We start from the raw sequence: 144179 nt of genomic DNA, 5'->3' as shown, positions 1-144179 counted from the left end.
CTGAGTCAATGCAGAGGGAGGAAGTCTATCAGTTGACAAACCACCAGCCACATCCTTCTCTGAGCAGACACTGTCCCAAGGAATCTGCCCTCTTAGTATCCCTCTGAGCAGCTGTTCATGCTGTGTCAGCCACCAGGCATGGTCCAGCAGCTGCAGGCACTGGAGTTGAGGAGCCAGAGTGTGGGGCATTGCCACGGGATGAAGGGGGAAGGCGGATCCTACTCCAGGTAACAGAGAGGCATGGAAGGTTCTGGGCTGTGAGAACCTCAGAATATCCATGCACTCTTCCTTCCTGCAGGAGCTCTGCAGGACCTGCGAGGGATACTTGAGGGACACTGCATCCTGGCCAGAACTCCATGCCCCACCCTCCCTGCCAGCCCTTTCTGGGCTTCCAAGGCTGCCTCCCCATCAAACCTTGACCCTGACTTTTCGGAGACCCACATGGGAAGAATCAGCATTCTCCCTTCCTCTGGAACCCCTGGCACGACTCTCCCAGCTGGAACTCTTGCTGGTCCTTCCTGGTGAACAGGGCTGGGGAACATTTAGGCTGATGGTAACTTTCCAGTAGATTCTAAAGACTGGGATTTTCCCAGTGGGTCCTGGGGTGGGGGTGAGAGCAGGTTGACTTTCAGGTCTGGCCTTCGGATTTGCACTTCTGAGCTCCAAGAATTCAGTTCATACACCGAGGAAAAGCCACAAAGTCTTAGCAATTGTAAGGAAAGGGAAGGTGACAGGAGAGAAAGGGAGGAACAGGAGGAAGAGGAGAAGAAGGAAGGAAAAGAGGAAGGGAAGGCCTTTGATGGGACTGCAGTATTCTCCTCCTGGACTCCTTGTCCTCCCTCCTGTCAGCCCCTTCCCTGCTCTCCCTTCTCAGAACCTCGTGGACTGTGAGCAGGACACTCTGGGCCCAGCTAGCACACAGGGTCCATGGCTCTGTCTGTGGATGGCGGAAAAGCTGATTCTGGGACCATAAAGGAATTTTATTTTTTGTACCTGGGATTGAACCCAGGAGGACTTCACCACTGAGCCCCATCCATAGCACCTTTTATTTTTTACTTGGAGACAGGGTGTCACTAAGTTGCCTAGGGCCTCAGTAAATTTCTGAGGCTAGCTTTGAACTTGAGATCCTCCTGCCTCAGGACCCATTTTAGTTTGGTGGCATTGCCTTTGTAGGTCCAGCCTCTCCCCTTCAAAGGAAGCTTGTGAGAGCCCTGAGCTTGTACGGCTTTTGTCCTTATGTGAAAAAACTCCTGACCTTGAGAACCAAAAGATAATTAAGTCATGTTGGTTTAAGACACTAGGAGCGTGACAGTCTGCTACAAATAATAACAGGAGTTGAGCCGCACTGCACCTCACTGACTTTCCTAAAGCCACTCCACGGAGCAACCCCAGGTCCGGGTGGAAAGCCCTGCTCCAGAGGCCTCCCTCTGCACCCCACCTTCTCTGCTCCTGCTTACTACCTGCAGACTTCCAGTGCTAGAGCCAAGCACCCGGTATAAGGAGCCCCTGGCTGGCTGGCATCCACCTACCCTGCCTTTGCACTCCCCGATAAGACCACCTACACTTGCAAGATGTGCACCTGACCTTCCCCAGCCCACTAGCAGCCCCAACACTGCTGAAACCTTTAGTGCTTGCTTCGCCTCTACTTAGGGGGGAATCTCGATCTCCAGGCTGCAGCTGTGAGGGGCACCCAGAGACTTTCCCACTCCAAGTTTGACGTCTTAAGCTGATAGTGGTCAACATGAAGTGCCTCGTAGCTTCATTTTAAGTCTAGAGCACGGCATCTCTAACGTCCAAGTAGGACGTTAGCAGAGTTCCTGATGCAGTTGTTCAAATATGTGGGACTGGTTAAATGTACAGTGGCCTTGAAGGAGCTCTGGTGTGGGGCGGGGTAAGGGATTGGCCATCTCAGGATGGACAGATCACACCAGGATTTGATAAACAGAAGACATACATCTGAAGGCATTTATTGAACAATGTCATGGCAAAACATCATGACAGCTTGCACATATTGGGTTTCTTTGGGGTGAGTAGGGGAGGGTGAAGAGGCTTCCCAACACCCACCAACATTTTTGGTGGATAATGAATTAAATTGACACAAGGTAGGGTTGAAGCTTTATGATATCCTGAGCTACAGAAAGGAATAGAGATCTGGGCTTCTGGAGGGGGTGGAGACAAGTTTTCAAGGGTGAGAGAAGTGTATGGTGAATACAGTTTGTCTTGTTGTGCAGCTAAGACCTCTCAGGTGACAAGCTTTCTCAGGGAAGCCCCTGCCCAACACAGGTACTTGGGCTAATATAGATTTCCTTCCTAGACATATTTTTTTTTTCTTTACCAAAAGACAGCTTCTCAGAGTTACTCCTATGTATTTAGTTTCGAAAAGAATTATCTCAAAATAAGCAAAGATGTACCTATGTGGAAGCATGTCCTGTCTGCAGCCATGTGTGGGGGGGTGCATCCTGCGTCCCATCTTGAGTAAGGAAGAAACTCCGGAACCAGGCAGTGGTCATGGTCACACCACACTGACCCTGTCCTTTATGCCTTTGAGTTGCTCACTTTAAAATGGTTAAATCAGGAAATTTTACATCATGTATATTTTACCACAATCAAAATAAACCCAAGAAACCTCAGGTTCTAAACAGAGCGGCAGCCTCTTTTGACTCAGACGATAGGTCTTTCTCCCATCCTGGGTCCCTCACCATGCACCTGCTACAGGCCAGCCAGTTAGAGACATCTGGGGTACAGAGCAGGGAAGGTCTCTGTTGGGGAGTCCTTCACACCTCAGTGGAAGAGAGATACCATGTCTAGTGGCCACAGAAATGGAGACTTCAGAGAGCGAGTGTTGGAATGCCCATAAAACCAGGTGCGTGAGGTAAGTGTGAGGCAGACAGCGAGGCTTTAGGACAGGAGGAGAGTGATGGTCCTCCTGGAGACCATAGGCGTCCAGCCCCTCCCAGCCACCTGCCCCAACCCGGGGAAGCTGCAGGTGGGGAGCTGAATTCTCCCTGGAGCCCCAAGAGGGGAGGACTTCAGGTCCAGAAGTAGGGAGAAGGCCAGGGTGGCGGGGTGATGTGGAACGGAGCTGGAGAGCGGCTGGTCAGGGGCGTCCGGTCCAGGGGTCTTCCCTCTTTCCCTCTGAACAAGTCTGTCTGCATGAGCCCCTTTAGATAATGCACTTAACCACAAAGAGTGAGTCTCATCCAGGGAACTTGAGGCTCAGTGACCCTCAGTAAAGGGGAGGCTGGGAGGGGAGTACAGATGTCCCCAAACAAGAGTCATTCATTAGTGGCACCAGCAACTAATGGAAAGAAGGACTCCTTGTCCTGATGTAGGCCCAGGTGTCAAGGAGTGGCAGTCGGAACTGGCTTGTGGGTCAGCCATTCCCCAGTTGCAGGCCTTGGGAGGGAACAGAATCCAGCAGTGCTCTCTGTGTGTGTGGGAGCCTCTGACTTTGCCCTGCCCTGCCTTCTGAGGCGCCAGGCGTCTGTCAGCAGTGCTCCCTGCAGTGTGTGTCTGGGGCTCTGGGGGACCCCATCAGGCCTCAGAACCTCTCATCCTCTCCACTTCACAGCGGGGGACACAGGCTCAGGGAAACCCAGTGGCTGGCAAAGTCCAGGCCTTGTTCCTAGGCAGGGTGGCTGAGGAGCCCATGGTCTGTGATAACTGCTGAACTCTGCCATTACAGGAAAACCCCACGGGCAAAGCACAAACCAATGGGCATGGCTGTGTGCCAATAAAACTTTATTTACAGAGTCAGGCCAAGGGCTGCATTTTGCCCAGGAGTGCTGCTTGCCCATTCTTGCATGTGATCCTCTGCTTTTGCCTTAACAGGGAGGTTGCTCACTCTTCCCAGGTCCTGTTCCTGCAGGGGGATGGGGGCTTCCCTCTCAGCCCACACAGCCAGTGGACTGGGTGGGGCAGCTGCCTCCTTACCTCCCTGCCTCCTGCCTTGGGAGGGGGAATCTATCTGGTAGGTGCAATTGCCATTCAGAGCACCCCCCTCACCCCACCTCCTGCCTCTCCTCTGCTCTCCTCTGAGCCCTGTAAGGAGAGCTGAGATCTGAGCAGGGGTTTCTTCCAGAGGGGATGAGAGCCCCTAATTTGCCCACAGATAGGGCCATGCCCTATGGTCCAGCTTATCTCATGAGAATGCAGATGGCCTTTCCTCGCCCTATAGGGCTCCTGTATCCATCTCTCACTTGGTGCCAACGTGGGTGGCAGGGCAGGGGGCTTTGCTCTCCTTGCTCCAGTTGGGTTTGACTAACCAGAGGCACCAGTGGGGAACAGGGTGTGAGAAGAGGGTAGGCTGGGCTTTCTGTCTTGTGCTAGCGTTTGCCCACCAAAGGCCACAACCCCTCCCTGATGGCTCTGTCCTAATGATCACTTGTCCCTGTTCCAAGGGCTCCCCCTGTCCTCTGCACTGTTGCTTTATTTCCTTAAACCCTGACCCCACCTGTGTAAGTGTCCCCTTATAACTGCCTCCGGGGTATGCAGCCACTGTGCATTTCTTGTCTGCCGAGAGGGGAAAGGGGACAGAGCATCCTCTCTAATGCCTGCCCCAGTCCTGCCTCTGGATCCTGTGGTGGGTTGAACGGTGGTCTCCAAAGGGTGTGTCCACCATAACTTCAGAGTGTGGCTTTATATGGAAAGAGGGTCTTTTTTGCAAGTGCGATTCAGGGAGGAATGGAGATGAGGTGTCCTGGGTTAGGAGGGGCCCTTCAGCCAGCGAGTATCTATGTGAGTAAATAAAAGGCACACAGATCTGGGGACAGGCTGTGTGAAGACAGATACCCAGGTGGAAGTGTGCAGTCACAGGCCAGGCACATGGGTTCACCAGGAGCTAGAAGGGGCAGGACAGGCCCCTCTTGAGACTTTGGAGGGAGCTCAGCCCTGCGGGCCCCTCGCTCCAGAGCTGTGAGGGGATGCGTTGTGTTTCAAGCCACCTGATTTGTGGAAGCTTGTTGTAGGAGTCCCAAAAACAGCACAGCTCCCAGCCGACTGAGGTCACCTGGTATCTCTGGGCTGAGTCTGGGTTTCTCACCTAAGGATGGCAGTGTCTTATCCATAGGTGACACTGATGAAGAGGGTTCCTTTTCTTCAGGATACTTGAGCGTTGCGCTCCTAGGAAAGGCTTCTGTCCCCATGTCAGAACTACCATCATCCAGCAGCTGCTGAGTGCCCGCCTGGCCCAGCCCTGCAGGGAGGACAGCTCTGCTGACAGCAGCAACTTTGCATCTGCTCCAAGACCCCAGTTGCCCTTCTCCTGTTCTCCCCTGGTTCCAAAGTGTCCTTTTGCTTGCTTTTCATTTATGGCAGCATCTCAGGCCACCTTGCTTCCGTTCAGAGCCCAAACCAGGGCAAGTCCCATCACAGGACGCTTGTCAGCCGAGCTCAGCCACAGGGAAGAGTTTCTGAGAGTCCTTGAGTCTGGCCCTTTATCGTGCCAGCGAGTCTCAGGGCTGTATGTCTTTCCACATTAGCAGGGACCCAAAGCGAGGAAAGAAGACTTGTAGCAAGTTTCCCAGGAGGAATTCTGTGGAAGAATATCTCCCCTAGGTTCCATGGGTTTAGGACAAAAACCACAATGTAGGAGCCAGGAAACCCACAGGCCCACAGATGATTTTAAAGCTTGTTTCATATCTTACAGGAATTAGTACCCACATCTACACATGATCTGTTTTACATAAGAGTCAATTCATCTGTCCTGCCCTTCACCCCGAGAACAGTTGGCCCAAGTTGACCTATTAACTGGGCTGGTACATGCCCATGTGCCACTGCCCCATCTCTCTCTACTGTCTGACACCTGTCCTACTGGAAATAGTCACCGAGCCCAGGGGGCCTCTCTAGATTGGAGTCTCTGCTTCTCTAACACCTTATCCAGCAAATATATGCTGAGTATGTGAACCAGGCCATGTGCAGGGAATGGGGTGGTCAACCAGGCAGGAAGGGTCCCTGCCTCTGCCCTCAAGGGCTTACCACTGTGTAGGAAACAGGGTCCTCATATAATGTGACAGGGGAAGGAACTTTAGCCTCTGGAATGCCATCTGGAAGACCCAGGATAGGCACTTGTGTGCCTCTGTGTGTCCACTTTTATTCTCGGTGGCATGGATCAGGTCCAAGTCTGCAGTAAGTTCCTGGCCCCACATTAGCTGTGCTTGATGTTCTTAGTGTTAAATGTGAAATGAGCCTCCTGAGCTCCCAGCATCCTCCCGACCTCCCGACCTCCCAAGCACTAGCTCAGGTTGTTTGTACTGGAAACAGACCTCAGTTTTGGACTTGGTGTCTGTAGTTAAAATTCTCACCCAGCTGAAACCTTTTAGCAAGCCTCCAAGACCTGCAAACGTAGGGTCTGTCCCCTGAGTCATCTGAAGGCTAAGGAAAGTCCTGTGATTTTAAAATAATTAATTGTCTGATGTGTTTGAAGAAGTAAATTGTCTTAAAGGAACTGAGAGAGCCTTTTAATTAGGGGAGAGCCTGTGTTCACCTAGCGCAGGGTGATGTTCACAGAACCACCCTGTTAAGTCCCGTGTCTGTTACGGTAGAATGGCGTAGTTCTGAAGAGCACCTCAGCCAGAGGACTTAGACTTGGATATTCATCACCTGTGAATGCACTTTCCTCTCTTTTTCAGTGTGATCTTCAAGACAATCATGGGAAATAGCCATCTCCACAGCTTTGGGGCAGGTAACATCTTGCCCAGGAGTTAGATGTGACAGTGAGGCGTGCCCCCCCACCCCCCTGGTCCAGTGTCATGCAGAATCCCCACCATGGCCAGGAGGTGTGGTTTCCTCTTCTCATCCCCAAACCTCCAGAGCTGTCCCAGCTCTTTTCCTCTCCTCCTGGCCCTTGTCTGTTCAGAGACCACAGGGAGAAAGACACCTTTGGGTGCCTGGGCCTTGGCACAGAGAGGCCACCAAGCTGCATTCCACAGTGTCTTTCCACACTCTCAACTGGCTGGAGGACATGTCTGGAGCCCTGCCCAGCACTCCCTCTGTCCCTTCAGCTCTTGTCCAGTCTCTGGGCTCAAAAAGCCCCTCCCCAGCAGACTTCAGGAATGTTCTCTCACACTCTGGGCTATGTCTTCTCTGAGCCTTTACATCTGCTTTGAAATTGACTAGAAGACGTTGCCCCGGGGACACAATTTTGAGAGCCAACAGGAAAGGAAATACTCATAAGATACACTTTAATACTCAGAGGTCTAACCTGCTACACGCACAGGACACCAAGGGGTACAGTAGGTGTGCTTCTCAGAGGTGGGGACTCCTCAGGTGGCCGAAGGCTGGGAGACCAGGGCTGAGGATAACAGGGACTAAGGAAGCTCCATAAGGTGAGGGAGGTGGAAACAGGAAATGAGGAAGATTCCCTCCAGATTTTCACCAGGGAGACCACCCAGCCTCCTCTGCCATTTATCTCTGTGCCAAAAAATGACCACCAAGTGACCTCCTGGCTGCAAGTCACTCACTCAGTAGTCAAAGTCCCTCATAGCAGCCAAAAATGGCCCTACTGTCCATCAACTGGTGGATCAACAAGACACGGTCACCTGTAGCAGGGCGTTGCTCAGCCATGAAGAGAAAGAAGTGGGGCACGGACGGTCACATGCCAGACGATTCTTTTCATGTGAAAGTCCAGAAGAGGACAGTCCTTACAGATGCAAAGCAAATTAGTCCCCACCAGGGCCCAGGGCACTGGGGAGAATCGAGGAGTGACTGGGGGTGGATGTCCCTGGATTTCCTTGGGGACAATAGGAATGTTCTGAAATCAGGCGGTGGCGAGGGTGCACACAGCTTTGAGAATCAACCCATAACCACAGAATCAAGCACTTAGAAAGGGTGAATTTGGTGGGTATGCAAATTATATCTCAACTTAAGAACAAATTCAAAGCCCCAGGGTTGTGGGTTTGGGGTCCAACCCAGGTCACATGCTGACCTGTGGCTCAGGGAGGAGTAGAGAGGGGACGCCTCCTCCCTCACAGGCTTCCTGGAGACGCATTCTGGGGGCTGGAGTCTGGGGTTGCACTCACCCCAGGAACCACACTTCTCCAGGCAAGGCCCCTTCCCTAGGTGCCATGAGGGAGGAGGGTGGTGGTTGCAGACAGAGACCTGGAGGATGGCCCTCCAGCAGCAGGACAGGAGGGAAGGGTGTTCACGGCCTTCTCTGTATGTTTCCAGAGACTTTGATTTTTAAAGTAACCAACAGGCAATGCTTAAAAAAAAAAAAAAAAAAAAAAAAAACTTAAAAAAATAAAAATAAAACTATGCAGCCAGCCAGAGAAGGGTTCCACTTCCAAAGGGCTTGTGTGGTCACCCTGGACCGCCCCGTACCCTGCTTCTGGATAAGCACGAACCCACCAACTGGCAACCTAAGTCCATCTGCAAGGCTCCATCGGCCAGCGATGTGGTGGAGTCGTGGGCAGATGTCTCAGCACACTGAGGACACCTGAGGTGAGGACAGGAGCCCTGGGCAGCTTGACGCCCTGCCCACCTTTACTCTGCCTGCTGCCTGCTGTCTTAGCCCCACCCTCCTGCTGGAGCATGGACAGAACTGCTGGGTGTGCAGCTGCCACCCTTGTGTGACCTAATGTAGCCAAGTGCATGTGATGGTGGAGGCCGGAAAACAGAGCCTGCATCTGGGACAAAACTGAGCTCTGCAGGAAGCCGGCAGCCCCACCTCCTCCTGCCACGTCTTCAGATCAACTCTCATTTGTTCAAGGGACAGCTAGCCGCCGGTGTTCTGTTCATTTCCTGTGGAAGTCAGCCTTCTGTGGCTGTGACCAAAAGACCTGGCAGGAATAACATAGAGGAGCGGGAGTTTATCTGGGGCAGGTGGTTTCCCAGGTTCAGTCCCTGTGGGCCGACTCCATTGCTTGGAACCCAAGGTAAGGCAGGGCATCAAGGCAGAAGAAAGCAGCTCAGGACACCTCAACTAGGAAGCAGAGAGAGCCCTGCTCATCAGGGACAAAGTATGAACCCAAAGACATGCACCCAGGCACTCACCCCCCAGCCACGCCCTACAGCCTACACTATGGCCAGTTAATCCATTGGTGGATTAGTCCACTGACTAGGCTAAGGTCCTCATAACCCAACCATTTCACTCTGAAAATTCTCCCATTATCTAACCATGTGCTTTGGGGAGACACCTCATTTCTAAACCATAAAAACTCCCAAACAGAATCCCCCCTGACAGGCCAGGTGTGGCCCTTTCTGCCCTCTCTAGATGATCCAGTGTGCCCCGACCCCACTAAGGGCCTCTACCAGGAGTGGAGGACATGGCGTGAGCAGCTTCTGACCTGCTCCTTCCTGCCTCCTGGGGGTTCCTGCTCTGGGCTGGGAGAGAGAGGGAGAGCCGCTTCTCTAGGACTGTGGCTGTGGCCGCTCCTCCATCCCAGGCTGAACTATCCCCTGGCCTCCCGCTCTCCCCTGCCTGCACATCTGAATTCAAGACATCAACGTCCAGAACAAATCCCATCATCTGCTCTGTGCATCTGCTGGTGAGGTGCCTAACCAGGGCAGACAGGTGATGTGATTCCCTGGTGCTCGCGGCCCTCTGAGCAAACCGGTGCTGGCCTCATGTTCATGTCATAAAGTGGCCCCAGCACCCCGACCCCACAGGAACTTGGCTTTCCACCGGAGCAAGGCCTTTCCACCTTGCGTGTGTGTAATTAACTGGAAGCACTGGGTGTGGTGACACAGCCCAGGGCAGGGACCTGGCAAGACTCTGCCCCACCCGACCGTGCTGAGGAGAACAGCCTGATGGCAGGTAGCCCTGGAAAACCTCGAAGCCTGACCCAATGGGAGGCTGGAGCAGAAAGGGCGGCTGTCAGTCTTCTCAGAGGACCACTCTGGTTTCCTCTGGATGAGTAGCAAGGTGCTTGGGTTGTCCTTGACGTGAACTGAGAACCAAACTGGCTGGATCTGTCCAGGGAGCTGAGCCCACATCTGGGGCACTTAGCGCTCACATGAAGGGCCACCTTTAATTATGGGAAAACACAGACAATGGAGCCCATTTCCAAGGGCACCCGATAAAGCATCTGTTACTCACGGATTGAATGAATGGAGCCAGAGTCAAATCTCTATGGCTTATCAATGGTGCTGCCTGGCAGCATTAATCAGACAGCTGATTAGCTGAATTCAGTGCTGATAAGAGATCATGAGATGGAGGCCGATTGAGAGCAGCGGCCAGGTGCTGCGTGGTGTGAGCAGCTGCCTGGCGCTGGCTCTCCTGGTGGCCGGCCTTGGCACGGGCTCACGCAGTTGGCTTGCTGTGCTTTGACATGGCCATCAGGAGGTCGGCCAGGGGTTGAAGGCTCTGCTGGTTTTGGTCTCTTATGACATGCTCTAGGTGTGGAGGAACTGTCCCAGTGGGTGAGACCCACAAACACCCGCTAAGTGTAAAATGTTCCCCAGGAGGGTCTCAGCAAATGGTGCTTCCTCCCTTCTCCCTGAGAGAGGAAAACGGTAGATCACAGGCACTGAACTTGGAGTAGAACAGGAGTCCAAGGCCTGCTCTGTTACCAAGAAGCTGTGCCATCGTGGGCCAGCGGCTATCCTCCTCTGGGCCCTGGTTTTATCATCTGTGCAGTGAGACAAGCGATCACACCTGGCTGGGCTACGATGCTGGATTGAATGACCTGGTTTTCTTCAAGGGCCAGGTACACACCCCTCTTCTCTCCCCTCCATCCAGTCAGGTTATTGCCTTGAAAGGAAGTTGCTGCAGGGCTGCGAATACCTTCAGCTCCTGCAAACGAAACCACAGGAAATTAAAGTCTCAGGGCTCATGGCATTCTGGCATTTCAGGGGCGTCTCAGGCCTTCCTCACTTGTAGATGCAATTAAACCGAAGCCACAGAGGTCAAGTGGCTGCTCCAGGTCACAGCAAGTCAATAGCAGAGCAGGGCTCCCTAGCCCTGAGCCTTCCAGGTGCTATGTGTGGGTGTCGTAACAGAAAACAAGTGACATGGCTTAAGTGGCACTGGGATTTACCATCTCATTCATGGAAGGTTATCAGTGCCAGGGCTGAGCCATTTATGTACGTGGCATCCACAGGGGTGGGAACCCGTCTAGGTGATATGAGCCTAGCTAGCTATCTGCTACAGAGCACGAGCACCCAGAAAATCACTGGAGTGGCCGCAGGAGGGGGCTTTGAGCTACATTTTCAGAAATGTAACCCAAGCCACTCAGAGCTCACCTGTGGGGCTGCCCCCTTCACCCCACCACATCAGAGCCGCTGCCTCTCCTGCCAGGAAGTGGAGGATGGCCAAGTGGGCCAGATACGGAGAGATTCACCAGGAGGGGCAAGAGATTGGAGGCCCTCAGTCTAGCTTCCTAGCCTCCAGCCAGAGCCTCTCCCTGGTAGCGGCTGGGTCCCCTCATTCTTATCCAGACCCCTGGTGGAGCCTCCCCTGGGACAAGGAGGGTGGAAGGTGGTGGAGGTTACCAAATGGCGTCAGCACACCCTTCCCGAGATGAAGCAAGCAAACTCTGTGGGTTGAATATGGTCATCACTCTCTACAGTTTAACCCCCACTGCATGGTATGAGGAGTGTAGGGACTCAACCTGGCTGTAGTGCTGAGGGGCGGGGCCCTGGGAGGTGAGTGGGACTCCATAAGGCAGGTTAGGGAGGCACCTCTCAGACTGTCTCCTGTGGCTTTATAAGAAGATATGGAGCCCAAGGGGGCACACACGCTCTTGCCAGCTGATGCCTGGCACCCCTTTGGGGCTCTGCCATCAAAATGTGGTCAGCAGATGCAGCCCCTTAATTTTGAATGTCTCCAGAACCGTGAGCCCACAGAAACTTATTTGCAGAAACACCCAGTCCTGTTGTGTTAATAGCAACAGAAAATGGACTAACTCACACACACTCACACACACACACACACACACACACACAGAGAAAGAGAGAGAGAGAGAGAGAGAGAGAGAGAGAGAGCAAGTGTTGCAAAGAGTGATCTGAACTCACCCTGAGATGCACCATTTTAAAATTACTCCAGATACTGGAAACACACAATACCTTCTGAATGCTCAGGGCGGGCAAGTCACCCCTATAGAAAAACGGGCTGAAATTAATGCTCACCTTGATGAGGCTGTCCAAGGTCTTTGGCCATTGGGGCATTTGTGGAATCTGCCACTCTACCACTATCACCATTCCCAGAGTGCCAGGAAGCGCTCCACCCCTAGTCTCAGCCTAGGAGCTCTGTGGAGCTAATTTCAGCTCCAGGGTCCAGAGTGGACCACAAGACTGAGGCTGTCCCGTCATTCCACTCCTTCTACCTGTCCCAGCTTCCAGGGCAGTCAATTCATGGCTCAGACAAGTCCATCATGGGACCTTTATTTAAGTCATCATACAGCCTAGATCAGGGGAGTTAGTGAGTCTAGATTTGATCCTGTACTTCCCCAGCCCTGGTGGGCAGAGTCAAGAATGAACCTGGATGAAACAGAATGGAGAAGCAGGTCATGCAGGAGCATGGGCTCTGGCCTCCTCTTCAAGGACACTGGATCACTACTCAGGATCTGTTAGGTGAAGACACTTTCAGGCCAGGTTTTCTGTCACCAAAAAAAAAAAAAAAAAAAAAATGGTGGATTCAATGCTCACATCAAATACACAAAGTATGTAATGTTATTATAGCTATGTAACCTGTAACTATGACCTGTGACCTCACTATAGCCTGTACACTTACTCTAACAGATTAGAAACCATTAGACTGGTTGAGTCTCTTGCTCTTATGAAAATATGAATAGAGAAAGGAGTCTTCGGTGGTGTGGAACTTGGATCATCATTAGAAAGTGCCTTGTAGTGTCACACCCCAGCCTGTGCTACTGTTCCTCCCCCTTCAGGGTCCATGCTGAGCACACCACCCCGGTGGCTCCTCTGTGCCCTCCCTTCCCTCACTCACCTCCAGCTCTGTCTCCCGGGGAGCAGTTCCACTGCTGGGGCCTGTCCCATGCCCTGCATGGCCAGGCACAAAGCTCTCCATGTTGTTGTTTCACAGGGACTCGGCCAACCCTCCCTGCTTCATTAATCACAAACAAACCCCATTCTTATTCCAGGGTCTTCATATGGGGCACTTAACAGCAAAATCAAAACTTCCTTTGCTGAGATCCCCTTTGCTACCTCCCAAGAAGGAGAGAGAGTGCCAGAGGCGAGATGTTTGCAGAGCTACTTCCTGGGACCAGGGGAGAAGTGAAGGCTGAAGTCAAGGGTGGTCTGCAGTGTGGAGCCCTCTTCACTGCAACTGAGGCTCCCAGGTGCAGGACTCCCTCCGCAGTTACGCCCGATTTGATATGCAGCTGATTAGTTGCTGCTGAAACTGGGGAAGCCTCCAACATCTCCATCTCAATTTTCAAAGGCAAAATTCAGCAGAAAAATGAATGGAGGGAGGCCAAATTCAAATTTCACAACCACAACAAACTTTTACTTAGTTCTTTAAAAACAAGGTAGAACTCTCCACCGATTCCTTTAAAATAGCTCCACAGTGACCGGAGTCACCACATCTTAAAGCAGACCCATGGGGGGCTGTGGCTGGACATGGACCGCTTGGTTAAGCAGAACCCAAGTTCCCAGCTGTCTCCCCCACGTGTTTCCAGGGTGAAGCTGGCTGAGCACGAATTCATGGATTTGGATTCACACTGACAGATCTGGAGTGCCTAATGAGGCAGCAGAGCTTCTACCTCTGAAGGTTGCCATGACTACAGAGAGACAGGTACGTGGAGGACGGGCTGGGTCTCTCTCCTTGTGTGCATACCTAGCTCTCCTCCTGCTGACCACGGGTTCTAATGACCAGTAGTGACCCCAGAGGAGTCAGAACAGGAACAGCTTTATGTTATTTATTTATATATTTTTTGGTATCAGAGATTGAACCCAGGGGTGACTAACCATTGAGCCACATCCCCTTTATATCCTTTAATAATATACATATATTATTTTGAGAAAGAGTCTCACTAAATTGCTGAGTCTGGTTTTGAACTTGTGATCCTCCTGCCTCGGCCTTCCAAGCCACTGAGATTTTGTTCAAAGCTTTTTAAAAAAATGAACATTTTGGAAGATAAACGAGATGGAAAGAATATACCTAGGCTTGTTGGATTCGCTTTGTTAAAATCATGTTAAAGGTTTTTGCATCTGTTCATGAAGGGTATGGTATTGTTTCTAAATTAACTTTGTCAGGCTTCCTGGTTTTATAAAAATGAGTTGGAGAGTATCTATCTTCCTCCGTTTTCTGGAAGGTTTGTGCAAGCTTGATGTTGTTTCTTCCCTTAGCATTATTAGATAAAAGTTACCAATGGAATTATCTGGCCTCTTAAGAAGGATTTCCTAGGAGGCAGAATAATGCCCCCTAAGATATCCATTCCCTAATCCCTGGAGACTCTGATTATATTACTTCCCATGGCAAAAAGATCTCTGCAGATTTGATTAAGGGTACATACCTTGAGAGGAGGGGTTGTTTTGGATTTGATCTTGTAAAATGAGTCTTTAAAATCAGAGAGCCCTTCTGAGCTGGGTGAGGGAGATGCAGGTGTGCAAAGGATCCTCCCTGCTGCTGACCCTGAGATGTTGGTGCAATGACCCCGACCAACTAGGCCCCGGGTTCCAAGAGCAGGGCCCAGCCCCCAGCCAGCAAGGAGAAGAGACCACAGTGACACCAAAATTGCTTGGACTGAGTTCCGTTAACACTCAGATGAGGAGCACAAGATGGGAAAGGAATCCCCTGGGATTCGTCTTCCCTTCATGAACGGTTGGGAAATTGCTTAATTTCCAAATACTTGGGTCTTTTCTAGATATCCTGTTGCTATTGATTTGTAATATTTTTCCTTTGATCAGATAACATTCTCTAGCTGACTTCAATCTTCTAAGATTGAGACATCACATGTTCTTGAAAATCGAGCCTTCTGAAGCACCAGGTGTGGTGTTTTACCATCCTCGGTCAGTTCATGGCAGTTGAGGAAGATTTGCAGCTCACCTGTGGCCATGCTGACTCAGTGGACAGAGGAGAGAGATGACAGGTACAGAGAGACCCAGGTGGTGCTTGGATTCAGGCTCACACTGAGAAATGGCTACGTTACATACCTGTATATTTGTGGGTATGTGATGAGACCATTTAAATGTCCCCTCTCCGCAGGTCTCAGGTGTGCCATACCTTCTTACCCAGTCTGCCTCACTGACTTCTGAACACACTCCTTTCCCCCAAGGCAACCACGCCCCCTCGCACCCCACCCCCACTTCACCTCCACTTCCTGCTCCTAATTGCCATTCTCCCCTCTGCTTCTGTGACTTGGGCTTTTGTAGATGTCACATGAGAGGAGAGCGCCCTCAATTTCACTTTCAGTGCCCTGCTTATAGATGAAGGTCCTCCAGGGTTTGCCTGTGTTGCTGCAAATGACAAAATGCCCTTCTTTTTCAAAGCTGGGCAGCACTCCACATGTCCACCTGCTGCATCTTTATCCGCCCATCCATGGGGGGCCCTGGGATAACTCCATGTCTTCAGGACTCTCAGCAATGCTGCAGCAGACCCAGCCAGCAGCTGTCTCTCCTGCTGATCCCATGTCCTCTGCACACACGCCCAGCAGCAGAACTGCTGGACCCCAGGGTAGTTCCCACTGCAGTGAGCAGGTTGCCCTTCCTCCACATACTCCCTGTGCTTATCTTCTGCCTTCTTGGTGAAAATCAAGGGGAACTGCTGGGACTGATGGACTGGCCTGAGGGGATAGTTCATTGTCTTTCTAATTTGCATCTCCCCAATGACTCCTGATGTTCAGCATTTGTTTGTTTGTTTGTTTTGAATGCCTGGTGGCCCTTTGTGTGTCTCCTTTTAAGAACTATTTATCCAAGTCCTTTGCCCATTTTCATAGCTTTTGAATTTCTTGGCTTTTGAAGTTCAGATTATATCCTGCATATTGCAAGGGAGATACTTTTGAAAACCCTTCTAATTTTCTGAATTGTGGGGAGGTGCTATATTTTGCTATGTTCATCCGAAAAGCACGGATATACTTTTATATTTTAAGTGTCATCAGGTGGGTTGGATTCGATCTCCATGTTGTCTTGCGGGTTCTGCTGGGAGGAGCTCAGTCCTTTCATGCTCCGCTGTGCTTAGAGTCCAGCTGTGCATGTGTGGTTTGTGGGACATCCAGAGGCTTGGGTGATGGTTAGACCACTAGTGTGGGAGGCCTTCCTTTCCCGTTTCTTGGCTTGAATCCCCCCCCATTCCACAGCTCTGAGCTCTACCCTCTGGCTCTGCGAGCCAGGAGGAGTGGGCTTCTGCAGGACAGCTAGTGGGCCCACACTGCCATGATGGTGGCCGACTCTTAGGAGAAGAGCCACAGGGACTGGAGATGTTCTCTGTGCCTCTTCCCTCTTCCCCAGGCCAGCTGCCTTCAGTGTCTCTCCCAAGAGCCTTCTCTTGTTTCTTTTGTCACCTGTGTGAAGTCCAATCCTAGAAGCCTTTTCTTGGCCCCTCCAGAGTCTGAACTCCTTCCCATGTCCCTCACCAGCTCCTCTCTCCTCACCCTCCTCCTGCGGCTGGGAAGCTTGTCCCCAGAATCTCCAACAGGCTCTCCACCCTGGTCCCCTGATATCTGCCAGGCTCTGCAGTCCCTAGTCAGTCACCTGTGAGTGCTTCTGGGAAGCTGCCAGGGGATTTTCTTATCCTCCACTGCTCCCTCCTGGTCTTATTTCTCCTGTGTCTCCCTGGATTACATGAGGTGTCCTGTTCCTAAACCATATCCCCTGTTCCTGATGGTTTCCCTTCCCCAGGGAGCCTTGACAGAATGGAATCAGTACCCCTGAGTTCCCTGACAATCCTAGCGGTGACCTGAACAGTGCATGCTTCATGCCTTCTGTCAGGGCCAGCACAGACTCCCCCTTCCTAGTGTTTCCCCTTGCTCCTAGTGCCAGCAGGTCTGCTTTGTTCTCTGGAGCCCCCCAAAAGATCAAATGTGGGTCTCCCAGCTCTAAGTAGGAGTCATCATCCTCTGAAACCACATCAAGGAGGTGCTGCCCTGACTACCCAATCCTGACTTGTCAGAGGTAGAAGGTCTAGCCGCAGCCAGTGCTGCCCCTGGAGGGCATGTGAGTGTCTGCCCAGCTCAGTGACCCTCTTCGATCTGCCTGCCACCACTTACCCCCAGAAATCCGCAAATTTTCTCTACCAGCAGCAAATGCCAGGTGGGACCACTAGGGTGCTGCACAACCGTCAGCACCTGTCAGCTGGGGCTGTTTCTCAAGAAAATTGCAGACCTTGGCTCCTGGCATCCGAAGAATAAGGTGTGTGGGAGTTTTCATTTGAAGCTCAATATGTTTTAACAGACTATGGAAGAGTTTTGAGGAGAGTTAAAAGCAATGCGGGCCTGACTGTGACATTCCTGTAGTCACCTGGCTTCTCTGCACCTGGGTAAGTTGCAAGTGTCCCCTCCTCTGGGAACCTGCAGGATCTCTGATGAATCCTAAGTGACTCCAGTGGTTTCGGATGCTGGTCATGGTTGGCCAGAGCAACATGGACAAATTACATTGTAACAGTGCTAAGTTGTGTCTTAGTGGTGGGTGAGTTAGAATTGAATTATTTCCTATTTAATATTCAAAATTTAGGTTTTATGAGCAATGACTGTAAAATTAAGAAAAAAATAAAAACAAAGGCTTGGGGTGGAGAGGGCCAGCTTTGTAGGATGGCTGAACCTCCTGCAGCTCAAGACGAAGATGTTGGAGTTGGTCTCAGAGGACCATTTCTTTGGCTGGTGGTCATGAGGACCAACTGGGAGTAACTGTTCCTACTCCCATTTAGACACTGCCTTGTGGCTATCTGTCTTTTCTGCCACAGAGACCCATCTCTCTTAACTCTCCAATGTTTTCACTGTGGATCTCACTCCCCAGAAGCCTGTGGTCAGACACCACTTCTTCAAAGGGATCACAGAGAATTTATCCAGCCTTGCTTTTCTGGATGCAGGGTATTTTGTAGCAAGCAATAAATGTGGATGCTTGGGCATTTCTGTGAGGATGGGTTACACCGTGGTACAGTAACAAGCAAGTCTGAAATCCCATTGGCTTAAAACGTGTGCTCATTGACTCGCTTGAGAATCCCAGGTGACAAAGGAGCCACTACCTTGACTAAGGCCAGCCACTGCCCACCCTCTCCAAATATTGGGTTCACTGAGAGGAACATCTTAAATAGCCAGTGTTAACTATCTGCATGAAACACCCTGGTCTCGTGTTATGGAAGGATGGAGCAAACCCTGAGTGCTCACAACTGCTTCCTCCTGAGAAGCAGGGAATGGCCTTTGGTGAGATGTTCAGATAATGGTAGTTTGGAGAATATGATGATGTATAAGTAGCAGAACCGGGCAATGGGTTAGGGGGCCATTACTCCAGGAATGATCACTGACCACAGCAGCAAAGCGCTCTGGAGGCTTCTGGAAAGTGCAGGCAAGGGCCCTAGCCCATCTATGAATCAGAATCAGTGTTTTAGCAAGCTCCCTAGGGAGTGGGTACACACTGTAAGGTCTGAGGATTGTGCAGCCAGAGTACATCAGCGTGAACCCCAGCTCTGCCGATTTCCAGCTCTGTGATCTTGGGCCACTGAGCTAAGTTCTTAATCAATTATACGATCTTAAATGGGCTTAATGACAGCAGTAGTGCCACAGGATTGTGGTGAGGGTGAAATGAGTCATCACCTGTCCACATCTTCGAAATGGTATCTGTCACAGGGTAGGGTTCTGCAAGTGTGAGATGGTGGTGGTGAGAAGGAGAAGGAGGAGGGGGTGGTGGTGGCAGTGATGGCGCTACTGCTGCTGCTGCTGATGACAATGATGGTGATGATGAGGGTGATGGGCAGAGCACTCCTCTGCTCCCTACCCAGGCCCATCACGGTGATGGTGTTGATGACGGTGAAGCTGGGGGAGATGATGTTGGTGAGAATATGACAATGGTGGCAGTGGTGTTGGTGGAGAGGATGGTGGTGTGACTATGATCATGGCGATGATATGACAGTGGTGGTGGCTGTGGTTATGGTGATGATGGTGATTATGATGGTGTTGGTGGTGATGGTGTGATTATGATGATGGCAGTGATAGGACAATGGTGGTGGCAATGATGGTGCTGATGCAGCAAATACAGTTAAGGCACTGTGAGTTGCAAGGCATAGGAAGGTGCCCTTTGCCAACCTTGAACCCTAATGGAAGGGTGAAATCTATTTTGTGGGTCTTAACCATAACGATGAGAGGAGTTGGGCATCCACCAGTATTGCACGGGAAGTGGGATAAGGGCCAAGTGTGGGCATTTGAGCAATTGTCCTAAAGTTGTTCTCACAGGCCAGTCACTGACATTCTGTATCTGTCCTTGGGCAGCTGTGCCCATGTCCCTTCAGGGAAGATTAAATTCTACACAGGCTGAGTTTAGGGAGGGGTACCAGAGCAGCATGAGGGGCTGGGGACCTTTCTGAAACATTAAGCAGCTATTATAAAATGAGGTCTAAATAAGTTACCGAGACATCTAGTGTAGGAACCAGATACACTGAACACACACAGGAACACAGTGAGGCTAGTGAGTGATCATCAATATGGACTTTGAGGCCAGTAGCCTGGGTGGAATCCCAGTTCTACCCCTTCGTCTATGGGTGATCTTGAATGTGTCACTTCACCCCCTTTGACATCAGTTTTCTTGTCTGAAAACTGGATAGAAGAAGAGCGCATGTTCAGAGACGGTTAACAGAATTACTTCTTAATTAGCAACTACCTAATAAATGCTAATTGTTACTGGCATCCTCACCATCACTATTAGACAAAATGAACAAAAGATGGAATGCATAAATCTCAGATTCCTCATTAGCAAATGGGTTAATAATGTAGGATTGGTGGTATTTATTCATTGGATAAGGGACTGGGGATACAGAATGAAGCAGATCAGACTTTGTTTTCCACCCAACCCACATGAAATAGGAGAGTGTGCAAGTAAAGGAACAAGAGTGGACAGTGACAGTCCCCACAAACAGTCTCTCACTGGTTTCTGTTCTTGGATGATGCAAACATTGGAACACCTACTGTGTGCAGTGCAGGGGGAAGAGGGGTATGTCCTGTATTCCACTCCCCTCCCCAGCCAGACCAAGGTCCTGGGGTTTGCTCAAAGAGAGAAAAGACATTGCTACAGTTCACACCAATTCAAAACCCAATTGGGTGCTTGGGTTGGGTTGGTGGCCATGACCTGGTTGTGCTGTTTCTGAGGGCTGAATTTAGATGCCATTGATGCCGTGTTCCACCAATAAAACCACCTTGGTTTCCTGAACTGTACCCATGCTCCCCGAGGCTGCTTACCACTCCAGCCTCCCCCACCCATGAAGGGCACCCTCAGAGATGCGCATGGCTCAGTCCTCTACTTCCTGTCCCAGGAGCCCTGCAGTTCCTGCATCCTTCACCACTCTGCTCTCTACCCAGGTCCAAGCCCCAGGACTCCTGGATGCCCTCAGGAGCGCTTCCTTGGCCTCTGGGCTTCCTCTGCCTCCTGCTACAGGCAATGTGCTTCAAGCAACCTTAGCAGAACTTCTGGGAGGAGAACAAGGCCCTCCAGCTCCTGGCCCCCACCCAGCCTTTGCCCTGCTGGTTCTCAGTGTGAGAAGCTCACCCTCCCTTCACCTGCAATCTCTAAAGGTGCACCACAAATACACTCTCCCATTAGCTCGATCCACGTTATTCAGAACACACATCATTGTCTTTGGGGATGAATTGACTTATACATTTCTTGAGAGTCTATCTCCTCCACCAGAATGCAGGTTCTGTAAATGCAGAGCCTGTGTTTTTGTTCAAGCTGGAATCTGGGCTCACAAATAGGTAAGAAAGTGACAAATGCTTTTTGAATGAATGAATGAACTGTCAAAGGGCAAAACTAATGTTCCCCACTAGAGCTGCTACCAGGAAAAATGATACAGTGTCGCGAGCAATGCCAGCCCAAGAACTTAAAACTTCCTTTTGTGTTCCATTCTTTGCTTTTACCTCTAGTAGGAAGCAGTAGAGTCAGACCTTGCTGTTGAATTTGTAGGATGACCAAAGCTGTTTTATGAGGCCAACATATAGCCCTCATTTCCATGTGTTCAGTAATTTATTATGTATAGGTCTTATTATGTGTAAGGAAATCCTGAGCCAAATTAGCAAGTTCTGTCTTTCATTTTATGCAATATTAGCAATTTGGAATTTAAGCACAAACTAAAAAAAAAAAAAAAAAAAAAAAAAGATCTGAAATTGCCTCTTTGACTTAGGAAGGAACCCAACACATGTGGAAGCAACAGGTTTCCTTTTTCCAATAACTCTCCTCTCCTATAAATCATGCTAATTGTCTCCATGTGCCCACAGCCTGCAGGGAGCTTTGCAATAGACTTTGAGGAGATTAGTGGTCTCTGATGTTCCTTATGAAATTCAGAAAAGCATCTGGAAGTAATTTAAATTAAGGAATTAATGATTTTGAGGTTAAATAATACATGACTTAAAAAAAAATAAACACAGGAAACTCTATTAGCCCATGAACCTCTAGGTTCACACCTCCATTCCTGTGGATTTACCTAACCAAGATAAATGACCACATCATCCCTCAGATTTGTTGGATCTGTATTTTGTTTGATTGATTTTTAGAAGATAAATTAAATGAGGTCCCACAGTTAGACTTGCAGAGGGGGAGCTCCCTGTTTCCTAGGTCTACTTCTGCAGGGATGAGAAAGACAACCTCTGGGATACTGAGGCCTTGGCCCAGTGTGCAGGGCTTTGTTACAAAGCAGAATGGACACACAGTCAGGTGGGCTTACCAGATTGAAGGTCATCTTCCTTTTTTTTTTTTTTTAATTTCCCCTTCATTTTGAGTGGCTACATATTGTGTTGTGGTGGGTTCAATTTCCTCTTGTTTTGTTTATTTGCAGGGTGGAGTCCTTAATCCAGGGACCAAATCTGGCTTTGCACAAGAAGAAAAAGGAAAGTGCCAGCGCAGGGGAGGGGCAGCTGTTGGTCTGCAAGGGAGAGCAGGGGAGCGGAGGCCCCAATCCAGGGCTTTTATTTTTTGTTCCTATTATAGGATAGGAGGGAGAGAGGATGAAGCAGACTCCAATCCCTACGTCAGAAATAATGGAAGATGTTGTATTTCTCCCTGATGGCGGGAGGCTAGGAACATTTAAATGAAAAATATTTATTCTCCAATGACTTCCAGGCTTAAAAAGAAGAAGAGGAAGAAGAAAATGTGCCTTTCATTTTAGGAGCCCATCTACTCCACGACTTCTCCCCACTAGCTGGGCACTGATTTGAGCAATTACCAGCATAATTCACTTAAAAAATTAAGTCGCTACTCCCCAGGCCTATGAGAACCGACCTTTTGGGCATGGCCGGCTCCCCAAGCTAAAAGAGAAACAATGAAGCATCATATGCTGCAGCCTGGGCCATAGAATCTCCAGCCCCACCCCCGCCCCCAGCAGGGAGAGGCTCCAGAGCTAGGGGTGCTCCAAAGACCTGGCTCCATCCCTGATTTCTCCTTGTGGGAGACTCAAATTCCCTTGAAGCTGAGTTGAGGGACCTTTCTCCTTTATCAATCAAGGACTTCTTTCTTTCATTTCAAAATTCTTTCCTCGAGGGCGGGCGAAACATAACCCAGTCGTCCTTCCTTCTGAGGTTGGTCTGAGGTCACCTAGGGTGAGGGCCACCAGGACCAGGGTGCTGTAGATGATGCAGGACTGGGCCGTTAGAGTCTGTAAACAAGTCAGGATGGCACCTGGCATTTTGCCAGAGGGAGTGGTTTATGAAGTAATGCCAGGGAGCCATTAAGTGTGGAGATTCCTTATTGGTTGACTGCTGTATGTAGTTTATGTTAATTAGATAAGCTGTGTGGAATGTATATATATATATATATATATATATATATATATATATATACCCCTCCTGTCCTACAATAAACAGCTCCCACTCCTGCTGTATCAATGTACACAAGTTGCTAGTCACACCCCCCCCCCCCCTTATTTTGCTTCAGCCCCACTGTGGCACTGGGCCAGGTTTCCAGTCTCAGAACCCATCTCCTTTGCCTCCAGACACCAGAGGGAGCAGGGGGCCCGCCCTCTCTTTGCTTGCACCTGGTGGAGGGGGAAGCCCCAGAATCCATAACATGGCAGAGACTGCTCCAGGGTCTCTTGATGCGTGTGAGGGGAGCGCTGGGAAAACCTGAGAGGATGGAGAACAGGTCAGGAAGCGGTGGCTAGGACAGCCCTTCCAGATCCGTATCTGGAGAGAAACTGCTCTTACAGGACAAGCCTGGGGCACGCGTGTGTGGCAGCGGCGAGCTGGGTTTTGTTTTGTTCCCCACTGAACAGTTAATAAAAAACACATGCGGCGCAACGTGCGAATCCAAGGGCATGAAAGGATATGCAGTGAAAAATGAGTCTTTCTTTCCACCCTTCATCCAGTCCCCTTCCTGAGACTGCTGGTGCCTTGTGTTCTCCACGCACCATGCTACACCTACGCGCATCTGTGTCCATCCGAGTTCCTGCCCTGCACGTTGCTTTCCTCACTAAATAATGCTTCTGGGAGATCCTCCTTGGGAGCCGCACGTGACTTTTAAATCCAGATGGCTCCAGATCTCAGAGCTAAAGCGAGGAATGGCTTGAAGTTGACGTTGGGGTGTGACGACCATCCGTTCTGCAGTGAGCACAAGAAGCGGCGACCAGAGGGTCCAGCTCCATCCTGCTTGCAGGGTGCCTGGGCAGGACACTGCACGAAGGCAAGCGGCTGCGAACTTCGCAGTGCTTGCGTTGCCGCCTGCCCTCCTCTCCTCTCGCTTTCCCCGCCTCCAGGGTCCTCCCCACCCGCAGGCGCGCTCCTGGTCCCCGCCCCCTCCATTCATCAAGGGTCGTGGGCGGGGTGGGGGGCGTGGGGCCGGGTGGCCGGGGCCTGGGCGGGGTGGCGGGGGTGGAGGTGGGCGGGACCGGGGGCGGGCCGCCGGGCAGTGGCCGCGGCGGCTGCTGGGGAAAAGTTGTCCTGCCCTGAGTGCCAGCAGCCGCGGAAGCCGGAGCGCCGTGGTTTGAACGCCGAGAAGCAGCCGAGCGGACGCCGTGGCTGCCGGGGTGTCCCCGAGCATGGAGCAGCCGGCGGGGGCAGCAGGAGGGCGCTGCGCCCCGGGCTGGCAGCGGGCGGCGAGAGCGGCCGGGAGCAGGATGTGCTCAGAGGGTGAGGCCCCGGGGCTGGCGGCGCCGCTGTGCGGGGCGCTGAGCCTGGTGTTGAGCGCGCTGCTGGGCAAAGGTGAGGTCAGGCGGGAGTCGACCGCACAGGCTATGGCGAAGTTCCACGGAGTCCTGGTGAAGGCCGGACGAGGGGAGCCTAAACATGGGGGTGCAGTGGGGACATTGACAAGGGCGCCGGTCCCATCAGGAGCCCTCCACTTCGCGCGGCGCTGGCTCTGGGGCTGGGAAGAAGTGCAACCTCAAATCTACCCTATCACAAACCAGAACTCTCCCGCCCAGTGCTCTCGGGCCAGGCTGGAAATGCATTGGTAGAGACAACTTGCCAATGGATGTTAAAAAGCAGGGTTTGCTTTTCAAAAGTCATTACTCACCACACTGTCTGAAATTCCAGAGGAAGGTGCTTTCCCGGAGGGGACAGTTTCCCAGACCAGCCAACTGGGTGCGTTTGTGTTTTGTATGTGGTTCCTTTCTCCAGACTGCCCCAGGTGAATGCAGTGGTGCACTTGGAGGGTGTGTGTGTGTGTGTGTGTGTGTGTGTGTGTTTGGGGGGGGTACTTTTTTGTTTTTTTTGCAAGAGCTAAGAACCAGAAGCCTGCCCTGAGTTCTGCTACTAGCTCGAGGTCCCTGCATTTCTAGGACTCAGTTTCCCCAAATGTAAAGTGGTCATTGGAAATGCCCTTCTCTGCATTTCTCACCGGGGTCTTTGGGATCAATGGACCTAATGCACAGAAGGTGCTTCCTGGAGGGCTCTCTCTGGCTGGGTTGAGCCAGAGCAGAGCCCTCTTTCCCTTTTCTTCCCTATGTCCTTGAGAGGTCTGAATCAGGTGAGGACTTCAGTTGTGCTTTTAAAACAAGTTGTGGGCTTTTCCTATTCAAAGCCTGCATTCTTGGTGTGTGTGTGTGTGTGTGTGTGTATCTGTGTCTTCTACAGGATTTCACTTTTGATTTGGAGTAGTGATTGCTACTGACATGCACGTAGAGGGTTAAGGGCAGCTATTTAGTGGGCATACAGAGCTAGGACCAGCAGTGGGTGGGGGTGGGGTGATGAACCTCACAAGCCAGGGAAGTCCACCTTATAGGAAAGCCACCTGCTTCTGCCTTGATGTGGTTGGTGGGCTTCTCTGTCCTTGCTGCAGTTTCACAGTGTGTGTGTGCGTGGTTTGAGGTCTGCGAGGGTCTGCAGTTCATCTTCTGCAAAATGTTTTTGCAGCTCATTTCTCATGATCAAAAGCAGCCGTTCAATCCATCCTCGCTTCTGATTCCTCCACACTTGCTCCATAAGAGCAAATCAGCCTTCTTTAAGTTTGTGCTATCATAACAACAACAACAACAACAACCACCACACTCTAAGTCTTTCTTTGTGAGGATCTACTTGCTGATTTCTGGAATCCTTGAGACCCACTGGTCAATGTTTAATACCAACTATATGTTTATTTTCAACTATGTATTGAGAAGCTTTGCAATTTTTCAGGGCTCAGAGAATACATAGTGGTTCCTAGAAGATTCCATAATTAGGACAGTTTTGAAAGAAGGGAATCTCTTCTTAAGATTTAAGATGAGCGAGTTGAGGCAAAGTATCTTTGAGCTGGGGGGTTTGATACATGGGGCCCTAAAAAGCAGGTGGAAGGGCAGGTGGCCTGGGGGTACCCAGAAGCTCGTGAAGGTGGTTGGTCACCTGTGAGGCACTGTCAAGGTTATACAGGACCACAGTCTGTTTTCTGAAATCTGGGGACTAAAAATGTTTCAAGAGCCAGGATTTTGGACGTCTTTGAATGGCAAGATACAGAGTAGAGACCCAGTCTTCACATTCCTAGAAGATGCCTTCCCGTGCTTGGCTCGCAGTTGTGCCTTTCTGTGGTGCCCATGGGTAAGCTGCAGGAAACACAAGTCTCTGTCACAGATTGGGGCGAAGACCCCGCAGAGCTGAGCTGTACTTCGGAGCTGGCCATCCAGGGAATTAAACACCCACTGCCAGCCAGACCCTTGCTTTGTCAGCACTTTGGGAATTGGGGGTTTCTGAAAAGGGATTTGGGACCAGTTGCAGGTGTGAGAAGTAGAAGGAGGTCGCTGGGGTGGGAGGTCCTCCTCAGATTGCCCAGGGTCCCACTAGCACCAGGGAAAGAGCTCACCTTGCCCTGCCCACGCTTGATGTGTGCGCAGGACACCAAGCACAGAGGCTCACATTTTCATCCCTTCAATCCCTTCCCATCCCTCATGGTGGAACTCCTGTGGCGTTCCAGCTTCTTGGAGCTTATTTTGTCTTCTTGGAAGCCATTCTGATTAACCATCCTGGCTCTGGCAGGTGCCAGATCTCTCCTCTAATCCGCATCCCTTGACTAGTGCTCTACTTTGTTTAAAAGGGTTTATTAAGGTGTGACTGCATAGGGTGAAATTCACTCTTTCAAGTGAGTTTTGACAAATGTACCATCCTTGTGCACTGTACAGAGTGTAAGTGTGGCACAATGGAGATAAAATGCATTTCCATCAGCCTCAGAAGCTCTTCTGTTCCTGGGTAGTCACCTCCCTCCTCCACCCCAGCCCCCAGCAAACCCCCATCTCTTTTTGCCCCTGGACTTTGGCCTTTTCCTTCAAGCCAAAAAAGGGGCAGTACAGTAAACATGCTGTGAACATTCACAAACAGGTTTTTAACATTAACGTGTTTTCATTTCTCTTGGAATTTCTAGGCAGTTTGGTGTTTGCACTGCAAACTCATTTTAAAATGTGGTTTGAACATTTTTCATTCTTTCTAGGCTGTGGATAAATGTCACAGCTATTTTGTATCTTCATCAGCACTTGATATTATCATTTTGTTTGTTTGATTTTGGTAGATGGACAGCAAATATTTTGTTGAGATTTTTAACTTCACTCCTGACAGTGGTGAATATTCTTACTTGTGTTTAATTGCCATTCTTATTATTGGCGAAATGTGTTTTTCAAGCATTGTGCCCATATTTTATAGGTTGTTTATTTTCTTATTATTGACCTTTGAAGGTATTTTGTATATTATGGCTGCAATCTCTTTATCAGATTTTGTTTTACAGATATTTTCTCCCATTGCGTCTTTGGAGAAGCAGAGATTTTAAATTTTAATGGATCTAGTTGATTTATCTTTTCTCTTAATGATTGTGTTTTTGGTGTCACATTTAAGCAGTCTTTGCTTAACTCAAGGTCAAAAGGATTCTATATATTCCAATTGGTATGTTTGTTCTCTTAGTTACTGAGAATGCTTATATCTCTGAGTTTGGCTTTGTCTACTTAAATTTTATTCTGCCAATTTTTGCTTTGATTATTTTGAAGCACTGTACCCTCTACATTATTAGGTCCTTTGGTTGAATCACATCCATTAGTATAACGTAATGCCTCTCTGTATTCTTGGACATATTCCTTGCTCTGAAGTCCATTTCAGATATTAAGGGTGGCTGCCTCAGCTTTCTTTCAAGTAGCATTTATGTTCCAGTTTTTTGTTTTAGTGTTTAGCATAGACCTTTGTAGAGAGCAGACAGTCCCAACGGAAACCCATTTACTTGTTCCTTCAGTCTGAAGGTCTTTGTCTTTTAATCATTGTGTTTAGACCATTTATATTTAATGTGATTATCCATAGATTTACATTAAGAGCCAACATTTTGCTCATGGGTTTCTTCATGTCTCATCTGTTCTGTATTCTTTGCCCCTCCTTCTTCTGCCTGATTTTGGACTAGGTGTTTTTGTGATTCCATTTTATCTCCACGATTGGGTCATTACTTAGAGTTCTTTTTAAGTTTTAGTCATTGCCCTAAGGTTTACAAAGTGCATCTTTAATTAACTAAAGCTTATATTTGAGTTATATTATATATAGGAACTTTGAAAGCGTATATTCCCAGGGCTTTTTCCTGTTCATGTGATTCTTTTTCAAGCACATACCCTCTTACACCATAGGTGCGGCTACAAGAATTGTCAATTAGAGATTATTTGTGCATAATTATAAAAAATGAAAATCACACTTACTTGGCTTGCACTTGTTTCTGAGTGGGCACTTCTGATATCCTTGGAATCATTTTCCCTGCAGGATTTTATTCTCTCTTCTACCTGCATAGTGAGTTCTCTCGTTTATGTACCCTAGGGATTGAGAAGTTGCTGCTTTCAAGGAGATAAGACAGGTGATGTCCACCACAGCTGTCAGGGGAGGTAGCAAAGTCTCCGAGACAATGAGTTCCAGCTACTCTCCAATGGGGTGATTTCTCCTCTTCTGCAGTAAGCACGCATTCTTTAATTAATGATCTTTGTATAGGTGTGTTCTGACTGTCATACTTGCAGATGGCTGGTTCCCTAGAGCTGCCCCAAGGTTCTGTGTGGAAGATCCTCTCTTCTCTCTGTAAAACACTTCTTTCTTTCTCAGCAAACTTTGTGTGCTCAGCAGTGGGGTGAAGGTTTGCTCATGAATGAATGGGGTGGGAGGACCACAGTCTGTGTCAGAGAAGCAGCGACTTCATTTTGAGCCTCTGTTCTGCCAGTTCCTGGGTGAGTTGGTCAGAAGTCTTTGGTTGTTAGAAGCCAAAACATTAGAGGGCCACCTAGGAAGGAAGTCCTCAGGAACGGGGAGCTCACCATCCCACTGCAGGCTGGAGGGCCAGGTTTCCTGAGAGGAGAGCCTGCCTGCTCGGGGTCGCTGATGCCTGCCTTCTGCAGGGCACCCTGACTGGATATGGGGCTTCAGTCATTTTATTCATGCTTTTATGCTCAGTTTGTAGATTCCAGAGAGAAGGAAGCTCACAACCTTGCTGAACCTTAGAAGCATCTGGAGACTTAAAAAAATAAAAATAAAAATAAAAAACACCAATCCTTAAACCTGCCCCAATGTGGTTGAGTGGGGATCTTGGTAGCAGAGCAGGGAGTGGGCGAGGTGAGGATGGATCACTTTTGATCCTTTTAAAGATGCGAGTGCTTCTAAGGTACAGTCAGGGGTGTGACCAGGTCACATAGGTTCTTCTCTGTCTAGAAGAGACAGCTTGATGGACAGTCCCCCCCATTTCCTATCCAAGGAAAAAGTAAAAGTGCTCTTACCTAAAAGGCCGGGTGGTCGCTGAAGGCAAAGCCCAGGACGCCCTTCCCGCTGCCCCGGGCCTGCTGGACAGTGAGGACCATGGTGGGGGGCAGCTCTGCTGAGCCCCAGGTGCCCTTCGGTCAGGTGAGGCAGCTCATAGTGAGCGGGTGGCCTTGCGCTCCTGGCGCAGTGTGTGGGTCTTCCAGGGCTGTGGCGCCTGGTAGGGAGGGCAGCTTCATGCACAGCGAGGCCCAGGCTCCAGACTTGGCAGGCTGTGTGTCTCCCAGGGAGATCTGCACTGCCTCCTCCAGCTCCGGGGCTCCAGGGGCCTTTGGCGTCTGGCTGCATCTCCCCAGCCGGTCTTCTCCACATGTCCCTCCCCTCTGTCTTATAAGGACACCTGTCATTGGATGTGAGGCCCTCTCTCCTCCAGATGGTCCTTTTGAGATCCCAGACTTAATGACACCTGCCAGGACCTGCTGTCTCAGTAAGATGCGTCCACAGGTTCAGAGAGGATGTGCCAGGGCCCTTTCCAACAAGTGCACACAGTAGGATTCGGCAGGGGAAGAAGAACACACCATCAACACAGTGAGGCCGCAGATGTTTACAGCTAACCAAGGTCACCAACTAACTGAACAGCGCGCTGGGCGAGGCCAGAACAGAGGGCGCTGGGTCGGTGCAATGCGGTCAGTACAGGCCCACGCAGAGCCCGGGAGTCTCTTCTGCTGCAGCAGCAGGCACTGCTGGGCCTGGCCTCAAGGCAGTGCTCTGGACACTGTCCCCAAGGCCCTTCCCCTGGGCTCCCAGAGCCACCCCAACACCAGGGCAGCTCTGAGTCTCTCGGGGTAGCTTTCTTTGTCCAGTTCTGCATCTTTCTTGCATCTTTCTTGCTCAGCTGGTCACTGAGGCCCTTAACTGTGGTTTGTTTTCTGCTGCTCCCTCACCGTCCCAGACGCTGTAGAAATGTGGATGTTACCCCACCCGCTTGGGCACATGGAGAATCACTAGCAAATGTTTGAGGCGCCAGGGATTCTTGCATTCACAAAATAAAGGGACTTTAAGGACGCTTTACCCCCTTCAAGACATGCGCACGTGCACACACACACATACACAAAGCTAACAGCTTCTGGTTTTATCATGAAGTTGCTGCTCAGTGATGATTTCGAGAACAAACAAACAAAATAGCAAAAACAAAAAACCTCACAGTGTAACAAAGAAACAAAACCCAGAAGTCTCACGCCCTGTAAACTGGGATCAGCACTGCCAAAGGGGTTCTGTTTCCACAGGAAACAGTGAGGTTATGTTTGAGGCACTGGGGACAGCTTTCCCCCTCCTTACCTGATAGAAATGTTCTTAGAAGATACACCAAATTTAGTCTTTTAGTCCTGAGTCGTTTAGTTGAAAATACCAAAAGAACCTACCTTAAGCAAACCATATCAAAGCCAAAATGAAAAACAAAATGTTTTAGCATGGTATAACTGAGACATCCATGTGGGCTTCAGGCATAGTTGGATCCAGGAATCATGCAATGTCACTGGATGATGTTCCTCTCTTCTCTCAGCTTCTCTGTCCTCTGTGCTGGCTTCATTTTGAAGTGTTCATCAGTATCACCAGCAGCTGGCCCCACTCTTACATTCTTTTCATGCTCCCCTCCTAGAGTCCCTGCCCTGGGTGAGGGCAGTGCCCATAGAGTGATGGGAGCCTGTCAGGCAGCTCGCTGCCTAGGTCAGTCAGGACATGCTTGAGGGAAGCTCCGTGGTTTGCAGTGCAGACTCTCTGATGCCTCCTGCAGTGAACAGGGCTTGAAGAGGGCAGCGAGTCAGGAGGGCCAGCTTGCCCGCATCCCACCAGGAACACACCAGGGTGGCCCTCTTTGGGCGTGGCCTGCTCACCAGGGATTCTCTTCCTTGGCCTGGATGTCCTTTGGGAAGCACCTGTCCTGAGACATCGACAGGAGGTGTCTTGGTGCCCGTGCCGTCCTGAGGAGTACCTGGAGCCAGATGCGTGGTCATGACCAGGTCGAGGAATGTGCTGGAAGTCTGGATGGTGCGTCAGCTTTCGTCTTTGCTACTGTGAAGTGAAGTCCTCTCCAGGGAAGCCGACCGTGATGACACCAGAAATCCGCTATGTTAAAATGACGCTCAGGAGAGACTCAGGTTATTTTCTGACCACTGAGAGGCCACGGCCTGCAGTTTCAAAACCCTGCTCCTGAGGAGGCGCCTTCCAAGCCAAGCGCTGAGCAACGCGGAGGGGGTTCCTGGGGCTTGACGGGTGAGAGCTGAGAGGGCGGGGGGGCCTGGGTGCTCGGGAGTAGACAGGAGCATGGAGGAGTCAGGGGGCAGCAAGGATGGGGTCCGAGGGGCCTGCGGTCTTGTAGGGCCGGAGAAGGAGCTGGGTCTCCTTCTGTGAATGGTGGGGGGTCGCTGGAGGGCTTTGGCACTGGAGTGGCAGGCCCTGGTTTACGCCAAGCAGTGGGCATGGATGGCCAGCCACTGTGTGGCAGAGGGTTGGTAGGTCGGAGGCCATTGCGAAGGTCCAGGCAGGATATAATGGCTCCCACCTGGAAGGGGGGGGTCACTGCTGAGATGGAGAGGTCCAGGGGTCACTTTCAGCCCGGAGCCCCTGGGCTGGCTTCTCGGGTCACCCTGTGAGGAAATCACCTGAGGGTTCTGGGCTGCACCGTGGATTAGAAGTCTGGATACTCAGCTGCGTTTACTGCCATCAGAGGCCCCCTGGAAAGTGGCCTTCAGGACTAGGGAATGCTTGGCCCCAGGAAGGTTTCTGAGTGTCAATCACTTGACCTCAGCTACAGTTTTGGGACGTGTCATTTCGCAGAGCTGACTCTGTGGCTGTTGTGATGTGTTGTCTGTCACCGTGGAGATGGATCATGCTTGTGTGCTAACAGGCAGAGTGTGCGGACAGCCACGGGTGGCCATCAGCCCAGCTCTGCTGTTGAGGAAGCGCAGGGTTCTCAGGGAGCTGCCTGCTCTCCTTGGTCCCGGGATCCAGCCCCCTCAGGTCCTGCCTGTGATCCAGCGGCTCCCTGAGAAGCTGTTACTCCAGGGCCTCGTGACTAGGAGGCAGTTGTGCCCACAGGATGAGAGCAGGGGAGAGCAGGGCCACCTCCCCAGGAGAGCCTCGGCTGCCTCTGCTCTACAGGAACAGGCACAGCCTCTCTCGGCCCAACAGGAATCTCCACCCACCCCCCCCTTGCCTTGGTCTGAAGGACCCACGAGAAATGCGGGTCTGATGGAGGCCCTTGGCTGGGGTGGGGGGATCTTATGTTTTGATTAGTTGCTTGCTGACCGTGTGGGGTTAAGCACGTTTCATTTTGTCCTATGTCACATTTTCATTTTGTCTATGAAAATTCACATTCTGCTAAAAGTAAACCTTGTGACCATTTAGCAAACACTTTCAAATACGCTAGTTGCTCGTCACTCATGGAGTTGGGATATGAGCAAGAGAGAAAACGCGCACCGTGAAGGGCACCGGGAAGCCTCCTGGGCTGTGACGGGCAGGTCTGGGCACAGCTTCCTGGACTCCAGGTGCCCCGGGCAGGCCCTCTGCAGGGGTGGTGGGTGGTCTGGGATCCTCCAGCAGAGGCCCCTGGGGGACAGGGCATGGCCTGGAGGGCAGGGGCTTCCCCCCATTTCCTGCATTCTCTCCACACGGCTCCCAGCAGCATGCAAAGTCTCCCAGGTGCTACTGTCCAGGGACCAGCTCTGGCCACCTTGTGCAGCATCCCGAGGGCCCAGCCACACTTCCCGTGAGGGCCGGGCAGGGAGAGTGCCCTTGGCCCTGGGGACTCTTCTCTGCTCCAGGGGTGGGCCTGCTCCTTCCATTTGTGACTCTTGTATTACTTAAAGTCTTAAAAAGAATCCCAGTTGTCACCCACCTCTGATTGGTAGCGATTCTTATCCTTGGCTCTTCCTGGTCCAACTGCAGGTGTGTTTTGCCGCAGGCTGATGCGTTACCAGGCGTGGTTATGCACTCACATGCCTATTGGCGTGACCCTAGAGTGGTATTATGTCCCCTCACCAACCCTTCTTGTCCATCTACCAGTTCAGTGAGTCCCCTGGACACTTCAGCCCCCTTTCCAGTGATGCAGGACTGTTTCTGGACGTCCTCTGGGGTTTTCAGGATGCCCAGTGGGAGTCACTCAGGGTGACTTCCTCCTGAAGCTCTAGGTGGCTTAGCTGGTGGTTCCTGTCCTGTGGGGGGCTCCGAGTCCCCAGGGCAGCCCGTGTTAGTGGGTGTCTTGGGCCTTGTCCCTAGGTGTGGGGTTGGGGGCTGCATCTGTCACTGCGAGTCCTTCCTGTGGATTTTTCCCAATCAGTTCACGCGACAGCCCTGCGGTGCCTCGGTGCCCAACTCCAGTGCTGGGGGCTCGGAGAAGCATCTCAGAGGCAGGTCAGAGGTCGCAGGGACAGACGCCAAGTCCAGGGCTTCTGGTCCCCCACCCGTTCCCTTCTCCCTGACCACCGCTCCTTGCTGAGCACAGAGTGGAGCCTCTTTTCTATTCTCTACTCAAGCTGTGAGGAGATTGAGGCAGGCAAATAATTTGTTTTCAAAATATTTTTTTCTCATTGTGAAGTCTGTTAAACGGAGACTTTCATAAAGAGGAAAATTAAAAGATTTCTTTCTCCCCTGCCTGAGTCCCGTTTTGACGTGTCTATTCCTGGGGTCTTCTGTAGGTCCGTCTTGTTTCTGACAAGGCCAGGGTCCCGTTGGACCTTCAACCTGCAGCTGCCTCCGTCCTCAGCCGTGGAGGCTGCTTGTGACTGCTGCAGGAGAGAGCCCTGGACACGACACTGGCCAGTTGGGCCTCTAGCCAGGGGGTCCCACCCTTCTCCTGGGACTAAGGCCCAGCATGGCATGTTCTTTTCACAGCTGCTGTTCAAATGCAGGAGCACAGGCAGGGAGCACGGGTCCCTTGTCTCTTCTTCTTCTTCTTTTTTTTGTTAACTAACTGTGATGTTTTATTTTTTTAATTTATCTTTTTTTTAAATTCTTTTTTTTTATTGGTTTTTCAAAACATTACAAAACACTTGACATATCATATTTCATACATTAGATTCAAGTGGGTTATGAACTCCCATTTTACCCCAAATACAGATTGCAGAATCACATCGGTTACACATCCACATTTTTACATAATGCCATATTAGTGACTGTTGTATTCTGCTACCTTTCCTATCCTCAACTATCCCCCCTCCCCTCCCCTCCCATCTTCTCTCTCTACCCCATCTACTGTAAATCATTTCTCTCCTTGTTTATTTTCCCATTCCCCTCACAACCTCTTATATGTAATTTTGTATAACAATGAGGGTCTCCTTCCATTTCCATGCTATATCCCTTTTCTCTCCCTTTCCCTCCCACCTCATGTCTCTGTTTAATGTTAATCTTTTCCTCCTGCTCTTCCTCCCTGCTCTGTTCTTAGTTGCTCTCATTATATCAAAGAAGACATTTGGCATTTGTTTTTTAGGGATTGGCTAGCTTCACTTAGCATAATCTGCTCTAGTGCCATCCATTTCCCTGCAAATTCCATGATTTTTGTCATTTTTTAGTGCTGCGTAATACTCCATGGTGTATAAATGCCACTTTTTTTAATCCATTCATCTATTGAAGGGCATCTGGGTTGGTTCCACAGTCTAGCTATTGTGAATTGTGCTGCTATGAACATCGATGGGGCCGTATCCCTGTAGTACGCTCTTTTAAGGTCTTCAGAGAATAGTCCGAGAAGGGCAATAGCTGGATCAAATGGTGGTTCCATTCCCAGCTTTCCCAGGAATCTCCATACTGCTTTCCAAATTGGCCGCACCAATTTGCAGTCCCACCAGCAATGTACAAGAGTACCCTTTTCCCCACATCCTCGCCAGCACTTGTTGTTGTTTGACTTCAGAATGGCTGCCAATCTTACTGGAGTGAGATGGTATCTTAGGGTGGTTTTGATTTGCATTTCTCTGACTGCTAGAGATGGTGGGCATTTTTTCATGTACTTGTTGATTGATTGTATGTCCTCCTCTGAGAAGTGTCTGATCAGGTCCTTGGCCCATTTGTTGATTGGGTTATTTGTTAACTTATTGTCTAATTTTTTGAGTTCTTTGTATACTCTGGATATTAGGGCTCTATCTGAAGTGTGAGGAGTAAAAATTTGTTCCCATGATGTAGGCTCCCTATTTACCTCTCTTATTGTTTCTCTTGCTGAGAAAAAACTTTTTAGTTTGAGTAAGTCCCATTTGTTGATTCTTGTTATTAACTCTTGTGCTATGGGTGTCCTATTGAGGAATTTGGAGCCCGACCCCACAATATGTAGATCGGAGCCAACTTTTTCTTCTATCAGACGCAGAGTCTCTGATTTGATATCAAGCTCCTTGATCCATTTTGAGTTAACTTTTGTGCATGGCGAGAGGAGGGGATTCAGTTTCATTTTGTTGCATATGGATTTCCAGTTTTCCCAACACCATTTGTTGAAGATGCTATCCTTCCTCCATTGCATGCTTTTAGCCCCTTTATCAAATATAAGATAGTTGTAACTTTGTGGATTAGTCTCTGTGTCCTCTATTCTGTACCATTGGTCCACCCGCCTGTTTTGGTACCAGTACCATGCTGTTTTTGTTACTATTGCTCTGTAATATAGTTTGAAATCTGGTATCTCTATACAACCTGATTCACACTTCCTGCTTAGAATTGCTTTTGCTATTCTGGGTCTTTTATTTTTCCAAATGAATTTCATGATTGCTTTATCTATTTCTACAAGAAATGCCATTGGGATTTTGATTGGCATTGCATTAAACCTATAGAGAACTTTTGGTAATATCGCCATTTTGATGATGTTAGTTCTGCCTATCCATGAACAGGGTATATTTTTCCATCTTCTAAGATCTTCTTCTACTTCTCTCTTTAGGGTTCTGTAGTTTTCATTGTATAAATCTTTCACCTCTTTTGTTAGGTTGATTCCCAAGTATTTTATTTTATTTTTTTTGAGGATATTGTGAATGGAGTGTTTTTCCTCATTTCCATTTCAGAAGTTTTGTCGCTGATATACAGAAATGCCTTTGATTTATGCATGTTGATTTTATATCCTGCCACTTTGCTGAATTATTTATTAGTTCTAGTAGTAGTTTTTTTGTAGACCCTTTTGGGTCTTCTAGGTATAGAATCATGTCATCTGCAAATAGTGATAATTTAAGTTCTTATTTTCCTATTTTTATGCCTTTAATTTCTTTCTTCTGTCTAATTGCTCTGGCCAGTGTTTCGAGAACTATGTTGAATAGAAGTGGTGATAGAGGGCATCCCTGTCTTGTTGCAGATTTTAGAGGGAATGCCTTCAATTTTTCTCCATTGAGAATGATGCTAGCCTGTGGCTTAGCATAGATAGCTTTTACAATGTTGAGGTAAGTTCCTGTTATCCCTAGTTTTTCTAATGTTTTGAACATAAAGGGATGCTGTACTTTGTCGAATGCTTTTTCTGCGTCTATCAAGATGATCATATGGTTCTTATATTTAAGTCTATTGATGTGGTGAATAACATTTATTGATTTCCGTATATTGAACCATCCTTGCATCCCAGGGATGAATCCTACTTGATCATGGTGCACAATTTTTTTTGATGTGTTTTAGTATCCGATTCGCCAGAATTTTATTGAGGATTTTTGCATCTAGGTTCGTTATAAATATTGGTCAATAGTTTTCTTTCTTTGAAGTGTCTTTGTCTGGTTTTGAAATCAGGGTGATGTTGGCCTCATAGAATGAATTTGGAAGAGCTCCCTCTTTTTATATTTCCTGAAATAACTTGAAAAGTATTGGTATTAATTCTTCTTTAAAGGTTTTGTAAAACTCTGCTGTATACCCATCTGGTCCTGGGCTTTTCTTGGTTGGTAGTCTTTTGATTGCTTCTTCTATTTCATCCATTGATATTGGTCTGTTCAAATTGTGTGTATCCTCCTGACTCAGTCTGGGCAAATCAAATGACTTAAGAAATTTATGGATGTCTTCACTATCTTCTATTTTATTGGAATATAGGTTTTCAAAATAATTTCTAATTGTCTTCTGTATTTCTGTAGCATCTCTTTTGATATTGCCCTTTTCATCCCATATGTTAGTAATTTGAGTTCTCTCTCTTCTTCTCTTTGTTAGCATGGCTAAGGGTCTGTCGATCTTATTTATTTTTTCGAAGAGCCAACTTTTAGTTTTGTTAATTTTTTCAATAGTTTCTTTTGTTTCAATTTCGTTGATTTCCGCTCTGATTTTAATTATTTCTTTGCCTTCTGCTACATTTGCTGTTGTTTTGCTCTAACTTTTCTAGGGCTTTGAGATGAAGTGTGAGCTCATTTATTTGTTGTTTTTTTTTCTTTTTTTGAGGAATGACCTCCAGGCGATGAATTTCCCTCTTATAACTGCTTTCATTGTGTCCCATAGATTCCGATATGTTGTGTCTGTATTTTCATTTATCTCTAAGAATTTTTTGATTTCCTCCTTTATGTCTTCTGTAACCCATTGATCATTATGTAACATATTGTTCATTTTCCATGTGATGTAGGATTTTTCCTTCCTTCTTTTATCATTGATTTCCAGTTTCATTCCATTATGATCAGATAAAATGCATGTTATTATCTCCACCCCTTTATATTTACTGAGGGTTGCTCTATGGCATAATATATGGTCAATTTTTGAGAAGGTTCCATGTGCTGCTGAGAAAAAAGTATAACCACTTGATGATGGTTGATATATTCTATATATGTCAGTTAAGTCTAAGTTATTGATTGTGATATTGAGTTCTATAGTTTCTTTATTCAACTTTTGTTTGGAGGATCTGTCCAATGGTGAGAGAGGTGTGTTGAAGTCACCCATAATTATTGTGTTGTGGTCTATTTGATTCTTGAACTTGAGGAGAATTTGTTTTATGAACGTCGCAGCACCATTATTTGGTGCATAAATATTGATAATTGTTATGTCTTGTTGGTGAATGGTTCCTTTTAACAGTATATAATGTCCTTCCTTATCCCTTTTGATTAACTTAGTCTTGAAGTAGATTTTATTCGATATGAGGATGGCCACCCCTGCTTGCTTACGAGGACCGTGTGCGTGTACAGGTTAGTGGAGGGCTCAGGATTCCAGGTTGGAAAGTGGGGAGTTCTAAGAAAAGAGGGGGGAAGATCAGTGGAGCAGAGGAAGGGGGCTGAGGAGGGGAAGGAGGGACGGGAAAGGGAGGACTGTGGAATGACATGGGCCAAATGATGCTAGGCACATACGAGTGTCCCCTGTGGATCTCACTTTATCTATATAGCAGAGATTAAGGAAAACACATGAAGGCCAGTGGAGGAAGAGGACAGGAGGTTCGAGGGGCAGGGACGAGGAGGCACTGGGACTGAAGTGCAGCAAGGACATCAGGAGGACCCACCACTGAGAGAGACTGTCACGCACTAATGAAAACGTGAAGAGGGCCGCCCGGAGTCTCCCCACCACACGGCATGGTGCGGGTGCTGTGATTGTGCACACGATCTTTCCAAGCTCTGCTTTAAATAAGTAATAAGAAAAATGTCCCAGAAGAAATAAACACCCAGAAGAGAGAAGAGGGGCTCTTGACTGGGCGGCTTCATCACCACTTTGTCCTCTCTGAGTCTCAGCCTCTTCCTCTGTGTGGGGGGGATGGCCTCACCTTCCTGCTGGCCCCCGGGGTGCTGAGACTCTGCTGTTGCAGCTGATGTGAGGAAGGGTGTGCGGGGGATGTGAGTCACAGCTGCCCTCAGGAGGGGGAGGCGTGCAGGTATTGGACAAGCTGGCTGTGCAAATGGGTGTGGTTGCCTGCAGGCGTCCTTACCCACAGGAGGGCTGGCCAGTCTCTGATTGAAACTGACATCCTGTGTTGGTCCTCTGGAGCTACCTCAGCAAAGCGTCACCGAGGAGGTGTCTGCACAGCAGGAACTTATTCCTCTCTATTACCAAGGCTGCAGTCCAAGGTCAAGGTGCTGGTGAGGGAGGTTTGGTCACGAGCCCTTCTCCAGGCTCCTGGACAGCTGCCATCTGGCTGTGTGCTCTTGTGACTTCTCCGTTGTCTCTTCTTATAAGGACACTAATATTGGCCCCACCTTTGTGACCTTAATCAACCTATTTTCTTCCTCAAAGGCCTCATCTCCAAAGTCTCCACAGTTGAGGGTTAGAACTTCAACATTGGAATGGGGGGTGCAAATATCCACACTGATGGGTAATTCCACCTGAATTAGGCAGTGATTGAGTGTGGCCCAGCCCTTATGCAGAGGGCTTCCAAGTCTGCCTGGACATTTGAGAAGAGACAGGAGTAGATCTTCAGTTCCTTCTCAGGGGAGCTGTTGGGCCACCGTCCTAACTTTAGATTGCAGCCCCGCCAGGTTTCTAGGTTTCACCCTAATTTAGACCAGCTGAGAGGGTCATGCTGGCACCCCTGAGGGCACTGGGTTAGGGACCAGGTTGTCAGTAGGAGTTGCAAAAGGCCCCATCTTATTGGACCAGGTGGGGTCATGTGCTAGACCTTGAACCAATCACTGAGGCCAGAGGAATGCTGGATACTGGTCGGCTGTCAGCCAGTGCCCTGGAAGCATTTCTGCTGGAGGGGTGGGCTCAGGCCCAATCAGGAGAACATGGCCTGAGAGGGGTCAGGGGTCAAGTTCCCCAGTGCCCCAAGCAGATGAGGGGCAAGACTTTTCTTGTCCTTAGATATAGCCAGTGCCCATCTTCTTGAAATAATAGGCCACTCTGTCTTCTATCTCTGGGTTTTTTTTTTTTTTTTTGATCCTTCAGAAATGATTTCCAAAGTCTGTGATGACAAATCAATGTACAAATTGGATAAACACTGGGCACCCATGGACAGCGCATTGTCTAAATTACGGGGTTCAGGGACTGTCTCTTTGCTGCTATTCCGCTTTACCTGCATTCCCAACAGCAAACACAGCTCCTTAATTTGCAGTATTCAGGGCATAGATTTTTTTCTTTGTCTAGTAACAGGATTAGCTCAAATCAAATATCCAAAATAGCTCATCTGTCCCCTCGCCTTCAAAAGGAGCTTATTTGGGGAGCAGCAACCCAGAAGGAAATCATTGAACCGCACTTGGCTTCCTGCTCTCATGGAACCACAAACTCTCTCACCCTCGTCTTCAGGGGGAGGCAGGCAGAGCCACCAGCCACCAGGCATCCATACTGCTTCCTGGCCCATGGGTGGTCTGAGCAGGGTGTCATCAAACAGCTGTCTCGGACCCTAGGTTCCACCAGGGGCATGTTTTAGAGACACATGTGCCATTGATGAGGTTGGACAGAGTAACTACTTGGGGACAGCTACGTTAATCCTCCTGTTTCTCAGAGACAGCCACCAACTGTTTCCTAAGTTGATTCTTTGAAAACAAAAAGTGAGACCTGTGCAAGCTTTCAGGGTATACAGATGACTGAAGCTTGTGACTTCATCTTCACATGAGGAGGTCCAGTCAATAGGCAGTTGCTCGTTTGCAAACTGAATATTGAATTTGATAGGAAAATATGCAAATGTTGCACTAATTTCCCTGAAGTGTTGGGCAATTTTTTTTTTTTTTTTAAAGAAAGAGAAAGATTGGACTTTCATTCCAGGAAGAGCCATGTGATTATCACTATTTTTGTCTTCCTAACAAGGTGAAGGTCAAGGTTTGCCATTTTGTGCCTTGCTTTATATACTCCAGAAAACCAAGCCCTCACAGTGGCCCCCCAAAAGGTATATCCAAAGGTATGTCCCCCTGGTACCTGCGAATGGGAACACACTTGGAAACGGAGGCTTCTCAGTTAGAGATGTGAGAAGATCCCATCCTGGACTTCTCCAGCAGCCACTGTCGTTATGAGCAAAGGGACAGTTGGGATACCCAGAGGAGAAGCTCAGGCCAAAGGCCACATGGAGATGAGGTGGGTATTGACCATGTGCCCCCCCCAGGCCAAGGCGCTCTGGGAGCCACCAACATGGAGAGACTGAGCCTTCTTTCTGGGTGATTGTGGCCCAGCTGGTACCCCAGCCTTTCAAGTATGTTTCTGTCATTCTAAGTCGCCAAGATTGTGGCCACTTGCTATGGCCTCCCAGGGACACTGAAATACAAGCCCACTCATGTGCTTCAAAACTCGGATGAAGAAAGGATACGGTTGGATTTGATATAATTCAGCTGTGGAGACAAAAATAGGTCTGCCGCCTGCTGTTTCATGAACTTCAGTCCTGAAACTCTTTTCCCAATGCTGGGGCACATGGTAGACTTAGTTTGAATTATAATAATATGGCAAACAGCTTATTTTAGATATTAATACTTAGGTCTAGTAAGGAAAAGGTGCTGCATGATTTATCAAACGGATTGGAAGGATGGCTTCAATACTGACACCGCATATTTGGTCTTGCCAGGTTCAATGTGGAAAAAAAACATGGAGACGAGCATGTAATTTTCATCGAGTTCTGCTTCTTGCTACCTTCTCTCAGCTCCTCCCAAGATAGAAATTCTAAGATGTTGTGAGTGGAAAAACTGGGACAGTCTTCTGTCAGGTTCGCCTGTTAGGATCTGCAGGTTTCTCTGGTGACAGATAGATTGTTCACGAAAGTTCTTAATTAGCCAGGCTCTTCTGAGGTGGCACTTGGTTTTGAAGGGGGTTGGTGAGGCCCAGGAGGGAGGGCTGGGGAGTTTTCTGTGGCCTGCCTTCCCCTCCCTCTCCCACTCAGACTCCGCGCTCTCACATTGTGGTGTTCATTAATTTGTTTAAACACTCTAAAGTTTACAGGCTTGTGCTAGCTCCAGGAAACCAAAAGTATACACAAAACCACACCCAAGACAGCCAGGTGATGGGTGTCCCAGGAGGAGGCATTTATAAGGCACTTTGTGGACACAGTCAGTGGAGAAAGCAGCTTGTCTTCCTGGGAGAAATTGTCAGTCAGGAAGGCCACACGTGGAGGCTGGGCCTTCGAGAGTCTGGAAGAATGTGTGGAGAAAAGTCATGATGGGAGTCGTGAAACCAGCGACCCTTCGGGGCAGCTGCCCAGGGCCCAGCAGGTCCTGAGTCCTACCTGCATCACCCACATCAACACTCAGTCCACTTTAGAGGTCCAGTGACCAACCACCTCTTATGGATAAGGAAACTGAGTCAGAGTAAGTCTGGGTGACGGTCCTAAGTGGCAGAGCAGGACATGGACCAGGGCCACCCTGAGCCACTGTGCCACCTGCTGGCTCCTGCAGGAGGAGGAGCACTGTGGGGAAGGAGAGCTCGAGGTCCAGGCATGCTCAGGAGAGGCCAGCCAGGGTTGATCCTCCCAGGGTCAGTATGGGACGCTGGCGCTCCGCCATGAGAGAAGAGCTGGCCCTCAGGACTGCAGTGGCCCCTCCAGGTGGGGTGAGAGGTGGACCTGCCGCTGGCCAGTGAACCCGGTGGGTCCCCTTCCCTCCCCTCCCTCTTGTGTTTCCCTTGCTTCTGGTTCTTTCCTGCCTTCAGAACAAGTGTCCGCTGGGAGTAGATACTGGGGTCCAGTGAGGAACCAGCAGGCAGCGAGGTGGAGTTTTTCATCACACAGTAAGATCCATCACTTCTCTAGTTCCCTGTGCCTTATGGCCATTGGACCAATTCTGGTATCGGTCCATCGATGGAAGTGGAAGTTGTGAATCACTTTCAGTGAGATGGGCAGATTAAAGAGACAAGCAAACAGGTCAGATAATTTCCAGATTATGGCAGGTCTGATGACTAAAGCAGATGACATGGAGAACTAACGGAGAGCGGGACGGGTTGAGAAAGACCCTCTCTGAAGACTAACAAGATGCAGAGACTCGCCTCACACCTGGCTCCACGTCTCTGGCTCTCCAGGTGCTGCTGTGGGTCTTTCCTAAGGAGCAGAACAGCACAGGGGTGAGGCCTGGGCTCTGGGCGCTGGTAGCAGGTGCAGCGCTCAGTCTTCTGACCTTGGCTGAGATCTTCATGCCTCTGCGTTCTCATCTGTAAAATCAGAGCTCTGGCTCCTCCCCACAGACTTGTTTGTGGATTATGTGAATAAAGCCTGGGAGACGTAATTGGCGCCCACAGTCCTGGGAATGTGTCCCTGCATTCTGTCCTGACCCTTTGCACTTGCGCACCCGGCAGCCCCCAAGTGTTTGCTCAGCAGCTGGCTTTTGAGATCAGCTGCTTCCCACCAGGAGACCTCAGGGACACGAGTGTTGGGTCCTTGCTGGACTTCCCCGGCTGAGGGGCCAAGTTAGGCGCTGCTCCATGCTGGGCCTCGCTCAGCCACATCAGCCTAACCTCTGCAGGACACAGTGGACAGCGGGCTGACCTGGGACAGCCGGTCCACACACCCGCCTCTCGGCTTCTCTAGAGCAGAAGGCCTCTGGCTTGCGAGGTCCCAGTCTCCTGGTTGGCTCCTCCTCGGTGTCTCTGTCTTTCTGCCTGCAAGCCCGGTTGGTCTGCCTCCCCCGGTGGCTCTGCTAGCTCTCTGGATTTGTCCCCTCCAGTTTGTCCAGGTCCCTTTGTCCTTTCCCATTTTGTCTCACTCCATCTCTCTCTCTCTCTCTGTCTGTTCCTCTCTCTCTTTAGGACCATACTTGTTTGCCCATAGTCTCCCTCTCCCTCCATCTTCCCTCCCTTCTTCCTCGTTCCTTCTTTTTCTAGTCTTCCACCTCTCTCACCTCCCCTCTCTTCCTTTCTAAACCATGGATCCATCCACCCATCCACCCACCCATCCAGTGGCCTGACTGAAGGATCGACAATCAGTGGAGCCTCCTTCCAGGGCTCCCCCTGCTCCCTGCAGTCACCAAGCCCAGGCCAGTTCACAGCACTATCAGGGAGTTCATTCATATTTAAGTAAGGCTACCCCTGCCAGCCCAGGACTCAGCAGTGCTAAGTGTCTTCTCACTGGTGCCCTCAGCCTATATTTTAGGTTTTAATGGAGCAGGTGTCATTTGCTTGCTAGTCCGGTGGCAACTGGGATTCGTTTTAAATTTGAATTCAGCTCAAACTGGATGAGAGTTTTTCAGACAAGAGAGAAATAGTCGACAGGTTACGCTGTCGTTAGTGGCCTGCCCATCGAGGGGAAGGAGAGAAGGCACAGGAGGCTGCTGTCAGTGTTGGAGCTGGTGTGGGCTGCACAGGACCCATGGAGGTGGAGTGGAGGAGGAAGCAGGCTGGGAGTGGGGCCAGAGCTGGCCTCCGTGATCCTGCACCTCCCTGGCTCCTGTGCCCCATCTCCGTGGCGGTCTCTGTCTCTGGGCCTCACGGTTCTCTCTCACCCTCCCTGTCTCTGTCAAGCTTGGCTAACGGTGCCTGTGGGAGCCTCTGCTCTTCTGCTCTGGCCCAGGTTGGATGTTACTGCCCACTTTACAGAAGAGAGGATTGCTGGCCCGGGGCCACTAGGAAATCTATGGTACAGACAGATCTCCTGGCTGTAAATCGAGGGCCGTCCATGTCAACCCGGCCTGCTGTCCTGCCACGGATGTGGGGCCTCCGGGGAAGGGTGCAGGATCCCGTGTCCATCTCCAGCTGGTCAAGTGAAGCATTTGAGAAACTGAGGACATCACAACTTTGGTGTCATTTTGGAAAGTTGGAGCCTTTGGGGTGCAGCTCCTCTGTCCCCCTGCAGGACTCAGGGAGCAAAGGACACTGGCATGGCTGAGCCCCTGGGGAAGGATGACTCTGGTGAGAGCAGAAACCAGATAGGACCCGTGGAAGCTGCTCTGCAGGTGAATTCTTGACAAGGACATGACATGTCCTGGAATCAGAAGGCTGTGAAGGGCCAACTTCCGGAGCTCTGCAGGAAGCCTGCTCCCTGCCAGTGTTTCACCCACCTCTCCACCTCTTGCCTTGGCCACTCTGCTGGGAGGAAATGCCCAGCAACTGCCCTTTAGTTAATGTCTTCATTTATGGAAAGGAGTCAGAGAGGCTGAGATCTCTTCAGCCCCATTCCACATGCTTTACCTGGACCAATCGATGGTGACTGGTGGGGGACAAGTCCATTTTGTATAAAATGGTGACTTGGCACCTCATCACCATTCCCAAGGTGATGGGGATGAGGAGGAGGGAGGTTTCCAATGGATGATGGTCCCTGGGTCACGTTGGGCAGCTTTACCAGGGTTCAGCATTTGGCATCTTGTTCCACCTCGGGCAGTGTGGGGGGCAGTGTGGGAGACAGTGGGAAGAAAGAAGTGTGGTCCCTGCTGCTGTAGTTCAGAGCTGTGGCTTTAAGGGTCCAGGGCCCACCCCCTGCCAGTGCAGAGGCTGCAGGGACTGGGCTATTTATGCTGGACTAGCAGCCGCCCTGCTGGCGACCTCTTCTCACACCAGCTAGGGAGACTCACACCCTCCACCCGTAGCTACTGGGGTGGAAACACCCATCTTGGACTCTGGTGAGCAGCTGGGAGCCCCTTTCAAGGGCTGGACCTTCCCTCCACAGCTGCCTGCTGGGGCCTAGGACAACATGTATGAGCCCCTCCTGACCCTCTGTGCACCGGCCTGTTAGGAATACCTTTCTTTGTGTTATTCAAGAACTCATAAAGAGCTGAATTTTGCAATCTCTTACTGCATTGTGGATAATAAATTATCCGAATCTAAAAATATCCCTTGGGTGCTTTGGGCAGGGGAGAAGGGCTGGTTTCAGAGTTACATAATGCACAACAATGGGACTGAAATCCTTCATTTAAATTGAAGCCAGTGTCTTTGCTCCTCTCTGGGTGAAGTTCACATCGCCTTGCAGCTGTCAGAATGAGTTTGGGTGTCTGCCACCTAAGTGTGGTCAGATTAGATTCCTGTCTAAAGGCCAGTGTTCTTGGGCCAGGGACCTGGGTGTGCAGGTGGCCAGATCTCAGGGCTGTGGTCCAGAACCACAGGCTGGGGGAGGAACTGGGGGAAGCACATGAAAGCCACACAAGGCTATGGTAGGGGTCTCTGGGGACACTTGGCTGTGACTAAAAATTAAGGTTCACATGCATATAACATCTTTGTAGAGGTTTTAAATTTAAAGTCTCTATAAATCTATCTTTGATCCTTCAAGCTTTCTTTTGAGTTAGGCAAAAGAGTGGGATAGCAAGGTCCGTTGCATAGGCAAGGAGCTGAGCAGACTTGCAGGGCAGCCAGTTGGTGGCTTCTGTGGCAGATCACATGTGCTCCCGTCCTGGCTCCTCACTTAGCAGCAGTGTGATTCTGGTAAAATGGGGATACAAATAGTAACCCTTCAATAGCGGTGTTGCAATAGCGATGTTTGAGGATGAAGTAAGATGTTAATAAGAACTGTTAAAATGTATCAGGCACTTACAAGGTCCAAGGCAGTTTTTGGTGCTTTATCATGTATTGATACACATCATTCTCTGTATTATAAACATGCATTATTATGAACAGCAAGTGCATGTAAATCATTTGGCCTGTGCCTATCACTTATGTAAGGGTTTAAGAGAAATTAATTGTCATTAGTTCTGTTTGTTAGGTGACTTATATTCTGTATTGTTATGCATTTGTTCATCAGTTTATCTTTAATTAATTCTTTTTTTTTTTGGTGGTGCTGGAGTTTGAACCTGTGCATTCGAGGTGAGCTCTCTACCACCTGAGACACAGCCCAGCCCCATCAATTCATCTTTATTCTATTTTCTTTTGGTTCTTTTGATTGTATCTGTATAAATGCATTTCCCAAATACCTTTGTTAAAATCCTCCAAATATCAATATTCTCTCTCTCAACATAAACACCTAATATTATTTTAATGAAGTGTTCAAGAGTAAGTTATACATATGAGGTAGTTTGTAAATACTTTGGTGTGAATTTCCCCAGAATCCTTAAAAAGGAAGAGTGAAATCTTAAAATCTGGAAATGAACGTCAACACAAAGAATTTTCCCGTCCCTGGGCTTTATTCTTATTCTTGGCCCACTAGTGTCCATTGTACCAACCAACCAAACTCCGGGATCATGTGTTGTATCTGTGCCCCTTGATCTGGAAGGATTCCCTGGTCTCTGTCCTTAGACCAAGATGCACTGGAGGGTACCAAGCAGTCACTGTGCAGTCCGGGCTGGCCTGGCCCTTGTTCTTCACCAGCCTCACCTCTCCTCCTCTGCAGGACATGGGGTCTATTCACATGTCACTAGTGATGTCACTGATGGCCTGGAGTGGCTGGTGTGTGCAGCGTCCGCACCACACAGCTGCCGTTTCTCCTTTTTGAAGTGAGTGCGTCTCCTGCACAGAGGTCCTTTGCGCTGTGCAGATATCCCGTTCCTTGTACTTTTGATCACTACTCGAATCCACGAATGATTCTGCCTGGACAGCTGTGGTAACAAATGGTGGCCGCAGAGGTGGTGGTCTCCTTCTGCCGTTCCTTCCTCATTTACTGGTTGGAGTTCGACCCTAAGGATGCAGCTTCTGCTTCCCAGTGGTGTTGGTGTGGACTCATCCTAAGTTCATCATCACCTTCTGGGACCACTTGCGGTGATGCTGAACCGTCCTGGCTCTGCAGCGGCACTTTCACCTGTCTCCTGTGTCCATTTGACATTTTCTGAGCACACTGTTAGTTTCTGGGTGTTTTGGCTCATGACCTTGACAGTCCTAGCCTCAGTCTGTGAATCGGCCGTTTCTCTGAGCTTCTGCTTTCTTTCCTCTCCACCTTGAAACCCCTTCTTCCAGCAGCATTTCACACACATGGAATCCTCAGATGCGTGTCCGGGCTTCTTTCTCTAAACATAATGATTTAAGGCCTATCTCTATTGTGGTCTATGTCAGTTCCATCCTTCTCATGACTCAGTGGAGTTCCATTGGACAGGCCAGCTTGCTGGGCAGCCCGTGATGGGATCTCCTTCAGCACCTGGCACTTGCCTTCACTTTCACGAGCCCGAGTCAGTGGGGGTGGAGCTCAGGGTGCCCTGGCCCTTCCTGGAGGTGGGTGCACTCTGGGCACATGCACAGCTATTGGACAAGCATGGCCAAATTATGCATTCTCAGGAACATGTCGCAGTCTTCCAAAGCCCTGTGGTCATCTCCTTGCCCATCTCTCCCCTCTAATCTACTTGATGAGGTGTTCTCCACACCTCAGAGAGCTGTGCAGGTGAACAGTCACCTGTAATTGCTTTTGACACATGTCTCCAGGGAGAAGATGAGCCCAGAGCCAGGCCACATATAGCCTTGCCAGTGAGGTGCTCCAGGGAACCCACAGACAAGGTGTGTACCGTGGGTGGTTTGGGAATGCGGGTGGGAAAGGTCTCTGGTGGGGTTCTTGTCCATGTGGTGCCCACACTGCTGGCTTTTACTGGGAAGGTGGTGTCATGCTTCAAAGCCATCACAGAGCTGTAGACTGGGGGAGTGGCCTCAAGTTAAAATGCCACCAAGATCTCTGTGTTTGACTAGGACCTGGCCTCTATTTTTTGCATAAATGCTTTCCCAGTCGTACAAGAGTTTGGGGCATCTCCAGAGCCCAGGGAAAGTTATTTTGACAGTGTTTGCCAGTTTTCTTGTGACTTTTATGGAGAAGAGAGTTTTCTTATGGACTTATTGTGACTTTGCCCTTGGTATCGCCCTCAAGGGACAGAAGGGCCTTCCACAGAGGAGTGTGAGATGCTCTGTAGGCATTGGACCTGGGGCTTCCGCAGATGGAGCAGAAAAGACTTGTTCTGTGGTCGATGGTGGATGTTTAGCAGTTTCCGTGACCAGATCATTGTTTTGATGTGATATTGGACATGGTGATTGCTCTCTCAGTGTGCCAAGGGTACGTAGGGACCTGCTTTAGGATTTTAGAGAGGCTTAACTTGTTTACATTATTTTGAAATTATCTCTTCAAGACCCCATCCCAAGCTGGGTGTGGTGGCACACATCTGCAATTCCTGTGGCTCGTGAGGCTGAGGCAGGAGGATCACAGGTTAAAAGCCAGCCTCAACAATTTAATGAGACTGGAGGCAACCTAGTGAAACTCTCTGTCTCAAAATAAAAAATAAAAAGAAAGGGCTGGGGATGTGACTCAGTGGTTAAGCACCTCTGGGTGGAATCCCTTGCACCAATAAATAATCAATCAATCAATCAAGCAACCAACCAACCTCACCCTGAGGAAAGAACACATGTCCAAACAAGAAGGTTGACTTACCACCCTGTTGGATTGGGCTGCCACTTTTCCCACATGTTCCTTACAAATTTGATGTTTTCTCTTGAAAAGTAGCTATTATTTACAGGCTTAATATCACTGCAAAGCAATAATGTATAAAATGGTACTAAAACTCCTACTATCTTGGGAGGGTTGTTGGGGAAACACAGAGAATGATTAATTGCATGCCAGTCATTTAGAACACACCCTGTCTCCTAGTAGCTCAGTCTCAGTGGCCGCTGTGGCTATCATTCAAGGCCCGCCTCCTCTCTTGCCCCTCTCCTGATTTCGAATGGAGAGTGGGGGGCCAACTGAGGACATGGAGTGTGGGACCTGCCTAGTGCTTGGGCTGAGGCAGGGACTGGGGAGAGGAGTGATGGCAACAGCCTGTTGGACCCTCCTGGGGGAGCTGAGCCAATGCTGTGGACTTCTGCTGCTGAGCTGAGTTGTGCAGCCGTGGCCGGCTGTCTGCTTGGCCTTCCTCTCCAGCCTTGTGTGGAAGTAGCTTCTCCACCGTGGTCTTGAGGTGTAGCCTTGAGGTCATCCTTGAGGTGGCTCTTTAGCTCATTCATTGAGTGAACATTCTGAGCTCCACTGTAGCAGTTGCATGGAAGACTGTGCTCACAGCACCTTCCGCCCTGAGGTGGGCACAGATGGCCTGTTCAATGTCCATAAGCTCCCTGTGGACTAGGGGCTTGTTTGTCCCTGTTTGCAGACCAGGGAACCTCTGCATGGGAGGTAACATGGGGCAGAAGCTCCCCAGACTGTGAGAAGGCTGGACTGTGCAGGGGACAGAGAGAAGGGGACAGGAGAAGGACCGGGAGGTGGGCAAGGCCCAGGTGGCCCTCCTCTGTGAGTGGGACCCTACCTTAAGAACAGTAGGGCAATTTCCAGGAGTTTTGATCTGGCAGAGAGATAGTCTGGGTTGGAGATCTTGAGCCCTGTGAAGAGAGACCCAGGGAGAACCTGGGGGCCAGCGTAGCTGTCCAGGCCAGAGGCGCTGGGAGGGCAGGGGAGCTGGGAGAGGTGAGAGCAGGAAGTTGACAGATGGAGATGAATTAGGAAGACAGAACCCACAAGCCCCCAGGGGTCATCAGGGTTTGCAGGGGAATCTCTGGGGTCCTGAGAGGTGAGGGAGGGGCCATGGTGCCCAGCCCAGGTGTGCAGAGGTTTATGATGTGACAAGTTCTCCTTTGCTCTTTGTGCTGTTGTCTTTCTTCATTTGAAACAAAAATGAAGCATGTGCTCCCTGTGTACTAAGCATGTACTAAGCCCAGAACAGGCAGTCACTGCCCAAAGGACCCTCAGACTGAGCCCTGGAGAATGCTGGGAGAAATCCTGTGCCGGTGTGAGCCTGACAGATGCAGGAGGTGCAGGGTTTGGGAGGAGGTGGAGGAGGGAGCAGCTCAGTGCTCCCCGAGAGGCTGGGTGCCAGGAGAGGGTCTGGCTGCCAGGTGTGGCCATCAGTCTGGCTGGACCCCACCTCACATGGCTGCATCCCTGTAGGCTCTTAGGGCAGAGGCGGTGCTGGCTGGCCTCACCCCGCTCCCTGGGATCCAAGCTCGCTCACTGGCACCTCTTCTCTCCTTCAGGACATGGAGGGTTTGAACACCGCCATTCTCACCAGAAAGCCCATCTCGGTCCCTGTCAAAGTCCTGGGGGTTCAAGAGGACAGTTCCGTGGTGGATGTGTCAGAGGCTGTGGAGTGCAGGTCGGCCGATGAGGACATTGTGAAGGTACGTGACGGCTTCGTCTGCCTGTCTCCCAAGTGCATGTGGCTTTCATGGCTCACTGTGTCCCAGCCTCCAGATCTGGTGAGCACCCTGTGCTTCTAGGGTTGTGGGCCAGAGTGACCTCACTAAGCAGCAAACAGCTGAATCAGAGACACCTGGGTCAGACAACAGCTGCGTGTGGCCGAGCTGCTCCCCTCTTCCAAGCCTGAATCTCAAGGGCAAATCTGTGCCCATGCTCAGTTCTATCTCCCTCCCCCTCCTCCCTCTCTTTCCTCACAGGGTGCTGTTCTCTTAGCATCAACAGTCCCCATACATCTCAATTGATACCAACTCTCTGTGCCCAATCATTTTATTTACTTAATATATTTTCTTTAACTGCCTAGCTGTTTTGGAGTGGCTGGTTGGCCCCGCTGGTTGGCATGTGGTGTTAATAAATGCCTCCCTGTTTCAAACTTAAAAACAGATTTGGTCTCATTACAGGGTAATAAAACTCATGAGTCTGATGTACTAAATTTTTGTTAGCAACATTAAAATAAGTGACTATTAAATTTTTTAATAGCTCATCCTGTGCTACCTGGCTTAATTTGAATATAACCTGAGGCATATAGGTCAGTTGGGGAGTCTGTCCAAGGGACATTTTTACTGTGTGCTTCATTCTAATTAGCTACACTTCTGACTCCGAATTCTGCCGGGAAGCAGCCCATGTTTTCAGTTTTCCACGGTCTTCACAGGGTTCTCCTTGAACTGCTAAATTGGGTGTTTCTGCCCATTTTTTCTAAGTATATTGGTTGCTGCTTCTTTTTGCAGCAAAGACCTGGGGAGAAGGGACTTCAGTCTTGAGGACGATCCTTCCTCCTCCGAGTGCCGAAAGAGGCCTCGGGTCCACTCTGTCCCCATGTTTTAGGAGAAGACGTCAATGCCCAGCCCTGCCCTTCCTCACCTTCTCCCAGCTCTGGTTCAGGTGTTCAGCAAAACTGTTCATGGCCAACAGGAAGGCCTTCCAGGGTTCCCCAGGGAGAAAGGGTCACGGAGGGGTTTATTTCTTCTCAATGCGACCTGCGGGAGGCTGTGTCTTGGTCTAGAGACAGTTTAGTAAAGAAGAAATGGTGTATTTGTGAGATCTAGTGAAAAACAAGGAGTCTGTAGGAAACTCAAGCTTGGTGTCAGTGGTTTCCTGGGCTTGGAACGTTAATTCTCCATAAGAAGAAGGCTGGACCAGCTTAAGACATGGACACACGGCCCTGCCTGGTGCCTGGAGATGGAACAAGCCCAGGCCTTACCTTCTCAGCTCAGGGGACCAAGTGCTTGCAGGAGATCATGTGCATGGATGAAAACATGGACAATGTGCCTTTGGCCACACACAATCCTCACCCTCCCCCGCCTTCCAGAAAGCAGGAGCAGACACTGGCAAATGGAGATGGCTCTGTGTGCTTATGCCATCATGGACCCAGACAAGTGACTCCCCTCAGTGGGTTCCTTAAGCCCTCAGTCCCCTCCTGAGAGCCTCCTGTGGAGCCCCACACAGGATCCTTGTTCTCCTGCCTGGAGAGCTCCCACTGGAGGGAGGCCAGTTCAAGTTCAAGTTCATGGATCCCACCAAAAATATCCTCTGTCCCTCCTGATAGATACAGTTTTGGAAGAGGACAGATTTTGCCTATTGCAGCCTCATGAAAAAGCAAGTTCTTTAGCAAATGATTGTTTACTCTTCTAGGTGTGAAATGGAGCCCACAGATCACGAAGCTCAGCCCTGCAGTAGGACAGGTCCTCTGGCGGTCCCTGCTGCTCGTGTCAGTGGGCCAGACTTAATTAGACAGCTGTGATGCATAGGCTGTGGCTTCACTCTTAATGTTCATAGTCAATTTTGCCATGACTCTAAGATGGATGGAGGTGTTCACAGAGCCCTGTGCTGGCCTCAGCCTCAAACTAGGGACAGCCCTGGACGTTGGTACAGTTGTTAGTACCCTCAGGAGAGCCCCTCCATCTGTGGGGCTGCTGCTCAGCTACTCCTTCACAGCACAGAGAACACCATGGGGCCCTAAGGATGAGTTTACTGGGTCCCTAAAGATCTGCATGCACTGAGGGTTCAGTGGCCTGAGTCTGGGATTGAGATGGCAAGGAAGTGGGAATCCAGGAAGATGCAAATTATGGCAATGCACAAATTAGCTTCTTCAACCTGGGATGGAATGACTTTCGAAGGACAGAATCTAAAGGCATAAATATTTTAAAAACCTGGAACCTGACCCTAATTGGGCAAGATTGGAGGGGATAAATGTCAAGTTTTAAGTCAACAATTACTCTGAAGTTAAAAATAATAATAATAAAAAAAAAAAAGGTAGGGGATGCGGCTTGAGAGTGTGTGTGTGCGTGCACACCTGTGTGTACGTGCATTGTATACGTACATGTGGCTGGCTGGCTTTTATTCTTTAATTGTTGTGGTCATGTAAAAGTGGACAAATTGGCACAGAAATTTGGATTTCCAGTTTCTAATGAAAAATCATGAGATCATGTGGTCCTGGGCCTTGGGCCCACGTGGGCTGCACCTGTAGTTGAGTAGAGGAGACCCTTTGTGTAAGGCCTGCACCCCCCAGCTCACCACAGTCCCTACTACTCCCTCTTGTCTCCCCCAAGGAGGTGGAGGGACATTTGCCACCTCAAGTCATACTTAGGAGGCTGGCTTTCCGATCTTAGATTTTAGATGAAAGTGAGTTTTTTCTCATACTGTGGTCTCAAAAAAGAGAAAGGAGCAACAAATGATCTACTTCATTCTGTCATCCTTCAGGCCCTAAGAGGACACTGGAAAATTGGATTGTGTTCTGCCAAAGAATGTCTGGGTGGCCAAGGGTTCTTGAAATCAAATCACAGGAGGAAAGACTACGGCAAGGGCGAGTGTTTAGCCTGGTGATGAGAAGAAGAGGCCCCAGGGTGAGATGGTGACGGCGCTTTTATGTCTTTCAAGGGCCATCATGTGGAAGAGGGAGATTTGTGCTTTTTGTGTTCCTAAAGTGGCAGTTAAAAAGGACCATTTTCAGTTCAAAGTAAAGGAAGGACTGCAGAGGTGGTGAGTTCTTTGGTTAAGCGTTCAGACAGATGATGAGGTTCAGATCTTAACTCCACCTTCCTTACCACAGGACCTTGGGCAAATTGCTTAACTCCTGTGAACTCAGATCCTTATCTACAAATGGGGATGATAACCATATGGTGGAAAGTTACCTTCTATAGAGGTAGAATGGACCACAATCAAAATAGTCCTGGAAAGCCCCTTAGAGGAGACCTGGGGTTTTGGAAGTTCAAAAGACAGTTGATTAAAAAAATGTTTTCCTTGCTTTAAGCCACAGGCAAAGGGCAAGGGTTAGTTTAAAGGAAATGCTGGGGTGGGGGGGGGGTGCCCAGGTAAGCTGGCCTTGGGCAGCGGCCTTTTACTCTCTGTGTCTTCTGGTGGAGGTTTCATCTGGTGGCAGCCCAGCTATTCTGAGCATGTCTAATTGGATTGCTGTTTGTTAGATCTGTGTGATGAAGTCCCAGTGTGAATTTGTGGAATAATTGAATGAGAATGTACATCTAATGGAAGTCACAAAGTGATTGAGCCATCATATGTCAATGTTGCACTGATAGATGTGCAAATTTAGATCCACGAGCATACGCATGTCCATGATCACGTCTACAAATCTTAACCTCTACTTGGTTGTAGGGCCACAGTATCTATGGCTGTGTCTATGCTGTTCCCAGTCCTGAGCACAGTGTCTGGAACAAGTAAATGTTGGTTGAATATTCAAACAAATGAGTGCTAGGGATTCCTGGAGGTGGGAGGAGATACTATGTATGAGTGGCTTTCTTGTCTTTGTGGGACATCTCCACTGAATTTCCTGTTACTGGAAATCTTCAAAGAGAGGTGGAGAGAGCTCTAAAGCCATAGGACTTGGTGATAGTGGACATGTGGGCCTGGCCTGCGGTCCACCTTCTTCTGCCCCCTTGAGGATATTCCATTCTGTAACACGTCTTGATCATCTGCTTGTGGAGGGCAGTGCATATAGAGCCCCAGGAGCTACCAAGGTGGAGTGCATGTAACGTGTTCCCTTAGCAGTTTTCAACAGCACATGAGTATTAAAGGGGCACCACTGGTTGAGCATTTATTAAGTGCCAGGTACTACACAATAAGGACATTTGTACTGTTGACTCACTTCATTGTCACATGGGCCTTTAAGCTAAGAACTATCAGGGCCTGGAGTTTACACACGAGGAAACAGCAAGTAGAAGAGCAATGCCACTCCTTGCGCTCTAGTGGATATGGGGGTTAGATCCCTTCCAGGACCCTCAGACCCACGCATCCTGAGTGTCACTCTAATGTCATGTACCACACTGTGTGGGTGAGGTGGCAGGGACAGTCAGGGAGTCACTTGATGATGGCTTACTCTGGATCTACAAAGGACCTGTTTCTGCCCACAGCACCTGGAAGGTGTGTGTGTTAGTCCCTGTGATTGGAGGGTCCCCATGAACTTGGTGGCTGCCTGGGTTCTGGAGGTGGGAAGCCTGGGAGAGGCTGGTAGAGCCACTTCCTCCTCCAGCTTCAGAGGCAGGCTGCCTTCCCAGCTTGTGTCCTTCTCCATCTCAAAGTCAGCAGTGTGACGCCTTCACCTCTCCCCGTGGCCCCTGATCCCATCACCACATCCTCTTCTCTGACTGCAGCCCTCCTCTGCCCCTCACGTAGACCTGCCCAACAACCTCCCCAGTCTAGGTCCTTAAAGGCATCTGTGACATTCCTTTGCTACACATGTTGCGTTCCTAGGGCTGGTGTCACAGGTTATACAAATGCGGTGACTTAACACATGGAAATTTTTCTCCTGTAGGCTGGGAGCCTGAATGAGGGCATTGGCAGCCCCGCTTCCTCCAGCGACTCTGAAGAGGGTCCGCCCTTGCCTTGCACAGCTTCTGGGGGCTCCAGGCATTCCTGGGATTATGGCCTCCTCACTTTAATCTCTGCTTCCCTTGTCACCTCTTACCTGTGTCTCTGAATGACCTTACTTTCTCATACTGGTGCTTGTCATTGAATTTGGGGTTACCTTAATTCAGGATGATTTCTTCTTGAGATCTTTAAAGTTTACCTCTGCAAACCCCTTGTTCCAAACAAGGTTGTGTTTTTCTGCCCTTGCGATTGTCTTGTGTCAGTAGATTGTGGCTTCCAGAGCCACCGAGGCCAGTCGAGTTTCTCAGCAGGAGATGAACTTGTACATGCTCCCAGAGAAATAAATATAAGTTCATGCGGATCTCGAAATTATGCCTCCAGCCTGTGGCTGCTATGAGTAAGTGTCTGGTCTTCAGGTATCAGCTGGACTCATAATAAGGAGATATTAAAGGGCCAATAACAGAGCACTAACACGTGAGAGCCTTACCTGCCCAGGAAGGGTCTCATTCCACAGGTGACCTGGGAGGGGTCAGGTCAGGCAGCGGGTGTCAGAAGACACAAAGTCTGCTGCTGAGCAGCCTGTGGGCTGCTGGTCACCAGACAGCCTGAAGGGCCCTGTCAGCACCTTGGAGAGCAGCCTCACTCTTGGGATCACTGTATCCCTATGAGGGCTGCGAGGAGTTTCTCCAAGAGGCTGGACTTTCAGACAGGACAGGCTGGACGATGGTGTGTTCTCATGGGGGCCCTTACAGAGATGACATCACTGACAGGCCCCTCACCCTTCTGGTTCAGGTGTGAGGAGTGCTGGTCAAGAGGCAGGTCTTGGGCTTAGGCAGAGCTAAGCTGTACACCTGGGTTGGTGTGGATTGTTTCTGTTGTTGTTGCAGATAAAAGAAAGCCTGATCCAAAGGCCCCTGGCTAATGCTAATTCTACTTGGAAGAACACAGAGAAAAATTCCAAAAGAGGTTGCAGGCCATCCTTTCTCCTTTAGCAATGCTTCACAAAAATTCCTCCCAGATCCGCGGTTACTCTATTTCTGGCATGAATTTCCCTCCTTCACGCTCTGCCAGGAGCCATGCAGCTCAGAAGAAGTTGTCAGGAGGTTTGGATGTTATTGCCTAATTTTGTCCTTCTTTATGCTGGTAATTTGGACTTTCATTATTCCATTCTAATTGGAGATGTGTCATACATTTCCTGTTGGCCAGGGATGGGCACTGTTGCCTTCTCAACCTTTTGTTCCTATCAGCTTCATTATGATTTCAATATTAATTAGATCATTTGTTCTTCTCTGTCTTTGGCATCTCTAATTAAGAACTAACATCCTGGAATTGTTTCTTCATGATTCAAGGAGATCTTGGACAATCCCACATGAACCTGCACACCTCTGCCTTCACTTGCCAGGATGCATGCCCATGCCCCCTCCCCCTCCTGGGGACCCTCATCTGCTCTTCCCTGGCCAGGCCTGCTTGCTACAGGGTTGGGGTTTGCTGGAGACGTGGGGCTGTGACTGTGCTACAGATTTCAGGCCTGGTCAGGTACAATCCCTAATGTCCGGTGTCTCCTGGGGACATATTTATTCTGTGCTCAGTAGGAGGGAAGGGAGCCCTCCATTGTGCTTTGGTTCTTGATTCACAATTTAAACCCCCATCATGCAGCTTTGGTGGTAGGGAGGGTGTGTCGGCTTCACTGAGCTTCCAGAAGAAACTCAGAGGAGCTAAACAAAGTTCATAAATTAACTGGATCACAGAGCCGTGAGACCCAGACACAGATAGGCATGGGTCCAGGCACAGAGGCCATGTGTTGATGCTGCTGCCTCCCTCTGCCATTTTCCTGTCTAACAGCTTCATGACCACACAGCTGACACTCAGTGAGCTGCCCATGTTTAAATGGAGAGTTTGGTACATTTTGATGGTTTTGTGGGTGCAAAATCACCACCCAAATTGGGGCAGTGATATCTTTAGCCTTTGATCTTTCTTCTTGCTTCTTTATAATCCCCTCTCTCTCGCCCCTCTCCATTTGTCCCGTGCAATCACTCCCTGACAGTTAATTTTTATTTTCTGGAGTTTCATATAAATGAAACAGTAAAGTATGTTTGTTATCTCTGTCTTCATTGCCCCTCTTATCTCTCTCTTCTTTCCCTCAGTGTAATTAACTTGAGATGTATCCTTGCTGGTATGTGTCTCCATAATTCTTCTTTAACTGCTGAGCTGTATTCCACTGTGTGAATATATCACAGTTTGTCCCCATGGATGGATATTTGGGTTGCTCCTGGTTGGGTTTAATGCTGCTGGGAGCATTCATGCAAGCTTTTGTCTGTCATTTCTGTCACTTGAAGCAGTCATTTCTCTAGGAATAGAAGAGTTCCACAATACACAGAAGCACATGTTGAACTCCTTAGGAAGCTGCCAGATTGTTTCCTGAAGTGGGCGTGGCATTTGCTTTCCTGCCATGGGTATCTCAGAGTTCTGTTACGTCCACAGTTGTGCCAGCACTTGGTGTCATCGTCCTGTTAATTTTTGCTATTCTGATGGGTTCAGAGAGGTGGGCCATATTGGTTTTAGGTTGCATTTCCGGAATGATTAGTGCTATGGAATGTCTTCCCACATGCTATTTGACACCTACAGATATTTGGTAGAGTGCTGCTCAAATTTTTTGCCCATTACAAATTTTTAAAAATGCTTGTGATTGACATTATCAGGTATGATTTGAGAGACTTCATCCCAGACTTTGACCTGTCTTTCATGATCTTTCATCTTTTGAAGAACATAAAATTTTCACTTGGTGAGATCCAATGTATAATTTTTTCTTTTATGAATTAAGCTTTTGCTGTAGAACCTAAGAAATAATTGCCTCATCCACATTCACAAGATTTTTATCACATATTTTTCTAAATTTTCTAAATAGTTCAGCTGGTACATTTAGGTGCGTGATCCATTTTTTTGAGTTGATTTTCTTCAATGTGAGGTAAGGGTATAAATTCTTCTGTTTAGCATGGATTTTCCGGTTGTCTCAGCACCATTTGTTCTCTGTCATTGAAGACATTCTTTCCATGTTGAATTATCTTGGAGCCCTTGTTCTCTGTAAAGAGAGCTTTATGTCTGCCTTTCTTGTCTGGTGGCTTTCATTGTCTTGCTTAATCACCCTGCTAGGCTTGCCTGTAAAGAATCCCTCACAAAGCCTTGACCAAGTGGCATGAGTGGGTGTCCTCCCTCAGCCCTGATCCTGGGGAGAGGACACTCTCCTGGCTCCAGTAAGTTTAACTCTAGCAGTTTCTGTTGCTCTGCACACGACTTTCATAGAGTGTGAGGAATTTTCCTTCCAATCCTGTTTGTTTGTTTCTGTGTCTGTTGAGATGACTGCATGGGTTTTTTCCTTTGTTCTATGTGGGGATATAAGGCTCTTTCTTAGAGAAAAAGAGCTTTGAAGTATTTCAAAATTCTTTTTTCTTTATAAACTGGGAGATGACAGCACAGTGGGCCAGCTCTTTTTGGGTTGTGTTTTAATTTTTGTATCTAAGTTAAATTCTTCCTTGTTTGTTCCCTAATTCCATAGGAGGGTGGGGAAGTTGCACCAATACTGTCTTTGGTTATTTAACAACACTGAGAAGGAAATGCTCTGGGAGCCGGTTCTTTGGTGAACTGATGAGCTCCGAGTTCCCAGGGCAGCAGACTTGTCCAGTGGTCTCTCCCAGCTCCAGCTCCTCCCTGTCACCTGGGGAGCAAGCACGGCTGGGGGAGTGTGGGGATGGCACCATGGATGTGCCAGAGGGAAGGTGCAGCAGGAGCTTGGTGTGGCCCTCTCCTGAGATGCAGGGCTCCCTGCTTGGCTCTCTCCCATGGTCGGCGTCCAGTGGCCCTGCTGCTGGTGGACTGGCTGTGCTACTCCTCCCCTCAGCCCTTTAATGGGGCAGGACACTATACATCTGGCTCCTCAGTGCATCCTGGTCACCTGCCACTGAGCCTGGCACCAAGCAGCTGCTCCACCAACAGATGCTGAGTACAGCCTCTGGCCACTCCCTGAGGCCTGAAGAGGACAGCACTGCTGTGGAAGGGGGGGGCTGTGCAGTCAGGGATGCAGGTCTAGACCTACTCAGCCTTCACAGGGGATTGTGGGAAGGCTGCTCTTTTAAAAAAAATTGGTTCTTTTTAGTTAAACACAACAACAGAATCCATTCTGCATAATTATACAAGCACGGAATATATCTTATTCTAGTTAGGACCCCCTTCTTGTGGATGTGTGTGACAGTGGAGTCCACGGTAGTGATTTCATACAAGAACACAGGAGAATCATGTCACACCCATCCCACTGCCTTTCCTTTTCCCATGCCCCTTCCCTTACCTCCACTCCCCTTTGTCTAATCTACAGACTACTATTTTCCCTGCCCTTTATTGTGGTTTACCTTCCACATATCAGAAAAAAACTTTCAACCTGTTTTTTTGGGGGGATTGGCTTATTTCACTTAGCATGATATTCTCCAGCTCCATCTATTTACCGGCAAATGCCATCATTTCATTCTTCTTTATGGCTAAGTAATACTCCATTGTGTATATGTACCACACTTTGTTTATCCATTCATCCATTGATGGACACCTAGGTTGGTTCCATAGCTTAGCTATTGTGAATTGAGCTGCTCTAATCATTGATGTGACTGCATCACTGTAGTATGCTGATTTTAGGTCCTTTGGGTATAGACCAAGGAGTGGGTCAAATGGTGGTTTCTTTCCAAGTTTTCTAAGGAATCTCCATACTGCTTTCCAGAGTGGTTGCACCAGTTTGCAGTCCCACCAGCTGTGTATGAGAGTACTTTTTCCCCCACATCCTTGCCAAAATTTATTGCTTGTGTTCTTGATAATCTCCATTCTGACTGGAGTGAGATGAAATCTCAGTGTGGCTTTAATTTGTGTTTCTCTACTTGCTAGAGATGTTGAACATTTTAAGTGAGCTTCGGAGCCTGACTCTGTAAAGCCTCGTAGGTACTGGGCACCCACACATTTCTTGTGCATGAGTTCATGTGATACTGTGCTCACAGTACCTGAACCCCACAGTCAGTCACCCCACCTGAAGCAAGCACAGGGCGCCATCTTGCCTCTGAGCAGGGCTCTCAGGCTGCTTTCTTTGGTGCTCCTTGACTTCACCCTGAGCACGCCCTGCTGATCTCTGGGGTGGGCTCTTCTCTCCCCACTCTTAGACTGCACATTGGCCATTTTAAAGATACCAATGAGATTGTATGATTATTACCTTCTGCAGATAAAGATGTGTCCTCTTTTTCTCTTAAATATCTCAAAGGTCTACAGAGAAATTCACTCATGTGAGGAACTAACAAACCTAAAAATAATGAAAGACTGGAACTCCTTTTGCAGCCAAGGTCCTGGCACCAAGGAGATGTGAGGAACATAGATGAGAGATTCTGAGACTCTCACATGCTTTCCCCAAATACTCATGAAGTTTAGCTCGAGCAATTTATTAGTACTTTATTGATGTTTATCACTAGACTGTTACAGACTCTTGTAAGTGATTGCTGCCCATTCAGCTGGTGAAATATGACTTTTATCTCAGTGGGAATCAAGGGTATGTGCTTCCTCCAGGAGCAGGTGGAGTGGATTATGTGATCTCCTGTTCACATACCCAGGCTTCTTGCTTACATCCTGTTGTTGAGAGGAATGGGCTGTCAGTAGTAAGAGACCACTTCTCACACACACAATCTTCTCACCCTTCTCTGATTATATTGTCTCTCCCCTGCTCTTGGTTTGTCTTCTAGTTATAATAATGAAAGACCTGAGGCCAGGTAACTTTATAAAGAGAAGAGGTTTAATTTTGCCTCATGGTTCTGGAGGTCCAAGGTCAAGGGGCTGTATCTGGTGATGATCTTCTTTTCAGCAGAGTTCTTAGGTCATGTGGCCAGAGACAAAAAGCACACATAGAAAACTTGCTATTTCAAGTAGAGGTCACAGTAACCCCTTTGGATAACAGGAATTGTGCCTCTATGAGAAACTTGCTCTCCTGTCCAAACCCAAAGAAGGGACCAAGAGACACAAAGTATCACAAACAGTGAGGCTTTACTGACAGTCCTGCCAGCCTGGGTGTCTGGGGGCGCAGACACACCCCCGACTGTTCCAACCAGCATTTTGTCTCCTCGAGGTGCAAGAGCCCTCCTCAGCTCCTCAGTGTCTGAGAACTATGGGGTGCACAGTCTTCCTGAATGTCACCTAGGTTTTACTGTCCCCTATTGGTTATTTTAAGGGATGTACCTGGAGTTTCCATATCTCCCTTTGCTTTCCTGGGTAGGAAGGCCTTTCCTGAATTGATCTGTCCCATGTGGGGTTTATCCCTGTTGGTCAGCCGGGCCTTCCCCCACCTCCTGTGAGTCGATTTGTCTTGTCTCCTCACTCAGGCATCAACCGCCGGTTTAATCATTTGCTCTGTTTCCTCTTTGGCTAGTTTTCTTATATCCTCAGTAATTTTGCGTTGAAGGCTAAATCCTGCGTTCTGATAATGGACTGCGGGACTCTCTGTTTCTACCTTCACTGCAGAGATGAGACCAGTGCTCACAGAGGTCAAGTGTCCAGGCCCTGAAGGTTGAAGGAAGGCACGGGAAGCTGGAGCCCAGGTTCGCATCACTCCAGAATCCCCACTTCACCTGTGTGCTGCCCACACAGACGTGATCTGTAGGATTTAGGGAAGATTTAGTGAATCCGGAGGATGCTGAATTGGAGGGGGGTGTCTGGGGTGCAGGGTGTGGGAGGGCACAGGTGAGGCTGGAGGACGTCGTGGTGAAGGGTGGTGAAGGGTGGTGAAGGGTGGTGAAGGGTGGTGAAGGTGCTGAGTGAGTCAGAGCCCTAGAGAGAGATGTTGGCAGCACCGAGTGAGCAGACTGCAGTCCTGCATGGAGCCCGGGCCACTGGTCTGCTGAAGGTGGAGAGAGCGTGCGGCTGCACAGCTGGGTGGCATCAGGAGGGCCACTGTTATTGAGGTGGAATTCCCTGAGTCTGGACTCGGAGGTGACACCTGGTCACTGAAATCCAGAACATGGATCATTAAAAAATCGATGACCGTCCCCAACCCATGACAGTTCAGGGCCCAGGCCCATCGACAGCAGAGCACGGCTGTGGTGTCCTGGCAGGAGGAGGCCCTTCCGAGGCTGCCAACAGGTGTCACCCACAGCCTGCCTGAGTGGGATTCTGTACGGAATCTTCTCAGTGAGTCAGGGCAGATGGGCGCGGAGCTTGCCAAGAGTCACATCTATAAGAATAGAAACAAAACAGTGCAGGAGAAGCACCCATGAAAAGCTTCCTTTGAGATGCACGCTCTGCCTTGGTAGGCATGCGGTGGGGTGGCCTGGTCCACTGTCCCCTGAGAAGGAGCTGAGCTCTGCATCTCGGGAGGCGGAGGCAAAGGTGTTTTAATCAGGACTGTGGCTCCGAGTGGCTAGGTCCAACTTAGTTCCCCCAGTAGAGGGGTGTGTTGGTGTCCCAGCAGACAGTGGGAGGCCTGGGTCTTGGTGATGGCAGCAGCCAGAGAATGGAGCTGCTCACTACGCTTTCTGTCCCTGTTACCATGCACGGACTTTCTCCTCCCAGAGCAGCTTGTCCACAGCCGTTGTAGCCTCAGGTCACATCTGTATAGCCTTGTAAGGAGGGAGGAGAAGAATCTTTCACCCTCCCTGTTCAAAACTTTTGAGGCAATGTCCTGGCCAGTTGAGAATGATCCAACTCCTCAGCTTTGTGCTGGGGCCAGTGGTGGGAACCGGGCTGGGGTGGGATTGGGGGCCAAGTGGTGCAGGCATCCTCAGGGAGCCGGATGGGCATGCCTGGGTCACCTGCTCATCTTGCAGGCAGGATCTTAGGACAACTGAAGGGGCTAGGGTTGCTGGGTACATCACCAAGACAAGAGCCCCTCTGCAAACATTTTTGTTTTATAAATTAGAAATTCAAATGTGTTTCCAGACCTAACTGATGAGTCTGGGAAATCTGGAAATAGAGGCAATATTCTAAGTTACCAATGGCTGCCCTCAGCACTCACGTGTGGGGGACAAGCAAGCTCAGACAGGGGCTTGAGCCTCCTTGTGAACAGGGGGAAGCTTACCTTTGTTCTCGATGGTGATGGAGGGCTTTACCAGGTAGACTGAGAACATCCAGGTCCTCTTGGCAGGAGAAGGCAGCAAAGGCAGAGATGCAGGGGAGTCGGAGACCACATGGCCGTGAGCCTGCGAGGCAGGTGGGGGCTGGGTCGGGGTGGCCACTCCAGCCACGGCAAGGAGCTGGGGGCTCTCTCCTGTCATTGCTGGAGGACGTTATTTTATTAAGTGAGAATTTTAGAAATTAACTGAAAATGAGGTGATTTTGGCAACAGAGAGAGGGATGAGTGAAAGGGAGGAAGGGTCCTTGAAGAATCCCCTTCATTTCTCCAGTGAGAACCCTGGAATGGTTCAGACCAGTGAGAGACGGGGCAACGAGGCTGAGCAACTTGAGGGTGAAGAGGACCTTGCCATCCTCATGGTCCACACTTTCCTTCACCCCTGCCCAGTCCTGCCCAGTCCCTCTCTGCCATCTCCTTATTGTCACCCATACCTTTAGCTCTGGTTGACATTGTGATGTTTATGTGCTGACTTATTTATTGTTAGTGTTTGGGTATTTGCTGTCCCATGTCCCACATCATTCTGTGAAAGGACAAAGTATCAAACATCTGATCAGGTGCTTATGGGGCAGGGTTTTCATCTTGCCAGGAACCGGTGATGTGAGGGGACATCTCCCAGGAGCACCCTCCCCCAGAGGAGGCAAGGTCCCCTTCCTGAATTGGGTGCCGTGAACAGGGAAGAGCACTGTGGAATGTCATGCCTGGCCCATGGGGGGCAAGCTTTGCTTCCTAATCATGACTGTGGTCTCATGAGCTCATAACCAGGTCACAGGAGAGAGGCTCTGTGACAGATGCTCCTGAGCCTGTCATGCCTTCTGACCCCCTTGGATCAAAAGGACAAAGGCATGTGTGCAGATCTGTTTGAGGGGCGGGGAGAGGTGGTCAGCCACGCGAGGGAGAGCTCAGTTTGGCCTACAGAGGACACAGTGGGAAACGCTGCTTGGGTGGTCCTTGGCTCCCGTGAACATGGTGTCGATCACCCGTGATGAGGAAGTGGCCAGTGTGCCAACCGCGTTCACTTAATTAGACCAACACAGGAGACACCTGTGGGCATCTGCCCAGGGTGATATTATCTTTCCCCCTTTCTTTCTGGTAATTGCTTCCCTCACTTCTCCTTGCACTTGTGGGCTGGCTGCTCGCCATGCCTACCCTGTGTGGCCCGTCCCTGAGGAGCCAGCCTAAGGGCTGCTCGCCCCCTGAGCAGGACCCAGCGCATTCTCCCTCCCAGGGCTTGAAGTAGTCAGCCTGGGCTTCGCTCTAACAGGTGAGGTCCCCATAAAGTGTCTGCCAGTGCCTGGAAGGACAGGGCCAGTCATGCCACAGAGTGAGAAGGGGCAGCTAAGAAGCTGAGAGGCAGAGAGATGGGGCTGGGGACATTTCCTGGTTGCAGCTGAGGCTCTGCCACTTTCCCACCTTAGTAAGACCCACCCCCACCCTTTTCTTCTCAGTGGAGTCTGTGCCTTGTAACATGTGCATCCTCGCTCACGTGGTCAGAAATGCCTAGTTGTCACTGAGCCCTCCACTGCCCAAGCACTTTCCAGGCAAGACAAGCTTCGAGGTCAGTGCTGATTCCCTTCAAGGTGTGCAAACTGGGGACAAAGGCAGAGGACTTGCTGGCCTCACACCCCTCCACCTCCGCCCTCAGGAAGAGGCTTCTCTATGGCTCTCTCCCCTGCCCAGGCAGCTTCTCACCACTTGGTCAAAAGCCCGCTGCAGCTGGTCCTGCCCCAGGTCCCAGGACCACAGACACAGCAGCAGGAGCTCTTGGAGGTCACAGGAGGGCAGGGGGAGCTCATTTCCCAGAAGCCCTCAGCAAACGCCTTCGCATGCCATTGGCTAGCACTGACCCAATCACGAGGCAGGAGGGTGCCCCCAGGAAACCAGCATCCTGTGTTGTGTGTTACTGTGGCTAAGGTCACCACAAAGTTTAATGTTAGCTGTGGGTTTTGGCAGGTGCTCCTCATCTGGGCCAGGAAGCCCCTTCTGTCCCTAGCTTGCCATCCCTGACACAGCTGCCTTTAGGTGTTGTCAAGTGCCTTGTTTTTTTTTTGGACTGAGATGCTGGTGCGCTTCTGTTCCTTATTGGTATGGGGCGCTCCCTCAGTCAGTTTTCTGATGTCACTCCAGTCCTGCGTTTCTGACAAATCTGACCTGGCCATGGTGCACAGTCTTCATATAGGTTGCTATATATTCCTGGATCCAGTTGACTATTTTCTTGAATACTTTTACTTTTCTTTGGTTTTGGTATCCGGCTAAAAGTGGCCCCATGAAATGAATCGGGAAAGATTTTCTCTTGTATTATTTGAAAGAGTTTGTCAAAGGTTGGTGTCAGTTCTTTAAACATTTGGTGAATTCTCTGTGATGCTACCTGGGCATGAGCTTTTCTTCCTGTGATCACCAGTACCACCTGTGGTTGTTGCAGGACTGTTCAGGTTTTAGATTCCTCCCCGAGTCAGCTGGAGGAACTTTTCCATTTTCTCTAGGTTTTCTGATTTGTTAACACACAACCATTCATAGTGTCCATCTGTAGCCCTTTATCTTTCTTTAAATGTCGTAATAATGTTCTCTCTTTCACTCCTGGTTTTAGTTATTTAGGTCTTCTTTTCCTTTTCCATTGTCAGTCTAACTAAATGTCTATTTTTTTTTATTTTTAGTTGTCAATGGACCTTTATTTTTATTTATTTATATGTGGTGCTGAGAATTGAACCCAGGGCCTCACACATGCTAGGCAAGCATTCTACCACTGAGCCACTACCCCAGCCCACCTAATGTCTATTTTGTTATTTTTAATGTACAAATTCTTTTCTGTGTGTATTTTCTTTATGCTTTTCTATGATCAGTTTCACTAATTCAGATCTAATGTTTATAATTGCTATTTCTTCCTAATATCTTGACAGTTTTACTAATAACAATGTCCTTTCTTGTCAGAATCGACTTGTCTCCCGTTGATAGCTGCTGTAGGCTTCATAGAGGGGTGTGTACAGAGTTCCTTCCTTTGCCCTTTTCTCCTCCACCTGGTTCATCTCTGGACATAGGTGCCTCTGCTGCAGGCATCACATAGTGGGACCTCCTGTTTCCATCATGTCTGATGATCTCTCTCTGTTGGGCTTTCAAACCAACTCACAGGAACATTCTATTGATATATTTGATCACCTCTTCTGTACACTTTTTGCGTATTATTTTCCTATTGTTTTTCTCTCTTCCACTTTTACCAATTTCTTTTGCACTAGCTGAACACTTTCTAGTGTGATATTTTAATTCTTTTAATGATTTTTTAAACTACTTTAGGGTTAATTTCTTAGTAGTTGCTACAGGATTTCCGTACACATCTTACCAGATCAACTTGAGAATTTTGTAGTAATAATTCCTTTGAGATACAGAAGGATTACTTCAATATAACTCTTATCCCTCTTTGTGATATTATTATTGTGCATATTAAATATGTCATAAGCATACCAGTGCATTGTTACTACCATGTAATTTATGACTCATATAGAAGCTTAGAGCAGGAGAGCAGTCCATAATTAGATAATTTTAAAATTAACCTCCTTATTTACCATCTTGGCTTGCTCCTTTGGTTTGTTTCTGTGGCTCCAGCCTTTGGTGTCAGACTCCTACTCTGCGCAGCTTTGCTCCTGCCTACCTCCTTTTTCCTGTTATTGTTCACCCTATTACATTTCTACATGGTTTGTGCCCAACAGTACAATTATATACATACTGCTTGAGATAACTGCTTTTAAAATCAGTTTAAAGTAGGAAAACAAATACGCATTTATACTGTCTTTTATAATTAGGCTATTACTTTCAATAGTATTTTTAATGTGGATTCAAAGTACCATATAGCTAACTTGCTCTCAGCTTGAAGAACTTTCAGAAATGTATTTATTTTGCATTCATTTTGAAATAATCTTGCTGCCTATATGATTCTTGATTGACAGTCCCTTTTGAACCTTTTGGATGGTGTTCCTCAGCCTCCGGTTCCATTATGTCTGATAAGTCAGGTGTTAATTTGAGTTTCCTTTGTGCATAATGAATAACTTTTCTTTTGATGTTTGTATTATTTTCTCTTTGTCTTTCAAAATTTTTACTGAGATGTGTCTGAATGTGACTGTCTCAGTGTTTACCCTGCTTGTTGTTGAGTTCTTGGATGTGTGGTGTTTTCATCAGGTTTGGATGGTTTTAATCATTATTTCCTCAACACTTCCTGCTCCTCCCCTTCCCCTCTTCTAGCATCCGGGTCCACATCTGTGGGTGAGCTCAGTGTTTCTCTTATGCTGTGTTCACTTTCCTCATCGTCTTTTCCTTTGTTCTTTGGGGTATAATCTCTGTCAATCTCTCAACTTGGCCACTTCTTTCTGTCCACCTCATCCTAATTTTGATCTTCTCTTGTAAGGGTCCAGCGAATGTCGGAGGAAGAGACCGACTCGTGCAACAGCAAAAGGGGGTTTATCGAGGATCCAGCGCGCTGGTGCTCCAGGCTCACTCAAGAAGGGAGAGCAGCCAAGAGCCCCCAGCAGGGGTTGAGCAGTGCTTAAGTACACTTTTTTGGGGAGGGCAGGGACTTTACATACATCACAGTCCCCTTTAACAAATCAACATACACCGCAGGAAAATCAAACAACAATTCTCAAACATGATTAGTACATTCATTGGCGGGAACAGGTCGGGCGGGAGTGATAGGGCAGTCCTAAGGAGGGGGATACATTCAAACTGATTGGTTTGGGCCCTGAGATGCCTACATGCAAAGCTGCACAGGGTCTAGGTTATTAAACAACTAAATGGTCAGGGGAAATATCTACTGGGCAGCCCCGGGAATTGTCCTAACAGCTACAGGACTTTCAGGTTTTGAGTGTAGCATAGGAACTTAACAATACCTGGTCCTTTACATTTTAACTCAGGTTTGCAGCTTAGAAACTTTACAATACCAGGTCTTTTACACTTTAACTTCAATTTCTTTTACTCTTTCACTCTAAAAGATTTTTTGTTTCAATTTTTGTGCTTGTTTTAATCTCTGGAATTTTTTTTTTCCAAAAAATAATTTTGCTTTCTGATATTTTCTACTTGTTATGACATTGTCATATTACTATCCTTTTATTATTTAAAAATATATGATATTTTATATGTATTATTTATAATATGCAATATATATGTTTATATATTTTATGATATATATTTTCCATATTTTTAAATCTTAGCTAAGATCGACATGTGAGCTCTCATAGGAAGTTTCTGGCACCTGCCTTTCCCCCTGTGGGTGGGTGACAGTTTTCTGTTTACTATGGACTGTGTGTTTGAGTCCTTCCATCAAATCCACGTGGTGACGCCCTAACCTCCAATGTGATGATATTTGGAGGTGCGCTCTGGGGCATAATTAGGTTTAGATGAAGTCATACAGGTGGGACCTTCATGATGGGGCTCATTCCCTCCAGCAGAGGAAGAGGACAGACCCTCCTCTCCTCTCTGCATGCCCCAAGGCCCAGCCTTGGGAGGAAGGTGTGCGTACATTGGGAGGCAGGGCTGGGCAGGCTGGGAACACTCTTTCCACCCCTGCAGTCCCCATGTGTGCCAGCACTGTGGTCTCAAGCTTCTCACCCTCCAGAATGGTTAGAAAACAATGAGGCTGAAGTTTCCCAGTGGGTCATATTTCCTTGTGGCAGTCTCAGCTAAGACATGCTTCTTTTCATGTCTTGTGGTTTTTCTTGTTGTTACTGAAAACTTGCTGTTTGGGGTGATACACTTGACGGAGCCCTAATTCAGACTTTGTTGTTGTTTGCTTGTTTATTTATTTAGGACCTGTAATTAGAGCCTCTCTTCCCTCCCCTGTGGGGCTCCTGCTGCTCCTCAGAGGGCACAGCCCTGGTCATGCTCAGAGACTTCTGGTAGGACAGTGGGCTCAGTGTGCTCTTCTGCTGTCTAATACTTGAAGTCTCTGCTAAGCTGTCTGAAATTCAAATTGTGGCCTTGCAAATCCATCTATAGATGTTGCTTCAACGTTTCTTCAAGCCTGGCACATGTGCCACTTCTGGTACGGAACATGAGACTTGGTAGGACGTAAAACAAATAGCTATTCAATTGTTTCTAAAGTACCTCAGGAAATGATGCATTTAGTGCAAGGAGCCCACCCCTCACAGACACCTGCCTGATGGGGGCCAAACTGGGTGGGCAGAACTGAACTATTACTGGTCGTTCCCAAACTGAGTGAGCTTGGGAGACAGGAGCAAGCTGTGTCTCTGAAAGTTATGAACCTACAGCAAGTGACTTCCTTCTGGGATCTTTGGAGGGATGGGGAGATTGAGGGTATGTCACCAGCAGACTTCCTCCTGCTCTTACTTCAAAGCCTCGCTGGCTGTCTTTCCCAGTGGGAAACCAAGTTGTTTATGATGTGGAGACATGGCAGAGCAGGTAACCACACCACACAGACAACCGAACTTTGGGAGACTTGGCCTGAGAAGCCATTGGCTCAAACCTCACAGGAACTTAAGTCTCTGTTAATCTTGTTACTTTACAAACACATACTGTGCTGCCTGGTGCTACAGCTGCATAGATAGTTTGAGCCTGACCGTTAGCCTCAATGGTCACGATTTAGAAATGTTCCTTTAAACGTGTGTGCAAAGTGAAATGGGGACAGGAGAGTGAGGGCTGACAGGCCATAGTGACTTCGTGGAGCAGGTGGTGTTGGAGTTGTGTCTTGAGGGATGTGTAGAAGGCATGCAAGTCATTTACGGTAAGAATCCCTGTAGTTTCACCCCAGGGGCTCCTTCTCAGACCAGCCAGAACCAGGATTATAGCCAGGATTCAACCAACACTTCCCATGCCAAAATCACTCAGAGTCAATTAAGGGGTGGATTCTGATGACTGACTGGGCCATCACGGCCTGCCTGAGCACCAGGCTTTCCTCTCTGACCCTGGTTGGGGTCTGTTTTCCTGGACCTCCCTGGAAATCTTCACTGTGAGTGTGAACGTGGGTGTCCAGACTTCTCTTGGCCATTCCAGGTGTCTAGCGTGGGCCTTCCTATGACCTGGAGTAGATGGTATGAGGCTACATTTCCCCTTTTCCTAAAATCTCAGAGATGAAAATTCTTAGCTTCTGATTTTTACAAGTTCACAGTTCACACTATTCTTTTTGCAAAAGTTTCTTTTCTTAAAAAACAAAAAAACAAAAAACAACTTTCAGTTAGTTGTCGTGGCACACACCTGTAATCCCAGTGGCTTGGGTGGCAGAAGCAGGAGGACCACAAGTTCAAGGGTAGCCTTGGCAACTTGGCAAGACCCATCTCAAAAAAAAAAAAAAAAAAAAAAAAAAAATGAGCTGGGGAGGTGGCTCAGTGGTTGAGCACTCCTGGGTTAAATCTTCAATCCCTCCCCCACAAAAGTAGTTTCAAAACAAGTTTGAAAAACACAAATAATTCTATCCTTCAATATTCCTCTCTTTCTGAGACTATGATTTAGAATCCTGCAAAATATTTGTCTTTTATGTGGCTGATATATATACCCACCCTGAAGACTTAAGCTCGTGGCCCCTGCACCTGTGCATGTGGCACGTGGCATTTATGCTGCAGAGATGCTCCCCAGAAGCCCAGGGCCCTGGTCACAACTGTACAGGATGCTAGCAGCACCATGTGCTGCTGGGCTCAGCAGGTGGACACTGTCTTTCCAGGCATGGTGGGATGCATGTGAAGTATGGGGCTCTCATATAAACCTATATTGGCAGTGCATTTTAACTATTCCCTGTGAAGGGATAAAGTGCTTAAATTAAGACATACCATAGACAAGTACACGCTAAGCTTTGCACCAAATCCTAACCTTGGGCCTTGGTTGTTGGCATAGTCTTGATAAGGGGCACCATTTTGGCAGTGCTTGTTTAAAAAGGTAGAATTAAGCTTTGCTGATTGCAATTTGGGTAGCTTTTTTTGTTTCTTCCTTTTTTTTCCTCTATAGAGGTGGTCCAGTGGTGGGGGATGAGGGACAGAGAGTCTCTTTGGGCAGGAGATGTCATGGGCACCTCAAATTAAGCAGCCCCTTCTTGTTGTTTGGATGGACCGAATGCAGCCAGCAAGACCTGGGCATCTTGTAAGCACAGAGTGCACATGTGATTCTACAGTGCAGAAAGCTCATCAGCAGTTACACAGAGCCAGGAACTCAGGGAGTGATGGATGCAAAAGAGGCATTCAGGGTGACAAGAATATTCTGAGTGGAGGGTGGGTTCATAGGTATGTACAGCATCAAATTCATAGGACTGTACCCTTTAAACATATGCACCATATTAATTATAAATTATATCTCAGCAAGGTTGGTTAAAGGTCCCCTTGTGTGCATTTTGGTCTTGCCTTTTCCCATCAGCCTATGGTCCTCTGGAGCCAAGGCCACGTTTTCCTTGTGTGGGGTGCAGCAAGGCAGCAACACACTGTACCTAGGAGGCCTCTGACACAGACCCCAGTGTGAACCCACACTCTGCATCTGCCCGCTGTGATCACTGGAGAAGCAGCCTAACCTGGGCCTCAGTTTTCCCATCTGTAACATAGGGACAAAACACCTCATATACAGAATATTTGGAGAGTCTAATTGGTATGATTCTAAGTAAATCTTTGAAAATGATTGTTATGTAATAAAAAAATACATGATAGCTACTATTATTTCTTTTTATTTTTTGGCAAAAATTCAAGGTAAATTAAATAGTTTGGGATCTATTGTACCTTAGAGTATACTTTGCTAAACAGTAGTAGATACATAGTGTTTGGTTCAGATTTCAATTGACTAGGTTTTTCTTTTTGTCTGTTTTGGTATAAAATTTCAATATATTCTGTGAATTTTGTGAGCAACATACTACCTGAATCTGTAGTGTTCTTTCCTTCTAACTTAGTGTCACAGTTCCTGGGTTGGGGGAGGTGTCGTAAGGAAGAGTTTTAATGCACAGTCTCCCACCTCTAACCAATGGGTCGACAATTTGGCAAACATAGAGGACTGGTAAAGCAGATGAAATTCCTGCTGCTTTCCTAAACAGAAAATGAAGGAAATTATGTCTTACAAGATCCCCAAGGAGACATCTTTACATCTGGAGAGTCCCCTTTGGTCTCTTTTATTCATGACTAATGTAGTTGCAAAAGTGTAATTTGACAGTAAAAATATTAACCTCTAAAGGCAAGTTTCCTAAGATGACATTTACAAGGCATTTTACACATGCTTATAGATTAATGTGACACAAGTTGTCTGTTTCCAATCCTGTCCTCAGTTCTTTTTATATTAGGATTGATAGCATTTGGTTTTCAATGTTCCTCTTGGGGCTCAGACAGCCTTGAAGGTATCATTTAGAAAAATGATGGAAATCTGATTCTAATTTTTATCTCATCATAAATATCTCATCATTTATCTCCTAAAATTCATCTGCCCCAATACACATGTACTCTGTGTAATTTCATATATAGGGATCTCAATTCCTAGTAAAAAGGTCAAATTGACCCCTGGGACTCCAAGGTCATACACTTAACAGCTTTGTGTTTTCTTACCTACTTTGTGTCTTCCCACTGTGTTTTCTCTAATGAACTTTGATATTACTTTCATTTTTCTTTATGCCATCAGCATGAGACCTCCTTTAAGTGCCCCTGTTTCCCTTTCACCAAGACACACACTGCTTTTGGTGATGCCTGGGAGGAACAGGTCTCAGAAGAACCGGTTGTTACCTGGTCACACATTCAGCATCTACTTATTGAATGTTTTCTAAGCGCCCTGCACTGTGCCAGAGGAGTGAAGAGGAGACAGGTCCACATCCACAGGCAGATTACCTTCAGGTGGAGTCCAGGGATAAGAATCAACCAGGAGCATTCCAAGAGTAGCTACTGAGAAGGAAATGATGTAGCATAACAGAGCAATCTGGTGCAATTTACCTAATGTAAATCATGCAACAAAACCAAGCATAAGGAAATCGTGTAGTGTGTACTCAGGGGCACGCACAGCAAATTAGAGGAATGTGGAGTAACATAGATGGAGAGGGACACCAGAAGGGTACAGGAAGTTTGGAGTGGACAAGCCTAAAGGGAGGCCCTCTGAGCAGTGGCCCTTGAGCTGGGGTCTTTGGCATGATCTTAGTGGTGACCATGAACATGGTCTTCACAATGGTGAAGGTCTCCAAGTCTGCCCTTCCGGCAGAGCCGGTCCAGCAGCCTCTCCAGGTCAGGGCCCAGGCAGCACCTGGGTTCCTTCCATCCTTCCCAGCTCACAGCGCCAGGCCCTGGCCAGCTCCCTGGAGGTTCTTGGAGCCTGGGACAATCCTCCTGCATTTCCAGGAGGCAACATCCAGTGGAAGAATGCGTCACTTCCGGAGTGTCTGGTGAAGGAGCCATTTCCCAGAATCCCTAGCGGGCTTCTCACTGGGCATTGGCCAGGGTCGTACCACGTGCCTCTTCCTAGCCAATCAGTGGAGGGCCAGCGAGGCTGAGGTGGGCGGAGCGCCGTGGTCTCCTGAAGAGAAAGGAAGCCATAGTGGTGTTAGAACCCAGGAGGTGCATGCCGAGGGATGCTATGTGGTGAGTGGCTGGTGGGGTCCTGCCTGTGTGACCCCCAGGTCTGTGGACACGGTCCACACGGGGAAAAGCGGTGGAAGGACGCGGGCGAGATCGCTGCCTGTGAGTAGGGAAGCGGCCCTACGCCTCAGGGGATCAGCTGCCTCTGTGCGGCCTCTGCCCCTGGGCAGCTGGGCGTGGTCCGCCCCGACCCACTCACGAAACTGAGCATTTGGCAGCCTTTTTGTGCCTGGATTCTGGACAGGTGAAGTGAGCATCCAGACCCCTCAGGGAGTAATGGTGGGGCTTGTTGTGTGGAGCGGCAGGAAGGGCCAGCAGTGATGCCCTGGGCAAAGGCGAGTTGCCCCCCAGGCGGTGGTCCTGTTGGAAGTTGTGGTAAAGTGACAGGGAGCACTCAGCTGGGGGTGTGTGCGTGGGACAGGTGACTCAAGAGTTTTCAGTGCAGTCTATGTTTCCACCAGTCACCACAAAAGTCCTCTGAATGTTGCTTTGGGGGTTACAAATAATTTTTAGAAAGCGTGAATTTAAAGATACAGAACCCATAAGTAACAGGGCCAGCTGTGAATTGGTGAATCCGTGGAGTGGGGAACTCTTGTTTTTTCTATATCTGATATGGCCCCTGTATGTTTTCACATATTCAGATGTTAGCACTCAATATGATAAGCCATATTAAATGAACTGTTTTAGTTGAATCACACAAGGATGAAGAACATACATTTTTAAAGGGTATTTATACCCTTGGAGAGAAAAATGATAATAACATACAGAACTGCTAAATTCTTCCACTCTTTTACATTTTTAAATAATTAATTATTTTGTCCATTTCAGTTGTACATCAATTCCTGAAATACAAGGCAGGGTTAAATCTGCACATGCTCTGAAAGGGTGCAGAATCACTGCATTATGATTTCAATTCTAATGACAGAAAAAAACTCTCATGGTTTCCAAAGATGAAGTGTTCCTGGCAGTGAGATGTGGTTCAGAGTGATCTGAAGTGGAATTAGTTGTGGGTGGGAAGCAGTTGACAATGAAGAACCAGAATTTTTCATAAATGTAGGAGAGTTGAGGTCTGTACTCTAAAAGGTAGGATTGGGAAAGTCCCAGCAATTGGTGACAACTACTTGCATCAGGGAGAAGGTGAGGGCAGAAGGGAACCTCCTAATATGTGCACTGCAGCCTTCTGATTGGCAGGGAACCAATGGATTGGTCTGCAAGGCATGGGCAGATTACATTCTTTTGCTCCAGAGGAACGGGTCTTCTTGAACCCCTACTTGCCCCAGTGTAGTGCTCCCATGGGAAGAGGGTTTGCTTTGTAATAGGACTTCTGTTACCATTCCTAAGTATCTAAATGGATGGCAGCCAGGTTTAACTTTGAGTCGGCATCATGGGATTTTCAAGTAAGAGCATGACCCTCCATTCCATTTTTCTGCTCTAAATAGAAATCATATTCTGATTGTTCCCTTTCCTGGGCACGATAATGCAGATTTAAGTTCTTCATTCATGCCCCCCAAAATAGCTGATTTTTTTGCTCTTCATTTTCTACCCTTTAAAAAAGTAAAGCAGAGAAAATGGGAAAGTATTCTTTTTTTCCTAAAATTTGAAGAATCAAAGAAATGCCATTTTCAGCTCAAACTGTAATTATGGGGCCAAGAGACTTGTTAGTTCCACTGTCTACTATCATCTTTTAAAGAAATTTTTAAAATTTGTTCTAATTAGTTATACATGATAGTAGAACACATCATACTTAAATGGTTTATATCTTCTCATTCTTCTGGTTTACATGATGTAGAGTTATATAGTCATGTGATCATATATGCACATAGGGTTATAATGTTTGATTCATTCTACTATCCTTCTTGCCCCTACACCCTCTCCCCTCTTCACTCCCCTCTGTACTAATCCAAGTACCTCCATTCTTCCCTAGTCCCCCCACCCCCTTATTGTGAATTAGCATCCGAATAGCAGAGAAAACATTCAACCTTTGATTTTTGGGGATGGCTTATTTTTCTTAGCATGATATTCTCCAGTTCCATCCATTTACCAGCAAAGGCCATAATTTTATTATTCTTTAAGCTGAGTAATATTCCGTTATGTTTCCATGCCCTGCTTTCTTTATCTGTTAATCTATTGAAGGGTACCTAGGTTGGTTCCATAGTTTAGCTATTATGAATTGTGCTGTTATAAACATTGATGTGACTGCATCACCGAAGTATGCAGATTTTAAGTCCTTTGGGTATAAACCAAAGAGTGGGATAGCTGGGTCAAATGGTGGTTCCATTCTAAGTTTTCTTGAGGAATCTCCATACTGCTTTTTGTAGTGTTTGCACCAATTTGCAGCCCCATCAAGAATGTATGAGTGTGCCTTTTTCCCCACATTCTTGCCAACATTTATTGTTGCTTGTATTTTTGGTTATCACCTGTATCATCTTTTAAAAACAGTATTATTTTAATTCTATAAATTCATGGGTACTGTGTGATAATTTATGCTTAGATAGAGAACATAATGTTCAAATCAGGGTAGTTAACATTTTTATCTCAAACATTTCAAACTTTAAATGAACACAATAATTGTACATGTTTATGGGCCACAGTGTGATATTTCAATACATGTATACAGTGGGTACTGATCAAATCAGGACAATTAATATTTCCATTTTCTTCTCACTACCTTATAATTGGGGCCTTTGAGCTTTTCTCTCTGGTTAGACATAAAACATAATAGGTCATTGCAAAGACTTGTCCCCCAACTCTTTTGTAGAGCGCCAGAACGTATTACTGCTATCTAACTCTTTTGGTACACATTATCCAATCTCCCACTACCCACCCCTCAACACTTCTCAGCCTCTAGTAATCACTGTTAAACATTTAGATTAACTTTTAAAAACATACATGCATAAAAACATGGAGTTTGACTTATTTCTCTTAATGTAATACCCTCTAATTCCACCCTCTTTGCTGTAAATGATGAAATATCATTCCTTTGTGGCTGAATAATATTCCGTTATATACAACTATGTGTATATAGCACAGCTTCTTTATCCTTTCATCCACTGATGGCATCTGGGTTGATTCCATATCAGCTACTGTGAACAGTGCATCCATGAATGTGGGTGGCAAGTATCTCTTTTATATGCTGATATCATTTCTTTTGGAGATATACCCAGAAGTGGATTATATAGTAGATCTACTTTTAGTGCCTCCATCTGTTCTCCATATGACTGTATTAGTTTGCATTCCCATCAATAATGTATGAGAGTTTCCTCTCACTCACATCCTTGCCATCATTTGTTTTTTGTTTTCTTTTTGGTGATGACCACTCTAACTTTGGTGAGATAGTATTTTTTGATTCTTATGGCCCTGATGACTAATTAAGTTGAAGGATTTTTTCCCATGAATTTGTTGGCCATTTGAATTTATCCCCTTAAAAATAGACATGCAGACCAGTGGAACAGAATAGATTCAGAAATAATCCTATGTACTTACAGGCAAATGATTGTCAACAAAGGTGCCAAAAACATATGTTGGAGAATGGAGAATGTCTTCAATAAATAGTGCTGGAAAAACTGGATATTCACTAGGAGGAGATTTAAATTTGACCTCTATTTCTTGGTATGAAAATAAACTTGAGGACTGGGTTGTAGCTCAGTGGTAAAGCACTTGCCTGGCATGTGGGAGGCCCTGGTTTCATCCCCCATAACACAAACAACAACAAAAAATGACAATGAGAACAGAATGGGTAAGAAACTCAAATGTAAGATCTAAAACTATGAAACCACTAGAAGGAACCAGAGTAAACATCTTGTGACATTGGTATAGGCAATGACATTTTTCATAAGACCCCCAAAATACAGGGAATAAAAGTAAAAATAGACAAATAGGATTAGTCAAACTGAGAAGCTTCTATACAGCAAACTTGCCATAGAGGGAAGAGACAGCCTGCAGAATGGGGGAAAATTTTTGCAAACAATGAATGTGACAGAAAGTTACTATATGAAATATACAGGAACTTAAAATACTCAATAAGAATAGCCACATGAGCAACAACATCATCAACACAAAGTACTCCACAAATAACCCACTGTGATGCCAGGGCAGATTTGTTGCTCAGAAGAGCAGATTCTGGAGAGAAGGGGACCTTGGACTACTCCATTCTGACAGGGCAGAAGGGGACTCCAAAATGACCCAGTTGCTCTCTGGCTACCTCTGCATTGCTTTGTGGACCAGGGTTACTCAGTCAGGTTCACTGTGATTTCAGCTGATCTTCTAGTTAGTGGCCTAAGTGAAATACACTTATATATTCCCTAAGATGATGCTGATGTTGTGAAGTGGAAATGAGAAGGTTCTTTCTCTGTGACTGGGATGAAGGGTGAGAATTTGGTTTGAATCTACGGTGAACTACCACATCCAGAAACGTGATTGTTGGGTGGTTAGAGGCCTCCTCTTCCTCCTCAGGGAGCACATTTATATTAGCACCATTTTGCAGGGGAGGGTGGTAATTTGTCTCAAATAACTTGGAGGTTTTCCCTGGGTGTGGAAGTTGATATTTCTGATGTCACTCTTGAGCCAATCACCTGATGATGCTTAGCAGGCAGTTGGGCTCCTGGGTCTGAGGCCTGGAGCAGAGGTCTGAGCTGCAGCTCCAGATCTAGGTGAAGAGAGGAGGAAGGGAAGTGTCAGGTTCTAGTTGGTGGCTTGTCAGACTGGCTGTGTAGTGCCATCACTGGTTGAGTTGTGAGCCTTGCCAGCGCCCAGTCTGATACAGACTTTTAAGAAAACAGCTCTGCTAAATTTTTTTTTAGTTTTTTTTTTAGGTGGACACAATATCTTTATTTATTTATTTTTTTGTGGTACTGAGAATCAAAACCAGTGGCTCATGCATGCTAGGCAAGTGCGCTACCACTTGAGCCACATCCCCAGCCCCAGCTCTGCTAATTTTAACCAAGATTGATTTTTGGACTTTTGACTTCTGGAACTTCAAGATAATAAGCTTATTTTGTTAAGTTAAAAAAAGTTGTCAGACCTCTGGCCAGTTATGTTGTAGCCTCAGTTTCTTCATCTGTAAAATGAGATTCTGGCCCCTTTGCAGTTTTGTAATCTGTTGTGAATTGATGGTTTATTTTCTGTCTCCTCTTCATGACGTGATGCCTACTCCTTCCCCTTCCCTCATCTATACATTTTCTTGATGGGCCAGGAGAGCAAGGCAGCAATATTTTATTTGTTTATCCTGAAGATGTGAATTGAAATGGAGCCTTAAATTGTCTAATTCTGAATCTGTGAGTGGATCAATTAAAGTGGGAGCCTCCAAACGCTGAGTCAAAAGACCATGCTAAAATGCTGCATCCTTACCACTATTCTGCAAAATTATAGTTTAATGGGGCAAAAATAATTGCATCTATGTTTCTAGCACATTTCATGAGTGCTTTGCCTCATGGATTTACCAGGATTTTAATCTAGTACAAAGCTCTCTTGGTTTTTCAGAAGATCCTCTTTATGGCTTGAGTTAAGTATGTTTTTATGTAACAAAAACCTTTTGTGCATCTTCTAATATGGTGCCAGAGTGAAACAAATTGCACCTGGTGTTTGATTGGTGGTGGTTTGAGTTCATGAAAAAAGGTAAGATAAAGAAAAAGCACATCGCAAAAGCAACAGAGGTTGTGTAACTCCATTAAATTATGTTTACGGGTTTACTTGTCAGAGTTTTGCAACAAAATGGTTTTTCTGGAGTCTGTTTATCAGTATTTGTCACTAATTAGTGCCTACAAATTACCCTTTTATGGGAGTCATGTTCTTTCTGTCATCCTAGTGTCTTAATAATCAGAGCTATAACTGCTCACGTGCTTTGCTGTTCTTAGGTTTTGCTTGTGCTTTTCTTTCTGGTGCATCTCATGGTTCTCTCTCTTCCCCAAAGGTTTCCAACAACTGTGACTCCATTTTCGTGAATGGGAAGGAAATGAAGAGTAAAGTGGACACGATAGTGAACTTCACCCACCAGCAGTTCACCTCCCAGGTGGAAGTCACTGTCTGGGCGCCCCGACTTCCCTTGCAGATTGAGATCTCAGACACAGAGATGAGCCAGATCAAGGGTTGGAGGATCCCGGTGGCCTCCAACAGAAGGTGAGGACCATACCACAGTGGGTTACAGTGGTCTGTGCTTGGGGTTCAGATGAGTCTGACTTGGGACTCACTCACATTTTAGTATTAACACCTTCTAGAGTAGTTGTGAGGATTCAGTGAGATGATAGGTGTGCCTAGCATGGGGCCTGGCATTGGCTCAGCTGTTTTCCATCCCCATCTCACTCCCATTCATTCTTGTGTTCCTCTTCCTTAGTTTCCCTGCTCACGGATGTTGGTCATTTCTCATGGACACAATGCAGGGATTAAGACTGTGAGCTCTGGAGTGAGGCTGACTGAGTTTTAAACCCTGGTTTTCCCACTTAAAGCTCTGTGAACTTGTGGCTTCACCTGTCCATTCCTCAGTTTCTTTATCTGAATTGAGAATAATATTACTGAAAAGTTGTCCCAAGAATTCAGTGATGTGATGCATACTCCACTAGACAGAATTCTAAAGATGAACTGCTTGCTCTCCAAGATTCCCATCACCAAACACTGATCTGATAGGGTGGTGAGGGGACTTCACAGAAATAGCTACAAACAACTGATCAATGGAGAGTACCCTGGTGGGCCAGATCCATCAGATAAGCCATTTGAGAGCAGAACATTCTCCATAGCCAATAGCATAGTGGAAGTGGGAGGGATTTGAAGGTGTGAACATTTGGACAGGGTGTTGCTGGCTTTGAAGATGGACTGAGCCACATTTCAAGGAGAGAGGGTGACAGTATTTAGGAGCTGGGAGTAGCCTGAGGATGTGCACCAGTCAGAAAATGGGGGCCCCAGTCCTTCAACAAAAGGATCCAAATAACCTGCAACAACCAGACAGATCCTAGAGGTGGGCTCTTCCCTCACATCTGCTCATCAGGGTCAAGACCAGAAACAGGAGAGGAAAGGCCAAGGTTGGCCTGAGTGGCAACAGGGAAGGTGGTGATGGCGCTCAGAATGTGAGAAGAGCATCCTGGGGAAATCACTCACTGCACAGACAACTGCAGGGCTGGTAGAAATCTAGATTTCAGAATGCTGCCAATGAGGGCCTGGAGGGAATTGAGGAAGGCCGATCCTTGCTAGGAGGCTGCAGAGTGCTCAGCAGAGCTGGGTACTGCCGTTATGTGGAAAGCAAGTGAGGCTGGCTGTGGCTGAGGAGGTGATGGGTGTGCACCTTGGAGTCTTCTTGCTACATATGGTAAAATGCAAGAGGAGAGGTAAATGGAGGCAGGACTGTTAAAAAGGAACAGGACCTGAGGATGTTGAAGTTTTTAGCATCACTAGATGGCCAGCTATGGGAAAAGCAAGAGACTCCCTGTTGGAAAAGTGGGCCCTTCAGCAGAGGCCGAGGATGGAACTCAAGACTCTTCCCTGAAACCCGAAGGACAGGCCCAGAGCTGACTGCCTGTGTGGCTTCTTGATTTTGGCTCACCCTCTACCTCTTCCAGGGGTGTGCATTCTGCCTTTTGGGCAAAACTATCAGGGAAGGAGTGGGTACCCCATGGTGTCTGAAACAGATCACCTGGGCTCCGAGCCCAAGTTGTCATTAGAGCCAAAGCTCAGAAAAGCCCATCAGCACTTGTGCACTGAAACAGAACAAAGTTACTAAAACAGGTTTTAGTAGGATCCAGGGTTTTCTGTCATAATATTCAGAATGTGCAGAAGAAAATTGAAAATCACTTGTTATACCAAGCAGGGAGAAAAAAAACAAAGCTCTCAGTGAGGAATTACAAATAGCCCCAAAACAAAACAAAACAAAACAAAAATTAGAAAATCTCAGCAAGCACATGTACTCATCATAAAGAAGAAGATGTAAATCATAGGACTGAAAAAGAGAGTAACTGTCATTGGGGCTGTCAGAGGATCAAGTCAGTGGAGGGCAGACAAAAGAATTTACTCAATATGAGTAAGAGAGAAGTAGGTTGGGAACAAGCGAACAGAGCTTCAGGGACTTGTGAACAATGACAAAAGATCTAAAGTTCTGTAATTAGAATCTGAGGAGACAGGAAAGGGTATAAGGATGAAACAGTATTTGAAGAAATAGTGGCTGAAAACTTCCCAAATTTGACAAAAGACACAGCTTATGGATTTGAAAAGTTGGGAAATCACAAACGTGACAAATCCAAAGAAATCCATGCCAAGGCAAATCATAATTAAGCTTGTGAAACTTAGAAGACAAAGGAAGAATCTTAAAAACATCCAGATATTACACTAATTTGAATGAGGATGAATTTCTCACCTGAGACCAAGGAGGCCAGAAAGATGTGGCACATTTTTCCAATGGTGAAAGAAAAGAACTGTCAGTCCTGAATCTATATCTGGAAAAAGTATTCTTCAAGAATGAAGGGGAAATAAAGACATTCTTACATGAAGAGAGATAGAATTTATTTCCAGGAGACCTACCCTCAAAGAATGGCTGGCGGAGCTTCTCCAAAGAAAAAGAAAATGATAACTGAAAAAGATTTGGAACTTTGAAAAGGAAAAAAAGAATGACAGAATCAGTGAAAATTAAATAGGATAGAAGTCTTCCTGAATTCATGAATTTCTTAAATTATATTTGACAATCATATTTGGTTGAAACAAAAACTTAGGACCTCATCAATGTGGTGCTTAAAGCACATAGAGGAAGTCTTTAAAACAATTGTTTGTGAAAGCAGGGAGGCCAAGGAACCTAAATGGAATTAAGGTGCCTACCTTTCAAGTGGTCAAACTTTGTTACCAGGTCAAAATAAGTTATGCATGGAGGTTAAATTGCACGCCCATGCATGCATACAGGCACAAGTGACTCTAAAGTTGGTGAAATCTGAATGAGCTCTGTGTGTGCCAAGGCCAATTGCTTGGTTTTGGTATTGTCCTCTAATTACAAAGATAGTCACTTTGCAGTACTGGGTAATGAGTGTATGGGATCTCTCCATACTTTTTCTTTCTTTCAGTGAATTTGTGATTATTTCAAAATTAAAAGTTAAAAGAATTAATAGAATACAGTTTATCTTAACCTAACAGAACTGTTTTATTTCAGTAATTCAGAACTTCTAAAAGTTCACGTATTTACTGACAACTTTTATCATACTGCCACCTTTTAATGAAGTGTAAAATATACTTTATAATGCACTTCTTTCAGTTTTATCCACTTAATTAAGGGGAACTTCTCATCACTAGCACAAAAAAGACAGCTGGTATCATTTATTATAAAATAAATTGTATCAAAAATTAATACAAATAAAACAATGTTTTAAATTTCTGAGTAGATGCTGTCTCTCTGTGTGTCTTTGTTAAGTATCAGGACAGCATTTAAAGACTTTGTAGCACTGAACAGAAACAGTGCTGGTGATGTATTCTGATGGACTCAAAAATAGAATGGGAATGACTTTTCAGTATGTCACAATGTTTTTAATGCTGTGTCCCTTTCCCTCTGAAGGCATCTCTCTTACCCATAAAGATCTTTACTTCTCGCTTCAGGAAACTGGAATTGCTGGTCACAGTGCTGGTTCAAGGAGGCAGATTGACCTATTGTGAATTAACACATATTTCAGAAATCAAATGGAACTGGATGCAAGCCTGCTAGTTAGCAGTTGTCACGTGTTTTCGTCAGTTTGGGTCACTGAGATCAGAAGACCTGACAAGAACAACATAGAGAATGACAAGTGTATTTCAGCTCATGGTATCAGAGGTTCAGTCCATGGTCAGCTGACTCCATAGCTCTGGGCCAGAGGTGAGGAAGACCATCATGTCAGAAGGGCAGGGAGGAAGAAAGTAGCTCAGGACGTGGTAACCAAGAAGCAGAAAGAGTACCACACTCAGCAGGGACAAAATATAAACCCCTAAAGCCTACTCCCAGTGACCTGCCTCCTACAACTACCCCCCACTGCCTACAGTTACCACCAGTTAATACATATCAGTGGATTAATAAGTCACAGGTCTCATAATCTGATTTTTTCACCTCTGAACATTCTTTCATCGTTCCGTACATGAGCTTTTGGGAATGCCTCAGATCTAAACTGTAACACACGTGTTAACCACTGTGAGCCTTTTGTCATAGCCACAGTGAAGATGAGGTTAGTTGTAGAACCAGTGAGGACGCACACAGGGACAACCAGATTTGGCTTGGCCCTGCCTCTGCACATGATCAGTTACGTGGCCCCTTTCTTATCCACATGATCAGGATAGCAGTCCAACTTCAGTCTTCAGGTTTTGTGAGGAATGAATGAGTTAAACGTGTGGCTGTTGTAAAGTCAGCTGTCATTGTGGGGAGACTAGGCCCATAGTAGGTGTAACAACAGTACATAGGAATTGCTGTCATTTCATCCCCTGATGTATTCCTCCTCACTGGTGGTCACAAACTAGGCAACAGCCATGAATCAAAGTCCTCTCCTATGAGGCCACAGGAGAGGTTCTTCTTTAGGGGAAGGTTCTGGAATTGCAGAACCAGAGGATTTCTCAGGGTGGGCTGTGGATAGATGGAGAGCTTGTGCCAGGATTGGAGGAAGGGCCAGAGCCTTGGTGAAGGAAAGCAAAAGCCAGAATGGGTGAAAGGAGCGACCCACTCACAAGTTTTACCAGTAACACGAGCAGCTTTGCTCCCAGAGCAGTACTTGTGGGGAGGGCAGGATGTGCCAGGGGAGAGCACTCTGACACCCCAAGGGCCTAAGCAGGAGGAAGCTGCTTCTGTGGAGTCCACTGGCCCAGGCCAGTGAGGAGTGGGAAATGAGAGCAGGCCAAGCCCACTGGCTCCTGGTTTATCTTTGCAGTTCCTAAGGGGCTTTCCCAGTGTCTTCACACCTTGATGTCCTTGGTCCTTGATCTTTATACTCCCAAAGGGGAGGAACAGGCAGCCATTCTTATTTTCATTTTCAGCATGAGGTACCTGAGCCCATGGGAGAGCAGAGCACCTGGCTCAAGGCCCAACAGGGAGTGCAAGCAGGAATCCAGAGAGCTCCTTTGTCTCAGGACCTCGTATTTCTGCTTCAGAAGCCACGGTCTTGCTTCATTCCCACATGGGGAATCGTATTTTGATGCCCAGTTTCCAGAAGGCAAAGAGCAGAGGCTCCATTTCTGCCTGTCTGGTCTGGAGTCTCCTGTGGCAGTGGACCAGGGAAGCCAGGGTGCACTTGCTGTCCACCTTCTAAGTGTGAAGCAGCCTGTGTGGCTCACGGTGACTGCTGAAAAGGTATTGAATGAATTAACTGCTGAAAGTTGAGTGAATCAATGGATGAACAGATTTGGCCTGAGAAAAGCCACTTTATTTCACTCTGCGCCGTCACCTGGACTCTAAACCAGGGGCACATGACACTCTTTCCCAACAAGGACGCTTACTCTGTTGTGGTCTGTTTGTGTTCAGGCCCACCTGGGAGAGCGAAGACGAGGAGGACAAGGAAAAGAAGGGGTGAGGCTGCTCCCTGCCTTACCAGCATGCCCTGGTGCACGTCCTCACCCAGTTTGTGACTGAGTCATCTGACTTGGGTCAGCTGACCTACATGTTGGGCCCAGACTGGCAGTTTGACATCACTGACCTTGTGACAGAGTTCATGAAGGTGGAGGAGCCCAGAGTCGCCCAGTTACAGGATGGCAGGACCCTGGTTGGTCGGGAGCCGGGAATCACCACTGTTCAGGTACAGGGGGTTCATGTTTTGTCACCTCTCCAACACCAGTACCTGCTGATGATGCAGGCAAATGCTGCCATGGAGGGGTGTGCACATGTGTGAGGGTGATTGTGCAAATGTGCAGATACCGAGTCTGCCTGTAACAGAATCACGAGAAGCAATAGAGTATTCACCAATTTTCATAACCTAAACACATTTTGTATTTTAGAGAGGGTTGAGAAAAATGCCTGATCTGTTTTTACCAGAGAAAGCTAAATGAAACACATAGTGTAAGTCACCCTTTTCCCGATATGACACTGTTTTTTTTTTTTTAATCTGTACTAGGAGGTGGTAGAACCTCTGAAAGCAAATTTCTCCTCAACCTTGACATTTAACCATTTAGCTATATTATACCTTTAACAGTAAGCAAAGATTTTTTAAAGCATGTATTTGGCTATAAATCACAAAGAATCTATAGTTAAAAGCTCTCTATTTTCATCATACTAATAGTAAAATGATTTCTAACTGATTCTGGCAAGATTAAAAAAGAAAAAGTCACAGCTTGTTTTATTTTTGCAAATTTAAAATGTTACTGCTCATAGTTAATTATGTCTTATTTTAGGTGTTGCCAAAGTTAATTTTCGACAAAGTTGAGTTAAATATGTAACATTCTATATTCGTGTCTATTTCTGTGTAATATATTACCACCAATTTAACATTTCAAGACAACAGTAGTTTATTAAGTTATATTCTGTCAGTACACAGTCCTGGTGGGTGGGCTGGTTCTATGCTTAGGGTTCCTAAGGCTGAGATCCAGGTGCTGGCTGGGCTTGGCCCTTAATCTTGGAGTTTTGGGAACTCATTGGATTTTAATCTCATTCAGTTTCTTGGAAGAACTTAGCTCTCTTATAGTTATAGCACTGAGGTCACAGTTTCCTTACTGTCAGCCAGGTGTTGCCCTGTCCTCTAAGAGGACCCCTCCATTCCTTCTCACATGGTCCCTCTCTCATCAATAATGGCTGGATTCAGTCCTTCTCACACTTAGAGTCTGAATTCTCCTGCTACCAGCTGGGGAACGCACTCTGCTGTTAAGGGTTCCTGTATAATTCGGGAGACCCTTGTTTTAGAGCCAGCTATGCCATATAACAGTGTGATTGTAGAGTGCTTTCTCATTATGTTTGAAGGTTAAGGTCAACATTTAGGGGGACTATTCTAGAAATTGTGCCTTTGACATATTCCTGTCCAGGTTTCAGTCTCCCATGGTTGCACATTAGATGGTAAAGTGGTAGGAACGGCTCCTTAGGTCATGACTATTCCCTGCCCCACTTTAACTGTTCATCCAGTTATCCCACAGTGGTCCACACAGTGATCATATTGTCCCATGATAGGCATCTAACCTGCCCATTGGAAGGGATGTGAGCAGAAGAGGGCTGAGCACCATTTCCTTCAAAAGAGTTGACCACAGGCCACTGCTTTCAAAGCCTGAATGTCTGTTGTTGGGAAAGCGCTACTCTTTGAGTGCTGAGTACCAAGGCAGGCAATTTGAGTTATTGCCTCTAACTTAAAACAAGCTTATCTCAGAAAATACACTGTTGTTATCATGGCATGAATCCCAATAAAGGAAGTGGATTAAGGTGACCTTTATAAAACTCCTTCAAGTGCTAAGTTTAATTGGATAATGGCAGGATGCCTACATAAGCAGTCTTCCTGTGTGCACTCTGTAGAGCACTGCAGAGTCTCCCGAGGCCCCGCCAGCTCCAGGACTTGAAATTGTCACATGGGCAGAGACCGCGCTTTCTCACTTACTCCCCAGGTCCTCTCACCTCTCTCTGACTCCATCCTGGCTGAGAAGACAGTGATTGTCCTGGATGACCGCGTCACCATCGTGGAGCTGGGTGTTCAGCTGGTGGCTAGCTTGTCCCTCTCCCTGCAGCCTCACAGGGTGGACCGAAGGGTCATGGTCTCCACAATGGCTGCCCCGGATGTCCTCCAGGCCCCACAGCAGGTGAGAGCCTGGAGGCCTGTGCCCTGGTCCATGGTCAGCTCCTCTCCAGGTCGTTTTGTCCTACACAGAGGGTCAGCAGGGTCTCACAGCCCCTTGCAGCCCCTTGCTGTTCTTGGAGCTGCTCCCTGCATCTCCCCCAGCACATGGGGTCTAGGAAAGCATGTAGAGATGGAGGCTCATTTCCTCTGCCGTTTGTTCTCCAGTAGGATAACCTGTGGTATGCACAGTCTGCTGTTGGACTGTGAGCTGGGGGCCATGTTTTTTTACCTTGGCCAAACCAAATGGGTAATTTTTGATACTGCATCTTTCTAAGTTGCTGAGACTGGCCCTGAACTCATGATCCTCCTGCCTCAGCCTCCTGGTGGCTAGGATTACAGGTGTGCATCACTGTGCCTGGCTGTTGCAAATCATTTATAAAGATAACCGAGGCACTGGGCCGTTCAAGCAGTCCAACTTCATAATCCATCGTTTACCAAGAAATTTACCAGAGTGTGTTTTGCTTCATCAGCATTGGCTTCCTAATAAAGAAGGTTCAAAGCAATATTATCTTTAGCAGTAGCCTGATTAGTTGCACCTAAAATTGATTCAGATAAATTGCCTGATCTTTCAAAGTGTTTTTAGAAAGGTCAAAGTCAAATTCTTTGATATGGCATGCAGTAAATTAATTTACACTTTAGTGCATTCATGAAAGCTTATTATTTATTTCTCATACCAGTGATGCTCCGGCAGATTATTGATGCCAGTTCAAGGCATGACAAGAACTGTTAAAGATTATAAAATGGAAGATTTTTTTCTACATATACTTAAAAGCGTTTGTATAGGAAATCTTGCTTATGTTGTAAATTTGAAGGGAGCTGATCATGCTTTGATTTCGTTTCCCTCAGGAAGCCATAGTCAGTTCTTGGATTTTGTTCAGTGATGGCTCCGTGACACCTTTAGACATTTATGATCCCAAGGATTTTTCCATAACTGTCTCATCATTGGATGAAATGGTGGTGTCTGTCCAGCCAAACTTGCAGTTCCAGTGGCCAGTTGTGGTTGCAGACGGCGAAGGACAAGGGCCCCTGATAAAGTTGGAGATGATGATCAGTGAGCCTTGCCAGAAGACCAAGAGGAAGAGTGTTCTTGCTGTGGGTAAAGGAAGCGTCAAGGTCAGGTTTGCACCAGGCATAGAGGAGGAGCACCGAGGAGGCAGCAATGACATTGAGGGTGTGAACCGGGAATACAAAGATCACCTGAGCAACTCCATAGAGCGGGAAGGGAGCCAGGAGCGAGCAGTCCAGGAGTGGCTCCAGTGTGGGGCCCTGCTGGCCCAGAGGACAGGACCAACAGGAGCACAACCCTGCCACTGCCTGGGGAGGGGAAGGACAAGAAGCTACTCAAGAGTGGTGGTGCAGACGCCTTCACCAGCTTCCCCACCCAGGGGAAGTTTCCAGAATCCAGTAACCCTAGTGACCTTACAGTGGCCTCCAGGGGCTTGACAGACTTGGAGATCAGCATGTATGCCCTGCTCTGCGTCTTTTGCCTGGCCATCCTGGTCTTCCTGATCAACTGTGTGGCATTTGCCTGGAAGTACAGACACAAAAGGCTTGCGGTGAGCGAGCAGGGCAACATCCCCCACTCCCAAGACTGGGTCTGGCTTGGGAACGAGGTGGAGCTTTTGGAGAACCCAGTGGACATCACGCTCCCCTCAGAGGAGTGCACGACCATGATAGACAGGGGGCTGCAGTTCGAGGAGAGGAACTTCCTGCTGAACGGAGGTTCCCAGAAGCCCTTCCACAGTCAGCTGCTCAGACCTTCTGACTATGTCTATGAGAAAGAGATGAAAAACGAACCTGTGAACTCTTCTGGCCCGAAGAGGAAGAGGGTCAAGTTTACTTCCTACACCACCATCCTCCCTGAGGATGGGGGCCCGTACACCAACTCCATCCTGTTTGACTGTGATGACAACATCAAGTGGGTCTGCCAGGACATGGGGCTGGGGGACTCACAGGACTTTGGAGACTATATGGAAAGACTGCAGGACCAGATGTAAACTCCTTTCTTATGTTGTATTCACCTTTATGCCTTCTGTTTTCTGAAAGGTGGAGCAGTGAGTCTGATCAGCAATAGGGTGACTTCACAAAGCTGAGTTCGTGGAGGTCTGGAGGGAGCCCTTTCTAAGCATGTTTCAGAGGCCTGGAGAGTTACGTCAGCTGGGTTTTAAGCTGGGAAATGCCTCTAAAACAGCTACATGTAGGGACTGGAGGAATTCTGTGACAACAGTTTTGCCTACAGCCTGGCACCAGCTCAGTGCAGGTAGAGTAAACCCGACCCCACAGACATTGTTGGTCATCTCACGGCGAATGGCTGTGTGTAGTGAGGAGAGATTTGGATGGTGATTTTCCTGTTCCTAGACCTTTTAAAGCACAGTGGGCCGGTACAGCCCGTGGACTGGGTTTGGACACACATGAGAGGTGACTGAATGTAGCTATCCTTATTTGTTAGGAGCGCTGCTCAGTATTTTTATATACATTTCCACCTGTACCTGTTCCTTTGACCTCTGGAATTTTTTTTGAAACATGAAGAGAAGAAATTTCAGTCTTTGAGATCTGTGTGATTTACAAATGAGTTTTATTCCCTGGGATTTGCTGCATCACCTCATTTCCTGGGTCTCCATACAGGATGTCAGGTTTTTCAAGTTTTGAGCACTTCTTTCTTTAGTGACAGCATCTAAGAAGCTTATTCTCACTTTCTTTTTCCTATCTTTTGCTGTTGAGCTTTCTTGTGTATGACTGGGACAGGGGTTTTGCTTAAAATGTTGATATCCAGTGAGGGAGTGTCATCTCTTTACATTTTTTTATGTGAAGTTTAAAACAACTTGGAGGAAAGTTGTGAACACACACATTTATTTTGTCCTCTGTTTGCTAAGAATCCTGGGGAGCTCCTGGAGTACACTGCTGAGGGCAGAAATCCCCTAGGGAGCAGTTATTATGCAGGTTCTTTGTAGTCAACACAATGTACCATCCAAACTGAATCTAAAGGTAGAATCCATCTACATCTGAGCTGAATGGAAATTGCCCGGGAAATAGCTTCCAATTAAACTTTCCATTTTACCAGAAAAAAAATTAAATGATGTTTCAGGTTAGCAATACATATAAATTATCCATACAATAACTAACTTCACAGGTGTGCATTTGTGGGAAAAGCAATGGGTTCCCCCCAGAATTCACAAAAATAAATGACTGTTCCAGAGTCCAAGAAGCAGCTATTATGAACAAACTATAGCTATTGAAAAATCAGAGTGCTAAGAGGAAAAAAGTGATTCTTGTATAATTTTTAAATAAAAATATTTAGAATCATCATGAATCATCATCTCAAAGCAAGAATTTCAGATTAGCAAAATTCGACATTTTTATTTATTAAAATGCTATAGGTGGAAAAGCAGACACTGGACTAATCTGTCTCATTATGAGTTAACTGAGCCATTTGCATCCCTAAGAAATGGAATTTGAAAGGCCCAAAGTAGGAGGCACTTGCAGCAAGTCACCCTTACTCCCAGTGGCTGACAACTGAGCTATTCAAAAGAGAATTGTTTTCATTCAATTGCTCTCTTATTTTAGATTCTCATGGATGGGAACTTGATTATAACTCAGCCTCTTCTAGCCATGAAGCAGCAACCAGAAATTTCTCCTATATCTCTTGCATGCCACAAACAGGGCTGAAATTGCAGGTGGTATAGTGGTGACCTCAGAGGCTGATATTGGATTGGTTTTATAAGTATTTAAAATGGCGCTTAGGAGCTGAAGCCAGGGACTGCAGAGAGCTTCAACTTAACTGGAGAATGAAGCAGAATACCTAGGCCTTAACTGCAAAAGGAGTTTGCAGGACAGCTGGTGCCTTTTAGGAAGAGCTTAGTAACCTTCCTCTCAATTAAAATTACATGTGTGTTCTGTGACGTACATCACCTGTATGTAAAGGGACAGGTTGGATGGTGGAAAAGCTATGCTGAAATGTGGATATAAGATATTTTTATATGTAATATAGACATTACACTGAAACTCTGAGAGGTGTATTAGAATAAACACATTTTAAAATAAAAGCATGCAAAACTGTAGCATTTAAATGTACAGACCTCCAACTCAAAAATATCTCAACTGATGATGGGAAAAACATTAGGATCTGACATTGTGAAATGCACTGAGTTAGGAATTCTGACCTGGAAAGGACGTGGCTCATGTTGGCAATGTTAATGAAACTTGCTGGAATATTTTGATTTTACTCTTCATTACTTTTGGATCTTTCCTTTTTTCCTGGAAATATTTCAGAAATAAAGTGACTTCACTTTTCCAGCATAATGGTATATTCTAACCACAGGGTAATTCATCGTTTTTAACATGAAAATAAACATTTAAACATTCTAAAATTGTTTCATTATTTTACCTACATGTTCCTTTTCTAATTTCAACTTCTATATGATTGGCTATATTTATAGATACATATATTTTTCTTTTCAGCCAGAGATTGTAACATCCTTGATGACATAATAAATGGACACCCAAACGAAATATTCCCTAAAAGTCAAAGATGACTTTGAGATTTAAAATTTTTCCCATTTGTTTTCCTAACAGGCTGGGGAAACTTTCCAGATATCTTACAAAGAGGACTCATTTCTCATGTCTCTGTTGAGGGTCAGACCACCTTGAAATCAGGTCTAAAGTGCAAGGTGCAGTGGGTGTTTGGTAGTGTAATAACTGACCACCCTCTGGCTTTCCCTGGTCAGTGACTTGGTTTTGTGGATGCATTTGGGCAGTAGCTTTGCATGGGCTTGAGCCTGGGTGCTGAGGATCCAGATGGAAGCTCTAGAGATGCAAATGAGACACAGGACAGCAGGGGCCTCTGCTTAGAAGATGAGGTAGCTGGTTCATTTGAGGGACTGGTGGGTGTGTTGGCCAAGTACCTAAGGCTGCAAGTACATGTCTTGAAACTGCCAGTGTTATCTTTGGCACTTTGGCAAATACTACCCATTGTTCCAGGGTGCATATGAGTGTCTCAGGCAGTAACTTGGCATGTCGTAAATGTTTCATGCCACACCTGGTCTCTCATCAGACCCTTCAGACCCCTGTAAATGCTGGATTGTGAAATGTAGGCTGTGAGGTAGTTGGCTTGTGAAATCTAGGCTGTGAGGTAGCAGGCTTTCTTGCTTATTTATAAAATGTTTGGCTCATTTGGCAGCAAATGAGCCAAAAAACTTTGCTAGGTGTACAAACCCACCCCCCCATCAGGATTACTTTTCAGCACTTGGGTAATTATTACCCACTAACAGCTTTCAAAGCTTCTTTCTCCTTGAAACATGGGAAGACTGAGCCACAGAACCCAGATATCTTGTCCTAGAGCTCAGTGTGTCTGTTCACAGTTTATATCTCAAAAAGAGAAGGAACAAAAAAGAAAGTTTGAAATGAGATATGTAATACAGGGATCACTTTGTATTTATTTTTTTGTGCATATGAGCACAAAATGCAAAAACTGTATTTCAGTTTTTTTAAAATATTAAAGTCCTTAATACTTGTTAGTTTCATTATGACTTTATACAATTTGGATAGGTAATGGAGTGTTTTTGTTGTTTGCTTTTAGAAATTTCTAAAAGTATAAAAGTAGAGACATCTAACCTGAGTTACAGTGTTTACAGACTGTTCCATGGTTCAAACAAGTAGGACACCAATGCTTTCCAGGTGGAAATTCAAGTTCATTCAGGGACATTATCTTCCCAGTTTAAGGGAGCAATAATGTTGTCAACTCAATGCTGAACAACCTTTGTGTTCTATGAAACGTCTTCAAAATTTTTTTGGCTTTAATTGCTCCTCTTGGTCAGTTGTTCAGATGAAACATTGGTCATTGTATGTTAAAGATTGAATCTCATTAAGATGCTACAGAACCTGAGAAGACAATAATGGTTTTTTCATACATCTCCACTGCCCTCTGCAGTGATACACTTTAGAGTTTGATGCTGCTTTGGAATTTGGGGTCTGTGTGATGCTGATTTTTTTTACCTGTTTGAAAATATTATGGTCCCTTCTTCATATCTGTAGTACTTGATTCCAGGTCCCCCCGAAGTTACAAAAATCTGAGGATGCTCAAGTTCTTTATGTAAAAAAGGTATAGTAGGATTTGCCTAGAACATATACAACCCTCCTGTAGAGTTGAAATGATTTCTAGATTACTTATGATTCCTAACACAATGTCAATGCTATGTAAATTGTTGTTATACTGTACTGTTTAGGGAATAATTACCAGGAATAAGTATTCATGTTTAATACAGATGTATTTTTTTCTGAATGGGTTGATCTGGGTTGAATCAGTGGATGTAGAAGCTGTGGATATGGAGGCCACTGCACTTCTTCAGGATAGCGGAACTTACTTTTGACTTGGCACTTCTTTTTCACTTCCTTCTACCAAAAAGAGCACATGGGGTTTTCTACTTTCCATTCTAAGGTTGGAGCTGAAAGACCTACTACTTTACTGTTACCTCTCCTGTAGGAATCTGACTCACTGAATGAAATAGCTTATGTTGTATTCACTTCACTCCAAGATGCTTCCTTAGAGAATGTGTCTTTTCTCCTGATCACTATCACTTAGGGTCTCCATTTTTCCCATGTATATTCCTAAATGGTACAAGCATTTCCATTCCATGAACATCGTGGGCTGACAGGAAGCACACCACTCCTGCACTCAGCATCCATATTGCCAATCTCCACTGGACACATCTGGAAACGTGCAGTAGACCTTCCACCATCCCAGTTCTTCTGTGCAGTAAAGTGTTCCACAGCCACCAGTTCAGACACCAGAAGATGCCAGGACTGGCAGATGTCCCTCCTCTTAGCACAGATCCAGTGGCTTCCTTCCTTAGTTGTCCTTCTCTGGAGCCTTACTTTGGACTTACAGCAAGGGCGACAATTCAGAATTCAGAGTGGATTCTGAGAACAAACCCATTGTCCAGGGCTCCATTACGAGATATTCTAGGCCTTCTCCACACATCGTTGTTGGTTTAAGCAAACATGAAAACTGAAAGGCAGGATCTGAGAGTGGAGAACTAAGGAAAGAAATGCTTGAGCTCAGAGGAAAAGACGTGAGACCCAGTGAGAAGCAGCACACCCACACACTGAGCACTACACTGCAGGGCCACGCTCACAGGGGGCAGCCGCATGTCTTCTGTGGCCAATCATTTTTACAGTGCTGCTTCTCTGTGATAGATGTCTAGAGAGCATGATGTTACCTAGAGACTTAAACCTGTGTCCCCCTTGTCAGGCCCAGCCTCAGATGCCTCTTGTACAGTTGGTGGACCCTTGGCTGTAGACCATAATGAGTGGCCAGACACACTGGGCCCAGTCAACTGTACATTATGGGTGGTTTCCAGGCAGCAAATAGAAGAAATAATTTTTATCTGGCATTTGGAAGAAAAGGGTGTTATCCCTTACTTTTCACTTTTCTGAAGTTGGATTCTTAATGCCAGATATTATGAACAGAGCATGCTGGTATCACCCTGTGCTTCTCTGACTCTTGGTTGTGTAATGTATTTATCCATTTCGATGCCCATGGCTTTCAGTACAACCTGTTGTGTATGTTCCACAGTGTATCTCACCATACCTGTAAAGGCACTTCCAAACATTTTAAAAAGAAGAAATAAAACATGTTGGATGATTTCTTGTTATAGTAAGACAATTAATTGGTAGGTTCCAGGAAAGGATCTTTTCAAAAAGACATTCCAAGGAAGATACTGAAAAATCCTCAAGTTGTACATAGAGGTGGCCATAACTACATTGTCATAGCTGTCATTGTCATGGACGTCTATTGTCTGAGACCCTAAGAGTTAGAGAAAATAATGACTTATTTAAGTCTGAGAGAAAGATTCCAGGAAAAACAGGCTGCCCTTGAGCTCCAGGGAAAGTCTCGGGAACTTGTTGAGTCCAAGTCTTGCTCATCACTGACATTCCCGAGTGGCCCTGAGTGTCTATAGCTAAGACAGGCAAATTCAGTTCTTGGAGAAGGCCAAGAAAAGTCCCTATTTCCATAAAGCTTACAAAGTTGAATTTTAATGAGAGAATAAACTTTATTCAAATGTGTCTCTGTCAGACAGGGGCTGTTAGTTCTATGTATAAAACTGGAGACGCAGGAAAACTCACGCAGGCGCCAATTGCATTTAACTCGGGAACAACTAAAATACTTCTCTGTACATCGTGCCTCCAGTGCTCCACACATGTAGCCAGGGAAGGCACCCTGCTGCGCCACACTCCTGCCCTGTATTGACCGTTGGTTCCAATGTCTGTTGCCTGAGCTGGAGTCTGTAGAGAGGACCAACCGTGTGAGAATTCATTCAGCTTTAGAAATAGCCTCCACGACAGGGTAAGGTTGATGTCAGGCAGCTGTGGCATGAGCATGAGCTCTGGCCATGTTCCCCGGCTCACTGTGATGCTCGCAGGTTCTACATGATGAGCAGTACTCTACTGTTAGAGAGGAATTTACCGAACACCTGTGTCGTCGTGCCAAGGACAGTAACTTCCAGCACCGAGAAGGGCTGGCCAGCATACTCATGCTCTGGGCCCAGCTCTCCTTCGTAGAGGTGAAAAAACTTAAGAAGGCAACGTCTTCAAGAAGTTTGGTGCCACTTTGGAGCAAGGGTAATGTGCAGGTGAGTGTCCCTGGGGTCCTGAACTGCCCGTGAGCACTCTGCTTGGCATCGAAGGTCACACGGGTCCCTGCTGCTGACAATGTGGCATCTTTGTCAGGTCTGCTGTGTTTAAATATGTAACTGGCCCAGGTGCAGAACACTCATGTGGCTTTATACAATTGATTTTTAAAGCAGTTAAAAATGGAGAAGAGATATGCATTTATACTATGTTTATAAGCACCTGATCACCTTTTCCAATGCCACCTGTCACCTGTCACCATCTGCTTTCATCCTAAAGGACTTTCTTTAGTATTTCTAATAAGGAAAATCTCCAGCAACAAATGCTCTCAGTGTTAGTTTCCTGGGCTGGCTTTATTTAATTTTCCTTCTTGATATTTTTTCTAGATGTGGCATTTTGGGGTGATAGTTTTTCTCATTAGTTTACACGCCATTCCACTCCCTCTTGGCCTCCACAGTTTCTGATGCAATAAAGCGTGACCTTGTTGTTGTTCCCTGGTATATGAGGAGTCATTCTTCTCTTGATACTTTTAACATTTTTATTATTATGTCAGAGTGTGGATCTCTTTGCATTTACCCTATCTGAAGTGTTTTGAGCTTATCAGGGGTATAGATGAATGTTTTCTATTAAATTTGGGAAGTTTTCAACTGTTGTCCTCTTAAAACTTTTCCCTTTTCTGCCTATACTCTCTTTGTATATTGGTGTATTTAATGGTTTCATACAAGCCTCAGAGGCTTTCTTTTTCTCTATTCTTTTTTCTTCTGTGTTCCTTGTGTTTTTTGGATTACATAATCTCTATCAATATATCTTTTTTTTTCATTTTTTAAAAATTTTTATTGTTGGTTGTTCAAAATATTACATAATTCTTGATATATCATATTTCACACTTTGATTCAAGTGGGTTATGAACTCCCATTTTTACCCCGTATACAGATTGCAGAATCACATCAGTTACACTTCCATTGATTTACATATTGCCATACTAGTGTCTGTTGTATTTTGCTGCCTTTCCTATCCTCTACTATCCCCCCTCCCCTCCCCTCCCCTCCCTTCTTCTCTCTCTAACCCCTCTACTGTAATTCATTTCTCCCCTTTGTATTATTTTTCCCTTTCCCCTCACTTCCTCTTGTATGTAATTTTGTATAACCCCGAGGGTCTCCTTCCATTTCCATGCAATTTCCCTTCTCTCTCCCTTTCCCTCCCACCTCTCATCCCTGTCTAATGTTAATCTTCTTCTCATGCTCTTCGTCCCTACTCTGTTCTTAGTTACTCTCCTTATATCAAAGAAGACATTTGGCATTTGTTTTTTAGGGATTGGCTAGCTTCACTTAGCATAATCCGCTCTAATGCCATCAATTTCCCTGCAAATTCTATGATTTTGTCATTTTTTAATGCAGAGTAATACTCCATTGTGTATAAATGCCACTTTTTTTTTATCCATTCGTCTATTGAAGGGCATCTAGGTTGGTTCCACAGTCTTGCTATTGTGAATCGTGCTGCTATGAACATCTATGTAGCAGTGTCCCTGTAGCATGCTCTTTTTAGGTCTTTAGGGAATAGACCGAGAAGGGGAATAGCTGGGTCAAATAGTGGTTCCATTCCCAGCTTTCCAAGAAATCTCCATACTGCTTTCCAAATTGGCTGCACCAATTTGCAGTCCCACCAACAATGTACAAGTGTACCCTTTTCCCCACATCCTCGCCAGCACTTGTTGTTGTTTGACTTCATAATGGCTGCCAATCTTACTGGAATGAGATGGTATCTTAGGGTGGTTTTGATTTGCATTTCTCTGACTGCTAGCGATAGTGAGCAATTTTTCATGTACATGTTGATTGATTGTATGTCCTCCTCTGAGAAATGTCTGTTCAGGTCCTTGGCCCATTTGTTATCTTATTGTCTAATTTTTTGAGTTCTTTGTATACTCTGGATATTAGGGCTCTATCTGAAGTGTGGGGAGTAAAGATTTGTTCCCAGAATGTAGGCTCCCTATTTACCTCTCTTATTGTTTCTTTTGCTGAGAAAAAACTTTTTAGTTTGAGTAAGTCCCATTTGTTGATTCTTGTTATTAACTCTTGTGCTATGGGTGTCCTATTGAGGAATTTGGAGCCTGACCCCACAGTATGTAGATCGTAGCCAACTTTTTCTTCTATCAGACGGCATGTCTCTGATTTGATATCAAGCTCCTTGATCCATTTTGAGTTAACTTTTGTGCAAGGCGAGAGAAAGGGATTCAGTTTCATTTTGTTGCATATGGATTTCCAGTTTTCCCAGCACTATTTATTGAAGATGCTATCGTTCCTCCATTGCATGCTTTTAGCCCCTTTATCAAATATAAGATAGTTGTAGTTTTGTGGATTGGTTTCTGTGTCCTCTATTCTGTACCATTGGTCCACCCTCCTGTTTTGGTACGAGTACCATGCTGTTTTTGTTACTATTGCTCTGTAGTATAGTTTGAAGTCTGATATCGCTATACCGCCTGATTCACACTTCCTGCTTAGCATTGTTTTTGCTATTCTGGGTCTTTTATTTTTCCATATGCATTTCATGATTGCTTTCTCTATTTCTACAAGAAATGCCGTTGGGATTTTGATTGGCATTGCATTAAACCTATAGAGAACTTTTGGTAATATCGCCATTTTGATGATGTTAGTTCTGCCTATCCATGAACAGGGTATATTTTTCCATCTTCTAAGATCTTCTTCTATTTCTCTCTTTAGGGTTCTGTAGTTTTCATTGTATAGATCTTTCACCTCTTTTGTTAGGTTGATTCCCAAGTATTTTATTTTATTATTTTTTTTTTTTTGAGGATATTGTGAATGGAGTGGTTGTCCACATTTCAATTTCAGAGGATTTGTCGCTGATATACAGGAATGCCTTTGATTTATGCATGTTGATTTTATATCCTGCCACTTTGCTGAATTCATTTATTAGCTCTAATAGTTTCTTTGTAGACCCTTTTGGGTCTGCTAGGTATAGAATCATGTCACCTGCAAATAGTGATAATTTAAGTTCTTCTTTTCCTATTTTTATGCCTTTAATTTCTTTCTTCTGTCTAATTGCTCTGGCCAGTGTTTTGAGAACTATGTTGAACAGAAGTGGTGAGAGAGGGCATCCCTGTCTTGTTCCAGATTTTAGAGGGAATGCCTTCAATTTTTCTCCATTCAGAATGATGCTAGCCTGAGGCTTAGCATAGATTTCTTTACAATATTGAGGTATATTCCTGTTATCCCTAGTTTTTCTAGAGTTTTGAACATAAAGGGATGCTGTACTTTGTCGAATGCTTTTTCCGCATCTATCGAGATGATCATATGGTTCTTATTTTTAAGTCTATTGATGTGGTGAATAATATTTATTGATTTCCGTATATTGAACCAGCCTTGCATCCCAGGGATGAATCCTACTTGATCATGGTGCACAATTTTTTTGATATGTTTTTGTATCCGATTCGCCAGAATTTTATTGAGGATTTTTGCATCTAGGTTCATTAGAGATATTGGTCTGTAGTTTTCTTTCTTTGAAGTGTCTTTGTCTGGTTTAGGAATCAGGGTGATGTTGGCCTCGTAGAATGAATTTGGAAGTTCTCCCTCTTTTTCTATTTCCTGAAGTAGCTTGAAAAGTATTGGTATTAGTTCCTCTTTAAAGGTTTTGTAAAATTCTGCTGTATACCCATCCGGTCTTGGGCTTTTCTTAGTTGGTAGTCTTTTGATGGTTTCTTCTATTTCCTCAATTGATATTGGTCTGTTTAGGTTGTCTATATCCTCCTGACTCAATCTGGGCAGATCATATGACTTAAGAAATTTATCGATGCCTTCACTGTCTTCTATTTTTTTGGAGTATAAGGATTCAAAATAATTTCTGATTATCTTCTGTATTTCTGAAGTGTCTGTTGTGATAGTGCCTTTTTCATCCCGTATGCTAGTAATTTGAGTTCTCTCTCTTCTTCTCTTCGTTAGCATGGCTAAGGGTCTGTCGATTTTATTTATTTTTTCAAAGAACCAACTTTTAGTTTTGTCAATTTTTTCAATTGTTTCTTTTGTTTCGATTTCATTAATTTCAGCTCTGATTTTCATTATTTCTTGCCTTCTACTTCTTTTGCTGTTGTTTTGCTCTTCTTTTTCAAGGATTTTGAGATGAAGTATGAGATCATTTATTTGTTGTTTTTTTCTTTTTTTAAGGAATGAACTCCAAGCAATGAATTTTCCTCTTAGAACTGCTTTCAATGTGTCCCATAGATTCTGATATGTTGTGTCTGTGTTTTCATTTATCTCTAAGAATTTTTTAACTTCCTCCTTGATGTCTTCTATAACCCATTGATCATTCAGTAACCTATTGTTCATTCTCCAAGTGATGCATGATTTTTCCTTCCTTCTTTTATCGTTGATTTTTAGTTTCATTCCATTATGATCAGATAAGATGCATGGTATTATCTCTACTCCTTTATATTGTCTAAGAGTTTCCCTGTGACATAATATATGATCTATTTTTGAGAAGGATCCATGTGCTGCTGAGAAAAAAGTGCAACTGCTTGATGTTGGGTGGTATACTCTATATATGTCAGTTAAGTCTAGGTTATTAATTGTGTTATTGAGTTCTATAGTTTCCTTATTCAACTTTTGTTTGGAAGATCTGTCCAGTGGTGAGAGAGGTGTGTTGAAGTCTCCCATAATTATTGTATGGTGGTCTATTAGACTCTTGAACTTGAGAAGAGTTTGTTTGATGAACATAGCTGCACCATTGTTTGGGGCATATATATTTATGATTGTTATGTCTTGTTGGTGTATGGTTCCCTTGAGACGTATGTAGTGTCCCTCTTTATCCCTTTTGATTAACTTTGGCTTGAAATCTATTTTATTTGATATGAGTATGGATACTCCTGCTTGTTTCCGAAGTCCATATGAGTGATATGATTTTTCCTAACCTTTCACCTTCAGTCTGTGTATGTCTTTTCCTATCAAATGTGTCTCCGGTAGGCAGCATATTGTTGGGTCTTGTTTTGTGATCCATTCTACTAGCCTGTGTCTCTTAATTGGTGAGTTTAAGCCATTAACATTTAGGGTTATTATTGGGATATGGGTTGTTCTTCCAGCCATATTTGTTTACTTATATTACTAAACATGGTTTGTTTTCCTCTTTGATTACTTTTCCCCCCTTTACTGTCCTACCTCCCACTGTTGCTTTTCATTGTTATTTTCCATTTCCTCTTCCTGTAATGTTTTGCCAAGGATGTTTTGAGGAGATGGTTTTCTAGCTGCAAATTCTTTTACCTTTTGTTTATCATGGAAGGTTTTAATTTCATCTTCCATCCTGAAGCTTAATTTCGCTGGATACACAATTCTTGGTTGAAACCCATTTTCTTTCAGTGTTTGAAATATGTTATTCCAGGATCTTCTTGCTTTCAGAGTCTGTGTTGAAAGATCAGCTGTTATCCTGATTGGTTTACCCCTAAATATAATCTGCTTCCTTTCTCTTGTAGCTTTTAAAATTTTCTCCTTATTCTGTATGTTGGGCGTCTTCATTATAATGTGTCTAGGTGTGGATCTCTTATGATTTTGCACATTCGGCGTCCTGTAGGCTTCTAGGATTTAGGATTCTGTCTCATTCTTCAAGTCTGGGAAGTTTTCTCATATTATTTCATTGAATAGATTGCTCATTCCTTTGGTTTGGACCTCTATACCTTTCTGTATCCCAATGACTCTTAAGTTTGGTCTCTTTATGTTATCCCATATTTCTTGGATGTTCTGCTCATGGTTTCTTAAGAGTCTTGCTAAGCTGTCTATGTTCTTTTCAAGTTGAAATACTTTGTCTTCATTGTCTGATGTTCTATCTTCTAAGTGTTCTACTCTGCTGGTAGTATTCTCCATTGAGTTTTTAAGTTGGTTTATTGCTTCCTGCATTTCCAGGATTTCTGTTTGTTTGTTTTTTATAACCTCTATCTCCCTGTATAGTTGATCTTTTGCTTCTTGGATTTATTTATGTAATTCATTGTTGAAGTGATCTTTCATTGTCTGATTTTGCTGTCTAATGTCTTCCTTGAGACTCCAGATCATCTGAAGCATGTATATCCTGAATTCTTTATCTGACATTCCATCTTCTGCAGCTTTTACCTCTTCTAAAGTTGAGTTGACCTGCATTGCTTGTGGTCCTTTCTTTCTTTGTCTTTTCATACTGCCTGTGTTTCTTTCTGCTTGGTGAAACTGTTGTATTTTTTAAATTTTCCCCCTATATATTTATTTTGCTCTTGTATAGTTGAAAAGTCTCCCTTGCAGGGGCGGGCAGCAGCTGTGCTCCTCCTCCAATTGGGTTTATCTGTCTACCATGCTGACGGGCCCCTGGGCCTGTTCTGCCGGTCGGTCGCAGGTCTGCCTACCTTGCAGGCACGGGCGACAGCTATGCTCTGCCCTTACTCCAATTGGGGTGACGTGTGTACCATGCTGGCGGGCCGCTGGGCCTGTTCCGGGTGCGGGCGGCGGCTCTGCTCTGCCCCTACTCCAATTGGGATGACGTGACTACCACGCCAGCGGGTCGTTGGGCCTTTTCCAGATGCGGGCGGCTCTGCTCGGCCCCTACTCCAATTGGGGTGACGTGACTGCCTCGCCGGCAGGACGCTGGGCCTGTTCCGCTGGTTGGTCGCAGGTCTGCCTACCTTGCGGGCTCGGGCAGCGGCTCTGCTCTGCCCCTACTCCAATTGGGGTGACGTGACTACCATGCCAGCGGGTCGTTGGGCCTGTTCCGGATGCGGGCGGCTCTGCTCGGCCCCTACTCCAATTGGGGTGACGTGACTACCACGCCGGCGGGCCGCTGGGCCTGTTCCGGGTGTGGGCGGTGGCTCTGCTCTGCCCCTCTGGCTTGATGACAAAGTGAGAGAGACTCGGGTGTATGTGACTCACTTTCTTTACCAGGAGACCAACTGTTTCTGTCGCCGCTGGTATCAATGAAGTTATCTCCTCTGCCGCTTTCTGATGACATCAGATCTCTGCCATGTTGGTATCCCATGCAAATGGCAGCATTTCGTTCCCTTTGCCGGGTGACCAAAGCAACGGGTGAGTCCTGACCGGCCCTCACAAGCCCCGTCTCAATCCTGTTGCCACTGCCTATGAAGGCTCGGTTGGTATTTACCTCCACAGTATTCAGCAGGACCCAGACCGAGAAGCAGTTTCTGAGGGTTCTTTAGCCCTGGGCCAGAGCAGTTCCGGGAGCCGGAATTCGGCCGCTCCGGGCTCGGTGTATGTTCTGATAGGAGCAGGCTCCAAGAAACAGTTTCCACAGGTTCTTTAGCACTGAGCCTGAGTAATTTGTCTGCGAGATGCAGGCAAATGGCAGCCTGAAATTACCTGTTCTATAGCTGAATGAGCTGGGATCAGTCGAAAACAGGGATGGTGACGTCAGCTCTCCAAGATGGTGGCCGCTGGCTTCCTCTGTGGTCTGACCGGTATGGAGAACCGAATTGGACCGCTTCCTTCCCCCATCTCAAACCCAGATTTCAGCACTGAGTATGGTGATTGTACAGCTGACAGGAGCCCGCAGAATCCACAGCGCTGTATCTTTGCGTTGCTATCTTGTCGTTTCCCAGTGCATACTGCAGACTCTAGCCGCGGGGCGATTTGCTGAATAAGCAGCAGGACCCTCCGTGCAGACAAAGCGCTCGCGTTTGAGCCCCCGTAGCTGATCCTCGTGCGATGGAAATCTTTCCTCTAGGTTTTGGAGCACCCCAATTTTGCTGGAAATTCCTAACAATATAGCTTTTAGCCGTTCTAACTCGTCATTCTCCCGCACAGTGACGCGGTACACAGGGGCGATGTGCTCCCTTCGCCGCCATCTTCCAGTACACAATATATCTTTTTCACTGAGTCTGTCTTCTGCCAATTTCAACCTGTGGTTGGGCCTGTTTCATATATATACCTCCATGTAGAATAAGTGATATGAATAGCAGCACAAGGAGGGTTAAATGAAGGGATACTGCTAACAGTTCTGCCTTATACATGAAGTGCTCTATATCTGTGCTATAAGGTGATAAATAGTGATCTAGGATAAGACTGAAAATGCAGCAAGGTATATTGAATAAGGTCATAGAAGAGAAAAATTGGAACACCACATAATACTTGATTAATATGAAGAGTTGTTTGACAGAAGGGGAAAAAAAGAAGAGGTGACAACTAGAAATCAAATGACTGAGGCCCACTCTATCAGCATGTCAGGATTAATAGGAAGAGAGCCATCTGAATTTCATAAGAGACATACTATATTTTTAACATTTGTTCTTTTTAGATATACATGACAATCAAGTGTATTTTGACATATTATACATTTATGAATATAACTTATCCTAATTAGGATCTCATTCTTGTGTGTTGTACATGATGTGGAATTTCACTGGTTATTCGTGTATTCATATATGAACATAGGAAAGTCATGTCTGATTCATTCTACTGTTTTTCCTAATCCCATTCCCCCTCCCTTCCCTTCATTCCCCTTTGTCTAATCCAATGAACTTCTACTTCCCCTGCCCTTAATGTGTTAGCATTTACATTTACATAGCAGAGAGAACATTTGGCCTTTGGCTTTTTTGGATTGGCTTATTTCACTTAGCATGATAATCTTTAGTTCCATTTATGTACCAGCAAATGTCATAATTTCATTCTTCTTAATGGCTGAGTAATATTCCATTGTGTGTATATACCAATTTTATTTCTCCATTCATCTGTTGAAGGGTACCTAGGATGGTTCCATAGCTCAGCTATTGTGAATTGAACTGCTAAAGCATCAATGTGGCTGCATCACTGTAGTATGCTGATTTTAAATCCTTTGGGTATATACTGAGGAGTGAGATGACTGGGCACAATGGTGGTTCCATTCCAAGTTTTCTGAGAAATCTCCCTACTGCTTTCCAAAGTGGTTGCACCAATTTGCAGCCCCACCAGCTATGGATGAGAGTACCTTTTCCCCCACATCCTCACCAACATTTATTGTTGCCCATATTCTTGATAATTGCCATTCTGCCTGGAGTAAGATAGAATCTCAGTGTACTTTTAATTTGAATTTCTCTACTTGCTAGTGATATTGAACATTTTTTCATATATTTGTTGACCTTTCATATTTCTTCTTTGTAAAATGCCTGTTCAGTTCCTTTGCCCATTTATTGATTTGGTTTTTTGGTTTTTGGTGTTAAGTTTTTGAGTTCTTTGTATATTTGGAGGTTAATGTTCTAGCTGAGGATTAGGTGGCAAAGATTTTTTTCCTATTCTTTAGACTCTCTTTTCACATTCTGGATTGTTTCCTTTGCTGTGAAGAAGCTTTTTAGTTTGATACCATCCCATTTATTGATTTTTGATTTTACTTCTTGTGCTTTAGGAGTCTTGTTGAGGAAGTCAGTTCCCATGCTAACATGATGGAGAGTTGGGCCTGCGTTCTCTTCTAGTAGGTGCAGGGTCTCTGGTCCAATGCCTAGGTCCTTTATCCACTTTGAGTTGAGTTTTGTGCAGGGTGAGAGAGAGGGGTTTAATTTCATTTTGCTACATATGGATTTACAGTTTTCCCAGCACCATTTGTTGAAGAGTCTTCTCCAATGTATGTTTATGGCACCTTTGTCTAGCATGAGATAGCTGTGTATATATGGTTTTGAAGAGACATACTTTAAATGTGAAGAAACAAAAAATAAAAGTTTGAAACAAGAGATAATATTCAACACAAATAAGTTTTCCAGTGTGACTAGGCAAATATCAGATAAAATAGACTTTAAAAAAGAAGGGTCATTACCTCAAATGGATACCATCATCATCATCATCATCATCTTTTCCCTCCTCCCCTCCTCCTCATCGTCGTCCTCCTCCTCCTTCATCACTATCATCACCACAACAACATGATATGAAAATCCTAAATGGACATGCATTAAAAATAGAACTTCAAATTAAATGAAGCAAAAATAGCAGAACTGAAGGGAAATTTGAGAAATCTATCTATTTATCTGCTTGGAGATTTCAACACTCTTATCTCAGAACTGAGAAGAATACGAAAAAAATAAAAATATAGTTAAGTGGAACTATGCCAATCATTTAAATTTAAATATATAAGACTGTATTCAATAACTGAACACAGAAGCACCCATAGAACATTCTCCAAGATAGAAAATACATTGGGGCATGAAACCAGTCTCAGTATAACATCAGAGGGTTAAATTCCTCTGGCATCTGTTCTCTGATCCCAATAAAAGTAGATTAGAAATCAACTGAATAAGACTGGTGCAGTAGCACATGACTAATGGGAGGCTGAGGTAGGAGGATCACCAGTTCAAAGCCAGACTCAGCAATTTAGTGAGGCCGTAAGCAACTTAGTGAGACCCAGTCTCAAAAAGTAAAAAAGTAAAAAGGCTCAGTTGTTAAGTGACTCTGGGTTCAATCCCTGATTCAACAACAACAAAAACTGAATAAGAAAGCTATTTAGCAAATTTCCAAATATTAGAAATTAATCTGCACAATTCTATGGAACCCATGGGTCAAAGAGGAGAATCAAAAGAATCTTTAGAAAACTTTTTGAACTGAATCAAAGTGAAAAATCAGAGTATATCAAACTTTGTAAGATGGCTAAATATTCATGACATATTTTCATTAATTATAAATGAAGAGCTTATTAAAGCTGATAATCTATATAGGAATCAGTAAACTATAGCTCACAAGACAAACCTGCCAGATGCCTGTTTTTGCCAATAAAGTTTTATTGACACAGAACCATTGTCACACATTATATAATGTCCATGTCTGTTCTTGCACACAATGGCAGGGGTGAGTCATTGCCTTAGAGATTGTGTTGTCCACAAAATCTAAAATATTTATTATTGGGCCTTTTTTAGAAATAGGGTTTGCAAGTTCTTGATCTAAGCCATCACCTAAGGAGTGTGTAGAAGAAGAGCAAATTAATACTGAAGTGGGCGAAAATAAGGCATAGATAATGAGTGGGCACACATGGCCAAAATTTATTCCCCAAAAGAAGTCATAAAATCAACAAATCCCTAGTAAGACCAATGAAATAAAATGCACATCATGAATTGCATCACAAGAAGAAATTACTACAGCTCTAGAAGCATTAATAAGAAAATGTTATGAGTAGCTTTATGCAATAAAATGTGCAATTCAGATAAAATGGACAGATTCTTTGAAAGATGCAACTTAGCGTCAAACTTGTCAAAACTGAGACAAGAAGGAATCAAGGTCTCCATGGACCAAATCAATTAAATAAAATATGGCTCACAAAGAAACTTAAGGGCTTGATGGCTTCACTCATGAATTCTGTCAAATATGTAAGGAAGAAATAGTCTTCTTAGGGTTGGGAGTGTTGCTAAATAGTAAAATGCTTGCCTAGCACCCAAGAGGACCTGGCATTCATTCCCAGCACATAAAAAAACAAAACAAAATGGAAAACTATTATCCTTAAAGACATGCTGTGAAAACGCAGAGGAGGAGAAAACAGTCTGCTACAGTTAGGAAGCCAGTCTTAATGCTAATATCTGAACCAGACCATATAATATAAGCAATGAGATACAAGACTAATGCATAATGAAGCAATTTCCATATTCTAGAAATAAAAAATTGGAAAAGAAATTTAATGAATATCATTTCCTGTATCATTCAAAACCAAAAAAAAAAAAAAAATACTCTACAATAAATATAAAAAAGTAAATATCTGCCAGTCATTAGAACAGGACAGTGTCTTGAAATAGATCCACTCTTTTATGATTGTTTGATTTTGGAATACAGGAGTCCTGGGAATTCCATGGGTGTTAAGGAAGCTTTTTTATGAAATGATGCTGGAAAAAGTTGATATGCCTGTGGAGAAAAATGAAATTTCACCCTTAAGTCCCACCATACATCATGTCATAATGAATCACAGACTTAAATGTAAAAAGAGATTTATAACCTTTTGAAGACAACATAGGAGAAGCATATATTTTAATCATGGGGCAAGAAAAAGTTTCTTAAGACAAATTCAATTAGTATAAAGAAAAATTAGTAAATTAGACTTCACAAAATTAAAAATCTATGATTTAAAACATCCTTAAGAAAATACATGGGTAATCCACAGAAGGGGAGAAACTATTCTTAATTCAATACTGTTATCTAGAATGAAAGATCTACTGCATTTCAATAAAAAGGCAAGCAGCACTTTGAAAAGTGACAGAAGATTTGAATAGAAAGTTCCCAAATGAATAAAGAAAGAAAAAGTGTCCCACTGTCTTTGTCATCGGGGAATGGAAATTAAAGCCCTGGCAAAGTCCCGAAACACACCTCTATTGTGCATAACACCCAACGCTGGTGAGGGCGTGGGGGACCAGACTGAGGCACTGTGGAAGGCTGCACAGTACTCTCGCCATCTGGGAAAGGTGCTGTCAGTTCCTGGCTCAGTTAAACAGATACCATGTTACCTAGGACAACACTCTTTGGCTTTCAGCCAGGGGAGTAAAACCATGATGGAGACGTGAGCAACGTGTTCCCAGAAGCTTTATTCATAGTGGACAGAAAAGGAAGGAGCCACCCAGATGGCATTAGGAAAATGACAGACAGGAGCCGTCCTCAAGTGGTGAGAGGTGGGTGCTCTTCAGAAGGAAGCTGGCCCATACAGCTTCATGAACTGCAGGAGTGTGAATGTGGAAGAGTGGCCCTGGTAGTTTTCATGGCTTGACAGGCAGCTGCAGGCAAACCAGTCTCCAAGAATGGACAGTGAGCATGCCTGCCTCCACCAGGGCCTGTGCTGACCAGGAAAGGTGCCTTCATCTAGACCTGGGACTCACTGTAAGGCTTTTTAAAAGCCCTCAAAGCTGTGCCCTTAAGATGTGTCCATCCACTGAAAATTGCACTCAGCATAAGTCATGTCACAAGGAAAACAATCCTCTTCAAAAGTCAGATACCCTGGAAGGCCCACCCTGTTTCTCTCCCTGCACTTGGGGCGGAGTCCTGTACCTGGAGGATCAGCTCCCCCTGCCTGACCCCAAAGACACTAAGCAATCAACAGGAAGACTCTGAGGGGAGGTTCCTGTGACCTTGGGCCAGAGGTCTGTGGCTGGGCTACTGCAGGAAGAGTCTACCTGGAGAAGCAGAGGAGCCACAGGCAGTGACAAGACACACACGCCCCCCTGCAGACACCCCGACCTTCCTGTCCTGGACCATGGGTACAGAATGTGGGTGACTGGCTTAGCTTCCATCCTCTGGGGTCCAAATTGCCAGTTCCAGCTGGTCACCTCTGACCTTAAGCATCCTTACCCATTTATACCTCATGCTCTTCACATAGAAGAGGTTGGACAATAGGTGACACCTCCTTATTGAACCTGGCTCCCTCTCTCAGTCTGCTGACAATGTTCCCCTGGTCCCCTTGGTCAGATTCCAAGCAGCACAATCCTCAGGGTTCCATGTGGCCCCAGCAAGGGACTGGCAAGCAGAGGCAGATCCACAGGGCCCCTCAGTGCTGGCCGCCACCCCATCACTTCCAGCTCCTGGAGAGTTGGGCAGGTGTTCCTGGTGGTGCCTGAAGTTCGTGACCAGGCCAGTGTTGCTCTGCAGAGGGTGGCAGAGCCTGCTGTCATGGTCTCTACAGTAAACATTCATTTTAAGGTGGCAAAAATGGTAGCCCAGTGATTTGTGCATGAGTTAAAAGATTTCATGAAATTCAAGACCAACGTCACCTGCTTGCAGAGCTTGTAGAGACCAAGTCTTCCTCCACCGAAGTCACCACTCTTAGCCAGCCAGAGACTCTGTGTTTGATGGAAAGTAATAAAAATCTGAAAAAGTCCATCTCTGAGAATAAAGCACACCTTCTCCAAGAATAAGAGAATGCCACACCTTTCATTTTAACTGTTGATGGCTCATTTGAGGATGGCTGTCATCCCAAGAAACAAAAGCCCCCAACCCTAAGGGGTCCAAGCCCAAAGGGACCTCAGAGCCCCGAAGGGTGTTAGGGGACACTGGCCTGCTTTCACAGGAGCCGAGGGGGAGAAGGAGAGGATCTGGGTGAATAGTAGATGGGTTTGCCCAGCTTCTACTAGGGACTCTGCTGAAGACGTCACCTGCCCTCCTTGGGGAAGGTCCCCAGAGGGTGACAACTGGGAGTTGGATAGAAAGTGAGTCCAGAAATGGAGACCACCTGGGCCACATGGAAAAGCTTCTTCATAGGAATGGATGTGACAGCCAGGCTGAATGCAAGCAGAGCATTAAGAAATACAGGGGTTCCCTGTAGAGAATCCGATGAAGGAAGCACTCAGCGACCCAAACTCTCCCAGCTGGGCTTGCCTCTCTGTAGTCAGAAGATGCAGGGCAAGATGAGCATTGAAACCAGCTGAGGAAAAGGAGCAGGAAGTGCAGGGACAGCGCTTGGTCAAGCTCCCCGGGAGAGTGCACAGGGAGATGCACCATTTGGGGATAGAGATGAACCTTGCATGTACATGAAAACATCAGTTCCTGAGAAGTTAATGTGACTCCATTTTTGAGAAACCAGCCTCTACCTCAGAGCAAAGCCTGTCCAGGGAAGGGGGTGTGACCCTTGTCCTTGGAAAAACCCACAGAGCACTCCTAGGCACATACCCACCCTGCTGAGTTGTTTGTCTGCAAATAACAGGAGAGATCTGCTGCGCAAGGTGTCCCTGACTCAGGCTAGGTGAGGACCCATAGCAACCCCCAATTAGCATGAGACAGGGAAAATACCTGGGATGCCAGATGACCCCCCAGTAGTTTATGGTGGTTGATAACCTGTTGGGAAACCATGTAGTTCAGCACATACACCCCTCGTGGCCTAAACCAATCAGTTCAAACGAATCCCCCTCTTGTACTAACCAATCACCCCTACCCAACTAGTTCCTGCCAGTGAACGTGCTAATCAATGTTAAGAGTTGTTGTTTGACTTTCCCGCGGTGTGTGATGATTTGCTGTGTGATGTTGTGACTCATAGAGTATCCCCCAAAACCTATAAAATCTCACTGAACAAAGAACCTGGGCTCACTCCCTGAGACCACTGCGTCAGGAACAGTTGTGAGTCCAGGCTCGAGCTTGCAATAAAGACTCTTGTGTGATTGTATCGGATTCAGCTCCTGGAGGTCTACTGGGGTCCCACGAACCTGGCATTACATCCCCACCTCCAGCAGGTGCAGAGGGCTTAGGAAGGGAGGAGTCCCTCTTCCCAAAGCCAGATCCTCTAAGAGGAAAGAGGCGGCTGGGGCGGACCCGCGGCTTCATGCCGTCAGGAGCTGCGTGACATGGGTGAGCAAATGCACACACTGGAGGTGAGTGAGTGGCTTAAATCTGAGCTTTCATCAAAGCCACTTATGCCCCTGCTGTTTCCAGTACAGGGCTCAGCAGAGGCCAGGCAGGGGACCAGGGCATCCCTTGGATATTCACACACAATGAAGGAGGAGGGACAGACAACGAGGAAAACTCAGCATGGTGACTGCTGGGTCTGTTCTTCCGTTGCCCACATTCAGTAGAAAGATGTTATCTTTCAGGACAATAATCTGTAGACATATGATTTTCTTTCTTTTGTAAAAATTCAAGGTTGGGTTTGGCAGTAGGGAAACTAACACTTTAAGAACATGGTGACCATCTGTGTTGAAGTATACTGCCGCCCTCTCTCTAAACCAGGTTTCCAGAAGTTGACACTCACAGGAGGGTGGCGTGGCTACTATCCAAGAAGTTCACATCGTGTCCAGATTCTCAGGAGCATGAGGTTAGTACTTCCAGATGGTTGCTTAGTGTTCTCTCTCTCTGGGTTGGGAGCTTCAAGAAACCAAGGCAGTGAGTGTCTGGTGCTGAAGAGCTCTTTTTATTTTCCTTTATTTTGATTGACAATAACTGAAATCCATCAACAAGCAAAAAACCAGCGTTTATGGATAACTTGTAATAGAAAAGTCAGGATTGTGCCAGGGACGGTGGTGCACACCTATACTTCGAGCGGCTCAAGAGGCTGAGGCAGGAGGATCCCAAGTTTAAACCAGCCTCAGCAGCTTAGTGAGGTACAAAGCACCTCAGTGATTCCCTTTCTCTAAATAAAATACAAAATATAGCTGAGGAGATTGCTCGGTGTCAAGTGCCCCTGAGTTCAATCCTTGGTACCCCACCCCCCCAAAAAAAAAGTCAGGCTTGTGATTTCAGTTATAGTTTGTTCCAGCTGTTTAGACAATACTTTTAGTCATTCTCTTGCACTTTCTCTGTGCCTGAGATATGTTATCCTCTGCATTGACTTCATTTTTCAGATAACCTTTGTGCACATGGTAGCACATAAAAGATACAAGTTGATTTAGACTTACAGTCTGTTAGCTCATAACCACACATACCTGGAAAAAGAGATGAATGAGGAAGCTTGTGTGCCTGGGAGTTTCTGGCAGCCATCTTGTGAGCATGAGGCATGCTTGGGATTTAGTCTCTGCAAAGAAGAAAAAGACAAGAAACAAACACACCAGGTCTGTGGAAGTACTGTCAAACTGGGACAAAATGTTGTGATTCTTTAAGTGAAGCAATAAATTGCCCTTAGTTTTTAAAGCCATTTTGATTCCAGTTTTCTATTATTAGACATTGAAAAATTTCAAACTGAGACTAATGAGCCTGTTTTTATGTACAGCTGAGAGGATTTTAAAGAGTACATTTATTTGTAAGGAAGAAACATATAAGAAGTGCAAACAAATTTTTATTGTTATTTTCATCAGCAGCTTGATGAACTTCTTTCTAATGTCTTTCATTGCACTGGTGAGAACTCCTACTCCTCCCGCCTCAGGCTAAAGTCTCATTTAAAACACTCCTGGAATGCCCCTTGGGGGCTTGATGCTCGTGGTGACCAGGAGATGCAGCAATCTGTAAGGTACCAGCTTTACATCCAAGGAGGATGTCATTAAAACAGGGTGGAAATCATGAGCATGGTTGAGACCCCCCAGAGCCTGGGGGCAGAGGCAGGTGCACCCCCTGCAGGGCACAGCAAAGCTTGTGCAGCCCCTGTTCAAAGGGATGAGAAGACCTTAAGTGTGGAAGGAGAAGCGGTGCCTTTCTCCTGTGGCCTCTCAATTTTTCATGGTGGTTTTTTTAGCTTGCTGTTTAGTGTTTTTCTGAGTCAAGAAAACCCCAAATCTCCAAGTTATTGGCATGAATCTTGCAGTCGTCTTGAAGCAGTTGGTGCCAGTTTTAAATGCAGCGCCCGCACATGAGCCTGGGTGCAGAAACCCCAAGTCTGAAAGTCCCTGATTGCTAGCTGGGAAGCCACGTGTCCTCTGTTCTCACTGCAATGGTGTCAGCACTGCACAAATGGACTCCCCCATTTCTTTCACTTCCTGGTGTGATGCCACCTGCTGGCCAGCTCGGCCCCAGCCTGCCAGTGAGCAAGGGGGGCTGGCCAGAGAAGCACCTGGCATCATCCTCCCCGTCTCCTCCCTGGCCTCAGGGCAGCCTTAACGGTGGCCGATGCTCCAGGAGAGCCCGAGGCAGGAACTGGCCAGGCAGCTCTTTGGCTGTCATGGCTCCTAGGATGCTGCTGCCTTCTTTTTGCATTCAGAGCAGCTTGATTAGGTGTCAGTGCCTGTTGGGGCAGCTGAAGCATCCCCTCCTGGGATGCACCTGCAGTACTCACTACCCATCCTGCTGGCCCCCGAGGCACCCTGCCAGCCTACCAGGTGTGCTGCAGGCTCTGCAGGTGACAGGAAGCCAGGAGGGTAGCCATACCTGCTGTGGCGCTCTGTGCTCCTGCACTGCCCTCTGCCCCCAGACTGCGCTTCCAGAACACAGGTCCAAGGATTTCAAGATGGTGAGCGCAGCACAGCGGAACAACTGGGGGACCCTCTGGGCACGGGATCTCGGGTACCTGTGAGGCTGGCACTGTCTGCCCAGAGTCAGAGTAAGGAAGGCTGCTGGGATTTCATGGACACAGTTCACAGGACTGGAAGGAGGCTGTGTGGGGACTCAGGGGGCAGAGAGCTCTTGTGAGGGTCACCAACCCAGTGCTCGTCTGCACCCTCCTGGAAAAGGCGAGGAAGGCATCTTTGATGTTCCGTGGACTGTTGGTGGAAGCAGGATTCTCAATCCAGACTTGGTCCTTACTCGGTGCTGCCTGTCGGGGGAGGGGACTGACCTCTTGGACTCCTGTTTCCATCTGTATCTGGAGAGAGCAGGTCAGACTGCACAGCTGCAGCTGAGAACAGAATGAGGTGAGACCAGGCGGTGGCGAGATGAGCTGGTCCTTCTTGGTCCTGTGCTCAGTGTCAGCCAAGGCAGGGACTCAAAGCAGGGTCCTTAGGCAGTCAAGTTAAGTTCACCTGCCACCGGTGGCATCCTGGCTGACCACATGCTTGAGACCCAGGGCCTCCATGCTGCAGAGCCATGGACCAACTTTGTGACTTCAACTTCACCCGAGGACCTGCGTCTTGCACTGCCACACCTGGGCAGGCATTTTCAGCTTTGAACATCTGAACACGCAAGATAAATTGTCCTGGAAAAGCTGCGCTGCCAGTGTCGACGGCACCATCCTGGCTGTCGGGTCCTCTTCTCCTCATTTTGAGTTTGAGGAGAGTGAGGCCTGGACACTAGAAAAAAATGTAAAGGCCAGGTGGCAAGATAGTCGGGATTTGAGCCCATAAACAACATGCAGCCACTCTCCTTGCCCCGTGTCACTATGTCACCATGTTCCCCTTGGTTTCCGGAAAGTCTACTTATTGCAGAGTATATCAGAGGGTGGAGTGATGTGTGGTGGTCTCACAAAGCATTTCACATGATGTCCCTTTCTGCAGATTCAGGGGTGCAAAGCCAACTTCCTGACAACAGGGAGAGGATGCACTTCATGCTGACTTGGTAGGGGCCTCTGCCCACTGGAGGCCAAGGAGAGATGAAGGGCAGCAACTTGAAAGTCACGAGTGATCTCTCCTCAGACGATGGCCCATTTGGGGGATTCTCCGGGCTGCACCTTTGAGGAGCACCTCTGTTTTGTACAGTGAGTCCAATTCTGCTTTGGGTCCACAGACATCTCATGTCCCATTATCCCTTCTCCTGACCACCCACCTCCCTGACTCACTACTGGGCATCTCCTCCAAGCCAGCTACTTGTGGGCAATAACTCATCCCCATGAGAAAATGTGAGACACCAAAAAGACCAAAGCAATAAATTAGTGAAGAAACTACAAGAATAAATAAAACAGATGGCCCTTATTAACTTTAACAAACTGATGAATTTCTTTCCCCTTGAAACAAGGGCAGTCCATATGGATTACCTGGCAAGTTCTGAAATCGAAAACATGGTCATTATTCCAGAATATCAGGTTAAAAACATTCTTAGGAAACATGCAACCTTGTTAATTATATGTTATGTTTTTCTTCAAACTGGAGTGAATAACAGAGTGACGTTCACTGTCTCACACTAGATTTGTTACTGCGCTGCTCTTAACAATCACACGTTTGTGTTTTATCTGTAATGTCCTTTGATCTGCCTCAGGCTGGTTGGTTTCTGTGTGAGGAAGATACCTGCCACAGCAGCTGCAGCAGGTCACGCTCAGGCTTTATCATGAGGAGCTCACCAGGCTTTCATGTGCTCACACCCAGGAGCTTCTCTTGGTCTTTCCTGGAGGTACAAACCACACCATCACTGCATTCTTACCATGGAAATTTCTTGTGCCACCTTTGCTTTTGAGCTTGATGGAAGGCACTGACCCTACGCATTGTAGTCTCTGCCTCGAGGTCCTGGTGATGCCCTCCATCTGGGGATGATGATGATGATGACAGCAACAGTGATGATGACAATGATGGCGATGGTGATGGTGGTGATGGTGGACATGGTGGAGGTGGTGATGGTGATGATGGTGGTGATGGTGATGATGATGGTGATGGTGGTGATGGTGGTGATGATGATGGTGATGGTGGTGATGATGGTGATGGTGGTGATGATGGTGATGGTGGTGATGATGGTGGTGATGGTGGTGTAGTGATGATGATGATGGTGGTGATGGTGATGATGATGGTGATGGTGGTGATGATGATGGTGATGGTGGTGATGATGGTGATGGTGGTGATGATGGTGGTGATGGTGGTGTAGTGATGATGATGATGGTGACGATGATGGTGATGGTGATGGTGATGATGATGGTGGTGATGATGATGGTGATGGTGGTGATGGTACAAATGGTGGGTGGTGGTGCTGCTGCTGATGGTGGTGGTGATGATGACAATGATGGTGATGGTGGTGGTGATGGTGATAATGATGATGACAGTGACTATGATGGTGATGACAATGATAGTGACATGATGGCGATTAGGATGATGGCATGATGATGATGATGACCATGTGGTGATGATGAGTGTCAGCAGCTGAGACGGAGGAGGTCATTTGCTCTCTCTCATTGGGCAGAGTCCAGCCTTGATTCTGTTGCCCTCAGCCTTGGTCATGTGACCTGTTTCACCAGTGGGAGGAGAGTGGACAGACAGGATTCTTTGGGAGGCATGAGGACTCCACTTATACCCGTGGTTTCTGTTGGAAACATACCCTCACATCTCAGCTCTCCAGAAACAGGTTTGAGTGGAGGGAGGGTCTGTGTCACTGGATGGCGTGTGCTGTGTTCCTGTGCTAGATGTTGATTCAGGATTTGTCCCAACAAACATTTATTGAGCATCTCTGTTCTAGGCATTGGGCAAAGAATGTAAATGGAGCTTGTAATTTTGAGGGGGGAGAGAGTAAATATAGGGTAGGCCAGGAGGGGTAAAGGGCAATGTGGGGGGCACAGGAGTGCCGTTGGAGACAGGGCTGGGAGGGGGAAACCACCAGACTATTGAGCAGCTGGTCCAAGCAGGACCCAGGAGGAGTGAGTGGGCAGTCCATGAGGTAAGTGGGGAAGGGAAGGTTCTAGAGAGGGAGAGGAGGAATGCAAGGGCCCTGAGGGACGTATCAAGCTGACCAAGGGGGACAGTCATGAATGAGGAGGCCAGGAACTCCAGCAGGGGCTCTTGGTCAGCCATGGCAGCCATGGTGGCTTGGTAGGGCTGCCGATGATACTGGCCATTCTGAATATATCTGCCCACCATGGGTGTGCCTTCCTTATAGCACCTGCCACTTCTGCTCAGGGTCAATCATCTGATTTATTGAGCTGAGCGGCTCTACATTTACAATCCTGTGGTATTTCTGGTGAGATGTAAACTGGAGTGTTCGGCAGGTAGGACCAACAGCTACTGGAGTAATTATTTTATGGATGTGTATGTGAGTACTTATTGATAAAAGTGTACATCAAGACTCCCTGGAGAACGTTATCCTAGAGAACTAATGTAGACATTGAAGTCTGAGCACTTTGCAGCTGGATAGTGACCTCCAGAGCTCCCCCCCACCCCCCGCCAATGATGGGGGACTTTGAGGAGTGTTGAAGTGACTTTCAGTCTGTTGGCTGGCTTGGCAGCAGAAAGGACGAGCATCACTGAACCCTCTGAGGTGGAGCCTGCCTCCCAGGTGAGGGACATGGTGCTCCTCTTGCATGGCTGCCCTTCCATTCTTTCCTCCGCATTGGGAGGCTTCAGTGCAGAAAACATGTCGTCTCTTTCCCAGTAGCTAAATGCCAGCTCAGGTCAGAAGTCAAACCAACAGCCATTTGTGCCATGAAGAATAACAGTGATGGATTCTTTACACATGCAAATATGTGCTGACCAATACGTTGGAGTTATAATTATAAGATGCTAGAAGATAATGAAATTAATATTTTAAATATCATGCCCTGTTGAAATGGCAGTTAAGCTTGTGGCTGGATCGGGAATCAGCACATTGTTTCATTCTGTTGGGTAAACACTCATCAGCCTGTGATGACATGCTGTAATTAGTGAGGACTTGAGGAAAATGAGATTTTCTTCACTACCTGTAGTTTTAGCTCATGGCATCCTTGAGGCTGATTGGGGCAAATCTTTGACTACAAGTATCCCTTTACCACCAGGTAAGTTGTTGGAGCAGCTGGGAACAGCTCTCCCCAGCTCGGGGGTAGAGTCTAATTCTAGACCTGTATAATTAGGTCAACAGCCAGATCTAATTGCCACCAAATAGCAGAATCAAGTTCAGGCTGATTAGCGGTGCAAAGCCATTATTTGGTTCAATGAAAAGTGCACCTTTTTTTTTTTTTTTTCATGAGCAACAACAGCACAATGTGGGGGACACAGGAGTGCCGTTGGAGACAGGGCTGGGTGACAGCATGGAGTGCCGTTGGAGACAGCATGGGTGCTCGCTCGTGTCTCTACTGGGTGCTCCGTAGGCAGGGACTTATTTAATCCTTGCCCCAAACTTATCACTTAGGAGAGTCATTATCTCCATTTTAGGGGCCAAGGGAACTGAAATTCAAGACGTAGCTTCCCCTTTCCAAAGCATGCAGTCAAGCACAGAGCTGAGATTCCATTTTAGGGATGACTGACTCTCAGACATCCTGAGAGATGACTTTGCAAAGAACCCTGGACTATTTATTTGCAACACTCCTCACAATCTCTCCAAAGCAAAAGTTGCTATCAGGATTCAGCTCCTGCCACCTCTATTTAGAGTACCCCTGCCAGCCTGCTGGGTCTCCAGGGTCTCACGCCTCTAGTGCCAGCAAGAGGGAACACACCATGGTGCCCTGGGCTCCTACAGATGCAGAGTGCACCTGGGGACATAGCACCCTGCTGAGGCCACAGCTCCAGCCCTGCAAAGCAGCCTTCTCCAGTTTGTGGCCTTTCTGGCCCCCTTTCCATTGTTTTCCTGGTCCTCCCCTCCCCTCTATTTCAAGTGATCTAAGTCAGTGAACCCTTTTGTCAAAAATGCAGAAATCTACACAGAACTCATCTCAACAGTTCAAATTTCAGGAAATCACAACCCTTTTTGCAGATCCCCTACAAGAGCCTTGGTCATACTGGAGCTCCTTTAATGTAAGGAAAGGACCATTTTCAAATTAGAAAAAAAATCTTCTGCAAACAAACAAAGTCAACGTGGAGTTTCTAAATGAGTTCTTCATCTTAAATGTTCACACTTGAATCAGCAAATGCTTTTAAATTTTGTGAAAGGTGTAATACAGGGGCTGGGTTGTGCCTCAGGGGTAGAGTGCATGCCTAGCTTGTGTGAGGCACTGGGTTCGATTCTCAGCACCACATATAAATAAATAAAATAAAGGTCCATTGACAACTAAACAATATTTAAAAATAATTAAAGGTATAGTACATACTTCATAAGGGACTCACAGGGTTTGGGAGTACCATCCCCAGGACAGTAGAGGACACGGGGGCCAGGGGGCGGAATCCTTTGGCTTGTGATGAAGGCCCATTTCCCCATCCCATCAGGGTGGCTCTAGCTTTGGGTGGGGAGTCTTCTCTGGACTCCAGGCCCAGGCTTACTGCCCCAGGAAGGTGGGGCCTGAGCACACACTTTGCTGTTCCTTGAGGATGGGAGCCTTTGGCCTCTGCCTCCTCTTTCACTGGTTGGGATGGGACCGTGATGTGCACATACTCAGGGAATTTCCTAGTACCTGTGACAGCCATGACTGCCCTAGGGGATGGCCTGGATATGCTTGTCACAGTCCCTGGAGGAAATACGATAATGAACACCCTTTCTTGGAGGCTGAGTGCAGAGACGCAGCTGTAAGCATTGGCATGAGCCTTGAAGCCAGGGGTGTCTGAGTTGGGAGCAACCACGGGACGGCCACTCAAGGAACAGGAGAAAAGTGGGGATCACAACAAGGAGCAGGTCTGCTGAGCACGGATGTTGAAGGCCTGCTGGAATGCTGGCAGCTAGTTTGCATCCAGGGTCCTTGGATGGTAGGACATGATCCACCACAGGGACATCCAGGAAGATGGAAAGAACACTGTGACTTAGAGCCCCAAGGGAGAGAAGGTACCCATCAGGGCCACAAGGGGCTGCACCCATGGGCTGGGTCATAGCAATTGGGGTGCTAGGGGCAGCCTGTGTATGCACAGTGGAGTGGGATTGGCTGGATTGGAAGGGCGCCCTGTGGATTGGTGGTTTGAACATCTTCTTGGGCTCTTGAGCATGGATGAGGGTTGTCCAGGGTGGCAAGGTCTCTGCCCCTGGAAGTCCCATGAGAGACCATAACAGAAGTGCCTGGGGGTGTGGACATAACTGGTGACTGAAGAAGAGAAACTGCCCCTCCTCTAGCCAGGAGTTTAAAAAATGGATCAGAAAAGACTGAAACTAATAAATCTACTCTACAGTCCCTAACTTGGGGGACTGTGGACTGTCTACATGAGAAATGCCTTCCCCACCCCAGGCCAGTGTTCTCGGAGCCTCATGTCTGGCAGGACCCTGGGTGAGTTGAAGACCTTCCTCTCTTGCAGCAGAGGAAGCCGAGGCTGGGCCGCTGGAGGGACGGAGGACTTGCCCACCAGCGGGGCTGCTCTAGGCACGAGCCTTGGCCCAGCCCGTCATTGGCAGTGTTCCTGGGAAGCCACTGGTCTCGTTAGCTCTGGTGGCCCAGGGCTTTCCTAGTTGTTCTAAGTAACCACTGTGGGACACAGCAGATGTTGAAGGCAGCTCTGTGTGCGCAGTCCAGCCTGATGGGTTTCTACTAATTCATAAATCGCAGATTGCTGTGGAGGCCGACCTGGAGAGCTGTGGGCAGGAGTGCCCTTTCCCTCGGAGGGAAGTTTCTGGAACCCCATCCGTGCCTGTAGGCTGCTTCCTCTGGTCCACACGCCCTCCCTTTATGTTCACATCCCCACTATGAGATGGCAGAGAGGGGAGGGGGATGCTCCTGAGGGGTGCTTTCCCAGCCATCACTTTGGGCCACCCAGAGCTGTCCAAATGCTGTGTCCTGACCCGCTGTCCTCTGCCGCGAGTCTGGATGTGGGCATCACGCTCAGTACCTCTGTGAACCCTCACACCCCCGCCAAGAGGAACTGCCACAGCTAGAGCCATGCTGCTCCAGCAGGGAGTCAGATGTCTCTGAGGGGATGCTTCAGGCAGGTCGATGAGCCCTGCACAGGAGGAAGGTGTGACAGAGTGATCAGTGACCATGCCTTTGGCGCTGTCCCTCACCAGTGGGGTTCTCTTGCATGCCCCAAGTCATAGGTGAGGTGGCCTGGCAGCATCCTTTGAAAGACGGGAGCAGTGTCCCCAGGATGGAACCTGAGCTGCAGAGGCACTCAGACCCTAGGTGGCACCCACCCCTGCCTCAGTGCACACCGGCAGCCACTTGGGGGCCCTGAGAGGCAAGAGAAAGGGCAACCTTCCAGCTTCATCTAAGGATAGGCACTGGCACTCACAGCAGCTCCAAAGCCATGCAGAGACCTCTGTGCTGCGCAGAGCCCGCCTTGGAGCCACAGGATGCTGAGCTGAAGGTCACTCCTGGGGACCCCAGTCAGGGCCAGCTTGCCTCTGGATTCACCCATCTGAGGATGTGGGAGCTATGAGCAAGCAGGACGGGGTAACGGGGAGAAGCAGCCCCTTTAGTAAATTCTCCCCAGCTTCTCCATCCAGGGTCTATTGTTTGTTTTGGTGCTTGTGGTTGGACAGAGAGAGACTGATGGAGGGAAGGAAGGAAAGAAGGAGAGCCACCCAAGGAGAGGCCACCACCACAGAGACCTCTTCGCCATTGGCTACACCATCACCTTCTGCTGATGGTGCTGCCATTGCCCTCCTCCCTTCCTGAGAGACTGAAGGGTGTGGGCCCCTGCAGGCGGCTCCATCTATCTGCTCAGGGCAGCCCCGACTGGGCCCGGGAGCTCTGTAGCACTGTGGGGAGACATCCCCCCTGCCCCCATTTCCCCATGTCCCTGAGTGAGCCGAGAGGCTGAGTCTGCCAACCGGGGGCAGCTGGCACTGCAGATGGGCAAGCAGAGGGCAGCACTCTAAACAGGGAACAGTAACCCAGGGCTCCTGGGGACCCATAGCAGGGAGTGAGCCCAGGAAGCCCATGGCGATGGCAGGGACAGTTGATTAAGTGACAGCTCCTTCGCCACTTTGAGCTGCTAAGCTGGGTCCTGCAGCAGATTGGGTGGCCAGCATGTCTGGGAGCCCAAAGTCTTCTTCAGTGTTTGCATCTGGGGACATTTTGTTTTCCTCCAGTTGCTTTTAAAAACTGCAGGCTTGGCATGAGGAGCACGTACTCCAGTCTGCCTGACCCGATTTCAGCCGGTGTGGCCCGACGCTGTGTGGACTGGCATTCACCTCTCTGCACTATTCGGGAATGCTCTCCCATAATGAGGCATTTAATGATGAGCACTGTAGCAATCCCAGTGTTTGGCTCCGACTGCGGTGTCTGCCAGTAAATAGCCAGAATAATAATAAGGAGCATTTTATTCAGGGGTCCCAGGGCCAGCCATGACCCTGAAGATGTGTCGAGTGTTTCTTCGGGTTTCCTAATGACCATCTTCCATCTCCACAGGGTACAGGAAGCAGAATGACCCCCCCCCCCTTGCCTTGAGCGCTACTGTTGCTTGCTCTGTGACATTGGGCAGGTCAAGGACCTCTCTATGCTTTGGTTTCATAACCTCTGAAAGGAGCAGTCAGTCCAAACCAGAGGTGAATCGTGATCATGAGCTGAATATCTTTTGCAGTTCTCCATTTCCGCTTTCTTCTTTAGGGCAGAGAGACTGGCCCAGTGAAATCCGTGTCACACAGCCTGGGTTCTGCAACCGTGACCCCGCTCCGCCAGTTTCCTTTCTACTCATTCTGCCCTCTCCCCACCTCTTGCTCGATTATGTGAAGCAAAGTACAGACATTGTATGGCTTTGTTTGTAAATACTTACATAGGCCTTGGAAATATTCTACATATTGTCAAAGATCATTTAACTGCTCAGATGTACCTGTACTCTCAACAAGCAGTCGGCGCTGCAGTTTTCCTAAAAGCATCTCAAGAATCCCCTTTCCCAGCTCTTCCTCCCATCAGGGACACCAGGGAGCCCATGTTTCCCCACAGCCTGGCCCTGGAGCACCCTGCTAGGGAAGCCCCTGGGTGTGGTGTCAGCTGCTGAGAGGGAGCATCTTGCACATGTAGCATCCGTTTATTTTTTGGTTGGTTCTTGTGCATAATTCTTGCCCATTTTCCCACGTGGGCCTTGGTGTCTTTCTCCTCTTCTTTTAGAAATTCTTTATGGGCTGAGATGAACCCTCTTCTCTGATGAAAGTTGTGTCTTCTCTCAGTTTGCATTTCTGATTATCTTAGTTTCAGAGGAAATTTTAATTGTCCTTAAATTTTGTGTGGTTGTCAGTCTTTTCGCCTTACTGCCTGTGGAGTCAAATGGAGAATATTTTACCTTTTCCTAAATGGTAAAGAATTCACCCTGGTCTGGGGATTAGTTCCCTTGGAAGGGTGCCTGCTTTGCATGACAAGGCCCTGGGTTCAATTCTCAGCACCCTCCCCCCTCAAAAAAAGAAACTTCACCATATTTTGTTTAAATACCTGCACCACCACCTTTCCAATCCTTATTTCCCATTTATGTTGACTTTTTAAATTCTCTGAGCCCGGACACCACCCCAGACCCAACAGCAGAGCAGAGCAGAGTGGACAGGCCTCTGGGCTTTCCCCTTAAGGAAGCTTCCATTCCTGCCCTTCGCACAGTGTCCCTGCGGGAGGGGCTCCTACCCTGTGCAGGAAGCCCAGCAGATGATTTCAAATGCTCAGGCTGCCAGGATGCCCAACACAGGACAAGGAAGGGCCACAGGTGTGTGGACTTTGATCTCTGGTAGCCGGGATGCCTGGCAGTGGAATGTCACTGATGAGGAGGTGGGCAGGTGACCGTGGGGAAGTGCATTACTTAACAGTGCACGGGAAGGCCAGAGGATCCACAGAGGTTTCGGGCAAACAGGAGGGAGATGCACAATTATTGAAGGCCAGAGGGACAGGGGAGTCATATGTGCTGCGTGTCACACACCTGTGGAAATGGAGAAGACGAGGTGCTCTGCTATGACTGAGGCACAGTCGCAGAGTTGAGGCCAGGGTTTTTGTCCTTGGTCACATCTGCCTCAGTGCCCAGCACCCTTGAGGCTGCGGCCATGCTGAGCTGGGCTGTCTTCTGTGTGGTTGTCCACTCTGGTGGCCACGGGGGTGGGTAGGAGGGTCGGGTGCCTCAGACACGGGTGTCTCTGAGAGCACTTCCTCCCTCCCTGCTGTTGCTCTTTGCAGGACCCTGTGCAGCAGCTGGGGAGATGCCCTTGCCTTTGTTTCCCAGGTGGGGGCCCAGCAGGTGACTGCTGTGCAGCAGCATGAGCTTGCATCCCAGGGACATGCTGCTCCTCTAGGGCTCAGGAGGACAGGGACCCCTCTGCCTTGGGTGCAAGAGTGCCAGGCTGGAGGCTGTGGGGCAAGGAGCGGGGATTCAGCTGCTCCTCTGTGTCATTCTGAGGTGCTTTAGCTGGCCTGGGGGCTGGGGGAGGGTTCGGGTATGTAAATTAAAGGAGCCCAGAGCCTCCCCTGTGTGACACCAGGGCCTCATACTGAAAGCTCTTGTAAAAGCCACCAGTAACAGGGGAGGGAGGAGGAGAGGCCCCAGGGCTGGAGGGCTGGAGCAGGAGTGGAGTTCCACAGACTCCCAGGCAGGGCAGGGCCCAGCACGCACAGACGTCCCCCAGCAGTGCCCTTAGACAGTCCCCTTAGCAGGACACCACAAGCTGGAGGAAGAAGGGCCCAGAGCACGTTACCATGAGGCTTCTTGGGAGGTTTGGGAACGAGTTCTGAATTAATTCCAATTCCACTTGAATGGCGGCGAGCACTTGCTATTTATTTTATCCTCAAGCTGCTTGGCCATGAGCACGTGGCTCCTCCTGCAGGACACCAGGTGGCAGCTGGGACTGTGGGGGGAAGGGGCAGCAAGAATGTTAATTTTAGCTCCCGTTATTGGAGGGGACACTGTAACTGGAACACTGGGTAGTTGTCGGCTACTCCGGTGAAGAATGGCCGGGTGGCCTTCAGCTCTTCCCGTCCATGGTGACTCACTGCTGTGACACGAGAGCCACTAAAACCTGGTCTGTTTAACCTCCCCGATGACCTGACCTCAGTCCGTCATGGGGTGGTGCTTTAATGCCATCTCTACTGCCACCAGGCGGGGAAACCAAGATGGTGGCCTCAGGAGGTGCCTGCCTTGGGGCAGAGAGAGGGGAGCCCTGGGCACATATCACCATGTGCCCAACATCATCCTGGATCTGCAGAAGGACAGATTTTTCTGACCTGGAAAACTTCCCTGCATTCACAGCTGGCTGTGGGGCTTGGGGCTTCTGGTCCGCTGGTCAGCTGGCAGGCCCCTAGGGGCAGGGTCCACCTGCAGGTTTTCCCCAAGAGTTTGTGCAGATGGTGGCCAAGAGCAGTGGCAGCAGCCATGGGGATGGAAGGGGTCAGCTCATTTCCACGCCCTATAATTAAATTCCGCGTGCCCACCACGTTGGCCGTATCCAGCAGGCTTTCTTTTTGAAGCTGCCCACCCCACACATCAGGCCAGAGCTCTGAACTGTGAGAATGGTCTCTGAGGCCTGGATCTCTTTATGTGAGTCTGTGTCTCAGGTGGCACCTAGTGTTCCCAGGGATGCCCTGGGCAGAAAACGGCATCTGGAAGTTGTGCTGGGAAGGCAGGGCTGTGGCCCCGGGCACTCACGCTTCAACCCTGAACACTGCTCTGTGCTTTCTAAGCTCAGGGCTTTGGGAAAGGGCAGTGATCACATGTCTTGCAATTTCACATTAAGTTCTCAATTTTGGGGGATCCCCCAATGCTACCTTGTACTAGTGCCAAGAAACAGAATGTTTGACTGTAAGCCTTGAAATGAGGGGAGTTAATATCAGATCCACCAAGAGTCCTAGAGCTGGCCAGTTTCAGGGCTGGCTCAGGAGTTCTTCCATGTAAGCAAGACCAGCTCTTTCTGTCTTCCTCCATAGCCTTTTGGTTGGTACTCAGTCTGGGCCCCTCATGATCACATGGTGGTTTCTGGAACTCCCAGCATCATATGATCACCCATGCACATTTGAAGGCTGGAAGAATAAACTCAAGTTTCTGAGTGTGTGTTTGTGTGTTTTAGTTAGTTAGGAATTCATTTTCTTGGATAACATGAAATTCAGAAAAACGAATTTCAGTATAGTGTGGTGCAGCCGGGCGAGACCTTTGTCTCTCTGTTGTGTCGTGATTGGCCTGTGACTGTTATTGCCTTGCTCTATTTTAGGAGGAGGAATGAGGGGAGGGCAAAGGTGAAGAAGAGCTGCCAGATGACTTCTCTGTTTCCGTGACCATGCTAGGACACCATGCCCAGTGGCCTCTGTCCACTTCTCATCCCTGGGGACTGCAGGACATGTCTGTTCTTAACTGCAAGGAAGACTGGGAGGGGTCTGTGCCACCGGCTTGAGCAGAACTCAGGTGTTGTCATTGGGAAGAAGGGAAGAGCAGCTACGGGGACAGTGACCAGCTGCATCTGCCAGTATCCCCATCACATAGGTGAGGGGACTGAGCTGTGGGGACTACAGCTATTTTTCAAAGCCACGTAGGGCAACTGGATCTGAGTTTTTGTGGGCCTCAGGGATGGCCTCTCCCAACTAATAGGCTAGGCCCAGTGAGCAGGTCCAGGTGGCTGGAGCAAGGTGGGGGATGTTAGGGCCCTGAGGGTAGAGGAGGGGCTGGGGACAAGTTCCTCATGGCAGCAGGCCTGCAGGCTTGGGTGTCCCCCAGTAGGGGGCAGCCAACTGCTTCTCACAGATTGTCCAGCTGGGGTCAGAGGGGATGCAGGGGTGTGTTCTGAAGGCCTCTGTGGGCAACAGGGAAGCGCAGTTGGGTCTTCATTAAGAGTCTGTGTGACTCCTTTCAGAGTCCCTGCTGGGAAGCCTGGGCTTGGGACAAAGGAAAAGACTGCTCTGCCTCTGGCCACCGGGCGGGAATCCCGGTGCCCCCAGCAGGTCTGCTCTGGAGGGCCAAGGCTGGGGGTCGGCATGTGGCTGGAGAGTGAGGGGCATCCAGCATCTCCTGGCCAGGGGTGGCCATTGTGGAGGGGCCTGGTGGTGCCACCTCAGCTTGTGGTGACCACGAGCCAGTGTCCAGAAGGTCCCAGCACAGCATGGTCATGATAGCCTGCCGGCTCAACATCTGTCTAAAACAACGAGGGACATTCTTTTCCCACAATTTCCTGTCAACACAGAATCCCACAAACCCCAGCGGTTCACTTGTCCTGATTTTGAAAGTCATTATGGTTGAGACGGGGCAAGATGAGAGTTGATTAAGAAAATATGTGTGACCCAAGAAGGAGTGCCCAAGTGAACGTCACAAACGGGACTAGTGGGCAGCTGCTGCCAGCCCTTCACGAGGAACAGTGACTCGGCCTGACAGAGAGGGACAGTCGCTTAGTTCACAGCTGAGGCTTGGTGTTTGTCCTGTGCTTAGATGGCCTCTGCGTGAGTCTGGCAGCGATGCTCTGTATGGATTTCACCACCTCCAATGCCTCAGTCTGCTTAACAACCATGGAGGTGGACAGAAGGGAAATCACCACCAGAAAAGGAAACTGCAGGTTGGCTCGTCAGTGGGCGCCTGTCTCATGCGGCTCTCTGAGACCTGTCGACTCTTCTGGAAAACTCTATCCTCCTTCTTTGGCTCGGAACCTTGGGTCTGAGATGGAGAGGACCAGGAGGCGTGCCCAGCCCGAGGGGCAGACTTGTGCTGTTGCCTGTCCTGTGCTCTTGCTGGTCCTGGGCTCAGCTTCTGATGCACTTCATAAGTCCATTTCTCCCTGGCTACCCACTTGAATCAAAGTGTGAAATATGATATATCAAGAAATTTGTAATGTTTTGAACAACCAACAATAAAAAATTTAAAAAAATAAAAATAAAAAATAAATAAATATACAGTGTCTTACACCGACTTTTTACAAGTTAGCATTTGTCTTTTACTCAACTTACCGCTTTTCCTTAACAAACATCTCAAGATGAATCACACGTCACAGACATAAATGTATTAGCTTATGGCTTTCTCTGTCATTATAATTCTATATTTCAAGACAAAAATCGATGTGCCTTGAATCATGACCTTGCATACTTCAGCTTGCTTTCAGAACCAGCAGGGACGGTGGCAGCGATCAATGTGACATGCTGACGTGGCCTGGAGCATGGGCAGACGTGGGGTTGTTGCATCGCTCACTGTCCACACATCAGTGCACATGCCTGGGAACGCGTGGGGATTGTCTGGGGGGAGCAGGCAGGCTGCAGAGGGAAACAGGCCTGGTTTCCAAATATGAAATAAGCTGAGAGTGTTTCTTGGGAAACAGGATGATGTTGTGTGACTTTGCCTTATGCTGGTGCCGCCATTCTCAGGCTTCACTGCTAGCATCTGGGTTGTCCTGGAGGCTTTTAAAAGTCCCAAATCTTCTCTCTTAACACTCCCCTTGAGTTTCCAAGTTCTCAGTCTTTGGTGCAACACCCCTCTGTGGCCACAGCATTTGTTGACTATTTAATGTTTTTCTTTAAAATATGCTGCTTAAATCCATGTTTAAAAGGGGAACCACTTGGACACTAGGAATGCAAAACAGTATCATTTCCTATCAGTAGAAGATAACTGCTACCAGGGAGCATCACACCAGGGAAGGCCTGATGCCACCAGGTTCATCGTGAGGGATGTTGGTGTGGGTGGGGAATGAGCTGAAGGTCCTTGAGAGCTGAGACTCCCCTTAAAGTATCAGAAAGTCTGCAAGAGATGTGCTCAGGGAAACTCTCCTCCCTGCACCATGCAATGGTATTTACAACCTAGTTAAATGACATCGAAACCATCTGGCCTGTCACCTAAAATTCTGTCTTTTGTCACCAGGTGATATGCTGCACAATTTGTGGCTGACATTGGATCTATGTTCAGTGGCCAATTCTGGATTTGCTCAGATAATAAGCAGCCACATTTTGCCCAACCCTCAGTCCGGGGCATGGATCACAATTGGTTTAACCCACGATTGGCCTCATTACAACTTAGCTCCAAGATGCTACCGTCAGGGGCTCCTCAGGGCTGCAGTCTTCTTGAGGGAGATATAGAGTAATAAAAGCAGGTGCCAGAGCCATCATAACATTGAGGAGGGGGATGGACCAAAAGGAGGGAAAACAATATAAATTTTAGGTGACTTTTTCTTCCTTTTTTCTTCATTCGTCTGTTAAATATTTAATGATCACCTGCTAAGTACCAGGCACTTTGCAATCCCAATCTGGAGGGACGGCTCCCTTGTTTTCATCTTTCGGTGGTGTTTAATTCTGCTCAGTGATGCTTTGCTGCCTAAGGTCACTTGCTCTCTGGAACCTGAAGCCTGGGCTCTCTGGTTGATGCTTCACGCTCTTCATATGGGAAATACCGTCGGAGCCAAGTGGAGTCTTGGACAGAGTGAAATGACAGAAAGGAAGGAAATGGATGTCCCCTCTCTCCTCATCTCTGTTAGCTCAGCCCAGCCTGTTGCCCCTTTCCTAGAAATTACACCTCACAGGCACCAAGTCCTCTTGCGTCAATGATGCCTCCCGAACATGGTACCAAGATCGGGTGGTTATGGACCTGTTATGATGGGTGGTCATGCGCAGGGGAAGGGGTAGCCTCTTCTGAGAATTTTTCTTTTCTATTTGGGTGTCACTTCCCACTGCTAATTAGCAAAGTGACCCAGCAAACAAGTTGCTATGGTTTAAATATGATGTGTTGCCCCCAAATCATATAGTTTAACCCCAAAAATCTTATATCAGTGGTATGGAGAGGTAGAGACTGGATCTAGCTGTGGTGTCTAGAGGTGGGACCTTTGAAAAATGACTGCATTAGATAGGTCATCAGGGTGGAGTCCCCGTGATTGGATCCTAGTGGCTATATAAGTAGGGGGTAGGCCACAGACCCAGGGTTGCAAGCAAGCTCCTGCCATGAGGAGATGCAGCCACAGGGCCCTTGGAAGTGCTTGAGCCATGCTGGTGGGACTTCCAGCCTCCAAACTGCAAGCTAAATAAAACTCTGTTTTTAAAAATAAAGTAGCTGCCTCACATATTTTGGTACAGTACTTGGTTATTTTCCAGGAGCAAATGCCTTGTTGATTAGGGTTTTCACTCTGGTTTAGAGGATGAGAAGATCTGCATATGCCAAGCTATTCTCCACATGCTCATGGAGGAGGTGAGCACCATGCCAGGATCTCCATGTTTTCTAGGATGGTTATCCTGCTCAGTTTACTGACTTTGCTGCAGAGACTTGTGTTTGAATGCAGCTCACACACTGTAGAGATTTTAACATCATGGGGTTGGCCTCTTAAAGTCTCTCATTTTAAAAGATTAATGATATACAGAATTAGAGAGGGAAACATACCAAAGACAAATATGTCCTGAATAAAAACTGCCCAGAATTCGTGGCTGGGTCACATACTAGACTCTCAACAGAGCCCAATGCAAACCTGTGATTCTGGCTCTGTGCTCAGGCGTGTGGGGAGGCTCTGTTCAGGGAGGGCTCCTCTTACCCTGCTGGAGGGGATGGGGTTCTGCAGGCCTAACTGCAAATCAGCCCCACATGAGCCCCAACTTCCAGTGTTGCAAGGGAAACAGGGTTAGCTCAGGATGGAGAGCGACCCTGGGACAGAGAGTGACCCCAGGATGGAGAGCAACCCTGCCAGTGGAATTAGATGTTAGTTCATGGCTCCAGTGCACCATGGAGGCAGGCATGGGGGCGGGGTTGGGAAGAGAAAGAGAGAAAGGAGCTACAACTTCCTGGTTCATCTGCAGAGGTTGCAGACATAGGTGGCCCTTGATGGACTGAGGTGGGTGTGTTTCTGGCTGAGGGACAGGGAGCGTCCCAGAGACACCACTGGAATCTATGAATGAAGCCAGTTCCCTTCAGGCCTCAGTGCCAGCCACACCATCCACAGTTCTTCCTACACACTTGATTTGAAATAGTCCTCAATTCCCTGGAATTGCAAAGAATCACGGGTCCTGTGGACACTTGGCTCAGCCTCCCAGAGCTGGCATCTGGAATGACCATGTAGAACACCAACCAGGTGGTCAACGTCAATGTCATCTGGCAGCTCGTTCCCTGTCATCAGTTGGGTGTGCAGGCAGCGTGTGCTTAACTTAGCTTCACAGTCCAATTGGATGTCCCCGTGGATCTTGCTGTGGCGGCCACACCAAGGTGTCTGACCTGTCTGACGTTCCTTTGAGTCACCCCCTAGAGCCTCAGCTCCTCTCCACCTACCCGGATCCCTGGTAGCCCAATCTGTCCCCACCCCTCCAAGCTACATCAGTGGGTAAATATGTTACGTAATGGAGCCAAGTAAAGCGTGCCCTCTGAGACGCCTCGCTGTCATGCGCTCTGGATGTTGAGCTCATCTTGAGGATCAGCAGCTCCTTGGTCTGCACGGCATGGTTCCCCAACTTACATGAACCCCAGCTTCTTAAATCCTTCTTAAATCCTCATTAGAGGAGTGCAGGTGGCTGCCTGGGGTGCATTTTGAGGCTGTTTGCTGAGCCTCCAGATCTCTCCACAGCACTTGAGATCTGGCATTGGCCGCTGCAGCAGGATGGGCCCTCGGCCTGCAGAGGGATTGCAGAACTCGGTTAAATGGGAATTTTAGCAGATAAAGACATGAAGAGCCTCCACGTGGTGGTCTAAAGTGAGAGAGGAGTGGACACAAGGACATGACATGTAGAGTCAAGAAAAATAGGCAAGCGCCCCAGTGAGCCCCAGCTGTGCCCAGAGAGCACTTGCTTTCCCTGCCACCAGAACAAGCTGAAAGCCACTCCAGGGTGTCCCCCACCCACACCCCGTGGAGTCTCTCAAGTGCAAACTCATGAGCTGACATTATTTGCCTGAAGCCTTTATTCCATGGGATGTATCGATGAGCATTAAACAGGAAAATAAAATTAAAGTTGTGTGAAAGATTGAAGCCATCGGGTACTAATGAGAGACATCTGCCTCTTCCTGGTTGTGCATTTACCCAGTAGGCAGATTTTTTTTAAAATAAGTTAGTAACAAGGTTAAAAAAGGGGGGGGGGGAGGGAGCAAAACAAACCAGAAATGGTTGCTGGTGCTCTAGGGAAATGGACAGAAGAAGGCAAAATTTGGTCTTAGAAAATTTGTGCTGAGGGAGAAGATTTGCAGTTCTTTCCGTTTCCCTTGGACATCTTTGCATTTCAGTCTTGAAGATGCTCCACTTGACTCGCCTGGGCTGCCCTTCCTTCACCTGACAGGTATGAATTGAGCTTCTCCATGAGCTGGTGCCATGCTGCTGCTGAGCCACCTGGGTGACCAAGCCAGACGTGACCCCGGCCCTGGGGAGGTAGCGCGAGAGGCTGAGACAGGCAGGAATTACTAAGGGCCACTGGTCCTCACCAGGCAGGGGCACCTTTCTAAGGGCTTTTCAAACACAAACACTTTTTAAATTCCCTTGATAATTCTAAGAGGTAGTGACTGTCATTATTTTTGTCCACAGAACATGGATGAGTGACGAGGCACTCAAGCATGTTGGCAACCTGCCTACACCACCTGGTTTTGTGCTGGGTGCTGGGGACGCAGTGATGACAAGTCACTGCTGTGGGCTGAATTGTGACCCCTCCCTTCCCTCTGCTTATTACCCTCCAAAACCTCCATGTGGCTGTGTGTGTGAGACAGTGGAATTAAGGTCAGGGACCAGCAAGCCTCTGTCCCCTCTGCCTTCTCAGAAGTTCAATGGGCAGCACATGGGCAGCCCCTTAATGAACCTTTGGGAACTTGCCAGAGCTGCTTAAAGGGACACTTAGAGAGCAGTCAACTTGTAAGTGTCAAGAAGCGTCCACTTAAAGAAGGAGGAAGGCGCTGGCCTGCAGCTCGGGCTGGGCATGATTCTGCCCTGTGAGTTTTATTCAGTGGGTTTTCTTTATAAAGGTGTTTTCTGTATACAGGGCAGTTTCTTAGTATGGGCTGTGTTCTGTTTCAGTTAAGGACAAGCCTGGGCCTCCATCACCTGCAGAGCCCCCATAAGGACATGCCTGTGTGTCGCAGCTCCCCAGGGACATCCTGAGAGCTGAGCTTTCAACACAGGGACCCTAGGGGACAGACAACACCCAAGCTCCTGCTTGTGACAGGATCAGGACCATTTCAGCTTTGTTGGTCTCAGCTTCATTGACTGGATGAATCTGGTTTTAGGACCATGGGAAATTTATATGAAGTATATGACCTTGCCGGGAGCAGGCCTGGGCTGGAAAGCTGAGCCGTGGCGGTGTTTTCCTGGTTGCGTGAAGATGACACCATGCATTAAATGTTGCTTCCAGTCTTGAAGTCAACAGCTGTCATCAGAGTGGGGACAGGAGCTGTCCAAGATTCAGACACCCTGACTAGTGCCCAGGGCCTCCAGGATCATGGGCCCTATCTCAAAGCTCAGAAAAATCAGGGTCAAATGACACCTTTTAGTCACTGCCCCTGCACCTGCACATTAGTCATGTGATGCTCTTTTCTTTTCTGCCACTCCCATGCCACCCTCCACAGTGGCATGGCATTTCTCATGCCATCACACTGTCCCCACCTGTGAAAGGGTGTGGGGGACAGAAGACTGTCCTGTGTCTCTGCCATGATGTCAGGTTCTTCTCCCATGGGGGACCCACAGGCACCCCCTTATAGGCTCCAATGTGATAGAGAAGGGGTCCCTGGCTTTGCTGGTTGTGTGCACTCCAGATGCAGCGGGTGGCTTCTGGGGTGGGGAGCAAAGTGTTGATGGTCCCAGGCCTGGGTGCACACTTGCACCATCTTTAAGGGACACTTTCAATAGACCTCCAATTCAGAGTTTGATACCTACCAGTGAGACAGAAAGGGAACCGAGGCTGAGCACAGGAGAGAGGGACAAACCCAGCCTGGAAGGCTGAGAAGGGACAGTGGGAGGGAGGTGAGTGCGGCTGAGGTACACTGTGGCCATGCTGAGGGGTCTGTCTGCAGAGAGGGCTGGGTATTTCTGGCAGGTTCCCAGCACAGGTTCAGATCCTCGGAGAGTGCAAAGCAGCACCTGCATGGGGGCAGTGGTTCTCGTTTACCTGGAGGCGTGACACCTCTGCTTTCCATGGGACCAGGGAAACCCTCTCACCTCCTCTGCCTTGGCTGCCTTCTGTCCAGTCCCCTGGCTGTGCTCCTTGGAGACATTGCTGACTGTCACAGAGATAAACCTGCTCCTGCGTGAGCTGGTGGGCAGCAGTATGTGCCTGTGGGTCCTGGCACCCAGGTAGACAGGGGGACTTCTGCTGGTCACTGAACAGCACTGTACCGTCATCTGTTTGGGGTGTGATCTATCACTTGCATCCAACTTTAGAAAGCCGAGGCCATTATCTTTCTGTAGTAGCCTTCGAATAATGGCTGTACAATGATTTCTGTTCCTGTATTGCTCTGGGAGAGGGAAACTTCTCCGCAGACATTATTAAAAGGCTTTTAATCCATGAAAGCTTAACCAGCCAAACTGGTTAAGAGCACCAGGGCCACCGCTCGGCCGCGATGCCCAGTGTCTTTATCCAATATCCGCCATCCGCTGCAATGAAGGTTGCAGATCAAAGCTGATGAATCTTATTGGGAAGAGGGATTTCACCCCCTTTTGGCTCTGAATTACAGACAGGGGCTCACACACAGGTTCCCAAGATAATGACAGAATGACAATAATGGTGGGCACCTGAGAGTCTTTTCTGATCTAAGAACACCCCGTCATGCTACAGGCCGGACGCAGAGCCAAGTGCTGTCCTTCACTGTCTCCTCCAGGCTCAAGGGTGCTCAGGGGAGGTCACATCACTGTGACGAGGACTGGCCTTTTGGCCGTCAGAGGCAGCAGCCCCAGCTCTGGGGGTTAGTCTGCATTTCACAGGCTGAAGCGCTTCCTCTGAGAACTGGTCAGCCCCAGAGGGGCAGCCTCTCTTCAGCTGGAAGGTGGGATTTCAGTATGGCGGACACCACAGTATGCAGTCCACCAGCACCTCAACAGCTGTGCACAGAAACCCTCAATAGGGAGGGTCAGTGAGCAGAGAGTTCAAGAAAGCCAGATGTAGTGGCTTCCGGGTTAGCTAGGACCCATTCTTATAAGTGACAATATTAACTCCATCAGCGGTGTGGCCAATTTTTCGTAAAAAAAATTTTTTTGTGGCCAATATTTCAATCTTTCAAAATATTTCTTTCAGTTATTGCCATGGAGGAAGTGGTAGAAGATTAAACTCTGGATTAAAATGAGAATTAAATTAGGAATTTTATCCACAGGAAGGATCCATTATAAAGCCATTTAACAACCTTTCCTGCAGCTGTGGGAGGGAAGCACTCTGCTGCAGGGGTAGAGGAACTCTCTAGACTCACACACATGCACATTTAATCACATATTAGAATCAATGTCAGATCGATTTTCCTCTTGTTGGCTTAATACAAAATAAAGTAAATGGCCCATAAAGAAGAAGGAGAGGTTTTCTTCAACAAGAAAGTGTTTAAATATATTTGCAAACATTTTGATAGTTAATAGGGAAGGCGATGAAATGGATTTGATGCATATCTTGACTGAGGGTTCACAAGACTTTTGTAAGAATTCGGGTTAGTGCTGGTGTTTAGTAGTTTCTTCTCTTGCCTCTGGGGCCCGTTTTCCTGAGGATTCTCATGAATTAGCACCAACATTCTTACAGATATTAGAGGATGTTGTGGCTGAGATGAGACACCAGAACTGTAGATACCTAATGACCTGAGGTGGGGACAGTGAGCCTTTTCATGATTCCAGGGTTTTTCTCTTAAATATTTTTCCTTTTCTTTTTGTAGCCAAAAGCAGCATTTTGTATAGAGCACATTGCTTCTGGAGGCCAGGTGCCTGGGAGCTCTGCTCACCTGGCTCTGTGACTGGTGTCCACTGCCAAGCTGGCGAATAATCAAGCAATTTGCACTTGTCAGTGTGTCCACAGAAGTAAAAATTGGTTCTGAGGCTTAAAGGACTGCTTGTTTTGTTTTATCCAAAGTGTGTGAGAGTGAATACTCAGGCCCCATAAGTCTGTTCTGGCTTCTAGGTTTTGAAAAAACAGCTTTTAGTCATTCTATTGCATAGAGTGGTCCATCTCTTCTCACTGGATGTCCTCCTTCTCCTCCTCCCTTTTCCTCCTCCTCATTCCCCTGCCTCTTCCTCCTCCTTTTCTTCCTCCTCCATCCTCCCCCTCCTCCATCTTCCTCTTCTCCTCTTCTTCATCCTCTTCCTCCTCCTCCATTCTTTAGTCATACATGACAGTAGAATCCATTTTGGTAGAATTGCACAAGCATGGAATGTGTCATCTTCTAATCAGGATCCTGTTCTTGGGGATGTGCAGAATGGTGGGGTTCCCGTGGTGTGTTCATGGCTGGATCTTCTGAGGAACACTGCTTCCTCTCCCTCAACCCTGTGTTCTTGGGGTTGCAGTAGGCCTCCTCCCAAGACATCCCAAGTCGGGTCCTTCCCTGAGTTCTGCTGTGTGGCCAGGCCAGGGACCACAGGCTCTGGAGCAAGCCATAGCCGCTTCTCTGTGCGCTTCTGTTTCCTTGACCTTCTTCCTTCTCCTTTTTGGAATTCTGTGAGCACCGTCCTGACACGTGGCGGCATCACGCAAATCTCTCCAAATCTACAGCCCACTTGCGTCTCTCGGGCATTTGGCAGATGAGGATGTTCTCACGTGGGGGATTCGCTTGAAGAACCCATGTAGCGCTGCTTTCTCTTTCATATTTTGAGGAGGAATTTGTTGGATAAAATTTTTAATTCTGCTCATTTTGTTAAAACAAACAAACAAACAAACAAACCCACATTTTATATTCTTAATATTATGATGGGAATGTTCCTGTAATCCACACCTTGACTTTAATGATACAAACTACTTTATTTCCATTGCTAATGAGAAGGCCATTTAGAAAATATTTTTGCTTAATACATCTAATTATTTCTGTGGTTGAATGGGAATGTTGCTGTTCTAGAAACCTTTTAAGATTAACAAGAGCCTGACTGTTCCTCAGAGGTTCCCTTGCCTTCCACAACCTTTGTTCTTTCCAACAGCCTAGAGAGTACTGCACGTGCCTCCTCCTCAAATGCTTCCAAGTCTACGTCTCCACAAAAGGAGTCTCCCTTTTGTGTTTCTCTATCAGCATTTCATTTCTTGAGACTGCAAATATCAAACCCTACATATGATTATTAGAGTCTTTAAAAATGTCTTAGCACCTCATAAATTCTAATTTTCAAACCTGGCCTTTATTAAGGGCCACATGTGTGGTTTGGCCATGGCATTTGGACTGTGCACTGACTTTATTGTTTGAGGGTTTTTCTTTGTGTTGTGAGTAGCTATGATCAATGGAAAAGTGAATTATTTAACATATTGCCCTGCGACGTGCTCATTGTCAGTTGAGACTCCCCGAGCTGACAAAGTGGGAACAAAGTGAGAGGGGGACGGCTCTGCACACACTGTACCTGTACTTCACAGAAGAAGGAGGGGAAGGGTGCTGTGGTAGGGCCATCAGATTTGCCAAATAGAAATGCAGGATCCCGGTTAAATCTGGAACTCGGGTAGATATGAAAAGGGCTAGTGTAGCGCTCTCCTCCGGGATACCTGGGGTGAACTTATAGAAACATTCCTGCTTTATCTGAAATTCAAATTCAGCTGGATGCTTGGGACGTCAGCTAGAAGCCCTATTTATGGTGAAGAAAGTCTTTGGAAAAGAAAATAATAGCTTAATAAATATATTTCACATCTACAGGGTCTCAGCAGATAGTTTAGGAACATAAAATGACTCTGCAGAAGTGAGGATGAGGAGCAGCTGTGAAACCAGAATAGAGAGATACAGAGCTAAGGTCCCAGGTGATGGCGACGTGTCCTTCCCAACTCCCTCCCTGAGGGTGGGAGGTTCTAGACTCTTGGATGTGCAGCGCCTCCTGTGCCATGAGGCCTGCGGGTGGTCAACAAGGGCAGTGGCGGCCTCAGCCCCTCCTCAGTGTCCTCTTAGCGCTTTGCAGACCACGTGCACTAACCTGCTGGCCCTTGGCCTTGTGCCTGGAAATGGGTGGAGGGGCCCACAACAGCTTCCAGGCACATCCTGGGGGTCCAATGACTTGGTGCATGTTCCCCAGAGCTACAAGGGAGCACACCGATGTGTCTGTCACACTGCAAGTTCTAGGTCAGAGCCTGCCCCGTGCTCTAGTTCATCCACAGCTCCTAGCAAATGCCTCGCCCATGCTCAGGTGGAAGAACAGAAGCGTTTGTTGGGGGAAGGGTGGATGCCAGTATGTGCACTGGTAGACTTAACTGTTGTGTAGAATACAGGGATGTGGTGTGTGTGTCTGCGTGTGCACAGATACATGCACATGTCACTTAGCACAATGATGGCTGTTGCAACAAACTCCTGAGCACATGCAGGTGCCACCATGACTGAAGACACGTCCTGGCTTCAACAGGTCTCACATGCTGGTTCAGGGCGTGGGGTGGCTCTCTTCTGAGCAGTGAGTACAGGGGTTCAGGCCCTCCTGCCTGTGGCTTTCGCAGGTTTACCACGTGGCCTCCAAGGTAGGCAGGATGATCAAGATGGAGAAATGGAGTGAGCAAGTGTGGGAAGCTGAGTGTACCCCGTCATGGTTGCTCACCACACCATGGGCAAGATCTGCTGTGTGGCCCCTGGGGAGAGTCCAGGGAATAGAGTCTTGGGCGGGTGCTGCCTTCCAGCCCCTAGGAATAGGAAGCGGCATCTTTGGGTGGATGGCCACCCCGCCCTACTGCGCCTGTCTACTTATCAAGCCAGGGAGGTGGATGGCTCTTGACAGAAATGCTCATGACCCTGCCTCTTGACATTCATGCTGTTGGGGCTCAGAAGATGGCACCCTGAAGCATGGCACTTTGGGAACAGAGGCAGCTTCAGATGTCTTTCTCTGCCCTCCATCCTCATGCCCCACCCCAAGCCCCCAGGAAAGCCCTGGAAACTAGAATTCCTCTTCCTCAAGGCAGTTTATGGACCTGGAGCCCCCTCCCCCAGACAAGCCACAAAGTCCCACCTCTGTGTCTTGGAGCTGGTTACGAAGAAACTCTCTGACTTCCCTTGTCTTGTGGTAGATCCTAAGATCTCCATTTTGGAAGAGGTCCTGCCTGCCCCTGGAAGGTGAGAAGGCTGCACAGAGAGGCCAAGAAGAGCCAAGGGCTGTGCTGCCCAATCGCCCTCTGACTGCCCTGCTCCACAGAACCCTCTGTCCTCCTCACGCTGATCTCATGGGGAGCACAACCCCACCAGGGTCTGGGGAAGCTTTGACCAAGCACAGCAAAGACCCTGGGCCTCGGACCAACACTCCGTGGAGTGCTGAGTGTTTCCAGCCACTGAATGGGCCACCGGACCTTAGGAATGCTGGAGCCTGGCTCTTGTCATCACTGCAGTCCTATGAAAAGCCCGGGGCTAGGACTGTCCCTGCAGCTTTGTGAGAGACCTTGGAGCAGAGGGCTAAGCTGTGCCTGGATTCCTGAGCCAAGAAACCCAAGATAAGTGTGTGCTGTTTTACATCACAGGGTTTTGGGGAACTCTGCTGTGTAGAAATAGGTGGTGACACATGTGGACTCTGAGCAGCCCCACGTCCTGGGATCTCTGCCACAGTCAGCACAAAGTACTTGCTGGTGACGTGGGACTTACCCTGTCTTGTAGAAATTAAAACTGGTTATCTCCTTGGTCTTCCTAGGGTCCTGTGACCACCTCAAACAATCAACAGGACATTCTTAAAGTCCCCCAGACTTGCTTTAATGCCCTCTCATTTACCTGTTGGGGGAGAGGTTACAAGGAGAACCAAGCACTCGGCACCGGGTACCACACAAAAGAGCCCACAGCAGCTTGTGGTCACCTGTCCTCAGGCCAGAAGGGTACACAGGATGCCAACAGGCCACACAGGCTGTTCCCAGCTGCAGGTGACTCATTATGGGGGTGAGGATGGCCCGTGGGAGGCAACAAGGCCGTGGGAGGCAGCTTCCCTAGTGTGAAGAGGGCCAGGTGACCCTGTTCCCACCGGTAGATGCAGCGGGCTTGCTGGAATCCTTCTGCAGTGACTGCCCAAGGATAACAGGAGCTGGTGGTCCGGAGGCTCCTGGCCAGGAAATGACTCTGCAGGGGCAGGTTGGAAGGGGGACTTAGGGTTAAGTAATTCGAGTCCTTTTCAATTTCCCCAGATGTCAAGGCCACATATAATATTGGGCGTTAATTTTAGGACCTATATTCTGTTCAATGAAAAAGTAATTTTCATGAGGGAAATAGGGTGATATTAGAGAATGAAACTGGAAAGGTACATAGAAAATAAGACACATGGGAATATCCACCTCATTTGGTGGCTTTTGTGTTGTTCCTTTCCATCGCTCCCTGGTGAGCATTATTTGCATAATAAGGCTTCAATAATTTACATAATAAGGCTTCAATCAACCATCATTCTTCCACAAACCAAAGGAGTTTTAGCCCCTTTTTCTGAGAGTTGATTATTCACACTGGTGTTCCTTGTGTACACATAAACATTCCTTCATCTCAATTTAGTTCAAATCATGAAAAGTACCAATGTGTAATTAATTGCTATTCTTCACAGGATGGGATAGAAGGCAGTGATTGGGTCAGTTGTTACCAGGAGCTGAGGGTCTTTTCCATTTACTAAGGAAGAGTAGACAGAAAGCCTGCAGACCCAGACTTCACTTTCCATTCTTCTAGCACATTCTACTTGAGTGTTCTCTGCTGCCAACAAGGAGCTGGAGATGGAGGGAGAAGTGGAGAACCAGCACCACTGTCTCCCCAGCTGGGGCTTCTCTGAAACTCTATGCAGAAAAGAGTCAGCCATCCCTTGGTGTCTGTGGAGGATGGGGTCTGGGCAGCACCCTGGGGATAGTCAGCTGACCTTCAGCATCTATGGAGGACAGGATCCAGGGAGGACCCCTGGGGATGTGCCCATCCATGGCTGTCCAAGCCCCCTATGTAACTGCATTTGCACAACCTATGCATCGTCCTGTACTTAGCTGACAGCTAGCTTGCTTCTCACCCCTAAGACAGGGGAATGCTGGGTAAATGGCTGCTGTGCTCTATTGCTTGGGGGAGAATGGTGAGGAAAAAAATGTCTGAACGCAATTATTTTTTCAGAATACTATTGTTCTAGGGTGGAGATCATATAGATGCACGTTTTAGAACCTACAGATATGGAGAGCCAACTGTTTGTGATTTTGCCTCATAGCCTTGTAATAAAGAAGAAAGACCAGAGTGCAGTGGTTTAAACATGAGGTGTCCCCCCAAGCTTGAACAGCCATGGCTTGTACAGCCCTGCATGTGCACACCCCCGGGGGCCCTCTCTGGACTCTGTCTTCCATAGACACTGAAGGTCAGCTGACTATCCCCAGGGTCCTCCATTTACACCACAATACAGGAAAGCTTAGCAGTGACAGGATTGGGTTATGAACCTGATCAGTGCACTAATCCCCTGATAGGGATTAACTGAGTGGTCACTGGAGACAGATAGGGTGTGGCTGGAGGAGGCAGGTCCCTGGGGACATGCCTTTGGGGTTTATATCTCTGCTTTCTGGTGCCATGTCCCCAGCTGCTTCTCTCTGCCACACTCTTCTTCCATGATTTCTGCCTGACCTCAGGCCCCAAGCAATGGAGTTGAAGGACTGAGACCTCTGAACCGTGAGCCCTTAGACACATCTTTCTCCTCTAATTGTTCCTGTCCGATCCTGGGGTTGCAGTAGTGAAGAAGCTGACTAGAGCAGTCTGCCGGCCGTTTCCTCCCTGCACCAGGACGACCTTCTGGGCATTGTGCTCCTGCCCAGGACAAACAAAACAGCAAAGATTCCAGTTCACTCACTTCTAAAAAGTGCTGTAACCCTGCCGAGGTGAGCCCGCTACGTCACTAAGCCGCGTTCGATTGTTTTCTCCTGTCTCTCCTGTGCCCATTTCATGCCAAGGCTGGTTGGTGTGAAGAGCCTGCTGTGCCAGGTTCTGGTCCAGCGTGGCTTCTCGGGCTCCTGCGGGGCTCCTTGTCCTCTGCATGTCCTCCGCCTGTCCTCACCCAAGAGTGCAGGGCATGGTCACTGTGGCGAGGCTCCTCAGACACACCTAGGGACTTTCCTGTCCTCTGCATTAGCTCCTCTGGCAGTGGTTGCTTCTTTGATGTAACAATTGAAGATGGTTGTCTGCACCTGGGCTGTTGGGAGGGCCTCCTCGCCGGCCTTCTTCCTTCATGTAAAACAATGACAGGTGTTCAGCTAAGTTAACTGTACAGCTGGGTGGGCTTCACTGCCACCTCTCCATCTGTGTGCGTATCCTGCCTCGATGGCATCTGCCCTCCTGGCTGCTGGCTCTCGCCCCTCCCCTCCCCTCCCCTCCCTCAGCCCCCATCTCCTTCCCTGATCAACTGTCATTGGCTCCGCTTGCCCTGCCTGGGTGGCCCAGCTGAAGGCGGGAGGCACTCGAACATATAGCTATTTTGCCCTGGGCATCCAAGAGCAGTCAGACCTAGACAGAGTCCCGTTTTCACATCTTCTTACTCATGCACCTCCTTCCTGAGAGGGTCCTTAGTTTTAATTCTATTTCCCCAAACTTCATGTCAGCTAAAGGAGGGAAAGGGTTACAACAGGGACCCAGTTCCTGCACCTGAATCTTAGTGTGTTCATCACGGGGGTGCAGCTCGTGTTTGTTTCTGTGTGACACTTAACTTGGACTCACAAGGAAAATCTGCCTGCATTTTGCGTGACCGCAATAGTACAGATGGAAGGTCTAGATTACCCTATGCAGGATGAAGGGGATTTTGCTGTTTTGGTCAGTTTCATCCTCCGAGTTGACCCCTTGGTATCACCACCAAGTGACAAACTGGTTTTAAAATCTTGCCAAAGACGAGCACAGTGGGGTTCTGGATTGTCTCATGCTGGCCTTGCAGGGCTGGCTTTATTCCTGTCCCTCTGATCCCCAGCAGGGGTTACCCCCAAATTGGCCATTGTTAGTGCATTTATACCAAGCACAGTAGGAATGCCACGAGTTGGGGCTCTTCTCTGCAGTTGCTGAATCTGACTGGAACACTGCAAGGCAAGACACTCAAAGGAAAAGCTGTTGTTGATCCAGAGAAAACAAATGTAAGATCTTTTAAACAAATTTGAGAGACCTGTGAATCTGCAGAAAAGCATAGAGTGTGACAGGAGATACCTGTGTCCCCATCACTGGGCACTTTCAAATCTATATTTTGCAACTTTAAGAGACAGGAGAAGGAGAGAAAGCAAGTGAGAGAATATGAGCAGTATGTTTGATAATGAAAAAATAGGAATTTTCCAATTCTGCAGTAATCCAAGTGTCACATTGGATTAGTTTGGGGTCAGACTACACTTAAAATTTTGCATATATTTTGGTTAGATAATTACATGCACTCTCTGTGCCAGCTCACTATTTTTAAAGGCATCATGTAAAGTATATGCTATTTTTTTTTCTTTTTATTTTTTGTGCCAATGTTTCCA

General features: G+C 47.4%; 1 pseudogene; it reads left to right on the top strand.

Moving 5' to 3' along the window:
• The first annotated feature begins 50852 nt into the window (after positions 1-50852).
• LOC139704789 (transmembrane protein 132B-like) lies at positions 50853-90241 on the top strand (annotated as a pseudogene).
• The last annotated feature ends 53938 nt before the right edge of the window (positions 90242-144179 follow it).

This window comes from Marmota flaviventris, chromosome 1 (assembly GCF_047511675.1).
Source record: "Marmota flaviventris isolate mMarFla1 chromosome 1, mMarFla1.hap1, whole genome shotgun sequence".
In the NCBI taxonomy this organism is placed as follows: Eukaryota; Metazoa; Chordata; class Mammalia; order Rodentia; family Sciuridae; genus Marmota; species Marmota flaviventris.
The sequence above is the reverse complement of the archived record's forward strand: the minus strand, read 5'-3'. Positions and strand labels throughout refer to the sequence as shown.